The sequence below is a fragment of the Toxotes jaculatrix genome, chromosome 1 (genome assembly GCF_017976425.1).
Source record: "Toxotes jaculatrix isolate fToxJac2 chromosome 1, fToxJac2.pri, whole genome shotgun sequence".
Taxonomy (NCBI): Eukaryota; Metazoa; Chordata; class Actinopteri; family Toxotidae; genus Toxotes; species Toxotes jaculatrix.
This window is the reverse complement of record NC_054394.1, coordinates 24,277,742-24,395,552: the sequence shown is the minus strand read 5'-3', so window position 1 is coordinate 24,395,552 and position 117,811 is coordinate 24,277,742. Positions and strand designations below refer to the sequence as shown.

The following is a 117,811-nucleotide window of genomic DNA, read 5'->3' as shown; positions in this document are numbered from 1 at the left end:
TAAATTTGAAATTTATGATAAATGTTTTAAAGGCGCTTTTTACAATGCATTGCTTTTTATAACTTGTCTGACTCAATGAAAATATTTAATCTCTATTTTTTTTCCAATGTTACATGCACAGGCTCCCCCAGATGTGTTTTATTTCACTTAACTTTTCATTCAGTCTCTTGACTCTGGCACTGTTCCATGCCTGGTTACATTTTTAGACAAAATTGGATTTTGGGGGGCAGCGGTGGGGAGTTATTTTGTGTGTTCGATACTGACAATATCAGACAGGAAATACTTTGAGATTGACGAGGATGACGTGCATCAAAGACACGAAATGGTATGAGCAGTGTCTTAAACCACCAGGCAACCAGAATGCCCTCAAACTGCACTGTGGTCTCTCCTGCAGGGGCAACAACTGAATCATACATTTATGTGTTTAATGTATCTAAAACCACAAACCTTACCATCGATGTGTGACAGAGATAGTGTCAGAGTGGTATACATGGTAAGTGCACTGAATGGCGCGTTTAACGGTCAATTAACTTTGAATGTATGCACAGAGTCAATTGTTGGATCACACCTCCTTCTGAAATTTAATTGCAGTGCAGTTATTGTAGCAGTCTGCTATTGGCTCTTCTAACCTTTTCTTCACAGCGTGTATCTAAAAAACAGAAACAGCATGAGACAGTAAAGGTAAAGATTTTTTCTAAAAGTTACTGGAGTGAATGTGAATGATTTGACTTCTTTTTCTTTATTTTTCGACCTAACAAATCTTACAGAAATCAGGGAGCTTGCAGAGTCTTTTAAACCACTGATGGAGTGAATAAGGGCATTGTTATGCTTTATCTGCTTTTAAAAGTAATCATTATTCCAAGTCTTCTTTTTTTCTCAATTTTGCTCTCCACCTGTATCCTATTCAGTATTTCAGACTCACTGTGTTGTGTGATTGTTTTCTGATGGCAAGCTGGAAGTCCAAATAGCCTTTTAACTATCTTGTTTGTGCTTTTTCCCCATATCTGTTCTCTCTGTGTTATTGGAAGCTGCCATTAGCAATTATCCTGATAGGGTAAAATATGTTTTCAAATGAAATGAATAGCACTATTATTACAGACTGCCATCTTGTTGAGAGCGTACCTCACCTCTCAGCCAATGCGTGTTCTGATAGAAAGCAGCCCCCTGTGACCCTGAACAGGATGGAGTGGTGTAGACAATGGATAGATCAAATGGATGAACTGATGTTACCTAAATTAATATTGACTGAGTCTACGTCCATGGGAAGCCACACTCTGTAAGGCTATACTGAGGTACAGTCTTGCTTGAAGCTCAATGCTAATGTCTGTGTGCAAACATGCTCAAAATGACAAACTAACCTGCTAATGTTATATACAGGTATAGTGTGTACTATGTTCACAAGCTTATTGTAGCATATTAACATGCTAATATTTGCTGATTAGCACTAAACTCAAAGTACAGCTGAAGCTGATGGTAATGCATTTAATTTTTCAGGAATTTGGTCCTAAATCGTAGTATTGGAATTTTTATTTTTGACCAGATGATGGTGCTAGAGGAAAAATTAAGGAATCACCAAAGTTATTTTGATGGGGTGTGCAGTAACAAATGTCATGACAACACTCTAACTATAAATGATGTTAAGCAAATGATTATTATAATTTAGATTCCCTAAATATTGATATTACTCATAGGCCTTTATCAGTCATTTGAAACTATGACTCATGTGGTCAAAAAGTGTTTGAGATGCATTAACCAGAGAGTGAGTCATGCTATGTTCCTTTCAGCCCCATATGAGATGGAGGTGTTTTCACAGAATTCTGGTCGAATTTGCCTGATCTCCTGGTACCCAGAGGGTTCCTGTAGGAAGTGATGTCTCCATTGACTCTCGGCTGCCTCAGGATAATGGAACTTCACAGGTACCAGAGATGAAAAACGGCTAACAGGCCACCAGCAGGCACTCAAGTAGAGTAATGATACACGAAAGACCCCTTACAGGTGATGCATTGAAATGTTTCTTCAACACAGACATCACAGATAAAAACACAGAAACAGCGATGACCAGTAATCCAGCGGGATGTAATATGCGACGGAGAAAGAACATCTCTAATCCCTGTCTATCTCTGTGGTTTGTCAAGAGCTGCCAGGCAAGTTTACACGGTTTAATTGTATGAGATAGTAAATGAAAGGTGTCCTGGGGTCTGGAGTCATTATGTGGAGGTGAGATAAGATGGCTAGGAGCATAAGAGATGAAATTGGTTATTGTGTTAAGCAGAGGAAAAGAAAGTGATGAGACAGAAAATGAAAGGAGCCTGGAGGTGAGAGGGTGGTAAAATACACTGTTTATTCTCATTGACTTACACACCCATAAACACACACAAGCACACACACACACACACACGCACACACGCACACACGCACACACGCACACACACACGTATACATTTGTGCATGGGTGGAAAAAAAAACACAAATTTGTGCAAGCAAACACTCATCTTTTAATTATTTTTCACCCTTTATCATGATTTACTGGCTTTGAGAAAACACAAACACAAAATTTATAATTTTTACAAGGAAAAGGTTTCTCAGGCACAAAATGTCACATAAATATCAAGTGAAAGATGTAACAATTGGTAACTATTGATCATAGTTAGAGCATAGGTAGTAATAAGCGGACACAGGAAATACACTGTTCAATTATCCTTTGTTGCAGTCCTCTGCCTGAAATGTGCTATATCAACAAAATGCCATATTGAAGCTCTTGTGAACTTGCACAGAGTTGCTAAAAATGCTGTAGGACATGCAACAGTTTAACAGACTGTTGAAGCAGCAGGTTTCACAGAAGTCACCGCAGTGAAAACACAGCTTCTAATGGACAAAAAAATAAGACGAGTGATAGCCTAAGCCTTTTCAGCCTCCAACCTTGACTGCAGATGTGATCAAGGCGCAGTGTTTCTTCTCAGAAACAATAACCAGACAGTGATTGTACAAAGGGGAAGGAAGCTCAATGCCACAAGTGTCAGTATACATGAAGATTACAAACATGAAGATGAACATGAAGATTGCAACTGTGAATCGCTCTTCAATAACACTTGACGCTTAACTCTTCTTTTGTGTTAAGTAAATTTGGCTCTAAAGTGTTTAACAGTGAGTGAAAAGAGATGCACTTTTATAAAGTATTTCTGGCTTTGCATTCATCATTTAAAGTGGTGCTGCACAGGTATTGTAAGAGATGTTAAAACTCCATTGGTATTATAATTGTATTATTATATTATAATGCAGGCTTCATTACTGGAGCAGCTTGTACCGGTATGCTTATTGCGGTAAGTAAATCTTCAGTGATGAGCAGGAAACAGCAGAATCAGGTGCTCACAGCACATGTTACTGAAGACCGAATTTTACAGTGGTCATGCTTGCTCTTTTATACCATTTTCTGTACATCCCTTTGGTGTTGCTACACTTAACCTGTTTAAAATGCAGGCTAATGGAGCAGGTGGTGCCTGTGTGCTTACCACATGATAGACCACTTCCTGTTATGCCAACATGCTGTTTCACTTTGTTACCAATCAGCATATTCATGTTTCAACATGTATTCTAAATTAATGCAACACATTAATGTCTTTACTATTGTAAAGAGTGTAGTGGGTGCAAAGCACCCAAAAGTTGCAGAAACCCTTTTGCTGGAGGCTTCAATTCTTTTTCCCACAGAAACCTTAGGCTTGGGCTCCTCTGCTACTCTTTTTTGGAAGTGCTGTCTGCAGGGTTTTCATTCTTTACATCACATTACTGTAAGCTTACTCCTCTCACAGCATGTTACTCACTGTCTGTTCTAATCCTGGAAATGTGGTCACCTTTGTAGGGGAACTTTAAATATCCATCCTTCTCCTTTAGTCCCAGGTAAACACAAAGTCCATACCTAATGGTGCTGGCACCTGAGAGATGATGCTGGTCTTCTTTCCCAAAACTGGCAGGTGAGTAGCACCTGTCATATTATCTTCTCTCCAGATTGGATAACTTGTTTGACACTCTTAACTTTCCAGTGTTGTTTCAGTGTAAAGTGATCAATCAAGATCATTTCTCCAACTCTTAACACCATGGCCTAAGATCATCAGGTACCATATACAAGTAATAAGTTGATATAATATCACTTGATGTTGTCAGGGGAGGAGTACAATATAATTCTTTTCAAATGTTTTACTTGCTCCAGCACTTTTGAAAGCTGTTGCTAGTGGTTACAGCAAGCCAATAGAGGAGACAATACACAAACATGAAAATCTGTTATAGAAAAACTATGAATGTGGAGAACATTTCCACAGAAACCAAAATTACACAAACCACAAGAAACAAACTAACAACTGGGACAGAGACTGTGTCTCAGTACATATCGAATTCTTCCATCTTCTGATCGAAGAGATTTGAAGGACTCACACCTTCACCTTTGTAAGGACTTCCAGTTGCCTCACAATATTGATGGCACATGGCATTTTTGTTTGTTCTTTTGCATCTCATATTATATTTTGCTGGTAGAGGCCCTGGCAGGCAAATTTTTGTTGCCTTTAGAAAAAGCCAGACCAGAGGCTGCCCTCTGTTTTTAGTCTTTGTGCTTAAACTAAGATAACCAGCTGCTGCCTGTGGCCTTAGCTTACATTACAGACGGATCAGTCGTCTCATCTAGTTCTCTGGTAGAGAGTAAATAAGCCTATTGGATGTCTTTTTCCACATCAGAAATGCTAAATGTTTCTTTTTTTCTGAGAGTTGTTAAAGTTGGGGCAAAATAGACTTGTTCATCTTTGTGCAGCACGATGTAGGACAGCTCAAACCAGGAGGCTTAGAGTTATGTGAGTGTGATTAGTTACTTAAAAACATTTTTTAAACTTCAGTTTGACTTTAGAGGACAACATAGGTGGCCATGCTCTCCTTCCCTTTCTTTTTACTTGTTTGTGTGTGTGTGTGTCTCTGTGTGTGTGTCTGTGTGTCTCTGTGTGTTTCTGTGTGTGTGTGTGCCTCTAGGTGACAGATCCTCGTCAAACCAGTCTGACAGGACAGCTTCTTTTGTGCCAACAGCGCACATCGGTTTTTCACTGCACCACAAACACTCTGTCAAGTGTTTGGCTTTGTCAAACCTTTAAGGCCCTTCTTCATTCTCTCCCTTGCAACATAAAGCTGATCGTTGAAAGACAATAAATAAATAAAAATTATTCTGTAACCCTTTCTGTTATCATGAGGCTATTGACAGCTTTAGAGTTAGAGATGAAATGTTTGACTAGAAGCAATGAAAAAAAAACTATATAGGAAAAAAACAATATGTACTCCTGTCCTAAAATCAATCCTGAGAAAACTCACTGGAGATACATCCCTGGAAAATCAGAGACTCTATGAGAGGACAAGCAGAAACATGCAAGGTAGGCCCAGCAAGAATGTTAACCGAACTGCAGGAGCCGCCGTGATTGGTGGAGAGCGCTGTCAGTCATCCAAAAGCAGCCGGCACACCCAGCTGGGGCATCAGTAATCGGACGCAGTCGGGTTTCGACGCAACTCCTTACCGGTAATGTTCCTTGTTTAATTTACGAGAGAACAGCGATACACAGAAGAATCATTGACGGTTTGTTTGAGATGAAAGTCTTTGCTATGGAAAGGAGGATTTCTACTTTGGCTCTGCTGAGTCTGAGTGAGTATTCCTGTGATAAATATCGTTGGTTTCTTTCCTTTGCACCTTACGTAGCTGCCACACCTGTTTGCGCACCTTCAAGTATTCTAAAACGGAACAAGTCCAAGTAACCTGTTTATGCGGATGGGCTGCCTCGTCGGTTTGTTGTTGAATCGACCTTTTTTTGCAAAAATAATACAAGCAAACTACAATTTAGAAGACTTAATATCTTGAAATGAACATTGTCAAGTGTTAATATGCTATTGACTGGTACTGTTTTCTTTCACATAGACCTAACAGGTTTTGGTTTCTACTCAAGCACATGAGACTCCATAGTTGCAACCAACAATAGTTTATCAATTATTTGTTATCTAATGTAGTTATATTTTCAGTTAATCAAACTATTATTTACTTGTTTACTGGGTAAATTGGGTAGTCATTAAAATGTCAATCCAAAGGCCCCAGAGATAATGGCAAAATCTTAAAATGACTTGTTTTGTTTGTCTCTTTTTGACACAATCTTAAGACATTCAGTGTATTGTCACAGAAGACAAATGAAAAGCAGAAATCATCTGGAACAGCTTTTACCAGTTGATGTTCTCTGTGCTTTGTGTATATTTGGGTGGGAAGGTACAATAATAAGTTATTTGTACAGATGTAAAGTTCAGCAGTAACACATTATCTTCAGCAGCCTTAAGCAGCCTTTTGTGTAATATAATGAATACGGTAATGAATATGATTACCCCTGTTCTTAAATCTGTGATAGTGTTGTCCTGTGTTGGTGCCATCGAGGTGAAGATCCCGGAGAGGACATTTGAGTTTGCCAGGGGTGACAACATTACAATGCCCTGCACCTTTAAAACAGCCCTTAAAGACACTCCCAAATTGGTCATCGTCTCATGGGCTGTTGAGGCTGATAAAGCTGGCGAAGAGGATGTCAGTATCTAAATATCTGTCTATCTGTCTGTCTCAATGTCTATCTATATATCTGTCTATCTGTCTTTCATAATCAGCATAATCCTAATTCATCAGTATTGTGAAATAAGAAAATAAATTGCAGAACTTTATTGTCTTCCTCTTTTAATGTTCCTCTGATGCTGTTGTTCTCTGACAGATCGTGATCCTCACCTACTACTCTTCAGGTGGCATTACTGACATCACATCATCGTATGAAGGTCGGGTGTCTTTGGACATAGATGTACCTACTGGGAAGGCTGACCTGAAACTATCCTCTATCACGCTAGCAGACAACAAGAATTTTGTGTGTCGTGTCCAAATCCCAGGTGATGATGAGGGCAATCCATCTGACTCAAGACAGTTGGTGGTTCTAGGTTTGTATTGCATTTGTTTTCAAAGTAAAAAAAAAAAAACCCTTTAAATGTTTAAAAGTGGGTGAACAGAGCTGCGCACTGCATGTTGTTTGTGGCTTTCTATTCAATGTAATATTCCATTTCCATTTAACAAAAGGTATGTTAAAGCTCAGTCAGTATAAGGTTTAGCAGTTAAGTCTTCCCTGTTATGTAGGCTGTTGGAGCTTCATATTCTTACTGCAATGTTGTGAAAAAAACATGGCATATGGAAGTAGCACAATAACACTTCCTGTGTCAATAGTGTTTATCCAGCTCTGCTACTTTACCCTGTAACCAGTAACCTCACAGCAAAACGATTATCTACAGAACAGCCTAGGTCTTTCTCTGTGGAGTTTGCTCCATGTTGTCATGGGTTTCCTTCCGGTGCCCCTGTTGCCTCCCACAATCCAGAGACATGCAGTTAGGTTAACTGGCAACTCTAAATTGCCTATAGGTGTGAGTGTGAATTGACTGGCGACCAGATTGTACCTTGCCTCTTGCCCAGTGTCAGCTGGGATAGGCTCCAGCCCTCGAGGTTTATCCTTAAGGATAAACCGGTATAGCTAATGGATGAATGGGAAGGACAAATTTTATTATTCATATGCCACTAAAGAAGCTGTTGTCACTTAACAAATTCTTTCACTGTCAATTATAAGGACAAATCACATCTCAGTTTTATTTCTGTTGTTCTAGTGGCTCCATCTCAGCCCATCTGTAATATCCAGGGTAGGGCAGAGTATGGCCAGAACATCAACCTGACCTGTCTGTCTGAGGAGGGCTCCCCACCACCCACTTATAAGTGGGAAAGTCGTGATGTACGGAACATCCCTCGCAGGCTAGACCCCAGAACCACCGACAGTAAGTATCAGTGGCACAGTTTCTGACAGGACTGTTAGTCCTGAAAAAACACAAGTCAGCTATCAGCACATAAAGAATGACAATGGCCACAATCAGGTAGAGAACTGAGTCATGTTGTTCTCCATCACCAGAACGTGCAAACAAGACAACATAAAACTATAATGTAGCACTAAAATCTTATACAAAGTCTCTGATAGCTTTCATTTAAAATTGTACATGTGTGGACTTCCTTGCAGCAGAGGCATCTGTGGTATCATCAAATGATACCTGCCTAGAAACCTCATGATTTATGCTTATTAAAGCAAGTCCATTGAGACGCTTTGAGACATTGTGGATCTCAGGTACGTTTTGATAAGCTTCAGTTTGGAGAAGCTCCTCACTGCAGCAGCTTCTAGAGACCTCTGTAAATAGTGTTCTGAAAGCAGCACCTGAGGGCTTGGATGGCCTTTTAATGATGAAAATATCAACATCAATATGTAAGTTTCATCATATTAATATGATGACAATAAAAAAAAGCTTATAATATGACAAATATGACTTGTTGACATCTGTCAATAGGAACCGCTACCTGAGATGCGCACTGATAACTCGTCCCATCCCCCTCTTCCACAGTGCACATGCAGCACAGGTTGAGGACCAGGTCAATCAAATAATGACAAACAACAGGGGGGGTTGTTGTTGTTTATTTTTTCTGTATTTGAACATTTTTTATTTTATTTTTTGTTTTATTTTTTTTTTTTTTTTGAGGGCTTGCAGCAGCGCCCCCTCCATCAGGTGGCGCCTTAGGCGATTGCCTATATGGCCTATGCCAAGAGTCGGCTCTGGCTGTACACAGTGTCTATACCGGCGGTGATATTTGTTTGTACAGGCCTTAGGGTGAATAACTGGCATAGGAGGACAAACAGATTAGCACTGGTACCAAAAATGTCTGTGTAAAAGTACTCTTTTATCAGTAGTAGCATTGTAGAATTTGTGGTCTATAAAACAAGATGAAGTAAAGTCATGATAGCAGTGATATGTGCTGCACACAAGTGACTCTTTGTCTTTCAGAGGGAGGTATCCTGTCTCTATACAATATCTCCAAAGATACATCAGGATTCTATATCTGTACCTCAAGCAACAAGATCCGCTCTGCTACCTGCAACATCACCCTTGCAGTCATGCCACGTGAGAGAAACCTTATTAGCAGCTTTTGATCAACAATCTGGGAACTTAGTATTTCCAATAAATACATCTTTATAGTAATTCACTATAATTTGAATTGTTCTGTTTTACTTCTCCCAACTCGTCTTCCTTCAATCCTGCAGCTTCTATGAACATTGGGTCCACTGCAGGAATCATTGGTGGCGCTGTCGCCTTGCTGATCATATTAATCATCATCATCTATTGCTGCTGCTGCCGCAAGAAGAACAAAGAGGAGGAATATGCCATGGGGTAATGCTTTTCTCCCTTAAGGACACGGGCAAACATACACACTCTCACACTCACTGACGAACAAGAGGTTGTGATGTGACCAGAAGTTAACATCTGATATAACCCATTTGTGACGTTGATGGAGCAGGTGGCCGTACATCAGGGCATTTAAGTTCATAGACAGAGACGTTAACTACCTTTATTTTTTCATCCTCTTTATGTAAGTCAGACAGTTACACATTGCTTCTTTTGCACAGCCATATTAACTCCATTTTATCAAATTACCGTTTAACCTTTGTCTATCTCTGATTGTTTGACACAGCCAGTATATTGTATGTTTCTACTGAGCCAAGTCAGAGACAGATTTCTGAATGTCAGTATCAAGAATGCAAAAGCTTGCATTCCTCACAGAAGCAGCCTTCATATGCCTATTTGTGATTTGAACGCAGACAATATGCCATCTGTCAGTCACTTTTCTTGATACCATTACATAAAAATATCTCAAATTACTCAGTCCATGAGGGAGTTAAAATGAAATCAGCCATTAAACCAACCTCACCTGCTACCAGATTTTTTTAGCCACATTTGTGCTGATGATGTCAAAATATTTCAAGATCCAACACAGATGCTGTGGTTTCAAGACAACTACAGTTCCACATAGATGAAGCTAAGGAAATACACAAAAACAAACAGACATTTTACTGTTGTGCTGCCTGTCCACTTTCCAGAGTCCGTGAGGAAGAGTACCATGACAAACAGCCGGCTAAAAATGGGGACAGTCACCAAAATGATGGGCAGGAGGGCAACCCAGCTGAAAGCCGTGCGCACAATGAGCGCAGCTATGATCATGACAGGGATTACGAAAATGCCCGCAGTGATTACGACGATCGCCGCAGTGATTATGACGACCGCCGCAGCGACTATGACGACCGCCGCAGCGACTACAATGATCGACGCAGTGACTATGACGACCGCCGCAGCGACTACAATGATCGACGCAGTGACTATGACGATCGCCGTGACAGGTACAGTGATCGCAATGAGCGCTATGACGACAGGCGCCACTATGACGACGAGCGGCGCTACAGTGACAGCAGAGACCGTCACAATGATCGTGACTTACCTCCACCTGTGCCATCCAATAAGCCACAGAGGAACTACGACAATTAAGGCCTCCAGTCTGTACCCACCACTATCTTTTCCACCATCTTTTCCATCTATTTTGTTTCTATTTTCCTTTTTCCAATGGCTGCCACACAAGGTGTGGCCTAAAGGTGTCAAACAGCATTTTGCCTCAGTGGACTTAGCTATGATGTAATTGGCTCAAAAACCTGCTATGCTTATAGGCTACTAGAGTTAAGCATAATCTGTTATTGCATGTTTGACAGGTAGAAGAGTTGACAGTAGTGCCAGGTTGTCTATTAGGTCAGCATACTATAGGTGTGACTTGAAGCATGACACTTGGACAATCAGTTGAGGAAGAGCAGGCAACTAAAATGGCGCCTACAAAGCCCATCTGATCCATTTTTAACAGGAAGTGGGTGGGTGGGTGGGTGGGGTCAACAGTTATAATCCCTCTTGTTAAGTAATAAACACTGCCCAAGGAAAAAGTCCATACCTTTGTGTAGCAACATTCACGTCATACAAATATTATGAACTGAAAAAACATTTTACAGAAACAAATGATTTTTATACAATATAGGTCAACATTTTAAAGTTATAACAAAAGAGTGATAAATAATGTCTGTCTCATAAATAATCTAACTTACAGCGCATCAAAAATCGAACTGTGCTTATCTGTGATGTACAGGACCCTATTTTTGTTTGACTTTGAAATGTGTGTAAATACAAGTTTACTGCAGCTCAGTCAAGTTTGGTCATATTCTATAATGGAGACTTAAACAGGCTGTGAGACAAAGCAGGCAATCATATGCTGCCTGATGTGCAGAAGAGTGTTGTGTAGTTGAGAAATTATGTGGAATTTTAGCTTTAAACTTGATATGTAGACATTGTTACATAGACGTTTTGCGGTTGGGTGTAACAGGTGGTAGCTTGCCTTTTAAGGAAGCTACCACCACACTAAAGGGCTTCAGTTTTGTTTTCATTCCTTACACTTACTAGAATTATTTTCGTATTCTGAGTTAGGTGCTGTGTGTTCTATAGAAACAGGCACAATGAGCTAGTTTTATTGTTCATTCTATTGAGTGCTTTCAGTTTTTCAGTGTTTGTCTTTTTTTAAACCACAACATTTAGAAACTAGAAATAGAGGTGTGTTTTGTTTGTTATAACCTTGTTTTTGCAGTCACCAAGATGTTTTTATGTTGAATTACTGCAGAAGGACTTCTGTTGAGATTCAATTAAATTTGAATACACACGCTACTGTTTTATCTCAGCAGCAATAATGTAAGTTTTTACTAGGATTTATCAAAATTTGCTGTAATTCCATTTGAAATATGCTGTAGAAATAGCAGATTATATAAATTTTACAAAGCAGCTTTTCTGAGTTCTGAACACTAGGTGGCAACACAACCCCTCCTAAACAACTGTGAACTTTTCACAAGATCACATGGCATCGATGACTACATGTGGGGTCAAAATAACAAAAATATTTTCATGATAATAATTATAATTTTAACCAAATCATCAGATCATAAGGAGTAATAGTGGTAGTATTAACATTAATTGTTATGATATTGTTATTTGGAGAATGCTTTCAGGTCTGAAACTTTTATTTAGTAATTTTTTTTTTAATAGTTAAAAATGTACTCAGCATGTTTCAGACTTCACTCTCCCGCTTCGCTCTATCGTCATCCATTGTCTCTAGAAAGAGCCTCCCACCCTTCTGCGTAAAGGTACAGAACTAGTACCGGATATGTGGTCATATGTACTTTAAAATAAAATGATAATGCATATGAAAAAATATCTGCTTGACTAAAACCTGATGTGCGTTATTTCCAGTGATGTTGAAAGCAATCTGTTGAAAGACTACTTAAATGAATTATGTGAAAAGGCTCAAATAAATATTGAATACATTTCTGAAAATGCCAGTAGTCACATTCTCAAAATTATGTAGTATTAAAGTTTCATAGCAATTAAAAATTCACCTCATCTTTCTAATGCTTCTACTTCTCCTACAGAATATTGCCCCTCAGAAGAGTATCTTAATATGTTTAATATTTCAATTTTTATCCCGATTTTGTATTGGGTTTCAATCGACAGAGCGTTTACAAAATTATTCAAAATGTCATAAAGACGTAAAATAACCACAAAGAGATGCAAAGTGACCACAGTCACAAAAGACTACAGATGACACCTTCTTAACCTGCCCCTACAAAGTAAGTAGGGGAAGTAACCTGAAATTAATTCATTCTAAAATGCTGCCTTGTGAGTAAAGATGAAATTATATCAGTAAGGCTATCATCAGAAACTATACTTAAGTAAAATACATATGCAGACAACACACTCTGACCTTCTACCTCTGTTCTCGTCATTTTCCCATGTACCTTCTTCGTCGACAAAGCGTTTATTTTGAAAGCCACTACCGGAAGGCCTGAGTTTTATTTTGATGAAATTGACCCTGGTCCCGTTATCTTCGCGTTAACTGTCTGATTTGGGGAGTGTGAGATATCGTTCAGGGATGGGGCGTAAGAGAAAAGAAGACTCCGTTCATCAGAAAACTTTTATGAAATTCACCTGCAGGATTTGGAAAATGTTTTCGTTGCCGAAGTGGTGGATTTTTATCGTTTGTCTGACAGGTAAGAGAGGATAAAGAGAGAAAAAAAGATGGAATCCACTCTGTGTGAAGTGGTGTAACAGGTTGTTGAGCTCAGGTTCGAGTTTGGAGCAACGTAACTTTCGACTAACGTCACGACAGTTAACTAAGCTAACCTGCGCCGCTTTGTGCAATGACTGAGGTTGTCGTGTTGGGACTATTTAATCATTTAACGTTAGATTCAAACTTTTCTTCCCACGTTAGTAACTATATGTTTCATGGGACTGGTGTCAGTGATTTTTGCTGGAAGAGATCCAAGGCATTTCCACATTTCTAAAGCTCGGTTCTTCAGAATTCAATGCTTTAAAGTTGGTTTCACGGCTCCTTTGTCCGATATGCTAGCTGTGCTGCAGTCAACTGTTACTCTGAATTCAGTCATGTGTTAATGATCCGACCAGAAGCTTTGGGGGTTGTGGATTAGTACGTCTAACTTCAGACAAATTTAACTAGGTTTCTCATTGAAATGACAATTTACCACTCTATTTAGTGTATAGAGACAAAAAGTGAAAACACACAGCAGATGCTTGTGTCAGAGGAGTGGATCCAAAACTAATTTGGGAAAAGGTAAGATTAAACTTAAAATGTCTTTAAAAGCATTAGCTTAGATTTCCTTTAAAAGGCCTTAGAATGTTCTTAAATGTCTTTACTAAATTAATTAAAATCTTTTTTTTTTGTGTGTCTAATTTTCATCTGTCTTTCATACTGAGAAAATAATGTACATATGATATAATAAACATGGAAACCATGCCCCCCAATAAACGCTTAAGTATTCACTTGTATAGTGATTAACATGTACATTTACAAGATTTTTCTGAAAGCTGTTGTAGGTACAATGTACAGTAAATCTAAGGCTTATGTAAATCCCAATAAATATGACCATGTAACCACTAAAATTAATTATTGCCTCAACACAGAGAGGCCATTTGAACTTATATAGCTCAAGATCACAAATTTTCTTCAAAGGGCTTAAAAATCTGTATAGCATTACAAAACCCTTTGGCCTAAGACCCTTTGGACAAGGAAAAACTCTGCCCAAAACAGTATACTTTCAGATTTGTATCCGTGAAATGTTTGTTGATATAATTTGCCTAACAAGAAAGAAAACATGTTCGAATCAAGAGAGCAAAACGATTTTTCTGCATTCACATCTCCCTAACCCAAGCAAGCAAGGTCCCTCTGTCCAATATTACAACAGTCATCACCATCCTTCCCTTCCTCCTCCTGCTTTCATTTTCTACTCTGGAGGTGGCTTTCTCTGAAAACTAATAAAGCCGAGATCGCCCCGCAGCCTGTGATCCTAGGAAGACCAACCTCTTTTTTGTTTGGGTTCTTAGAAGTCAGAGTAATGTTCTCCCTGAAGAATTTATTTTTTAGTCTGCTTGATTCATCTTGCTCACACACCTCTCCACCCAAACCTCAGACATAAAACCATAAAACCAAATTGGCTTCAGATAACACAAAGAAGAATTTAAATACATACATGCAAGGTGTGAACAATAGTATTCACATGCTATTTATGCACAGTCACTCTATAAGTCATATTTCTCAAAGGCATGCAACTTTCATGTCTGCGTACTGTAAATAACATAAATGTGCAAGTAAAATAATACTTACACATCAAGTTTTACAGTTTTATCTTTGAAATCTACGTAGTGTAAACAGACATTACAGTAATGTTACTTAATCAGCAAACAACTTGTGCCAGAGGGAGATTTGTGGTCTGTCTTGGCTTTAAAATGTGACTGGTGTTTTATCAGTGGAACTTTGAGGTTTTTATTCCTTGAGAATTTTGCATTCAAGGGGTTTAGTTGCAATACCATGGAGGTCGTGTTCTACTGTACATTACATTGCTTTGTATATGAGAACATGGGGGTTCTAAGAAATATTCTCTTTTTGGTCTTACAATTTGGGTTTACTGTTTCTTAATTAGCCATTCAATCAATCAATTATCAAACTTCTTATGTCAATCAACTAATAGATTAGTTAACCAATTAATTCAAAATTAGTTAATAATGAATGTTTAGGTCTGTGATGTTTTTTCAGTAGAAGTGTCCATATGTAAGTTGTTGTGAACCAAGAAGAGATACTCTTTATAACTATAACATTATGTGCGTGATGTAGTTTATTGGTGTTGTTAATAAAATCCATTAGTTCTCTGACACCAGGCAACAGAACATTGGTAACAGAAAAAAAACAAAGCTCTGTGAACTGGCCTGGTCTGGATTAAGTGAAGCAGCCCCCCTCTCATCCCTTACCTCATCTCTGTTCACTGGTCTAGTTCAGTCACACCTTCTGCGGTTCAGCCTGAGAAACACACACACAGCAGCAGCAGCACACACAGATGTTTCAGGGTGTGTGTGTGTGTGTGGGCTTGTTTTTTCACATGTTCATCTCTCCAGTGTGTGTTGCTGTTGAACTGCAGAGCTCAAGCTCCTGGTCATCATGTGACCCAGAGTCCTGCGGCTTCAGAAGCTCCAAAACAACCTCAGGTCAACTCAGCTCACGGTCAGATTTCATCCAGCAGAATCAACTCAAACAGTCTCACCACAGTCTTGTTTTTACAAACTGCATGATGATTCATTTCATTCCAGCTATAAGGAATGGACAAAAACATTCAGGTATTTCTAGTTAGTGTTTACCCAGATATATTTTGTGTTATGTACCGAATCTCTTTTGGAAAAAGAAGCTCATTTCAGTCAAAGTCATTAATGGTATGCTTTCCACGAGGCAATGAGCAGAGCTTGTGATTTGCAGGATAATTTTAAAGTGTTCAGACAGGGACAGGTGTCTCCTTAGACCTTGATTCAGCTGAGCATCTGAATCATTGTGTGTTGCTTTTTGCTGTAGTAGTCCTTAATCCCCCTCATTACACATTCCCAGTTATTACTGAAACTTGTTTGGCTGCTGTGGTGTTCCAGAGGTTTCACAGTCTGACACTGTGGCAGCATATGTTTACTGTGTAAACATATGCTGAATTAGTTTCTGTTGGCAGTGCACCTATGGTTACACAGTCAGCTGTTCCTGGATTACTTTGACACTGAAGAAAGCATAAAAGCATGACGAATCTCAGAGATTACAAAAAGCATCTCTTTTTCTATCATTTCTAAGATGGTTTGTATACATGTATTTGTGGTGGACATTGGAGATAATGATATCCTTGTAAAGTGCACAGACAGGTGATAAATTGAAGGAACAAACAACCTAAAGTGCCTTAGTGAAGCTTTGGGCCACCAAGTGCTACCACAACAGTTTCAATGCACCTTGGCATTGATTCTACTCATCTCTCGACCCCTCTACTGGACGGGTGGAACATCATTCTTCCTAAAGATATTCCCTCATTTGGTGATATGATGATGGGGGTGGAGAGCTCTGTTTAACATGTCGGTCCAGAATCTCCCTTAGGTGTTCAACTGGGTTGAGACCTGGTGACTGCAAAGGGCATAGTGTGAGATTCACATCATTTTCATACTCATCAAGCCATTCAGTTCCCCCTGAATGGGGCCGCTGTCATCCTGGAAGAGACCACTTCCATTAGGATAGAAGTGTTTCATCATCACTTTGCCAGCAAAATTCCCCTCACAGCATAACAGAGGATTCCCTTACTTTAGGGGTTAAGCATTCAGGCCTGTACCGTTCTCTTGGTGTATGCCACAGATGCACTCACCCACTTGTTGAAAATATGGTGAAAGGTGATTCATCTGACCATATCACTTTTTAGACTTATGGTTCTTTTTGTTTGTTTTTTTTTTAACTTTTCCTTCTTTTATACTTTACTGATCCTTCTTTGTTATCTCCTTGTCCTCCCACAGGCATCCTCCCTCCCTGTTGCTCAGGGGTCCACGTCTTTGTGAGAGATAATAAGAGGCATGCTGTGCTGTTCCAGTCAGTGGTTCTGCCATGTCAGTACACCAGTGTGTCCATCCAGACCCCTGTGGTACAATGGGTGTACAAGTCGTACTGTCGTGACCGCACGCGGGATTCCTTCAGCTACCCTGATAGCCTGAGTGGAAGCATGGGAGGAGGTGGGTTGATGGGTGGAACTGGAGGAGCCAGTGGAGGATACAAGCCGGGGATGACGACGAGCTACCTCGACTGCTCTGACAGCAGCCGGACGGTCCGAACTGTGGCCTCCATCTCTGGTTCCTCAGTCACACTGTCAGAGTACTACAAAAACAGAGACATCTCCATCATCAACAGTAAGACTTCTGTAGTACTACTTGTATCTCTGGTTCTGTTTTTTTTTTTCTTATGTCAGTGCTGAAAGTTAGTCTTTTCAAATCACAGAGCAGCTGTGTTGACACGCCAACACATTTCTTTAGCGTTACAGACTGAACTTTAACTCACCAGCTTTAGATGTAATTTCAGTTCACTTCAGTGCTGAAGCCAAATACTGCAGGCATGTGATGCCTGAAGCAGTTTTTTAGCATTGCACATTTCATTCAGTGTCTGACAGTGTGCTTTACAGAGGCAGAAAAAGGAGGAACATAATAAAGAAAAACAACAAAAGAAAGACATAAGAAGAAACAAGAAATAACAAATACAGAAATATAAAGCACTGTGAAACCAAGTCAGAAGGATTTTCTCAGTTTTGGTTTGAAGGTTTGGGGTATCTGGGTTGTCCAGATTACTGCATAAAAGAAAAAGGACCATCTCTGTTCTTTTTTAACATATTGATCCAAACAAGTGTTCTTATTTCTTCCACAGCCAAGCCTGGCAAGTTGAATGAAAGCCATAAATCATAGCATTCGCCCACACCACCAGAGATTCTTTAGAGGAGGTATGAGAGACATGGGAGGCTTTACTGTAGACTTTACTGAGCTTTCAGAACAGTCAGGTTATATAACTCAGAAGAGACAAATACCCACCACCAACAGTTACAATTCTACAATTTGGCTTAAGGAGAAAGAGTGTGATGGGAGATATTAGAGAAGGAGTGTTTTTTTTTTTCCAGAGGGAAGCAAAAAGGACAAAACTGTCATTGCAGATGTAGTTGTATTGGCACACACAGTATGTTGATGTCTGATAGGTAACATAAAAACATCTGAAAATAAGTTTTGCCATACAAACAGTGTTACTCACAATTATATTGTTTGTCTTCCAGTGAGCAATAACAGTTTTATTTTTCAAATGCCTAGTACATATTTTGGTCACAGTTCTACAGTAAACAAACTTGGGGAATCCTTAGCAAGAATGTTTGTTAGATGTTAGCATGAATATTGGCCAATATATCATTATTTTTTTAAACTCTCAAATATACTTTAAAGTCTCAAATATAACAAAGGCAGTGGTATAACGAAATCTTTCACCAGTTTATTGGAGATTGACCACAGGAATTCCCTCATGCCATCCCCCTTTCCTGAGGTCGGTATGTCCTTACAGTCTTACAGTCTTCTAAGGGACACTACTGTGTGTGCATTTGTGTACTATTGTGATTGGATGTGTGTATGTGTGTGCATGCGTGCGTGTGTGTGTGTGTGTGTATGTGTGTGTGTGTGTGTGTGTGTGCTTGACAGAGTAAGGGCCTTGTTTGCAGGCCTCAGATTTATGGAGCCCTAACTGTGGCTGAAGAATCGACCTTCTCTTCACCAGCCAGGAACACAGACAAAAGAAATGGTTTTCATGCTGTCCTCTCATTCATCCTGACCCCACACTCCTTCCCTCTGATGTACTTCAATGTCCTGCTTTTATTTTTACTCTCTAGATCACTCCACTTCCCACCATTCACATACTCATTTCTCTCAGTGTAAGTCTTTTCTTTCTCTTTTTTTTCTTGCCCCACCTCCTGTCATGAAACAGGTCAGTGTAGTGATGTTGTTAATGGACAAAAAAAGTGAAAGCTCTGACCATGTTGCCTTTACAGACGCCCAGTCATCCATACCCATGTAATCCTATTCAGGGTTGCAGGGAGGCTGGAGTCTGTCCAGCATGCACTGGACAGTGGGGGGATTAAAATAACAGTGTTAAGTGTTAAGTGTTAAAATAACAGTATTAAAATAAAACACATAGTAGTAGACACAGTATGCTGAATAAGTAGAGATGCCGCTTTGTTGAAGGAGAGATTGGTCAGTGTGGTGCAGTCTGGTCAGCCTGTCTCTCCTCCCCCTTCCTTGGTTAACAGGAAAAGGAAGTGAATTATACAGCCCGTTTCCTGTCTGCTGTATTTACATGTCTGATCCCCTCACAATGGAGTTGGTAGCCTAGTATTGTCTGGTGTGTTTTAGTCTTGGGCCAGACTTTAGTGGAATGGCTTCAAACCTTGCTTCCATAAATGAAAAATTACTAATGGAGTGCAGCAAAATGGATCCTACCAAGCGATCACAAATGCACTATGTGGCCAAAAGTATGTGGAGACCTTTGTTCACATATGTTTGTATAGTTTCTCTCTGGGGTTGTTTTTCATTTTTTGGCTTGTCTGATTTTCTGAGTTTGCTGTGGAAGAACTCGAATTGCCTTCAGCCACTCCCAACACCTTTGGGATGAACCTGAGTGTCAGGCCTTGTCACCAGACTTCAGTGGTCGACCTCACTGCTGCTTTATAGCTGAATGGAAGCAAGTGTGGAACCAGAAGTGTGAAGGGTGTTATAGAAACATAAATATGATAGTTTTTCAGGGTCATCAACTCCAAAAATGCACCATTTACATGTTTTGGAAAATGCACATTGAAAGTACAAAAAGATGCATTTTAATAGTTTCACCACCTTTGTTTCCTGTGTTTTCTTTTATAATTTGCGCATTTTTTAAATTCCCAGCAGCTTGAAATGTGTTGAAAAGTGTTAAAGCGTTTTGCTTCTCATTTTTAATTTGGTCATTTTTTTCCCATGCAGAGGCAGATCTGAGGATAGGAGAGGTCCAGTGGGGAGACAGTGGAGTTTACATCTGCAAAGTGGTTATATCTGATGATCTAGAGGGAGAGAACGAAGCCTCTGTGGAGCTGCTGGTTCTGGGTAAGGTGCTACTACTTTTCCAACGTGCCTAAATAAATAATTTTAGTTTTGAAATTAAAAAAAATTCAGTCACACTTGCATCACTCTCTGTGGATATCTCCTCAGTGTGTTTCCAGTTTTGTGGTTTTCAAGCTTTGGCAGGCTATGGCTTATTCACCGTTGTAAAACTTTGACCTGCAAAATTACATGGTAGACTAATTAAAATAATGTCTTACTGAGTCATTGATTCTAGTGGTGTCCCATCACCTTGTTTTGTACAATATTAGACTGGCAGACTACACAGTGCAGTATCACTTTCACAGACATGCCACCACACACATCATTTACTGTAAATTGAATTTTACATAACAAGGCCTTCGTAAACAGACCTATTCATCACTGACAGCACAATACAAGCTCATTAATGAGCTGATTTATAACAAGCGGTGGCACTTCTTAGGCAGTCTTGTCTTATCTGCAACCACAGCATTCACTCATTAATGTATAGAGGATAGTGATAAAACTCAACATGATGGTTTGTTTGACATTCACAATAATATTCCTCTCATGCCTATATATGTGTGTGTGGATTCCGTGTTAACATATCAGTAATGTGTTGTGTTACAGTAACAGTGTACTTTTCTGTGTTCAGTTACAACAAATGTTGCCATGGCAACAGCTGAGAGGCTATATGGCGCTTGGTGCCCTAATTCACTCTGAGGCTGAACTTTTGTTTGGCTGGCACTTGGAGACTTATGTGTGTGCACAAAAAGACACAGACACACAGATACACACTCACAAATACACACAAGAACTGGACATTAAGCTTTTACAGTTTTCAAAGACTTGAGTGCGTTCTGAATCCTGTTGAAGCTTGGGTACGGTGTTGGTATGATTGTATTTTGCAAATAATGATAGACCCTAAATCCACCTTGGTTTAGCTAATAGAGCACATGAGGCACTTGTGTTTCCATAACAACAGCTGGGGCCACAGTGAATGGATCGGGGGCTCCTTTGTCTTTTTAGCAAATGGCAGAAAAGAAGACAGGAAAAATTTAATGATGTGGGGGAGGGACAGCCGGAGCATACTGATACAAAAGATGGAGGATGACACTATGTGAGACACTCGACTGATGTGGACATCTGAGAAATCAGAGGCTGATGAAAAAAGAAAAAGATCTCCTTTCTTCCAGTCTGCCGTCAAGTTACATTCCCTTTTTCACAGAGGAGAATTTACTTGCAAATGATTTTAGTGTTTTAAACAGTTCTGGAGACTTGTGTTGAGCATACCCCCTCTCTGTAGAGCTCTAGCAGAAGTATAGATATAAATACTCTTGGATCACCTTATAGGGTAAAAGAAGCAATCCCAGCATATTTGAAAGTAAATCTTGGTGAATCACCAGCCTGTGGGCAAATTCATGCGCAAGTGGGAACTTCTCAACTGAGCTGCCTTCAGCTGCTTGAGCAGGTGGGAGGCAGAAGAAAAAACAACAGATAAATAGAAAATTAGAGGTGCTTTAAATGTACAGATGCACATAGTTCAAGTTCCAGCACTTATTGGTTATTGAATTAATGTGGTGATTCAGCTGCTTCTCAGTAAACTTAATAGGTTTCTTTCTGTTTTCAAATCCAGCAAAGAACATGTTTAGCCTTCCAGAAAGATACTAAAGTGAGGTATGTGCACTGTCAGCCAGAGTCAGGCCAAAATAGTCCAGCCTGCTCTCTGTTTCTCAACTCCTTCTCTCTCACGCACAGCACTCCTTTCCTCACTCTTCATGATAATCATACAACAGTAAAACACCAGTATCTTTTTCACTTTTCACAAAGCTTCAACTTACAAGGTCACATGGAAATAAACACCCAAACAAAACACACTCATGCAAATCTTTTCACCAACTTGTGACACACCTCCCTTTATCTATCATGTTAATGCTTCACTTGGACATCTGCTGACCTTGTGTGGAGTCTCTGAAAAAGACAAAGACGTTAACACTATCAGACTGGTGGTGATGGTTTTTAAGGGCTTGGGTTCAGTGTTGATGTTTCTCTTTTCTTTTCCTGAAACATATGTCAAATCTTACCCTCTGTCAAAATTACCAGATTTAAAACTTTTCGACTTAACTAATAAAAAATATGAAAATATAATTCCAATATGTCAGCTATAAAACACCTGTCACAATCCACACTGCCACTTCAGTGTCTTCAAATTTAACTATGTTGCCACTTATGTTTCTGATGGTCTCATCTACAGAGAGACATAGAAATTGTTTCAGGAACAAAATGTTTCTCTACAGTTTTATTTTCTGGCTCTGGATATGAGGAATGTTCCCACCTTTGATTTTTGCAGCTCTGCATGTAACATTACTCACAGCTCCTGCCTGTTTGTCATGTTATCTTCATGAGAACGAGTCATGTTCCAGTCTGTTTTCTTATCTTACCTTACAGATTTTAATAGCAGAAATCAGATGATGAATCTGCTTATCAGCTGCTCTGATAGGGAAACTTACTGGAACAAGTCCAGAATGTCCTGGTGCATGCTGCTGTTGACCTGCCAGTTCTTTCAATCTGTTTATCTGTCTTTTTCTCATTCTCTCTCTGTGTATCTCGTTTTGTCTTCCTTCTCTCCTTGTGCATGCTGCTGCAGCGATAACTTTCTTTGAATCAGTCACTCCCAATTTATATCAACCCCATTTCCTCTCCTCTCTTCTCTTCTCCTCTCCTCTCCACTCCTCCCCTCTCGTCACCTCTGCTCTATCTCTCTCCAGGTTTCTCAGGTGTGCCTGAAGATCTGCTGCCAGACTTTGATTTGAAGATTATGCCAGGTAGGGGCATAATGAGTTTTCCCCTTACCTGGTTCCTTCCATTCATACTAACCATGCTTACTGCTCTAAACATGGATGCATGAACCATCAGTTTTTTCCACCATGTTTAATGGTTCTTGTGCTAACAGCTCTGATATTGGCTAACCTGTTCTCCTCTCACAGGAGTAAATAATGAAACAAGTGTTTGGGATTCAGCTATGATGAGGCCTTTACAGAGCTGAGTTCAGAGCTGCTTTTAACCCAACAGTCTGATCCACACTTGTCAGATAATGAGCTGGCCGTCGCTCCCACTAGGATGAGCTGTGCTGGAAAACAGCTATTATGGTCATTATAGTTATTTATGGTTGTGGTTAACATGTCATCCCACATCATTTGGACACTGCCCTTTAAAAACCAAGAAGGAGGGTCATCTGTTTATGTCACATCAAATTCCTGTAATACATGTTTAATTATCACAGAGTTTGTGGGAAGTGATAGATAGATAAATAGATGAATTGTGTGGAAGTATCTCCCAAAGTGACTTGGTATGATTCACTCAGCCATAATGGTCACTGCGAGCTTATCTCTGGTGTTAGTGTTACATTAGTACATGTTGTTGTCCACATCGACTCCCACAGTTCTCTGGACTGTAAATGTACTGGTACAGTCCTGGTGTGTGTGTGTGTGTGTGTGTGTGTGTGTGTGTGTGTGTGTGTGTGTGTGTGTGTGTGTGTGTGTGTGTGTGTGTGTGTGTGTGTGGGAGAGGGGGTCATAGTGGTTGCAAATCAGATCACATTACAAGTTAATTTGTTGTAACAACCAAATCTTCAGTATCTTACAAAGCAGCATAAACTGTCCTTTTCCTTCCTGTAGCAAAAACAGGTTTCCTGTGTGTGTCTGTTTGTTTTTGGTGTGTGTGTGTGTGTGTGTGTGTGTGAGAGAGAGAGAGAGAGAGAGAGAGAGAGAGAGAGAGAGAGAGAGAGAGAGAGAGAGAGAGAGAGAGAGAGAGAGAGAGAGAGAGAGAGAGACAATACTGTCCTTGGATGTACATTGTTAAAGATTTCCTTATCTGCGTTCTCCTTCCCTTCCTTTGCTTTGTCCCTATAGACAGAAGCATGTAGTTTATCTGCTCTACTTTCTATATCACTCACTTCAACTCTCTAATAATCTTATTTAGATTTCATTTGTTCTGATTTGTTGCTTTCATAGAGAAGTAAATAAAAACGCTCAATAAAAGAACAATCCAGCCTCCTCTCTCTAGCTGATGTCCCTTAACTTCACAGTTTGGAATGAATTCTTGTTATGGCCCATCCCAACATGCCTTTACTACAGGAAATGCATTACATTACGGAGGAAAGGATGCCCTCTCACTGGGCCTTCAAGCCGCGTTTGTGCATTCATGGAAAAATGTGTTCAAACCTTTCTTTCATTTAGATACAGTTTTTGTTATTATCTTGGCTATGCTTTACTAGGGTTTTTTCTCTTGTTATTAACTTGCAAACACGTGTTAGTACATCTGTAGCTCGCAGGTTAGCTGAAGTGAAGTATGAGAGATATGAAAGGTGAAAGTACAGAATGTTGCTATTCTCATTAAACACAATAAAGGTTGTCATAACAAAGGGGAAATCAGATTATTGGGTTAGCTAGCTAATTATGTTCTGCAAATCCACCACCTTTCAAGACTTCATTGGTTGTCTAAACTGAAATTATGTCATTTAAGTAATTATTTGCTACTTTTACTATGACCTTTATTCCAAATTTTTGAGCTACAAGTAGCTCCTTAATTTCTGTTTAACTCACTCAAAAATCACTCAAAAATCCAGCAATTTTAGTATGCATTTTTAAGATTCCTTTTTAATGAACTTTAATTATTTTCCTATGTATTATTAAAATAAGGTTTAAATTGTATACAACATGCAATTCAGACATAAGCTTGTAGTCTACTTGTAATGCAGTCTATTTACAGTCCTTGTAAACATGCTGAAAACAGGCAGATTTAAAGGAGAACTCTGCTGCATCGATTTAGATTTCTTTTTTGTTTTAATTGCCTTGCCAACAACACAATGATGAAGTCAATCTGTTTCTAGGTTCATATGTGCCGATATTTATTTATGTGTGGGATTCTGTGTTGTGTGTATTTGCAGAGTGGGTGTTCGTGGCAGCGGTGGCATTGGGGAGTGTGTTATTCCTGCTGTTGGTTGGGGTTTGTTGGTGTCAGTGTTGTCCTCACTCCTGTTGCTGCTACGTCAGCTGCTGGTGCTGCCCCGACACATGCTGCTGTCCCAGGCACCGTAAGTATAAGCACACACACAGAGGTGCAAAAGTTCCAGTACTGACACTGTTTGAAAGAAGTATGTTTTTCTGAAAAGTCTGAATAGGATTGTGTGTTGCTTTTTTAGTGTATGAGGCAGGCAAGGGTATAAAGACAGGCACCTCCACCCCACAGACACCTGCCTACCCTCCATTCTTTGTCTCTGGTGTCCCGGCCATGGTCCCCATTGCTCCCCCCTCCCTAGTGGACAAGATGTCTTCTGTCCCCCCCTCAGATGGCAGCCTACTCACAGCAGGTGAGGTCTTGCTCTTTATTAGTGAGTGAATCTGAACTTGGATAAAAACTCCTTGGGCTTGGAAACTCCACACTGCATTAAAAAATGTTTCATAAGGAATGCAGTTGTTTCATTCAGTTTATATTTTATTATGTAATATGTCATTGATGCAAATCAATGTGTGTGTCATGTGCCAGAAAAAAAAAAGTCAAAATAAAATAGTGAACCAGAAAATATGCAAAAACACCAGTGTGGTCCCCAAACCACAATGAACACATACACACACACAAAGACAAAACCAAAACCGAAGTTTGCTGTGCTGATGGGTCAAGTATGTGTCTCCAGTGCCAATGCATGCTGTAGGGGTTCCCTACCGTGTGCCTTCACCTCAGGATCAGGACTCTCTCAGGGTACTACAGTATGTAGAGCAACAACTGGCTCACTTCAACCCTGCCAGGTCCATCAGCCACCAGTGTAAGCTTCATCAACCCATCCTGTGGCTTTACTCTCACAAAAAAATCTTTCCAGAATTGTCAATAAATGTCAATGAATGAAGTGCATGCTCTGCTGTTTATTCTGCTGGTAGTGTCTTTTTGGCTTTTTATTCTCTTGAGCTTATATGGCATGCCGCTCTGCACTCAAGATTTCTGCTCATTGAATTTCCTGTAGTTCAGATGTGATACAGTAGTGGATGTGCATGCTGACTTACCTGAAAGAATATGTTTTAATAATTCTCACCCCAACTCTGCATAATTTTTGCACACCCCTGACTCCGACTTTCTTCATCTGCAGTGTCTTCTTTTAAGAAAAAATTCTCCTTAATTGTTCATTTCTCTATTCAGTCATTCTGCAATGATTGATTATTTTATTTTGACTTGTTTAGCTTGTAGTCTTTCTGAGCTGAGCTCTCTCCACGAGGGAGAAACCGGCTTCCGGCAAACATACCGAAACGTCCAGAAAAAAGCTTTGCCCACCATCCCTGACCACAACCATCAGCCTGAACCCCAGCGCCACCGTGACAACCGCAGCCCAGAGCCACAGGTTTACCGTGACAACCCCCCTTCACCCCAGCGTTATCGTGATGACCTCAACACAGAGCCCCGGAGGTGCCAGGATGAGCCACTCCCTCCACGACGATACAGCGACGACCCTCCTTCCTCCTCACAGTCACGCAGGCCTGGTCGTAATCAACAGAAACAGAACCACAGCGAGGAGGACAACCACAACAGGCACAGACACCACTGAATGCACAACCTCCATACACACATATCCATACAAACATGCACTGTTCTGTCCTCTCATGGCCTTGTGTTGTATTTTACAGGTGGAACCCACGTTCAGAACATCTGCAGAGGAAAACATACCGTACTGCAGGACGCACCGGCTCACTGGATGAGCTGGAGGAGTTTGCTGTTTCTTATAAGCAGAGAGGAGCCAGAGGGGCAGAGAGGAGGGAAGAACAACGGGGCGACTATGAGATGGAGTTTATGGAGTTCAGTCGATATCCTTCCTACCGTGATGGACCACCTCAGCATTACCACAGTGATGAAAATGAGCTCGAAGACAACAGGGACCTTGAAGATCATCCCAGGCGAAACAAGAAAAATGGACACAACATAAGCCCACTTCCTTCACCCAAAAAGAGGAGGGGCACTTGTGACAGTGAGCATCCTGTTCCACCTCCTCCCAGAGTCAGTCCGCCATCAACTTCCTCTCAAGAGAAGGACTATGATAGCACATTCCTGAACAGCCTGCTGGAACGCAAGGCTAAGTTGCGTGGGGTCAGCCAGGGGAAGAGCGGGGCCCGGGGTGAGGAAGATTCAGACACACCCTCAAAGGGCAGCTCCAAAAAGAGCAGTGGGGAATCTAGTCGGCACTGCAGCCGCTCACCTAGTAACAGGCCTGAGGCAGATTCACTGCCTCCTTACTCAGACACAGAGCGAAGCAGAACTGACAGGCCATCTCCACGGCTACCCCCCACAATCACTCGCTCCTGTCAACCTCCTGCCCAGTCCCTGCACGGTCGAAGAGAGGAACCCAGAGACAAATCCCGGAAAGCGGTGGGTTACATTTAAACCTGTAAATTATTGGTAGGATTGTATGCTGGTTGCAGCGACAGCAATAAGTAAAAGTTAGTGAATATCATCTTCTCTAGTAACTGAAAACTAGCTATTGGTGTGTAATTGATGATATAAACAAATATTCATTAGAAAAATGTTAACACTAGGCTTACTGCAGAGAGTATTTAACAGTCTATGTTGTATTTCCGCTGCTCTTAAGGGTGTCTAGTAGGGTATTTCCACTAAATGTATTTTCCCAGGGGCCCAGGCACCTTTTGAGGAACTCAGGAACTAAACTTGTGTTTCAACCAGAGGAACCAGGGATTAAATTCAGTCCCTGTACCATAGATCTAGGGGCCAAAATGTCCTGGTGCCAAGGGTAGAACTTTCTGATGATACAGGACCTGTCTTGGCAAAGCAAAGAAATCCAGAGTGATTTTAGTATCACAATTTTGGCAAGGTTTAGACATTTCCATTAAAGTCACGTTATGGTTTCGACTTCCTGAGAGAGTGTGAGGGAGAGGCGGTTGAGAGAGGTAGTGAATGAACAGAGGGAGCAGGGATGTGAGAACAAGGCAAGCAAACAAGAGGTACAAAACTTGATTTGCTGGTGGTTTCTAGTTTAGTTCCTGATGGTTAGCTCGTCAGTCAACAGCCCATTAAATGCATGCAGAGCTGAAAGGAAAGCATCCACAATATGAGAAATAATATAAGCCGCAGGTACATTTATACATACATGCTCCAAATGTAAATTACTTCAGTCAGTGTTATTGAGATGGTGCAAAGGAATTAAAGTTATTTAAGATATTTTTGAGCAGTATTGTGTTGTGGTCAGAGAAGCATCATGTGAGCGAGTGCAACTAACCTGTGTTGTTGCTGTTTGCATTGCAGTGCAGTTTCTCAACCTTTTCCAGCCTATGAACATATTTTTAGGACACACATTTTACATTAACCTTGCACTTTGAGAGTTATCGTGTGAATTGGATTATGGCAGACTTTTGTGTTCTTTTTACAAGAGAATGGAGGGAGCTTCAGATTGATTTTTCAGAGAAAATTATAAATTTCAAATCTCTTGTTATTAAATTAAAATTATGCCATGCAATATTTCTCACTGAGGGTCCAGCTTTAAGGTTGAGAAACTCTGACGTTCAGTATACTGTAAATAAGGTTTGTAGGCTTACAGTAAGTGTTGTTGTTGTACCTTTGACAGGTCAGGTTCAGATGCTACCAGAGTGAAAACTAGGTAGAATACTCTGTTCCGTATCCAACTACTCTCTATAACAATCATAACTGGTTGTCACCCCCCCTGACAAACCTGGGTCAAAATGGTAGTGAACATCAAAGACTTCCTGTACAAAATAAACCAATTAATCACAGTGAGCTTTCTGAAAGCCCCTCGAGCAGGGGCTTAAAACAAATCTGTTCATAATATGAAAAAAAAGTTCGAATGCATTTTGTCCCAGGTTCTATTTCACCTAATAACCTGGTTTGGCAAATGTCCTCTCCCTTTAGGCTGTCTCACTCCTCTGAACACAATATACTTTAATATTTTTGTATAAACTGTCTACTATTGTTTTGATCGCTTAACTTTTTCTGTCCTCACCAGAGCACCCTTCTTAGCCGAGACTCCCTCATCGTCTGATCGACTGAAAACCACAGACTAAAATCTTCCAGCACACAGAGTGTACGGCCATTAAACTCTACAGGAGCTGCACGTCAGCTTGGAAAAGATGATGGAATTGACTTTGAGCGTGGAAACCTGAATCAGTACCGACGAATGAAGAAATGGACACTTTTACTGTAGAGACTGTTACTGGGTCTTTCTGCCTGTAACGTAACTGAGTGATGAAGTCACCACCGCTCAGTTTCTGACTCCGGCTGCCTCTTATATATATCTCAGCTGGACTAACATTGAACTAATGTGGGCTGGGTGTATGACCTGGACTGTCTCTCTGAGCAGGACACTGTCAGTCTCCCCTCATCCCTTTGTAAAAGGCCCTGAAGCGGAGAGACTTTTCTTCTTCTCGCACAATGAGTGCATTCATTACCATTTGATGAGATATCTGTATTTAGAAAGCTCAGTTGTGGAGTAGATGGTATATGACAACACCATTATTGTAAAGGATAAACTGTAGCTTCAGTTGGATGACAATATACACACTGTGCCATTCAGTAACATTCAGGGACTAAAGCACCGAATTCAGAAGGCTTTAACGAGGAGACTTTAAAGTTAACTAAAGCTGGAAGTAGTGACCAACATTACCAAATGTTGACATGACTTGCATCGCCAGAGGGGGTGGACATAATAATGTGAACACCTCATGAAGAAGGACTATAGCTCTTCAAGCTGAATTAAAGCCACAATAATAAAAAAGCCACAAAAATAACTGTTTGCTCCAAGGAACTAAAACCTGATGAAATGTTGTCTTTTTTATAAACATTTAAGATTTTAAACTGCTGTTTGTCTGGAAATGTTTGTACTACAGTATGAAGACATTTTTAATGTCATATAAACTCGACCTATTTATGTGTGAGGTGTGATATGGTGATTGTTGTAATTTGTAATTGATAATGTTTGTCTAAGCACTCCAGTGCGACTGTGTACATAATTGGCATGATTGTAATGCTGTAATTCAGCCATTTCTTATCACTGCTGAGTCAACAGCTAAACCAACACCTTCATGTGTTATCTAACAGCCACACGCACGTATACAAAACACACATTAACCAACTGATTTTTGGACGTCTATCAGTTACATTACTTATTTTGTTCTAATTTTACACCATAAAGTATTTCATTATTCCTGCCTCCATGGTGGTTAAATTTATCTTGAGAAAAGTCTAATGTTAGTGTTTAGTTTTCTAATGCTGTCTGGTACTGACAACTGTGTGGGTGTGTGTGTGTGTGTTTGTATGTGTATGTGTGGGAGGGAGACAGAGAGAGAGAGAGAGAGAGATGACTTTACTTTTCTATAAAGGAGACAATGTGTAACTGAGTATGACTCATGTCTTTGTTCATTGTTGTAACCACAGACTGCCTGTCTTCACTACACAGCTGTGTCAAAACTCACATATCAGTTCTGCAAGCTCAACCACAGAAATCTGCCCTGTTTTGTCATCCACATACAGAATATGTTACAACACTTGGTCTCTTAAGTATCTAAAGTATCTGTTGATTGAAATGGCAAGATGCAGGCTGGCAAACATCAAGACCGAGGGTGTTTATCTTCACATTAACATCACATTAGAGTTAACTACCCAACTATATTTAATAGTTAAATACAGTTTACATATTAATCCACAAATGATAAAAATCCAGCTATTGTAACATCTATATGTAACACACACACATATATATATATATATATATATATATATATATATATATATATATATTTATATTTATATTTATATTTATATTTATATTTATATTTAAGTGCTGTCCCATCTCTGTTTTGGACAGAGGTTGTGTGTGTATCTGAGCTCTGAGCTCATATACTATGTTTTTGATGGGCGGGGCTGGTGAAGACAGTGACCACTCGCAGCTTGAGAGTATGTCAGGAATGTTGTTGAGCAGTTCCCTCCTAAGCTTTACAGAGGCATCAGCGGGGAAATGTGACATCACTATAGAGTACAAAGTTTGTGTGTATTTTGTGTTTTTGTTGCTTCTGGCACAAATGTTTAATTTGATGTGGATGGCGGGCTCACCTGGAAAAATAGTGCCAGGTGCTTTTGTGCACCTATCAACACCTGGCAAAATTTGAATGAAAAGCTGATGAGAGTAAAAAGTACAATATTTGCCTCTGAACTGTTGTAGCATAAAATGGAATGAATGAAGTTCAGTGCAAGTACCTCAAAATTGTAAAACGTACTTGAGTAAATGTAGTTAGTTGTTTTCCATCACTGTTTAAATCAGTGCAACCACGTCTTACACTCCAGTTCCTGATAATTAAACCTATGCAACATAGAAACATGTCAGTTTATTGTATGTAATTCAATAATAAATAAACTTAGGGATGGTAAAAATAGTTTTTCTATAACGTGTTGACATTTGAGTGACAGTTGTCTTAAATTTAAAAGGTTCTTTCATAGACCTGATGTGGCCCTATAGATACAGTGGCTGCAGTGTAGCAGATTTAGACTAACTGGCATTATGTCAGGTTGTTTTTTAGTGTAACGCGCTTAGATTTCTACTGTTTGAAATCAAATGCGTAACAATGGTGCAATCATCTCAGAGTGAACAAGGAGTGAAGCTGCGTTTGTGCTTTAAGGCCTCAACAAAAGAGCAGGATACCAGGGAGAACAAGTCGGAAGCGCAGAGTGGATCTTGGCAGAAGTTTCCAGGAAAAAGAAAAATACTGAGGCGCTGCAGGTGCAGAGTGGGTGTGCTCACAGGGAAAACAATCTTTAAGAATTTGAAGGACTTGAAGAGCACCTAAGCACACCACACAAAAGCAACCTCATTCATATGCAGAGGGGTGCACACATTTATGAAGGGTGTCTTAAAAAACGTGGCTCGGTTTTTAAACTTGAACTGCAGTGAACTCAAGAGTCAAACTTAACAGAGATCACAGTAATGACGCTCCAGCTCAGACAGAAAAAAGCTTAGACTGACATCTAGTGAATTTACTTCACAGTTACACCCGTTTTCCATGGATTTCACAGCCATTATTCAATTACATATACTCTCAAAAGACTATACAGTCCCATCCTTTCCTCCTCAATCCGATCCTTTTTCATCAAAATACCCCAATAAACTTTATGTGATGTCAGTATTATCTTTCTAGTAGTGAGATTCATGGAATGATTAAATATATCACTAGATAAATAATTTTAATTAGCAACACACATACGTTTATGGCATATATCCTATATTCTAATTTTTTTTCCCAGGATTTGTAATCTTTAATTAGCCCTGGCATCTTCCCGTCATCGACTCTCATGTCAGGGGATTTTTCTGTACCTGGCGACGTCACGTAAGGATGAATTTACCTGTTTCGGGGCGTGGCCAGAGATGACTGCAGCCATTAACTGCGAAGATACTTTTGAGTCAAACGAACCGATCGAAACAATTAACAGCTGTATTTAAGTTCGGGTTAAAATAAAGACCGGTCGTGGTTTTTTAATCGTTATCCTCTTCTTTTTTGTAAATCTAATAATTTTACTTTACTACATTTTTATTTTTTATTTTTTTAGTTGTATTCAGAGCGGGAGGTTTGGGGGTTTTTTTTAGCGTTTTGTCATCATGCGGAGACTACCTGCCACGATCGTCCTGTTGACAGTACTGAAAGGTAATTTCCATTTCTTCATACATTGACCTCATTTTTGTTTTAAAACAAGTCCTATAAACCTGTTCATGAACTGAAAGTTTTTCAAAATTGTGACTGAAACAATCAAAAGTGGAGGTATCGGTCACGTGATGTGTTTTTGTTTATCTGACACAGTTTTGTATCTGCTTATCTTGTTTTACATTACCTGTCCCACAGTCGACCTACAACCTACACAGTATGTAATTGAATTCTATGAAGAGGGGGCGACCAAAGGTCTTTTTTGCAGTGTAGAAGTATAGTTTTTTTCATGTAATTATCTCAGCTTGTTTTAATTTGGAGAACTTTAATGCCACTTACTTACAGGTTGATGAATGATGTTTTTAAATTTTAATCTACTTTTTTTCAGTCTTATGGGTTATTTTGAAGAGTCACAGTGACACATTTAGGGACAGTTTAACTCAACAGGTTTCATTCCAGCTTTTGGATGTTTGGTTGGTGGTTTCACAGTAAGCCATTTCCTGTGCCTTTGTCTGTGTCACCTGTTTTTCTGGTTCTGCCACTTTGAGACGTTGGCTGAGAGAAACCCTCACACAGTTTCATTCTTATGACACTCATTTTCCTTGACTTTTGGCAGCACATACTTAAGGCTAACTTACCTTAAAATTATCCACAAAATACCAGTAGCTTTTTGGCTCATGGGTTAGATTTGTTCCTTACACACACATGCACAAACACACAAATTACTGTATGTAACCATCTCTTTGTTGACACCTCCACAGTGTCGGTGTGTATTCAGGTGATTGTTCCTGAGCAGGAACGCAGAACAACTCTGTTTGCCTCAGTGATCCTCCGCTGTGACTACAGCACCTCTGCGAACCCCCAAGATGTTCTGCTCACCTGGAGGTTCAAGTCCTTCTGCAAGGATCCTGTTCTGGAGTACTACTCCACATGTAAGAAACAACCCACACATCACAAGAGAAAGAGAAAAGTGATCTCATAAGTCTCAGAGAGGCTGGAATACTTGCATTGTAAGTCACTTCTTCCGATTCCTCTCTGGACTGCACTGTTGACTTGAAACAGAGGAGGCGGGTGAATCATGACTTGCTGAGTGAAAAACATCATGTTTATACCAAAAGCCTCATGTTCTCATATAATATTCAACAACGCCAGAACAAAAAACTTCCAAAATGTAGCCAGCTTAGTCAAAATGGAGGATTTATTTTATTACAATGGTGTATTATATCTGCAGGTTCTAACATCTTGCCAATCATCAACTCTTGGTTGATTATGATAAAGGAAAAATTTGTGAATAAAGAAGTAATTTGTAAAATCATGTCATATATCTGTGGTCGAGCGTGTGCAAATTTGTTATGTAGTTTTCCCATAAATTGAATTGTAGTGTAGGGACCTAAACTCTAAATGTATTTCCATGGATGATGAAGGCATTCCCACTGGATTTTGTTTTACTGACAACATTTTAATAACTTTACAACAAAACTAAGAGTCTGTAGCCATGCTAGCCGATCTGTGAGGCTGTACTTTGAGCTGAATACTAAGATTTGCTAATTAACTACAAATGCAGCTGATGGGAATGTCACTAGTTTTGTAGGTATTTGGTCATAAAATTAAGTACTGGACAAATTAAAATTTTGACATGATCATCATACCCACCAAGCCTACAGGTAGAAAAAGAAGGGGTAGATACAGGTGCCAAACATAGAAAAGATTGTCATTTATTGTTTAAATAAGAACTGCCTCTTGTTTTACAGCGTACCAGTCTGCACTACAGTTAGGACAGGACCCATCGAACGACTGCCCAGATCGTCTGCGGACAGTGCGCACTGTGATCCAGAAGAGAGGAACCAGCGAACCGACACTGGGACCAGAATACCGCGAACGCAGGATTACTATCCAAAACAGTTAGTTCATGCAAACACTATAAGGTCCCATCCAGCACCAGCAGCGTCAGACTTGTGATGAGAATACGATGAAACTAGTTTTGAGACTAAATGTGGTTTTAATGTGGTCAGTTTAAAGGCACACAGAGTAGTTACAGTAATCAAGAAACCAAAAAAAGCTGTGCAACAAGGCGTTAATTATAATTATAAGTAATATAATAAAATTGACAATATTTTGTGGTTTTCTTAATCCACTATTTTAGTTAAGTGAATGTGTTTTTGCATTTTGAAATGCTGGTGAAAGGAATTTGAAATTTGTTACTTTAGGCTTTGGAAAGTCATAACAGGCACTTTATAGATTAGACAATTAATTCATGATCAAGAAAATAATCCACAGATTAATTGCTACTGAAAATAATTGTTAGTTGCAACTCTCCTGCATACAAAGTTGATCAATGAAGCAAATTGGAAATGTTCAAGCAGGACACCTCATCCTGACCACACTTGTTTGTACAGAGGCAGACCTGGTGATTAGTGAGGTGATGTGGTGGGACAACGGGGTGTACTACTGCACTGTGGATGCCGCTGGGGACACCACTGGAGACTCTGACAAGGAAATCAAGCTCATTGTCTACCGTAAGAAACAAAGTGAAAAAAAAATTATGGTTAAACAGACAATAAGATGACTAATTCTTTGCGGACCCCAAACTTCTTCTTCTCCTCTCTCAGACTGGTTGACGGTGTTGTTAATCATCCTCGGAGCGCTCCTTCTGATCATCCTCCTCTGTGTCTGCTGCTGCCAGTGCTGCCCTCAGAGATGCTGCTGCTATGTGCGCTGTCCCTGCTGCCCACAGCGATGCTGCTGTCCAGAAAAAGGTAGAAAAGATTGATGGCTTGTTGATGTTTTAAGGGGCTACGTGTGGAGGCTGTGTTGTCAGAAAAATTACAAAAAATAAGGCAACAAGGAACTGAAAAAACTAGAATGATATCAGTGTAAGTGATGGACAGTAATGGGTATAATCTAAAGTTACTGTGTTTTTAGTACAACATTACCTCCTCATGTTACCATTTGTCCGAAGAAAGAAAGAAACAAAGAGGGAATTTTGCACTAAAAACACGTAAACTTAGACTGTAAATCAACTTGTTGATTTGTTTAACTTGGACTGCTGAGTTAGACAAGTTTATCTTCAGCTGAACTTTAGAGGATGTATTTTTACACAGAACAAGGACTATAGCATTTGTCCCTTATGTTTTAATGTTGATATCAAGTTATAAAGGGAAAAATCTCTATGTACTCCCTGTGAGTTAAGTTTTGAGACAGAGCTGAAAAAATTTAGAAAATCAGTCTGAAATTTTATTGTGTCCTTTTTTGTGTCCTTTCTTGGTGTAAAGTATGCCGCATTTGTTGCTCTTCAAGCTCTTCAGAAGTGCAGACAAAAAACCTATATACATAGAGAGGACCTTGCTGTATTGATAATCATTAAAGAACGTGCTGTCCTCATCTTTCAGCGGTGATGCAGTATCGTATGATGAAGGAGGCTCAGAGGGCCATGAATCCCTGGTTTGGAGGACAGCCGGTATATGGACCAATGAGCCATGCCTCCTCCCAGATGAACCCACTGCTCTACTCAGGTACGTACTCGTAACACAGCAAGTCAGTTAATGAGGACATTGTTGCTTTAATACCTTTAGACTTTAGGTGGGTATTCATCCACATCTTGAAATTTGTATCATCTAACTTTGTTTTTGTGAATGTTCTTGCCTCTCCAGGATCTGTTTCAGGGAAGAGCATCCCTATGAAGCCAATGCCCCTCCCTCCTCCTCAGTCTTCAGCTTACACCATGCCCCCTCCCAGTGTCCATAGCAACCACCCCCCTGCCAACAACAATCAGATGCTTGATTACCTGGAGAGCCAGGTGAGGGGGATGGATATGGCCAGTCCTCTGCTACAGGTAAGGAACTGCTTGTGTTCAAATGTGTTAATATAAGCAGAAGAGCATCAGCAAATTGTTGAGTTTTTTAAGGAGGTTTCCATTTTATTCCAATGAACACAGTATCATTACATATGTAGAAAACTGTACACATTTTCATGTAGTCTCTCCTGGCAGACTTTTGCAACATTACACTTAGTTATTTACCAGAAAAGAATGAATGAAGAATGAAAAACAGAGTTAGAAAGAGGAGTTCAGACCCTGGCTCCTTTCTCACCTGGCCAATCACAGCATGAAGCAAGCACTTCTGACAGATTCAGCTTTACAATGCAATGTACAGCTGAGTTTGTATTAAAAAATACCTTGAAAAACTAATTGTTGATGCAGAGTTTCGCTCAAGAGGTTGTTTTGCCTAGGCAGTGAGCCACCCAATGCCTGAGGCATTTTTCTCATGATCAGCATAGTTAGTAGATGACAGTCACGCTCATTATATATTTGCCATTCCCTGTGTGGAACAGTGCATTTTATCTGTTTTTGTAAAGGTTAATGTTTTATTACAATAGTATGTATTATATTCAATTTCTTGCTCCTGTACAGTGTGGTTAAGTGCAGCATTTCTTGTGTTATAACTGCCAAAACAGTATATTGTGTACATATAGAGTCCAATTGGGGTACAGGTCTTGTGAATTTTACTGAGATGTACGAGTGGCGGTTTTCATTTGTATTTTCACTGTTTGGTCTCTTCTTCCCATCAGTCCCAGCCTCCTCCACCCCCTCACATGCATCAGATCCCACCTCCTCTTCCTCCCCAGCACATGCCCATCAACGTCCCATTTTCCCACGGTCCTCCCAGTATGATCTCTGCCCTTGATGATGGCCCAGCAGACCGTCGTATCATCACACTTCCACCAATAAGGGAGCAGCAGCCAGGCAGAATCCCACCTCCTGCACCCAAGACTCGGCCCCCAAGCTCAAGTGAGAGCAGCCGCAGCGGCTTTGGCCGTCGTGATGAGCGAGGAGCAGCGGGTAGGCGTTACCCCTCACCTACTAGATCTAGAGGTATTCCCCGGAGCTACAGTGAGGAGTCACTGGATGGGCGGAGTCACAGGGGGGCACAAGGAGGCATGGACCGCCCCCGCTCCCGTTCCAGGGATGACCTGTTTGACAGCAGGTCCAGAGGAAACTACTCTCCCCCAGCATCACGACACCCGAGACGAGGGTCTTGGAGCTCAGATGATGAGGGTAGCAGCAGGAGAGGAGGAGGATCAGGAGGGAGGAGAGGAGGTGGAGGTTGGGCTGACAAACCTCCCAGCTACACTGAATATGAGCCTGGGCACAAACCGGGAGCACGGAGGAATGAACGCTACTCTGTAAGACACTCACTGCTTTAGTTGATAGGCACTCTTGCATCTACACTAAGGCGCTTACATCAAGACAAATACACACATATTCAAACATTATAAAAACAAGTCTATGCTGATTGCCAGTAAAGTGAATCTAAAGTTAGTGTGTTTCTCTCAGGACAAGAGTTCTCGCAGCGGCACCAGCGTCGTCATCTGAACCCTCCAGCTGTGAAACGCCCTGTGATCTCTGTTTCAGAGAACATGCACACCTCACTAGAACTAGGAGCCTTGTTTTCTGGCTACTGGTTAATTAAATTAAATACCACCGTTTTTATGTGTTAAAATGAATTATGAACCAACTCTTCTGTTTACTTTTGAAAAGTGAAAAGCTGGCAAAGGGATTCAAACAACAACTGTGGAATGTTCCCCCTCAAAGTGTGCAGGTGGTAAAGCAAGTGCTTGTCATAATAAGGAAACCTATTTGGTAGCCTATATTTTGTTTTTTAGATATTGATTTATGAGAACCCAGCAAGTCTTAACTGTGACTACTGAATAGATTTTTGGGACATGTCCCCCTCTGCTGGTTCTTCAGTGTAATGACAAAATTCTGAGGTGATCTGGTCTAAAAGCCTCCTGTCAGATTTTTTTTTATGTGGTCTTACAATTGATGTTTATCGCCACTGAAACTCTATTTGTTTGCCACTAACACTATTAATTCTTTCATTGAGAAAGCCATAAAGCAATTACTATTAATTGCAAAAGAAATGACTCTCAGGGCCAGTAAACAAACAAATTACACTTGTTACAATAGAACTATTTAAACCCACATAAATATGAATAGATTCTTGTGAATACTGAAGCAAGTTTTTATCTTTTTTTGTAAATGGTTATTTTTCATATTTCCTGGATGTCTTGAAGTGATTATAGTGCCTTTGTTTTACTAATGTTTTATAGGAAAAGGTGTGTACAGTTACCCTCTGTTCAGATATTGATGAAGTGGTTTGTACATAGCATGAATGAAGTATTTACACTTAGTGATTTTAAATAACTGTTAACACCACATGCAAATAAGTATGTTACATGGTGTTGATGTAGGAAGTGAAGCCATGTCAACAATGTTAAAGACCCTAAAGTTTTTTTTTTGTTTGTTTCTAAATTGCAATTGTTGGCACAAAAACTATATAATATTTCTTTCAACAAACAGTTCTGGAAAATTATTTCTTCTTCTCTTTTTTGTTTTTGCACTGTACAGTTTGTGTTTATTAATAATATGGAAAATAAACTTTGTACCTTTTTGGTACAACAGAACTGTTTATTGTTCTTACTGCTATTTAACTTTGACTTTAATAATAGTTTTCAATTTTTCCAAACTGTCATAACTAATTATCCTGTGCTATTAGTTCTAGTAGTTGCTTGACAGATTGTACAATATAGAGAACATCTAGCAGAACAAATACATCAAAAGAATATACAGGTTTGTAGTATATCTATATGCGTGTATGTGTATGTATTTTGCATTTCTCAATTTATATCACCAATCTTAATAGCAGTGATGTTTCCTTCATTCATTAATATTCTATTCAACTTTTAAAATCTGTCCCGGCAGCTAAATAATAGTATGTTCTTTAGCTCTGGTTAAAAAGTAGTCAGCTATAAATGTTTGTCCAAACCTGTCACTCACTGACATATGAACAAAACAGTGTAGGCTACAATGGACTAATTTTGCACTAATTTACCCTGACTTCAAAGAAAGTTCATACAGTCAAAAAGATGCACAATTCACTCACATAAGCCACAATACAAGAAAAATTATTAGTAGCATAAATGCCCAACAAGACACGTTTGTGAACAGTAACTTTCTGTCAACATAAACCATGCGTACAATTACCTTAGATCGACCAGATTAATCTCCTGGACTGCCCAGGCCACAAGTTTTTTCGTTGGCCTCCTACTGTCCTCCACAATACATGTCATTATTTCTTCAGACACCCAGAAACCACCCAGTTTTCTAGAGCTGAAATGATAAGTTAACTTGTCAGTCAATTACTCTAATTTTACTTTGGTTTTGGTTTATTAGTTGCCATTTTAGCTTTAAAAATTATGATGAACGTTTTATAAACAGTACAACCTGCTGATATGAGGTGAACTGGGAGCTTTTGTTTGGAGGCCTTGGGGCAGTCGCTTGCTTTGCTCTGTGATCTAGCTTTGCCTTAGATTTGTAAAATTGTAAGTGTACTTAGTTACACTCCACCTCTGAAAACAAACCTGATAAAATCAATAATGAAAATAGTCATTCATTGATTTCTGAACAAAGGTCTTTAACATGATCATTAATCAAGGTCATTAAAATATGATTATAATAAAGAATACTAACAATTACAATATTTATAAAAGCCATTCATAAGATAAATAATAAAGGTCATTGATAATTAATTAATATAATGGGTAAGCTCATTGATGAAAGTCGGTGACAGCAGCACTGACTCCGGATCAGCCGTTTGTTTTGTCAAACTGCGACTGTGCAGTATCGTTTTAGGTCGCGCGCTGATGACGTCTCACGGAGAGGAGGTGCGGGTTTGCCACGTCGGTCTCTGTGCAGCGCATTGACACTGTTGCTCCTCCAGCCTGGGGGGTAACTTTTAAACCCGTTTTATGATATCAGCTGGGGACCACGCCACCCTCCAGCATCGCCGGTGCCGTCGTAGCTCGTCCCCGAACCAGTGCAGCCCGGTATACTGAACCTGTGAGGCGGAGAAATGCTCGGCGCTGTGCGGACTCGTCTCAACTGACTGATGCATCCACGTCCAGCTCACTCCTCCGTGTCTTATCGATGTTGTGTGAGTATCGACGTCTTCGCACAGCTTTTAAAACTATTTAGGTTTGTTTCTGAGAGCTACCAGCCAGCTACAGGCTTACATTTTAGTCTCTGCTGAAGTGTGTTTCCAAGTTTCCGCCGTGTACAAAATGACAGCGCTGCCTGATGTCATGAGGTTTACTGCATGTCTTAGCAAGTCTCTGCAAAAAAAGCAGGCAAAAACAAACCAAAAACACCCCCTAACAAAGTGTTGTTCAAATAAAAACTCGCACAGCCACGACAAACACGTAGTTTCTACACAGCTTCACTTTCAGGCGCCTTTCTCCGGTTTCTTGTTCTCTTTTTTCCACTTTCAAAAGAAAAAGTTTGTGTTTTTTTAAGTGAAAACTGGAAACGTGTTGCACAGAATTACAAAATACCATCCTTCAATTCCTCCATAGTAGTTAATTTCTCTAGGTCACGGTTCCTGTTTTCACTTTTGACTCTCAGCTTTAATTTTGGTCCCGTGTGTGTTTGTGTGTGTATGTGTGTGTGAGAGTGAAAGGCTGCTTCCTGTTGAAGACTCATCCTTAACATTGTTTTATATTAGAATACACACTGTCTACAGAGTGGGCTGTATTATCCTCATGTTTCATAAGCCATATCAGTATAAAAGAAATACTAAGGTAGGATGTTACCTGGTTTGGGTCTGTGTTTCGCTGGCTGATGAAGTGGGAGCAGGACTACTTTTTTTTTTAACCTCCTGAAGAATGGTGATAAGAAAATTTATGCATACATTTTATGAAGTCCTTGAATGGAGTTCAGTTGCACCTACACAGACTCAGATGGGACTTTTTAGTATTGATTTTCCTCGTAGTTGGGCTGCAACTATTTGCAATTATTTTATTTTATTATTGCAATTGTTTCCTCAGTTAATCGAGTTGTCATTTTTTTTTCTAGGCTATAAAAGTTATTTTCATTTTCGCTATCGATTAATCTAACAAAAAATCTTTTCTATCTATCCAAAATCTAAATATATTAATTATCATGTGTCACAAAGTATCTGATCCTTATTTTTAAGAAGCTATAAAAAGAAATAAAAAATATTAAAATGTATTATATTTATATAATACATTTTAATAATTTAAAACTATTATATTTATGTATAAATATAATAGAATGTTTGCTTGAATAATTGACTAAAACAATTATTATGTTACCAATATAGTTGCAGATTAATTCGCTGAAGTTAATCACCTAATTGTTGCAGCTCTAATTTTTTCACACACATACACAGTTGCTGCAGTATGACAGCACAGTGACATACAGCAGCAATTCACACTGCTTCACAGAGTGGTAATGTGTCAGGAAATAGTGAAAAATGTCCATCACTGCTTCCCTGAGTGTAGGTGACATCTTGTGTTGATTTCTATTACCAGCAGTTCAGAATCAAAAATATTCAGTTCACTGTCACATAATACAAGGAACAGCAGGAAATCCTGACATTTCAGAAGGTGGAACCAGACAATTTTTGGTAATTCTGTTTGAAATTGTATTTAAATGATTAACCGATTAGCAAAATAGTTAGACATTGTTGTAGATTGAGTAATTGTGTCAGTTTTGTATCAGGAGATGCAACAGTCTCCAAAAAGGACCTGCTTTTGATACAGTTTCCTCATATTTTTAAATTAAGTTGCCATGTCATACCAATGTCTGTCATTTCAGCTCTAATTTCTTCTATACCCATTTAAACACATTTGTGCTGAAATAATTAATTAATTAATCCATTGTCATTTGACAGAAGAATAATTTTGTCAAAGAAAAATACCCAACTTTTGTTGCTTACTTCTTCTCAAATATGAGGATTTGCTGCTTTTTCTGTTTTTGTCTCACTGGAAATTGAACATCTTCAGGTTTTGGGCTGTTGGTTGGAAAGAAACCAACGGATTACTTTTTAATAATTGTTAGTTGCATCCTAAAATACAAACTGGAAACTTGAAACTTTGAATAAATCACTTATGTAGTGCAGCGTACATGGTAGTGTAGTATAGTACATTGACATAAAAGAAAATGAGTGTGATGCAAAAGTGCTAACAAATAATCACAAAGCATGTCATTATTTTGCAATTGAAATTATTTAAATCTTTCCACATCTGGACTGTTAGTTTTGACGTCTGTGGTTTTGAAATCGGTGTGTCTAGACTTTTTCGAAGTGACGCAGAGTGAGAGCTAATTGACTTTTGTTACAATGGATTATTTGACATGTCATAGCAGGAGAGGCCCGGCTGTAATCAATAACAACATAATTATTGGCTGCATTCCATTCAGTTGTGTCAGAGTATTGTTCTTGCTGGCTCACTGACATGCCTAAAATGGAGAAGGGCCCTTTCTAATGTTGGTAGTTACCGGTACACATATGCTTTTTCTACTGTGACAAGTTAAAATGTGTGATGTAACAAAAGCCTATTATCAGCATTAGATAAATTACACAGGTACAGATGTATCAGCACCAGGGAGTTGAGAGGAGGTTTAGGTGTATTCCTCAGATTGCAGGTGGTCAGTTTCACTATTTACCACTCTGAGTGAACAGTGAAAGTAAACTGTGTAAAGTGTCTGCTGACAACTCTAGCACTGATGCACTTCAAATAAATGTTATCTATTGAACAAACAGGTAACAATATACTCCTCTTCAGTCATTTCATTTAGACAGTCTGAAGATTTGCCATTGCCTCTGCAAACACCTTCAGGAGGCCGTTTCCCAATGTGAGTTTAAGTAGGCAGACGGCGTATACCATAAACAGGTCTGAAACCCTGGGTAGGTGTAGATTGGTGGCGGCTCTGTTTGCATTGTTAAGCAGCGGTTTGACAGTTGCCAGGTGTGTTGCGACCTGGAAGGCTTTATTTTGGAACTATTTCTATGAAATGAATTCTCCAGGGGATGGCTTATCACTTTGAGCCAGTTTACGTACACTCAGCTGCTAGTTTATTAGGTGCATCTAGCTAAAACTAACGCAGTCTAATTCACTAAATCCCACTTTGAAGGTTATAACATTCATTCACATTTTCTGTTGAAACTGTTTCAGGTTGAAGTGTTGATGCAACAGGATGATCATTGTTTGTGGCGGAGCTGTGTTGCATTATAGTAAGAGATGCGTCTAATATTTTCTCTACCCCATTTAAGTGACCCACCCCAAGTGAGGTTAAGTTCAATTTCAGAAACACCTGTTGACACTATTCTAAAACCATTTCAACAAAACCTTTTTTAGTCCAAGCAACAGTCCAAACCCCCCCCAGAAAAGAAAAAAGATTTTATGATTATTATATATTAAATTATTGAAATAAAGACAGCCTCTGCTAACATCACAGATGTATCCGCTTTTACAAAATGAAACATCAACATTCAGAAAAAAAGAGCAGAGGCTATTTCACACAACAAATGCCATACATTTTATGAGTGTGCCATTTAGGTTATTATTTCCTAAATAATTTGAAGTAAAGACAAGATATGTAATGTGTGGCTCACCGCACCTGTTGAATATTTCCCTGGGGGGAAACCCTGGCACTTTTCTGAGGGCTGAATGTAGAGCTCACATGGTTTATAAGATGTCATGTCTTTTACCTGAAATAGGTTTCATAAGCAAAGACCAAAGCAGTGCCAGACAGACAAATGGTTTGGGGTTTTTGCTCTTGGCTTCTTTTAAGCTCTGTGAATGAATGCATTAGTATGCTTCAAAGTGCTGCAGATTTCCATGTTGACACAAAAAAAAAAAATTTAGCGCCCAAACCAATCTGACCTAGTGAGATTATTTCACAGGTCTGGACACACCTCCAACTATAATAGTTACTTTTGTTTCAAAGCATTCATCTGTGGCAAAGATCTGTCTGGCCTTATCTCTGATCAACAACAGTGAAGGTAGAATATCTTTGGTATTTCAGGCAGTTGTGTCTAACCTAAAGCCCAGTTTCTTAAAGTTGCTGTGCATTGTGGGAAAATTTCAGGTCTTGCAAAAATATGAACCACGCTCCTTCCAAGCAAAATGTTGTGTAGAATAGTTAAACGCATTTGTTTTAAAAGAAAAAAAAATGCGTTTGAGGTGAACTAGAAACTTTCTCTTTCAGATAGATAATGATTCAAGCCATTTTGCTCTAATGCTAAAGTTGAAGGGAACAATAAAGAGTATAGAGCTGCAATGACTGATCAATTAGTCAGTCAGTCAGTAGGAAAACAGAAAATTAAGGCAGTTGTTTTGATAAATAATTGTTTTGGTAATTTTTTAAGCAAAAAAACTTTCAAATATGTGTGTGTGTGTGTGTGAGACATATATACTACACTAAACTGAATACCTTTTGGTTTTGGACTATTGATCAGACAAAACAAGTCATAAGATATAACCTTGGACTCTGGGAAACTGTAACAGACATTTTTCACTAATTTTGGGCATTTTACCAAACAGCTAATTGAGAAAATAATGGGCAGATAATTTGATAATGAAACTAATTGTTAGTGGCAGCCCAGCTTCACTACTGTTCACTTATTACATGTGTAGTGCAATGTAAGGCAGTGTAAATTGTTGGGACAGATCTATACTCTAATTGTGCTTAATTTGGCTCCAGGGTGCTGTGTTGTAGTGTTGTAAATATGGTTTTAATCCTCATTAGGCCTCAGGTTTGTTAGTTTTTGTTGGGTTTTTTTTTTGTTTTTTGTTTTTTTTCTCCACCCTGTATGTGCTTTTGATGATCTGTTTACTTTTCTTGGTGTAACTCATCTGTGTTGGTTTCCTCCACAGTGGCCTGTTTGTACATGGTGGCTCACTGAGGAGAAGGGGAGGAGTCCCAGCGGCTGTTGGTTGGTGGGCAGCGTCCGTGGTTGCCACGGTAACTGGCGACCATGCCAGGAGGTCGCAGGGGCCCCAGCAGACAGCAGCTAAGTCGCTCTGCTCTGCCGTCCCTGCAGACTCTGGTTGGAGGCAACCTCGGCAATGGTACAGGCCTCAGGAACAGGTACGCACGTACGCACCTGTAACCGGAGGAGAACACAACACATAGTCCTTTTTTTGTATTACTCAGAATATCACAGGCTCACTACTGTCTGTCGTTAAAGCTTCATGAGGATTTTGCAGCTATGCTATGGCAGTGTTGCATTTTTTTTACGTGAACCCTGAAAATAGAGACTAGTAAACATGTGCAAAAGTGTGGACACCCTACTACATCAATACTTAGTGACAAGTCAGTGGGTAGATCTAAATCATGTTGCGTCCACAATATGATATCTAAGTCCTGATTGAGTAAGGTCCCAAAACGTTTGCATATGCCACAATTACTGTTACATTTTTTTTCCATTTTGAAGCTCAATAAGTAAAAAAAAAATAACTGTGCATTAATATAAAAAAATTATGTAATACTAATGATACATATATTTGTTACTCATTATATAAAATTTAAATATTTACTGACCCAATTTCTGTGATCAGTTTGTAGACCAATCCGTGTTGTATACTGCAGGCGTTGTCTGTCTTGTGACAGTTGGGCTTTAATGTTCTTTATTGTTGCGCACTTGGGTGGATATTTCTGTTAGAAACTAAATCAGCCTGAGTTTAGCCCTGAATTCGTCACCCCTGACTAATTTTTGAATCAGGCCTATTTTCAGCCAGATCAGTTGTCATTTGACGTGCAGTTTGATGGGCGTCACAAGGCCTGATGAATCAGTAGAATGATGAATCTGGTGCGGGTGTTAATCAAAAATTTCAGAAAAAGTTTCTATTGATTGACAGTTTAAGTTGCCAATAATTAGCTCTAATCCTCTTAAAACCGGTTACCCTAAAAGAGATATTTCACTTGATTGATGTGGGCTGATACTTGCTGCAAAAAAAGAGATAAATGCGGAGCCTTGTGGTTACGAGGAGAGTGTGACACAAACATCTGTATCCCAGATAGATCTGTCTGAGTGTCTGAATTTTTGTTTGTGTGTCTTCTTTCAGGAGCAGTAACTCAGTGGGTCTGTCTGCCCCACCTCTCTCAGCCCTCATTACTCCGGAACCGGTCCGCCACTCGAGGATCCCCGAGCTGCCGTTGGACAGCAGCCTCCTGTTTGAGTTCCTGCTCTTTCTGTATTTGCTGGTGGCCTTGTTTGTCCAGTACATCAACATCTACAGGACGGTCTGGTGGTACCCATACAGCCACCCTGCTGCGTCTACCTCGCTTGTAAGAACCCACACACACTTAGCACACCCCATCAACTCTGTTGTTTCTGGAAACTTGAAAATCAATGCCTTTTCCTTCTTTAACTTTAAAAGTGAAAAACCCAAACTTGATGCCCACGCAAATTTCATCTTCAGTATGATTACATGACTGTAACCCTCTGTAGTAGTTTTTTTTTTTTTTTTTCTGATTCACTGGTGCCTAATCAGAGGATTCAGTACTGTGTGAAGGGATTGTAGTGTCAAATTTTGTGCAATGTGTGTGTGTGTCTTCTGTGGTGTTAGGTTTTGTATAGCTGTGTATTCTCCAATGAGGGAAATTCCACTATTGTTTGCTTATCTAGCACCTGCTGTTGTTTTGAATGCTATCCTGTATCTGTTGTTTTCATATTGCTCTCGTGTTCTACCTGTTGCTACAGTATTACAATGCTGCAATCACTCGTGCCTTGTATGCAGGTGTTTGGTATCTTAGAAGTTTAAAAAAAAAAAAAGAAACCCAGGTTCTATTAAAAACAAAATGTGACTGAAATGGACAAATTGTGATACATGTGGAACAAACAGAGACACCATTGAAGGTCAAGGCCTGTTAAATTCCAGGAAAAAAGATAGATTTGATGTAAGTCTTGACACCGGTAAAAACGCACCAACTAAACAAAGGGAAAAAGAAAAGGACATGCCCAATCACGCCCAGAAATGCCCCTGAGTTAGGGTACAACCCATCATATAAAATATGATGTACTTTTGGTGATTTTTCAGATGTTCCTGCAGGGTTTCTCGGGCTTTTAAATTCTGTATTGAAGAATAAAGCTCTGTGGATTCAACTTCCTTGGTCTCCAGTGTTTAAGATGTTCCTCTTTGTGTTTTCCCTAAAAAGAAGAGTTGAACACTTAGAAGTTTTTTGGGAAGAAAAAGACTGAACGAATGAATGAGGAGTAAAAGAGTAAGGTGTGGGCACTCGGCAGGACTTGGACTCAGCTTAAACTGGCCCACAGCTGGGTCTACAGCCTTGCCTGAATAATCCACATCAGGATCACCTCAAAACATTGAATTTCCCTGGCATTTTAAACCTTCTTTAAAATAGGGATATAGAATAGATAAACTGGGCTTGTAACTTAATTTTCATATGTATTTGTTTACCTATTTAGCTGCTAATTTGTTTTCTGTCTTCTTGTTTTAACCATTGTTTTCTTTTTATATGTAATTAGGTATATTTTTATTTATTGCTGTTTGTCTCATTGTCTGACTGAGGTGTTCTTGTTCTTGTGGGGAAAATGTTGTTCAATTGTTGAATTGAAAGACTGATATTATTATGAAATATTGGAGTGAAATGGTACAATTCCAAAAATGTCTTCATGGAAAACTAATGCCAGGCTTTTTTTCACCTCTCTGTTGTTTCTACAGAACTTTCATCTAATGGACTATCACTTGGCTATCTTCATCACCGTCATGTTGGCCAGGAGGCTTGTTTGGACGATAGTTTCAGAGGTAAACGTACAGACGTATATACAATCAGTTAACACATTTTAGAACACACTGCTCCTGTGGGAACTGAGCCCCTTGATGGTGGCAGTGTTGGTGCCAGAGCGTCTCTGATACCTGTGACTTATCCTGTCTCGTCCAGGTGTCTCAGAGCAGCGGCGGATCACTGCTCCGCTACGTTGTTCTTATCGCAGCTCGGCTCTGCCTGCTGACCATGTGTGGCTGGGTGCTCTGCTGGACGCTGGTCAACCTCTGCAAGAACCACTCTGTGCTCAACCTCCTCTTCCTGGGATACCCGTGAGTCTTTGAAACCCCCCAACCTCTTTCCCTCTAAAGGCCAGGGTGTGCTTGTACAACCTGTCAGCGGATCGTGTCTTTAGGCAAGAGAGTTTATACCTGTTACAATCTTGTGTTGTCACCATACAAAATTATGACTTTGATGCAATACCTGGCTAAATATCTCGATACTGATACTGAAGACTAAAGACTAAAGACTAATACTAGAATACTAGAAAATGGGTTGCTTTCCACCTGCTTTGTTGACAAGGTCAGCAAGAGCTCTTGCATTTGGGTCTTGTCACCGTGAAAGCTTCAGCTTTTATATGAGAGAAAAAAGTTCTTTCTCCCTGTGTGCCTGCAGGGAGTGGAAGCAGAGCAGAGAAATGTGATATCATGTCGTTTTTAATGGCAGGTTGATGTCGTATCTTTCTAGTATCGGTATACTGTGCAACAACATACTGTTCTAAATGGCTGCACTTAAAGGCAAGGCATCATGGGCAGGTGTGCAATAAATCATACGAATGGGGATAACAGCGAACGCTTTTTCAAGTTCAGGTTCAAACCCGTCTTCCTTTCTCACCTCTGCACACTTCACTTTGTGCAGTGGGTTCGAATGTTGGATTGTCCATTTTGAAAAGTTACAGAAATGGGTGGATGCTGCCCCCGATTCCAACATTGTAAAGGTGTGGGGGTAAGCATAGTATCACTTTAACTCACCTGTAAACACACATGTATGGGGTGGAGCCAAAGTGGCTGCTGGTCGAAACCTACCGTCCACCCCATACATGTGTGTTTACAGGTGAGCCACCCTATGTATAAAATTTTCTTGATTTACAGGAACCACAATTGCCTGATTACCACAGATGTCATCATAGATTTTCCTTTTCAGCCTGCCATCATTCAAATCTAAAACTCGCTGCTCTTTTCTTGTGTCTTCGTTCAATCACCGCCCTCCCCCCATGCCAGATTTGGTGTGTACGTCCCGCTCTGCTGTTTCCATCAGGAGGGAGGGAAAAGCCAAACGGCACCGGCTGACTGCGATTACCCAGCCGACCACCAGCAGACCGACCTAGCAGAGACTCCTTATTTTCGACCACGTGACTTCCTCTTCCTGTTACGAGAAAACCTCAGAGAGCAGTTTTCCAGTCCCCCGCACATGCCCACTCACACCTGCCCGCCACACACACACTCACACACCCCGGAATTGATTCGAGCCGAGGTGGAGGAGCTGAAGAGCGACTTCAACCGTCGAATCAAGGAAGTGCTGTTCAACTCGCTGTTCAGTGCTTACTATGTAGCCTTCCTGCCTCTCTGCTTTGTCAAGGTTAGTATCCATTTTTTTCCTTTAAGATTTTACTCTTGATTTTCAGACTTTGCTAAATTTTAGGTGAATTTATCTATCTCTGATACTTACTTTCCATAGAGCACCCAGTACTATGACATGCGTTGGTCATGTGAGCATCTGATCATGGTGTGGATCAATGCGTTTGTGATGCTGATGAGTCAGCTGCTGCCCCCCAGCTACTGCGACCTGCTTCATCGCTCGGCGGCTCACTTGGGCCGCTGGCAGAAACTCGAGCACGGCTCGTACAGCAACGCACCTCAGCATGTGTGAGTGGCCCTTTGTGCACACGTTTGTACGTTCACAGAGGTTTTAAAAATGATTCTGTTAATGTTGTGTGTATGACTGTGTTGTTAATATGTTTTGCAGGTGGTCAGAAAGCACTGTTTGGCCTCAGGGTGTGTTGGTACGGCACAGTCGATGTCTCTATAAGGCAGTCGGGCCCTATAATGTCGCTCTGCCCTCTGATGTTTCCCATGCAAGGTTTTATGTGAGTATCTGTACTTTATATTATGTACGTACATAATATCAATTTATGTAACCTGTAAATTATTTACTCACTTGAGGGTGGACGAAATAATAAGGGCACCTTTACAATATCATACAACAATAGCACAAACTACACTGTTGTACAGTTGGTTCCCTGCAACTTATTAAAGCAGAAAAAGGGTTAAGACATCAACCATGAACCACAGCGTCCCCATTTCATGTCCAACAGTGGGCCTCTGTTGCATCCCTCTCTCTCTTTCTCCTTTCTTGTCATCTCTCTGCTGTCTACAGTTTCAATCAATCAGTCAGACTTTATTTCTATAGCACTTTTACAAACACATTGTAACAGTGCTTTTGGCGCACACACCGAAAATACATCAAAAATCAACAGTGTAAAAGAAAAATTAGGCACTTGAATAAAAACAGGAACTGAGGAAAGTACAGTAAAGGACAGTGAAGCTTTAAATTGCCACAAAAAAATTCCAACTTCCAAAGGGAACTTTCACGGGGCTTTCAGCCTATTTTCATGATCTCTATAAAGAGATGGAGTTTGCTCACTTATTGTAGAGACAATATATAGTTCTGGTGTTGAAGCTTTGCCTCTATAGCTCAATCCACCATGTGTCACACAGACCGGACACAGGAGCTGCCTGTGTAATCTGAATAATCCTGTATTGTATTACATTGTACAAGTGTTTATTTTATTGTGTCCACCCCCTGTATATCAAATCTTTTCATCTATGACCCTCTATATGCTGTGTAATTTTTTCCTGGCTTTTTCTTCCTGTCTGTTGGTCTTCCAGTTCCTGTTTCACAAGCCATTGCGGATCCTGAACCTGCTGATATGGATCGAATCGAGTGTGGTTTTGTACCAGTTATACTCTCTGCTGCGCTCTGAGCGCTGGAACCACACTTTGTCTCTGGGCCTTATTCTCTTCTGCAACTATTATGTCCTTTTTAAACTGCTCCGAGACCGCATTGTGCTGGGGAAGGCCTACTCCTACCCTCTGTCCTCCAACAGTTTGGGGCTCAAGTCGCAGTAAAGGCTCTGCACAGCGAGACCTCACCTATGAACTCTGCATTTGGAGGGGAGATGGGTGGAGGTCTGGTAAAGTGGAAGACCAGGGGGATGTTTAGTGCTCACGCTTGAAGGTTAAGGGACAGACTGTGAACTCATAATTGTGTTTTGATACGGTTCTATTTTTAATGCAATGTTTATATATACCTATTTAAAAGAATATTTTTATTTTGTATACTATTTCGAGTTACGCCGGGCATTACCACACTGACAACATTAGCATGTTGTGTTATGTTGTTGCTAGGTGACAGGGAAGTCAGGGAATGCCAGGAGGTGACTTTCACCAAAGATATTTTAAGTGCAAAGGTGGCCAATCACAGAGCGGATTTGGCCTCTGATGGTCAGTTAAACCAGATGAGCGATTCAGAGCAGTGGAAGGAGTCGTGCCTGAGATCCTGAATCCTGATTGGCAAATTATCTGCTTCAGCCTTGAGGCTCCTAAATCTTAAATCAGTTGTTGTTTGGGGTAGCAGGTTGATTTGATCATTTCGGCATTGTTGCAGCAGTTAATGCTGATCCTTTAGCACAGCTCTTTAAGGAATAATTTGACATTTTGGAAAATGCCCTTATTTGCTTTCAGGCAGAGAATGAGAAGATCGACACCACTGCGTATCGATGACACTGATGTCTTTATTGTAAATGAGAAACCAGTGCAAGGTTAGCATAAAAACTGGAAATGGTGAGGCAGCTAGACTGGCTTTGTCCAGTGGTAACAAAATCTACCTACCAGCCCCTCAAAAGCTCATCAGTTAACATGTTGTATCTCCTTCATTTGACCTGAACAAAAGCCGAAGTGTAAAAACAATTATTTCCCGGGGTGTTATGTAATAATTCCCCACACAACCCAACATACAACAACAAACTGTTGTTTTGCACTTCTGTTTTTTTTTTTCTTTTTTCAAAGATTGAACAAATGAGATATACCGTGTTCCCTGTTTCCAGTCTTCGAAGCAAAACTCACAGACTGCTGGGTGTAGCTTCGTCTTTACCGTACAGACATGAGGTATCAATTTCTCATCTAACTCCCTGCCATAAAGAAAGTAAGTGAATTTCCCAAAATGTCTTAACTATTCTTAAAGCCGAGCTTCAGTGTGGATTTTTACCACAATATCAAATAAAACTTTGACTGACTTGAGATCAGTCTTTATGTAAAACACCATAGGTACTCCTGTCCACTGCCTCTTCAGAGAATGCTGTATTCTTCCTCATTCGCCTTTCTTACCTTTTACTATCAGTGTCTGCTTGTCTCACATCACTGGCTATCTGGAGGAGCAGTTTCAGCACGAGGCTTCATACACTTTCATTGCCAGATTGCCAACAAATGAGAAGGGATTGAGATACTATAGGCGTGTTTTGGTTCTGGTTCATTAAAAAGTGTAAAGTTTGAAAGGCTGCTGCTGTAACCACGTCTTTATGAAAGTCAAAACTCTCACCACACTTTGACATGCTGAAATCTTCTTGCCATGGTATAGCAAATGACTCATTTGTGTTCCTAAAAGCCATCCAGACACTTTATTGAAATTTGGTGCCAGAATGCTTAAACCATAATGGGAGTGAGGACCATATCGCATCACTTTCATCTCTTTGTGGACTGGATGCAGATAACAGAATGAATGTGGCTATTAATAAAGTTTTCTGTTCTCAGGATCTAACCTTTTCCCACTGCAAATACGTTGTTGTCGTCACGCTCTTATATGGGTTTTTCAGCAGAGCATGTATAACAGTGTGATTTCATGATGACTGCAAAATCAAAGAGTGATGACAGCTGGAGGGGAAAGACCGGATGTGTCATCTCGTTGCCAGTTCATCTATTTTCAGTTACCGGAACGGTGTTACAAACAGGTTGCCTTGTATGTTGTTGCCTTTCTCTTCAGCCACACTTGGTTCACATCCTTTTACTCTCAAATGCTTTCCTCTTTATGAGCCTTCACTCCTTCACCGGCTTAAATCTGCTTGCAGTGCGTAACTTCGGGCACTATTAAGTATTAGTGTCAGGACCCCCGTTAGCTGGCCCATATTTAGATAGAAATCAATACAACTTGAACAGAAAAGCCTTTTTTATCAGGGGGTAAGGTCTAAGCAGAAAATCTGAGAATCAATATTTCCTGTGCTGTTGTGAATTTCATGTTGACTGTTCCAGTCAAGTTTCAGGTTGAGTGTAAATGAGGTGGGGGAAGCTGTTTTAGAGTTGAAGCAGTGTGTACATCTGATTCACAGAAGCGTGAGGAAGCTTTGATTGAACTCAGATGTCATTCATGTGCCCACTATTCTGCTTTGTCTGCAAAATCAATCAGCTTTTTGGTGCTTATATCTGTTTGTGACCATTTTCCACTTGAATGTAGCAAATTTTGAAACTGGATGGTGCTGTTGACTTGAATCGGCATGTTTTTGTAATTGGTAGTGATAGCCTTCAATTGAGCACCATCACTGAATTACCAGTTTTGAATGGTTGTAGTATTATGCCATCTTAAGCTTGCCCTCATCTTGCTAATGCCAAAACGAGATATTTCAAGGTTTGCTTTAAATTCTGCTTCTTCATCAGTTCTTAACTGAATGTTAAGTCTTTGCTCAGATAACACACATTTTGTCTGCTTTGTTTGGTCTGGTGAAACACATGAGATCACAGCTGAAGAAGAGAATTGAGGAGTGAGATTTTGAAAGGTAATACGTTCATCACGTCCTGACCACATTGCCCATAAAGTGTAACTTGATCGTCCTCTGGCTTACATGAAATTTGGAGATGGAGATAGAAGTCAAATTTATGCTGACAGTGTCGATCTGCGTTCCCCTTTGCTATAAAAATTGTCAAATTGAGTGGCAGAGTTTGTTTTCTATGTGCCATAGCCCAGGATTCAGACTCCTGGATGAACATGTAGGTGCTGGAGAAGTCATAGGAGCTGGTCCTCATATTTCGGCTTTTTACAGTGTTCATTTTCCCTACAGCATTTCTGAAAATGCTTTTTGACATCTGAAATAAAACAAATGGTGTTTAAACCAAGATTGTCTGTATTTCTCTGTGCATAAAATATGGTGTGAGCAGGCTGAGAAGAAATATGTGACACAGTGGCATATTTCAAAGCATGTATTTCATTAAATTCTCCAGAGGCTTAAGTTTCAGAAACACAAATAATGCAACGTAACAAATGTGAGGAGAAAGTAAAAAGTGCTTATGTAGGCCTAGTTTAAGTCGATATAATGTTCATTGCGGGCACCTGCAATGTTTTATCTTTGCCACCAGGGGGAGCTAAATATTAAAGTACAACATTCAACAAAATGTGCTTTATATAACAAGTAATCTGCAGCCTTGGCAAGAGTCACCTGCAGTCATTGAACATCAATCTGTGTGACACGTTGAAAGTTCTTCCAAAAATTTCTTCACTGTTAATTTAGCTGACTGAGTACACTGTGCCCGTAAACAACTAGTGTGTCCACTGAGAGAAGATACATGATAGCTTGGAGAGAAATAGTTGGCACCTTTGGCAGCTGACTTTTACATTCATCCACAAAAATCATCATTTTCAGTAGAAAAAGTTTGAACAGTGCAATCTTTAGTATTAGCTCACGAAAAGGGCTATGATGCATCTAACAACTTTCCCAGTCTTGCTGCTTAGGCTTTATTCCAAAACTTCTTTTTACATCTGTCCATGTTCCAGATCTGATGAGCTTGCGGATAACTTTTTGTCCAGATAAATGTTCCAAGAAGCAGAAAAACCTTCTTCTGTTCTACAAGAACCACCTGACCTCAATGTTTCCCCAGCTAACCCAAATAAAACTAACATTTTCATGTTTTAGAAAAGTGAGTGTAGATGCAAAACTAAGCATAAATGAAATGAACACATCCTGTTCACATAATTTAGTGTTGTTACTAGATTTATGTCTGTCATTACTGATATTGGCATCTGAGAATAGGGGCAACAAACAATATTTTGATACTCATACCGATGTTATGTCAGTGCTGTAAGTAGTGGGGTGAAAAGTGTGGATTGTTGAAGTCCCAATATTGCAGAAAGTTGTTTGAGGATGTAGTGAGCCTGTGGTTTTGTAGCTACACCCCTGTGTCATCCTCACTCTCACCTCACCCTCTTTTCTTCAACCCTCTCTGCAGTCCACAAAGTTTCCTTTTATCCAGTAGCAGATCTGAGCATATTTGAGAGGCGTGATTCTCACGGCCACATTAAATTCCTGAGACGCCCCTTGTCGCTCCACCCACTGATGCCCAGAAAACACACCTATCACTTTCCTCTCCCAACGCCGGTGCCTTCCGTCCCACATCCGGGCGTAGACTCCTGAACCGCTGGCCCCGGGTTGAGCATCACAGTGCTGATACAGCAGATCTGATGTCTCCTCGCCGGCGCGACAAAACCGATACACCAGCTTGCCTGGACGGTCATTATCAAATCCTGAGAAGTGGACTCGTCGACCAGGCAGCCTCTGAGCTGGGGGGCTGACTCCTAACTTCATGTGGCGGCGTTTGTGGGGCTTCTTGAGTTCAAGCAAAGCGTAGTCATAGTCCATCCCAATGTCATTGGCATTCCCTTTAATCCACCCCTTGGGAACATGGGTGCGCTTGGCTCTGATCCACTGGAATTTCATTTTGTCGTTGGTTGGTGGGGCGTAAGGAGCAGGGCCACCTTCAACATGGTTGGTGAAGTTGGAGGGAATGGAAAAGGAAGAAGGCTGTGAGTCTCGTTGCTTGGGTTTTAAAAAGCCAACCCGGAGCTTCTGGGCTCCTTTCACATAGTTTTTGCCATCATGAACACAATGAGCAGCTGTGAGAACATGACGGTCCCCCACCAGTGTACCAGAACACCCGGTGGACAGTTTAACAGCCACTGAGAAAGGATATTTAAGCAGGAAGTTCTGTCCAGCAATGCTAAAACGTCCATCATGGCCAAAGATCTGTCGCTTTCTCCTGACATGTGACCGCTCAGCAGTCCCAGACCCTGAGGAGTATGCCGGGATGGTGTTAGAATTAGGGTTGTAGCCATAGATCCCAACGGCGGTCTCAGTTAGTTGACCATCAGAGTGGAGAGTCTCATAGGCCAAAATATGCATCATGTCCCAGTAGCTTCGTTTAGGGGCTCTTTTGTGGCATTCTGGATCACAGGGGGAGGTGACATCCAGACGGGCCGGATGTAGGAAGTGAGGGGCAGGTCGAGGCTCCGTGGTCTGTGGGAGGACCACAGGGACACGCTGGAGAATCCACTGGGGGAGAGAGGAGGAGGAGGAGAAAACAGGGAGAAGGGAAAGGAGAAGGGAGGTAAACCTGTGGATGGATGGGAGGGAAGATCAGTTGAACTACTGTACTAAAAAGATGAAATGTATCAGACCCAACATCTATTTCTTTCCCTGAGACCAAGCCAATGTCTGGGCCCCTCACGCTGTCTGCAGGAAAAACATCGTCATTCCTAAAAACAGCATCATAGATTTACATTTACAAGAGTGGGAGTTGAGGGGAAAAGTATTTTAACTTGAAGATTTTTTTTTTTTTTTTTTTTTATCAGCGCTGGAATTTGGCAGCTGTAAACTTTAACTATTTGTAATGCTGCAAATATGACAGACAGGGCAAAGATCAGGCCTTTCTAGGCTCTGATGGAAAATTCTTAAAGTGGCCGTGGGGATTGGCCTCAAGTCTGCAAGAGTGGCTGAATAACAAGCTTCTTTACACTAAATCTTTACACTCACACCTTCCTCTGTCTGTTCCTCTCACTGGAGGCTACAATATATTGTGCTGTCATGGAGGTGCAGGAATTTAGTGAAGTAACTTGTAAAAAGAAATCTTATCTGTATCTTGCAAATCGTGCAACACATACAGTTAAGGGCCATGATTAGGACCTTAATTTTAGGAGGAAAAAAATATAATTTTCTGGAAAGTCATTCTCCATCCGTCGTTTTTTATTTACCACAGCAATAATTAGACGTTAACATTCCCTTCCCTTCCCTTCCCTTCCCTTCCCTTTTATGACTGTCTTAAATAAGTATTGCACAGCTTACTGCCTTACGCACAGACAAACCTGACATAGAGGCGACTTACCTGGGGAGCGCAGAACGGGAGTGCATGGTTTAGCGTCTGCAGGTGATCGGGTGGCTGAACACTGAGGGGAAAACCCCCTCAAACCAGAACTGACAGAGCCTGCGATGGGAGTTTAACGTGTGAACACTCCTGCTGCAAAAAGAGACCAGTAGTCTCCTCGGCTCTTTCCTCAGGAACTGACGGCTTTATTTAATCCGTGACAATTTGGAGTCGCCCAAACGTAGCAGCCGGGTCGACAGAGTTGGATCATTGTTCGCAGCAGGAAGAGGTGGTCTCCTGTCTGCCTGAGCTCACAAGGCTTCATCTGCAGACAAGGATATACAGAGTGCGTGGATCCGACCCCAACGCGGTCATGTGACACATCGCATCACTGCTGCTGGTTAGTTACCAGCTTACTGCTGTTCACCAACTCCTCATCAATGGTCTCCGTTGACGAGGAGATGTTCAATAAGATGTACGCTTGTAATCGTCATTACTTCAAATACAGGTTTGACTTTTGTTGATGCATTTGTCATTTGCACTTTTGACTTCCATGCATTTCCATGCACCTCTGACAGTGCACATCACACCAGTATTTAAGAGGAATATCTCGCTCAGGTTTTCGTTATGAATAATATTAATAACGTAATATGGTTTTGTTTTGATTTGATCTGATTCCAGATAACAATGACAGAGACCAAGAACAACTGTGGACCAAAGTGCTTTGACAAATACGGTCAGATAGAAACACAAATAATAATGAAAATCAATAAAAGCATGAAAATTTGTATTTATGGATAAAAGTGCAAAACCACAACAGGTATATTTCACAGATAACTAATGAATGATATGAACTGAACCACCAGTCATTTCTTCAGTATAATATTAAAGTGACAGGATACATTCATTAACTGACAGTGATTGATTTTCTGTCAATAGGCTTTTTGATTTACAACTAATAATTCAGCACTAATCTCCATGTTCTTATTGTGAGTCATGAGTTGGGCTTGTTTTTTAATTGCGTGTATAAATAGTGGCCTTATCATGATGTACAGAATTAATTTCTCCTTTGTATTTTGAGGGATACTATGTCTGTGATATTTAATGATTTGCATAATGACTTCTGAATAATGGCTTTACCTTGTAATGGCCTCAGGCTGTCATAATTTAAAGAGACTAAAGGGGCATTTTAATGTCATATAAAGTGTTCAGCTAATTCAGAGTTATCAGTTTATTTACATTCAGAACTAACAAAACAATCTTTGAGGAGCTGCTCAGAGGTTACAGTCTCTTGAGCTTTTGTTATCAGCAGGACGGGCCAAAACAGCTGGACAGAGACGAGTGCTGCCTGTCCAGAAACTGAGCCTGTAGTGAGGAAATGTAAGGGTGCAGAGATGATGATGGAAAAGGAACATGTAGGGTGTAGCTGTATTTGTTTGTTAGTATTTGAGAGAAAAATTGAGAAGTTGCACACACTGTGACCTTCTTGTTGTATAAACACCGACCCACATTCCTTCTTTAGATTGAGCAACACAATGACATTCCCCCTCTTTCATTTTTCTTTTTTTCCTTTGTGTCTCTCTCTTTCTGCCACACACAAACACATCCACAAACATTGTCAAACTACTCATTAAATGATTATGTCGTACACATACATCAATGTTCCACCCAAACAAACTTTCACACTGTTGATTCACTGGGTTGGTCACCCTCATGACTCTTGGCATCAATCACAAAGACCATTCACTGGGGCGAAAGCTGTTAAGTTCATAACAAAAACCTCACTCATTTCACATCATGCAGCTGTAATTATTCTTTCTGAAATAAGACATTTACATTGTTTGTTGTGAAGGCTTATTTAAGAGGGCAGAGTGTGTTTCCGATGCCACTGTTGGAAGCTAGATTTCCACTTGACCCACCCATGCTTAAAAAATGTGCAAGCTGTTGCTAAATATTATGCTATGTAATGACTTCATTAGGCTCAAGTACCACCAGAAAGACAGGGAGAGAGAAGGAATGAACAAGAGAGGTGGGGGTGGTAAGTGGGGGCTCATGCATGGCTGAACACTTAGGCAACCTCCACCCATCTGTGTCCTGCAGCAATTTGTTCACAGATGGACTTTGTAATGAAAAACACAGTGTCAGCAGTTATTCTATTCTTGTGAGATATATTTACTGTTTGTGCAGCTGATTTTTTTTTAAACTGCCAAATTAAAGCAATAGTTCAACATTTTGGGAAATACTTTTATTTGCTTTCTGGTGGAGGGTTAGATGAGAAGAACAATATCACTGTACTGAATTTGTTGCTAGACTCAGCCATTAGCTTAGTGTAAAGACTGGAAACGGGAAACAGCTAACCTATCTGTGGTCAAAAATAACAAATCCACCTAGCAGCGTCTCAAAAGCTCACTAGTGAACATTAAGTTATTTAAAAGTGACTCAACACCTCTTGCAAATCTTGTATTTGCAGATATTCAGTGATTTGTCCTTTCACCTTGCTGAGGTGAAGTACAGGTATACTTGTAGTCCAGATGACATCTCTGCTGGATGTGGTTACAGGTACAGCATGACACGCTATTTCACCCAAGGTGAAACAGGCTTGAAGCATTTAACCAGAGAGGGCAGCAAAATGCTGCTTTTCAACCTCGTCTCAGGTGACTCTTTAAATCTTGTTGTCACCCTGAAGGTGCCAGTGGAGACTGAACTGCTTCTTTGACAAAGTTACTGCATCTGGCAAAGAAGTCGTCCAGTACTTGGCCCCTGTAAAACCGCAAACTGTTCCTTTTGCACTTTGGTTTTTGTTTGAATTACACAAACAAATTATTACATGTTAATCGGTGACCTTTAGATGTGCTGGCAGCAGGTTCTGTTACCTTCGGACAAAAGCAGGCTAGCCGTTTCCCCTTGTTTCTGGTCTTTATGCTAAGCTACGCTAACTGACTGCTGGCTACAGCTTTGTATTTACTGTACAGACTTGAGAGTGGTATAGTTCCTCTCATCTATCAGCAAGAAAGCAAATAAAATAATGAACTATTCAGTCTCCTGCAACTGATTATAGATCAGCACCTTTGCCAGGACACAGGGTGGACCTGCTGGCTCATCAAGCACTGCTCTGAATAACCCAAAGCCCCACCCATCCCAAAACACAAATTTACAGTTAATACACACACACACACACCTCTCCCTCGCTCTCTGGAGCAGTATCTGGGACAGTAGGGTCTGCCAGTGTCTCACCCTCCTCTCGTCCTGTTAACTCTGATCAGCTCTGCAGCTCTCATCAGTTTAAGGACATGCGTGCACAGATGAGAACTAATTGTTATCTGCAACAGCAAGAACTGATCTGTTGGAATGATAAGAAAATATCTACAGAGGGTGTGGTTATAAAACTTCAGGTAGCTCTGAGGTTTCACTCATGTATAAACATGAAAAACCAGCAGACTGGCAAAGCTGCTTGCACACAACTATGGAGCGCAGAAGCCAAACTGAATATAAAAGAAGAGTTTTGGAAGAATATGTTAATATTTCTTTTCTAGGACGACAGGAAGGGGAGTTCCTTTTTACCAATGCCTGGGTGCTAATAAGGGAGACATTTCTGTTTGTCTTGAATTGTTATGAAAGAGCCCGTTTGTTTGGCTATGCCCGCTGTTGTCAAGGAAACCCACATTCCCCAGAGTACTGTTCATGTTAATTGTTTTATTCCTCCCACTCTCCTCCTCTTGCTTCTGGCCACAGACACAATCAAGCAAGTGTGGATGGCCTCACATGTTTGAATTCTCTCTTTTTATGTCCCTCTGTCTGTCTGTCTCTGTCTGCTCTGTTCCTTCTTTGTTTTTTCCCCATCTCTGTGCCTCTCTGTCTCGTTTGAATCATCTCTTCCATCCTGGGCCTCTTCTCTCGTTCGTCCCAAGTGGCCGTGAAACAGCTGTTTGGCAAAACAAGATAACCACAGAGGCCTTTTGAGAAGTTATTTGCTGTGAAATCTTGGGGGAACTTAAGCCAAGTTTAAAGCTCAAGGCAAAGCCAAGAGGAAGATAATACAACTGTTGGCAAGCACAGTTGATATATAACTTTTAACGCCTCATGTAAAAAAATGCTCTTTCGCTCAGCTGCTGTTGAAGGAAATGTCCACTCCTGATGCTCAGTACATTCCAGGAGTTATTTTGTCTGTTTAGAGTATTTACTTTCCTCCACTCTGTACATACATGTAAATATCATGTTGTGAAGTTCCACAATAATATTGCTGATAGCATTGCAACCGCAATAGAGGGATTTTATACTTATATTGATTTCAGTCTGTGGCCTCAACAGTCACTTCTTGGTGGACACTCTATATATTGAATGCAGACAATGGGAGCGGTCACATACGCTGGAAATGTCAACACTCTACAATCAACCATATAGTGACAGTTGGGATTTTGTGCTTTGTGTTTTGAACTTTGTTCTGCTGCATTGATGTGTTTCTTGGTGTTTAACTGCCACTGTCAGTCGTTTGAATAGTAATCATAATTGTGCTCATTCACGTGAAACTAGAGCACAAGACTGTTTCACCTCTGACCACTCCCAGCACATGTGGTTGGGTGTGGTCAGGTGCGGGCTCTTGTTGCACCTATGACCACATCTAACAGTGATGTTGTAGGGTCCTGGAGTCCACCTGTATGTCACTGCAGTAAGGTGAGAAGTTAAACCACCGGAGTTTGGAGAAAACAAGGTTTTATGCGACGTTAAATTACTCTTTAAAGAGCAACTTAAAACCAAGTGAAATTTTGCATCTTTTTGTACAAGTATATGTATAAGTGCTCCAAGGGTTGGTCAGTACACTGTGACTTCACTGTTGTGCGTGATTAGCAGGAGAAACAGGGAGTCATAATGTGCGTAGCACACAAACAATACATGCAGTCACAGCAGTTCTTTCTCTTCCTCAGTGTCTCACCTCACAGACAAATGTTTTTGATGACTGAGCTTTTCTAAACAGTTTTTGCCGACAGGAAAGTTTTGCACTGTGACTATGGGTAAACCCCATTTGACTTTGCAAGGCAAAGTCACTCTGTGTCTTTGAAATATGACTCAGATCCTTGTGAAAGATATTGCAGATCATTTTTGACATCCACTGAGAGCTGTGGGGTTCTGTTGCTAGATTTTTGGGTTGCAATTTGACGTCCTTACAAATGTAATTTGGTTCATTTAGAAAGTAACAATGATTGAACTCTCCTCTGCTGTCCCTCTCCTCTGAAGTCATTTTGCACTCATAAGGTCAATGCATGTAATCAGATCAAAGCTTGATTTAATCAAAACAGTGAGTCTTTCATTATAAAAAAGTTCTGTGGTATTTACCCTTCTATAATGGTTGCTGAATGCTGGTCATGGGTGCAGTTTATTTCAAACAGACTCGTGATCTGATAGCACAGATGCACAAAGAATGATAGGAACGAGCTGCTCCAGTGCTGAAACATTTTGCTTATTATTTTGGAATTGCTCTTTTCCTTACCTTTAACTATCTCTGAATTGCCTCTCCTGAGATTATCTTGATTTTCCGTCTCTGCTCTCTGGTTTTTTTGTGGAGTTCTCCTGGACAGCTTTGGCCCGGGTAGTGAGTCATTGCTGATGTGTGCCTGCAAAGTCCTTTGAGGCACTCGATGTGATGTTAGGCTATAAAAATATAATAATATGCCACTGATGGAAAAGCTGGCTGTAACTGTATTTTTCTTTGGCCCATATCATGTTTCAAACATTATGTTCAGGTTCAGAGTTTTCGATATAATTTGTGAAACAATGCAGTCTGAGTCTGCCGTGGTGACACTGTATCACAAGGCAGCAACTCTAATTGATGGCTAGTTTTTACCTCAGACTAACACATCAGCATCTGACACTTGGTTGACTGGCTCAACTCACTAAACAGTTTTACAGAACTTACAGATTAGTCACGTTGTAGCATCTGAACAATTGTTCTCTATTCTACAGGTTTCTATCATTTGATAAAATGAATCAGTGATTGGTTTAATTTCATGTAATTGGTCAGTTCTAAGGTAATTTTAACTAGTTCATATTCTGCTTGGTACTTTAAGCTGTAAAAATGCATCATGATTTGTAAGCTCATCATATGTTTTGTGTGTAGAATCCTACCAAACAATGTTTTTTTTTTCTTGTCATGGTGGCAGTAATATGTATATATGGTTCTGTGGTTGGAAGATCTGTTGGTTGGATCTGTAGCAGTAACTTCCTTGAATCTCCACTATTTGCCTGGAAAGAAGTGCTAATAAATGTAAAAACTAGTCTTGAAGAAATAGTTAAAGCACTAAACCATGCCCTGACTCCTCCTACATATTTAACACACAGACATGAAATTGATATAAAACATCTCATCTCCCTCTTGGAAAAAAAACAAATGTGTATTTCCCAAAATGCTGAATGGGTCTTTTTGACTGCTCAGTGACAGAGATAAACTCTGTTTAATACAAAGATAAAGGGAGTTGTCACAAAAGCACCAAACTTTATAACCGATATGCTCACAACAAAACACAACAGTAAATCTAATCAAAAGCATGTCTTATTAATTATCATGCTGTTCACATGAATTTTCATAGAATACCAGCAACAACATGCCTTTATAATCCAACTGTGCTGCCTGCCAAAGGACGCTGTGACTCAAACAAGCACCTTATTTTCTTGTGGTTGTTCCTATCCTGATCCAAGCTGAGTCACTGTGAGCCTCCACCCATTCCTGAGAGAACAACCACACACTGAGGAAAGTGACAGTCTGGCAGCCACAGATAGACCCCAGATATCAGGAATCCCTGTGAATCCAATTCGTCTTTACGCCCCATGGGTCTTCACAAAGGCTCTTTTGGGGCTGGTATCCAGGGATTGTCTCATTCTTAGAGCAAAAGATATTCATCCATGAGTCTGCGTCCATTATGTGTGATTGAGAGACTTATTTCTCACAGTCAGATCACATCTTGAGATAATATCTTACCCCACAGCAGTTCACAAGTATGCGTGTGTCTGTGTGCGAGTAGACTTCTTAGGGAGCAACAAGTGGTTCAGTATGTGGTACAATGTTAGGACAAAGATGAGCATCTGCTGTACAGGACACAGTTTATTAATCTTTCCAGAACTGCATGGACAGTGCATGTTAATCTCATTAGTGTGACTCAGATAACCCAAAACACCATCAGCACAACGACTGTTTTTCAGCTGCACATTGCCTGTTTTGCTCCTACATCTGATAGTAACATTTATCTCTGGGTTTCTCACGCTCAATCCGCCACCTTGTATTTCTAATGATATCACAGCTCAGAGGTCAGATGTTAAACTCTTCCAGCCAGGCAGATGTGTTCTCACCACACGACACAAGCCTGAACGTGGAATTCGTCAGCATACCGGTAACATCACTTCTGACCAAAATAGACACCCGAGCAGACCACAGTTGTGCTCCTCTGCACTTTTGATGTTGAAATGATCCCAATTATCTCCACTGTATCGCAGGGGAGTTCTGTGTGCATCTGTGGGAGGAGAGGGGGATGTTAATGACAGCGGTTGGGATGTGGGACCTGTGAGTCACTTCTAGGTCTTTGAGCTATTTGAACTGTTCAGGTCCTGCCAGCACTGCCATTCTGTTTCCAAGCTTTTCGTGTATATGGCTTTTTCTCATGCAGCATTTGTGAGTTTTTTTAAAAGTAATATTTGAAGTAATATTTGAATTTATTTGGGTACTACAATTATTAACAGCAGTGGAGTCGCCAGGAGGTTTGCATCCACAGTACCTTCTGTCTTAAGGCAACAAAAGTAATTTGCTTAAGGTTAGGAAAAGATTATGATTTTTTTAAATGTTGTAAAACATACCATGATCTTTCCTAAACCTTAACCTAAACCTTAAGCGCAGTGAGGGCCTTAAAAAAACAAACAAAAAAGATAAAATATGTTCTCTGTGAACATTTTAGTGATACGTTCAGTATCAACATTATTGGGAGTTGCAAAATACGTAAATTTAACAGCATTTCCTCATTACTTTGATGGTGAGGTGTTTATTTTGCTTCTTTTTACTGCAGTGCAGCCTTCTTCCTGACTGGGTTTTGAGGAAACAAACATTCTGCAGTTGCTCTTTGTCTCATCCTTCCAGTAAAATGGAAGAATCAGCGTAAACATTTCAAGTGTCCAGTAGGCAGCTGGTGGTAGACACTGTTTTAGAAGTCTGCTGTTAACAATCCCTCCAAAGTTTATGTTATCTTGATCATGTGCTTGTGGTAATGTGAAGAAGTATTGAAGGTTGTGTCCTTGGAAGGGGTTGAGATGTTTATCTCATGAATCATAACATGATAACGGCCCGTTCTCACAGTGAGAAGCACAATTAACTCAGCTGGTGTTTTGCAGGAAGACAATGTCACTGAGACTGATGTGCTGAGCAAAACCTTTAAGGTTTTGAAGGGACACCACATGTTTGCCCCACTGAAACTATCGGTATGATTCAGAGAACCCAAAATGTCATTGGTGCGATGACTGTTGTTCAGCAGAGGGTTTCCTGTTATGCTCTCATGTATTACATGACGGAAAATAATCTTTGTTTTTTGTGTCTCTGAGTTTCTTTTTCTTGTGTATAGTATTTACAAAAATGTGACCTACTGCTTTTTATCCATCATCAGAGCAGTGCGAGTATTCACATTTTTCTGTCATTCCTGCTCTTACATGATTTATTGTGTTGCTTAATTAAAAGTTTATTTTTGACCTTGGGGACAGCAGATGAGAAAACAATTCCACTACAAGGTCCAATTGTATCACACAATCTCCAAATCTCCAATTTAAATTTTTCAACTGGACAAACTATGCCTGCTGAAGATTATATGATATGATTAGATCATTAGACTTTGTACAAACATTCATGGTGCCCAGAGGATGAATCCTGATGATTTTTATGACCCTCTGACTTTTTACAGTTTTGGTTTTTAGTGAAATCTCAACAATTATTGGATGGATTGCAGTGAAATTTGGTGCAGACCTTCGGTGTTGCCTAAGGATGCCTGTTTAGTCTTTGTACAGATGAAGGAGGACTTGGAAATACATATGAAATGTTTGAATGAGTTAAAATAGCAATATTTAACAGCTAAGAGAAAAGAATTCCACTGTATTTGCAGATCTTGATATTGCTCCTGTGGCCATAAAGCTGCACAGTGTTTCCAATAGGGAACGGGGTGGGCAACAGAAAAACACAAGGCGTCCGCCTCTGTGTTCACCCCTGGCAAACATTTCTTTTTAACCATCGTTTGACCTCTCTCTGTACTCAGACACCCTTTGCTCGTCACAAAACAACTGTTGCCATAGTAACCAGTAAAGTAGAGCACAATCACTGACCAGCAGGAAGTGTGGAGCATGTCGGGTTAATGAGAGCCTCCATGTGGGAAGGGGTGTGTTCGCAGCAGGAGGGAGATCTCTGCGTCATTCTGACAAAGGGGTTTTCCATGTTTTTATGACAGTGGGAATATTGTCACTCCATCCGGTCAGTTTCATGTTCAGGGTATTTTCTTTTTTCCTGTCTCGGCCCTGTATATTTCTTCCGTCTATTGTGTGTGATACCTGTGAAGTATTTCCACATACCAAAGTGTGTGTTTAACCAGGTATTTGTTCTAATCTAATTTCTCAGGGGAAAAAAAACAGGAAATACACTAAACTGCAGGAAAATTTCATGTTACCAATTTTGCTTATTTCATATAATCCTCACAACCCTCCTGATTTTAGGGTATATAAAGTTTTATTATTATTATTTATTTATGTATTTTTTCTTTTTTTTTTCTTTTTATGCTTCTTGAGAATTTCTGACAAAATTTTACTGCACTGGAAACAAGAGCCTTTTCCCATGAGCAAAATAATTCACTTAAAAAAGTAAAATTTTAAGATAGCGTTTTTTACTAAGATAAATGGACATATTACAGTTTGTCTCTCAACAGGATACAGATGTAATCCAAAATTTCCTCCCAGGATCCATGCCTGAAATGCTTCTTTTTCACTGTAATCTATCAAACTGAGGTTGAGGTGTAATGTTGAACACATACAGCCTGGATCAGGGGGCTGTGGCAGGAAATGGCCTGCAGCCAGTTTGGCTTGACTGCAGGTCAGTGGATAATTATGTTATGTTACGAGCTGATCTTGGACCTGAGCTGAAGTCCACAAACACATGCAAATACACACACACACACACACACACACACACACACACACACACACACACACACACACACACACACACACACACACACACACACACACACACACACACACATACAGCCTGGCTTTGCTTCAGCTGTGAGGACACACTATATCAAAATTTATTTCTTGTGGAATTATGTAATTGCTGTTATCTTAAAACAGCAAACATTTATTTTTTTGCTCACTTGGAGGCAGCATAAAAAAACTTTAAACTCAACTTATCAGCTTATCTCCTTATGTCCTGATTATATTCTTATAAGTTCATGTTGTAAATTTGTTCCCTAGCAGTTACCCATCCAGCACACACAGTAACAGCGAACTAAAACAGTAAAGCTGCAGGATGTACAATCAAAACAACGAGCTGAAAGGCACTAAAATTTACCTATACTTTAGAGTATAGGTACACACACACACACACACGCACACACACACAGTGGCCTCACTTCTTGGTTTTGGCAGGTTCTCAACATTATCTCCATCTCGCTTTCTCTTTCCTTCCATTCCCAGCTGTTATTTAATAATTAGTCATTCAATCATGTTGCTGCAATACCTTTACCATGATCTGCCTTCAGCTGGATAATACTGAAATCTCAAGAGGCTCCTCGCGATGTTATCTGTCAAAGTGTTGCATGAAAAAAAAAAAAAAAACTCTTTCCACCTTGTGCTGTCACACTCAGCCTGAAACTGCAGCTCACTTGGACCAGTTCCTTCATCATATAAGGAGACACCCTCTGGCTCAGTTATTAAAGGACGCAGAACAAGTGCAGAGGGATAGGAGCGAATGAACTTGATTAGCAGGTGATGACATAGGAACTGGCTGCAGGCAATTTTGTGTTACTGTGACTCACATAGTCTGTGTGCGCATGTGCATGTGTGTTTTTGTGACCGTTTTCCATAATTCCATAATCCACTACTTTGAAATTGTTATAGTAATGTGATTATTTTCCTCAGTAATGAGTAACATAAGAGTTACAATTTGAAACTCAGTTATTACATTACAGTTACTCACCTCAGCGGTGTGGCATCAATTTGACATTCTGTGGATCAGGTTGCTGGCTGTCTTACCCAGAGTTTAGTCGTTGTGTGTTTAGTGAGAGGACCGGTCAGGTTAGCTTGGTGCAGGGTCTGGAAGTGTGGGGAGGTAGTTACTCTGAAAACAGAGGAGAAAGGTGACTCCTGTAACAAGCCAACAAGAATATGGTGATGGTCATCAGTGATGGAAAGTAACTAGGCAGATGAACTACAGCACTGAATTTAGGGACAGTTTTGAAGTACGTGTACTATACAGTATTTGCATTGTATGCTACCTTGTACTTTTTAAGGTTTTACATTATGGGCGAACTGTCATTAAGCAACACAGTGAAACTATACTGTAGGCATGTTATATTTTCTGTCTTTCTGCCCTTCTTTTTCTCTCTATCACTCTCTTGCTGTCTTCCCATCTCTACTGGCTGTGGCTCTGAGAGACCCATCCAGCATAGTTTGACCATAAACAGACATGAGAGAGGTCTGAGCAGCACACAAGCATAACATGCACATGCACACATACACACACAAAGACACACAACAGAAAAATGAGACTACTTTAAGATTTCTGAGGAGTTTGGAATGTAAAATCCACCTTCTCATTTTAGCAAATAAAAATGTAAAACCATAAACTACATAGTCATACATACATAGTCATGGCAGCTCAGTCTCTCTTTGAAAGGCTTTAGAGTTAATTTAGCTTCTGCTTAACATGGACAGCATCCTAAGTGTGAACTGCAGCTCACTGCCTGAGCAGTTTAAGTGCTGTGAACTGTCAGCTGTCAGCTAGAGAAACAGTTTCTAATCACACACTGTACTGTGCTGGACAATTTAACAGCAATGTGCCACAAACCACAACACACACACGCACTTTGGCACATACATGCTGATCTCCCTGCAGCAGCTGTGTATTTATGCTTAGACTAAAGACATGTGTGTTGAATTAAGGTGAAGAGGAACCTCAGATAGTACACTGGGGGACAGGCAAACACAAAAGGATCGATGAAAAGAAGACTGAACAAATATGAAGTTCCAAAAGTAAAGCAAGTGAAGAGAGGGAGGAGAAGCTGTAGGAAAGAAAAATAGTAACGCTGATCTTTAAGCTGGTCAGAGAAAAAGTCAAATGTACATAATAGAGATGGAGACTATGAGGGAAGAGAGGGGGGGTAAGGAGGAGGGAGCTCAAAAGGCAAGACTGTATGAAATTTTGCCCAAATCACAATTACTCCTGCCCTTAGTCAACTGAACAAAACATTTCTCTGTGTGTTTCTGCATGTCTTTGTGTTGAGGTTATTCATGTGTGATCCATTTGGATGTACCTGATGATAGGAAGAGGAACAGGAAAGGAGGAGGCTTCACTAGAATATAGCTGAGGTATATTTTTGTCAGGAAATTACAGTTTTCGACATGCAGAGTGTGTGACCTCTGGCTGTGTGTGTACAGAGAGACAAAGACGTGCATGTGCATGTGAGTGTGTATGCACTCATGTGTTCATATGTAAGACACGCTGTTAAGGGGCTGAGGGAGCAGGCGTGGTTGTTTCTGGGCTCTGGCCTGCTGTGGTTTCTTCAGAGGAAACAGCTTTTCGTTCTCAGACGTACTGATGAGGACTCTAATCAATAACAGATCTCGCTTTTGATGATAATGTCTTTTCCTAACCATCATCAATACTTTCCAAAACAGAAATTGTGTTTTTTTTGTCAGTGTGAAAATCTTGATTGCAAATCTTTATTCATAGCTTCTCATTCAGTTTTTTTTTAGCATCCCAACATCTCTTTATTCAGTTTTTAGCATCCCTAAAAACAGTAACAGTAATGTAATCCTGCACATTCAGCTGCATAGAACTAACATAACTAACAGCTTCATTGTTGTTTACCATATTTGAGTGAAATATGAGAATACATTTCACGTAGGAAATACAAAACTGTACAGAGATTCAAAATAGCTGAAGTGAAATTGAGGGTAAGTTCAGGAATCAACAAAACAATGAAATGAAAATGCGTCTTTTAAAGCACCAGTAATGTTATGTTTTGTCTTTTTTTTTTATTTGGCCACTTGCTTTGGGGCAGAAATCCACAACAAGCTGACGTGCACGCACGTTTACACACTTTACAATTGTGATAAAATGAGAGCCAGAACAGTAAAGTTACAATGAACTGAAAGATGGTTGAAAATGAGAGGAAATTGAAAATTCATGTCTTCTCACCTCACACCACCTCACAGCTTTGTGATACTGTCAAAATGACACAAATATACACTGAACTTTGTTTTCTATGCTTATTTTATGAATTATTGCCATATTCCATACATAGGTTTTCTTACAGTGGACATACAAATGGTGTCCACTTTAGTTTCCCTCAGAGTGTAAACAACTGATCATGTGCTGGTTGTCATTCAGTGACACAGCCAACCTGTGTTTGGCTTACAGGGACTATACTCCCTGGAGACTGGTCATTATGGGATGGTGTGTGGGTAGGATGGGAACATCTGGATCTGAAATGAAGCTGGGACATTAACTGTCAAAAAGCCAACAACAATCTGCCTGCCAGTAAAACCAGGAAGGATATCCATTAGATCTACTTGCCTGGGAATCTGGAAACACACACACATACACACGCACTGAAAAGAAAAGCCGAAGAAAGAAATGGAGGAAAATAGAGGGTGTTTACTATATTTCACAAGTTTCTTTAATTTCACACATTTCACAGATTTTCTCCAGAGGAAATAAATTCACATTTGAACCAAATACATGAGGACACTTTACTGCTGTTGCAGAACAAAATTGCTCAGCCTCACATAACCCCCTCCGCTGGTTTTCAGTCGTCATATGTATGACAAAGAGCATGAAGTATGTTGTCACCGGTCTCCTGCTTTCGGCTTTTCACAAGGGACCATAGATGACCCAAGAGGTAGTGCCCTCCGCCCCGCTAACAACTCCACGATTCACTCCAAAGACAACAATTAGTTACACATTACTCAACTAATGTTGTGGTTTAGTCTCCAAACTTTGATTCCAAGTCTTAAATCCTGAGTATTTAATTCAATACTCAAGTCCAAAAAGCCACCCAGAGAGCAAATAATCCATGCTAGAAAATGGATTAGTAAAAGAGCACAAAGAGCTTTTGTTAAATTTTAACAAAAGATCTCAGGTGTCTTGGGGGGTTTCATTATTGAGGAGATTTGAACTATAAAGCAAAGCTTTGAATTTACTGGTCAGTCTTTGGTTCACCTGCAGTCACAAGGTTTGGTTTGTCACTTAAAGAGTGATATATTAGTTACAAATGATTGTGTTATATATTACACTGCTCTCACCTCAGTCAGCTCTCACCTCAGTCAGCTGTAATCCAGTCAAGTTGATGGCTCCACTGATATTTTACAGCAAAGCGTCCTGTGTTGTTTTTGCTGAATCTCCCACAGCTTCCAAACTTTGAACTTGAGGCTAGCTGACACTGGTTATAGAGACAGTGGAGTCTGAGGGATTGGCAGATTTTTTCATGAGCAAATGATTCAAAGTTATGTAGACTGAAAAAATGCTAATTGATTTTTTGTTGCAATACCATGAGAATCCACTGGGGAAAATTGGCAATGTTGAGTGGCAGCACCATATCCAGCTCCCTTAGTACATCCATGATCCATGCTTGATAAGGTATAATAATTAAAAATAGAACAAGAGTACGAGTCTAACATGTTCATGTTTAGCAGGTATATTGTTTATTATGTTCGCTAACTTAGTTCAGCATGTTAACATTTGCTAATCAAAACTAAATACAAAGTGCAGCTGAGACTGCTGGGAATGTAATTAGTCAGTGAGGTATCAGAGACATTAACATTTTGACTTGATTATGGCACAAGATGAAGGATGAGGGAATCTCAGAGAATGAATGAATGAATTCTCTGAGAATTCATCCAGATTTCATGGCAGTTTATTTTATGGTTGAGAAGACATTTCAAACTGTCAACCTCATGGTGGCGCTAGTGGAAAAGTCAGGGGATTTATCTGGGGACCATGAATGTCTATAAAATGTTATGCCAATCCAACTAGATGTTGAGATATTGCAAGATACGTGAAAACTTTGACCTACAGGTGGCGCTAAAGGAAAAGTTATGTGGTCATCAAAGTCAGCAGGATTCATTATCTGGGGACCATGATCACAATTTCTTTGCAATTTATTTGATAGTTGAAATATTTCAGTCTGGATCAAAATGGTGGACTGCCTGATCACAAGAGAGAAAGACATGACCAACAATTAAAAATATAGCATGTATATCTGCACACTGTAGGACTCTGACATTCCTAGTCTATAGATGTTTCAGGGTGGATCCTCTTCTGTATCACATGTCTCTGTCTTGGGATACAGTATGAGGGAGATATGTTTCCGTACCACCATACAGTATAGGCACAACAACACACACACAGACACACACATACCTCTTTGTTCATGCATACAATCTGTCAGTTTGTAAATTAATCAGCCTAAGTGTGTGGAGCGGTTTATTGTGCATCTGTTTTAGTACAAAGACCTTCAAATGCCTCCATGAGCTCATTAAGGGAGTTGTGGCTTCACAGAGAACTGGGACTACTGCCAGAAGAATATTGCAACACAACATTTATCAACTATAGAAACTCCCCATTGCATGAACCCGTCTTCCCATATTAACGATACATACCGTTTTTTTAATCTCGTTTCATTTTCTTCACTTTTCTTTTTGCTCCAATTAGTTTTCAACCCTTAATGATTTATGAAGAAACCCACAATGATTTATAATGATTTGTGTTTTTGCTCTTTCTATCTTCACAATCACCAAAAACTTGGGGCACTTTTGGGGCCCTCTTTAATTTAATGTACTTCTCTGTATTTATTGTGGCATAGACAACTTCAGGGTCAGATATGGGACAGTGACCCCTCAAAGTTTCTAATGTCCAAGAACAATGACAGACACCACAAATGGTCTCTTTACTGCTTTTACCAGTATGCTGCACTTCTGAAAAGCACACATTTTCGCAGTATAAGTTTTTCATAACCTGTAAAAATCCCTTTTGTATGGTAATAGCCATGCATTTTTAATTCCCCTAAGCAGAATTTTACTTAGCATTTTAACATGGCCAGACCTGATTTATAGTCTATGTAGACTGCAATCAATAAACAAAGGCATTCTTATTTGTTCTGAACTGAGTGTGAGCCATGATAACAAAGTATTTACATTCATTAACTTCTACCTGCATGCTAACTACTGTAGGTACCTTGATAAGCTTCTCCCAGCTTGTCTCACATCTTACATTAACACACTGGGACTTTGAATCAAACTAAATGACAGAGTAGAGATTTGTTTGTTTGTTTGTTTGTTTGTTTGTTTTCACAAAACACCAAAAACAGCCATATTAAGTATAACAAACACAAACTCCACAGACTAATTTAGGAAAGCAAGAATAAATCTCACATTAAACCGGTGAATAGTGCATCCTGTCCATCCAAGTATGCTTCACATGTGCTTGACATATTAGTTTTGCTCTTTAGTAACTATTACATGCCGCCCACCAAGGGTTGAGGTCTCGATAAGGCTGTGAGATACTGATGTTCATGTGCTACACTGTTCATCAGATCATGAACTGTGAGCCAGAGAGGTAATGAGAGTCTTTCCAGATGTTGGTCTCTCCAAAGTTAGTGGTCCTCCTCTTGCACTGGCAGCAGCGCTTGTACTGTGCAAGCTTATCTACCAGGAGTTGACCAGCAGACCTGACAGCAGGGAGACAGAACAAAGAATGGAAGAAAAAAAAAGGACAAAACAGTTATCAGTTATCAGACTAAATTTTGTGTGTGCATGATCAATCAACTTATTAGCTACCAATTACCATCTTGAATTTATGCATAAATGTAAATGTGTTTGTGAATGCTGACGTAGGCTCAACGTGAGCCTACATCCACTGCACACCTTAGGAAGCGCCTCTCTTCCTCCTCTCGTTGGTGTTTGAGCCCCACACTGCGACTCCACTCCTCCTCTAATGACCTATTGATGTCCCGCTTCTTCTCAAAGCCATTAATGCGGTCCAATATTAGTCTGGAGTGAAAACATACCAGAGATAGACAAACTACCGTAGTTTCCACAGAAAAACAACATGTTTTGGACTTTGACTTCTGCCTTTTTTCTCCTAATTCCATTTCGATTTCTTCCATTTCTTTCATCTCCCGTTTCCTTAACTCACTCTCTTTTGTTGTGTTTGAGCATTTCCCTCTCTTTCTCCAGCTGTGTGGCACGGTTGTGCAGTTCTTCCTTCTTCCTCTGAGTGGCAGCAGTGAAATTTACTTGGAAGAGCTGGAAGTAAACAGGAATAACATCACATCAAGTTCAACATGTTGCCAATTTAAAGAGACACACAGTAACAGTTCTGAGAGTATTTGTAGGCATGTCAGCTGCAACATGAAACTATTGCTTCCATCTTAATGCATCACTGATATTAATCCAGTAATGTAATATTTAATAATATAAGGCTCTTATAGGGGGGATTCTGCTTAACTGAATACTTTTACTTTTGATATTTTAACAATAGCTACTACTTTTCCTGAAAAAAAGCTCAGTACCTGTGTTGTACTTCCAACACAGCAAAAAAACAAAACAAAAAACAAAAGCAATGCAGGGACTTTTAATATAATTCAACAATTATGATTATAGTTATTTCTGAATGAAGCCACTACTAAAAAGAAAAGTTTATGACAGAAATAGGAAACAGAGGTGACCTTTTGAGCCCTCTCTCGGCTCTCTGCGTTGCTGGCTGCTGTCTCACAGCGGTTGAATCCAGAGTTGTCAGCCTGGCAGGCTGGAGGGTCTTTGGACTTCTTATCACCTACCTACAAGACAGAACACACTCATTTCAGTTGTAAGGTTACCATAGAGCAGACCTTGGCATAATATACCTCCTCAGATGCGGCTTGGTGACAGGTCCTTTCTGACCCACAAGTTCAAAACACAACCAAATGATAATTTTGTTGCTGCCGCCCTTTGTTTATGTCCCAAAGATATTGAGAAATTCTGTAAACCCAATTCTCCTACATATGTGATATTTGTTTTTAAGTAGAGCTTACAACTTATGCAACTTAAAACTTATTTTATTTGGGCAGCCTGTCTGCACTTGTGCCCTTGACGTGCAGGATGGGCGGCAGCTTCTGCAGCCTTCCTTTGACCTATGACCTTCCTCAGCCTGAGCAACACAACAGCACATTTGGACATCCTTTATCTCATGTTGACACTGGGATTCTGCAGAAAGCAGCAGCATCAGAGAGAAATACAGAAAGGGACAAAAACATTTTCTGTACAAGATCTAAATTCGGCCAAACCATATTTTTAAAGATTATTACCACAATTTTTTTTTATATCTGAGATACAATAAATCTGAAATGAATTACTTTTAGACTAAATGTGAAGCAATTTTACTCCCTTCCGTCCCCATATTGTCACTGGTGACCATTGCTTGCTTGTTTGTATTTGTGCCATACAAAGAATCAAAAAAATATATTCAGCAACAGGCTTTGTAAAATGTGGATTCAGAAAGTCAACGTTGCAAAGCATTTCCTTGCCTGAGTGTCCAGAGCCATCTTGTAATGCTGAATTCTCTCATGTTTCTGCTGGAGCTGCTGAGCCTTCTGCAAAGCCATCCTAAAACACACATATAGACCATATGACATGCTAGTTATCACAGCATTTGATTATTTGAAGTGCCCAAGCAGCATCGCTGTTATAGACTCACTCCTGGACCAGCTGGACCTGGTCTAGATGCTCCATTAGAAGACGGTTCTGCTGGTCCTGAGCCTTGTGTTGACGCTGATTCTCTATCTGGTTCTGAAGATCATTCATGTAACGATGCTGCTGAATCCTCTTGGCAGGAGTGAGGGGCCGAGCGGGGAAGATGAATGAAGTCTAAGCAGCCCAAAGAAAAACTGAATTTTAACAAGCCACTGTTACACTAGGATGCATAAAATGACGAGAACTGTAAAGTGTTATTCAATGTTGTTAAGTTATAATCCTTACGATTTTCATGAACTCAGACCCATTTTTTTAGATTGTGGAAAAAGGCCAATTATTTGCTGACATATTTTGTTTGGCTGCACTGTAACATATATACAGCTGTTGCTGTTCTGTTGCATTTCTTACAAACTTGCTGCAAGAATCAATCGGTGCCCCCAGAATTCTGGGACTTGTAGTGCAAAGCTGCATTTGCTGTCACCATGGTTACTACAGGTATTGCTAAATCAATCATAACTGAAATCTTAAAAATTGAAACTTTCGTGTCCAGGACTGTGTTGCACCAACTATAAATACTTTACTGAGATTGTAGTTCTTAGTTCTTAGAAACTACTAACTAGTTTCAAACTCGTTATTTACTTACTTCAGTTTCACCAGTAAAACATAAGAAATGTCTTAGCTAGTACTGTCTAGCAATGTGTAAAGTGGTTGCTATCAAACACCTCTAGTTTCTATGGCACCATAAGTTGTAATATAAACTTCAGAAATAATATTTTTAGACAAAGCTTTGCTTGTAGAAACCTAGGAGCAGCTGGTGCAAGAGACTATAGTTTCTACTCACTGGACATAGAGGGCAATAAGTCTTCTCTTTCTTCTCTGACATTTTCAGGTTGAATGTAGCAACCTGCCTCGCGTGCTCACGTTGCTCATTCAGCTTTGTCTGCCAGATGAACACACAAAATGGTCATATTGACTGAAAAAGAGCATGACATATCAAATTCACCAGGGTATAAAATGAACTTTGACCCCTTAATCAATTCTTGGGACATGCTGACCTGTTTTAGAGGCCTCTTTATTGCACTATGATATAATACTGGCAAAAACAATGTGCGATGCACTTAAAGTTGTTTAATTTTGAATTATAATTTCCCAGGTGTCCCACACATTTTTCTCAGCGCTGGAAAGCAAATGAAGCCGTTTTCTCAGCTCATTGGCCCCAGCCAGTCTGGAACCACCCTTAACTCCTCAGAGGTTAAAATTTCTTTTTTTTATTGCTTATTTATTTGTTTGTTTGTTTGTTTGTTTGTTTGTTTGTTTGTTTGTTTGTTTGTTTGTTTGTTTGTTTGTTTGTTTGTTTGTTTGTGTACGTTGTTTGAGTTTTTGACTTTTCAGTAGCCAGTTCCAAACTGGTAAAATACCTGGACTCATTGAGCTCTAATTAATCTCTTATCTAGTCATGTATTATATAAACTGAAAGTAAACTGTTGAGTTTTATTATTGCTTAAGAATGAGTGCTCCACCTCATCTTGCAGATGCAGCCAGTTCGTCTTCTAGTGAAATGACACAGCTTAATATAATAGTTTGACCTTCTGGGAAATGTGCTCTCCTGTCAAAGGTTGTAAGATAAGTGTCATACAATAAGACTGATACCACTGTTCTACAAGTACTACAAGGAAAAACTGCTCGACTATATGTACAAAAACTTCACTGAGTCAGCCAGCTGAGACTCCAGGAAGTCAGTGCTCCTACCAAGGAACAGTTATGCACATAGCTCCCTGCTAATCCACAAACTGTAATGTATACACTTTTTTATACTGGTTAAATAAATGAGATGGACAGTATGAAATAGGCATTTAAAAAGTTGTCAAAATGTAAAAGAAAAAAACAGTGTGTCATTTTACACGCTTTTGTATGGCTGTATACTCTCATTGTCACACACACCTGTTCTTCCTCCATGCACTGCTTGTCTCTCTGTTGTTGTTTAAGCAGTAATAGTTTCTCCTGAGCTTTCTCCTCTGCCTGCTGCTGCTCCCTCAGGTACACTGGAACATTTCTTTGAGCCCGCTGCATACACAGGTAGCACAGCTCCTATAGGGACAAGGATATAATAATAATAAAAATAATTTATGTTTGTAGGTTCAGCATGTATGCTGTAGTCATTTTCCTCTCAGGCTTTTGAATGCCAACAATTTAAGCCTGCAATAATGGACACACCGAACATGGTAGCAGACAGTTAGTTATTCAGCAGACACAGAGAAATATTATCATTCATTTGAAGTTGTGTTTCTGTCCACCTGACAAACCTGAAGTCTAATATTCACTGTCTTTCCAGGTCTGTTTTATACTCCACAAACTCTTGAGGGAAATATTTGGCTCTTTAGCTGCTAACTGCGCCAAAATGTCCGCCAGCTAAAAGGTAATGTACAGTGGGGATTTTTTGGCCCTTTTTTTTTTTTCCTGGAAACCGCTACTTGCTGCTACCAAAAACGAAACCATTAAAGCAGTGAGATTGTACTAAGACAGTGAGCTTGCAGGCCTGAAAACAAAAACAGTGATTAAGATTTCAGAACAACACTGACAGCTCTATTGACAGAAACCTGAGCTGCCACAAAAGCGATAAAAAACTTTACCTAGCCTTGTCAAGCACTACTGAAATTATTTTAAATGTAATTTTATACTCCATCCTTCCTTAAAAACAAATTCCTAATAAATAAAAAAAATATAATTTCAATCCAATTTCCCAGTCACTCCACTAAGAAAGCTTTTAGAGATCACTGTAAAAACCAGACGACATGTACTCAGATACACTCACCTGTCCAGCTCGTGCATGGCCAGAACAGCTAACATCCACCGGAGATTCCTCCACTTTTGGAGTGACCTGTGGTGGTGAGATGGAGGTGGCGGGCCTGGGAGTGAAAACAGATATTTTACTACTGTACACTGATGTTATGTCACACGTGTGCATGAACATTTAATTTTACAAAATATTTGTCAGAATGCTGGTGAATATAGGGTCTTGACTTGAGACAACAAAACAGTGAACGATTAAAAACATTAGTTGGATCTTTGCTTGTTTTTGACTAATTTTTGAGGAACTCAGGAAAGTTTTACCATGAAAATTTACCCAGATTACAGGCATGTGTGTGTGTTCAAGTGTGTGCAAGCTGATAGTGCAGATAGGTGATGACAGAAGAGGAATCTGTCCCACGGGCAGTTGTGCATCATTGATGGAGCTGGAAGCTGCCTCGGGGCAGTAACAATATAAGACCACCATTGAGCTCTCAGGTCTCATTTACTCATCTACCCGCAAACAACAGCTCTGTCCACTGCAAACTGAACCTCTCCACAGAGTGTGTGTGTTTGTCTGTGTGTGTGTTTTTGTGTCTTTGTGTGTGGAGTACTTGTCTGTGGCCTCCATAGGGGGTTTTGGATTCAGTTCTTCAAACAGGCTGACAGCTTTCATCTTAGCAGGCTGCAGTGTCTGATGGGATTTAGATTCTCTCTGTTGGGGAACTTCTGTAGAGACACACAACACCCTGAGTAGGTTCACTGTTCACTGTAAACATCACTTACTTTGCTCCTCATTTGACAGCTCCAACTCTATCACTGCTGATTCTGTCTCTCTGCACTCTGATCTTCTTTTGCTGTATGTGAATTTATGTTGCACCCTGTTAGTTCCATTTTTGAATTCATTATGCAACACTGCCAATAGTACATCAAACTGAAAGTAAGTTTTTATGGCACAATAATGATAATGAGTGCTCCACCTCATCTTGCCGGTGCAGCAAGTTCATCTTCTAGTGAAATGAAACTTAAAATAATAGTTTGACCTCCTGGGAAATGTGCTTTCATTTCACCACTGTTCTACAAGTAAGGCAACAGATAACATTTACCATAAAGTATGGAAACAAGCAAAACCAACTTGACTATATGTACAAAAACCTCATTGAGTCAGCAGGCTGGGACTCCAGGAAGTCAGTGCACATAGCTCCCTGCAAAACCACAAACATTAATGTATACACTTTTTTACACAGGTTAAATAAATGAGAGATACCATGTTAATTAGTGAGTTTGGAAGTGCCAGTGTGTAGATGTTGTTATCTTTGGACAGAGGCTAGCTGTTTCACATTCCTTCCAGTCTATTCTAATCTAATCAGCCATTGGCTGTAGCTTCATATTTAAAGAGTCCTCAGTACTAAGTACCTCCACCAAGGGTGTTGTGTTTTCATCTGTTGGTTTTTTGTTTATTTGTTGGCAGGATTACACAAAAAGTACTGAATCGCCATTGCACCACATTGCTATAACTTTGGATTTTTTTTTCTCTGAAGTCTGGTGTATATTTTTGACTTTGGCCTTGGCAGAGGTCAGTACATTACCTAGAGGATAAATAAGAGTTAAAATCATTTCCACCACATGTTTATTTCAGCTTCTAAAGAAGCCACTGCAGCTCCATCTCGGCCTCACAGTGAGGAACAAATGTCTGTTTTCTTTGCAGCAAGTTGATGAGAGATGTGAAAGGATTTGGATTGGGTTCAGTTCTTAATTTAGATTCATTAAAATGCTATCAAACCCAACCCTAACTGTCAGCTTTGTGCAAAAGGCTCTTTCACCTCCTGCATTCCTCTGGTCTGGAGCTGGTGACAAGCACCATTCTTCTTTGTCATTGGCTTTGTCGTCTGGCTGAGGAGAGCAGACAGGGGGCAGGGTGATGGGGTTAGCAGTCTGTGGCCTCTGAAGCGTGGACAGTCCACCAGACATTAAAGAGACACTGCTGCCAGGTCTCTGGAGAATCGAAAGTACCAATGACCAACATGAATACACACAATGCGTACACAATAGTGTAAGATGCAGACACACTTCTTCATACTCACATTGTTAAAGGCTAACAGCAGCCTACCACTTCCATCCATGGCATTCACAAAACCTCTGTTGAATTTCATCCGGACCTTTGAAGTACATCAAATGAGATTAGATTTAATGAGAAACCAGCTGTCGCAATCCTTAATGTGAAACACAGCATAAGAAATACGGTAGGAGCGGCTGAGCCACCTTGTTGTTCTTAAAGGACAGAACTCCAATTCCCTGGAAGGTGACAAACAGGTTTCGTTCAGAGGCCAAAGCTCTGAAGAGGAGCAGAAGAGTTTCCCTAATGCAGCCCTCCACTACGTCTCGACTGAAAGGAGTCTCTTGTGACACTGCTGCAAAGTTTAGCTGCACCACTGGTAGGTGTGTTGCTGCAAGGGACACACACACACACACACACACACACACACACACACACACACACACACACACACACACACACACACACACAAATCGATATTGTTCTTTTGTTAATGTGTCAAACATTGGAACATGTAACATTGTAATACAATATTCTTTCTTCTCCACTCCACGATAAGATTCAGGTCCATGTGCTGTATATATCTGTTTTTATCAGTGCAGCTGTGATTCTCCAGCATATCATCCTTTCAAATTAGCACAACTGATCTAAGTCTTTGTTCAAAATTAATTCTCAGAGCCTGGTAAATCCATTGCAATGGTTTACTGTGAAAAAAACTGAAGAGTTACTGGGTAACAAAATGCGTTTTTATTGTCTTGACTCAACTTGGTCAAAAAAGTCAAGGAAAAGTTTGACATTTCGGCAAATGTGCATTTTTTGTTATCTTTGGCTCGCTGTGTTCCAGCTAACTTAATTGGCTAAGATGCAAAGTCTGTACAAAAACATGTACAAATAGAGAACAAATGACAAATTGTAGTTTTACGGGATGTTAAGTCCGAGATTGTTTCTTGGCCAGGCGCAGTGACTTCTTGAAGTTTCTGTTCGTTGCCTGGCAACTTCACCGCAACAGCAAGATTTCAATTAGTTTTTGTGCTCTGCCACAAAATAGCCTTGCACATGACCCCCCATTTCCTCCTGTTTCTAGTCTTTTCAGTAACCTAAGCTAACCAGCTGCTGGCTGAAGCTTCATACTTAGCGTACAGACGTGACAGTGGTGTCAGTCTTCTCATCTAACTCTTGGCAAGGAAGCAAATAAGCCTGTTTCCAAAAAAATGTCAAACTGTTCCTTTAAGTCCAACTGAGTGCTACTGGCCATGCTGTCATCAATAGAAGGAGCCTCTCAAACAATGAAACATTTAAACTATTAATAGGATTAAAATAGGATTTAAATATGAATAGGATTGCCATTAGCAAAAATTCTTATTTGACTTGCTAATTTTTAAGAACACATAATAATGTCACCAATGGTTGTAACGCTTTTATTGTTCTTTTGTAAAGGTGCATTCACCTGCAGCCAGTGGCCTGGCCTGCTTTAAACCCAGAGACTGGACCAGTTTCCCAGCCAGGAGGAAGATGGGTCGTTGGATCATTGTGAACTTGTACCCTAGGTCCAGCTTTTGCTGAGAGAAGGTGAAAGTCCCCAATCCTGCCAGGTGGACCCCCTTTTAAGAAATCAATCAATTTAGATAGATAGATAGATAGATAGATAGATAGATAGATAGATAGATAGATAGATAGATAGATTATTTGGTTGGTTGGTTGGTTGGTTGGTAGACTAACCTTCTGTAAGGTCATCTGACGTTCAATGTAGGCGGATACCGCAGCCCAAATACAGTCAATATCTGAAAAAATAACTCATTAAGTATGGTTATATGGCGATGTGGAGACGTGAATGACACATATGCGCTTTTTATTAACAGTGCATTCAATACCAGCAGCTGAATGAACAGTTTACCACACTCTCAAACAACACTTTTGGCCGACCGTTTTCAGAGAGCTGGGAGAGAGCCGGCAAAGTCCGTCTGTCCGCTTCTGATACCAGTCGTAGGATGTCAGTCATTTCTGTCAGACCATCGGAAACAAATCCTCAGGGGGTGAAGCTTAAAAAAAATAAATAGATAAACGTTTCTCCAAATTCCGTTCTTTCCTTGCTTGGCTGCAGCGACCTAGAGATCAACACAAGAACTGGAGAGTTGCAGCGGTTGCCTTAGTAATGCATTCCCGCAGGGCATGCCCAGAGCCGGGTTTCCAGCCTAGTGGTGGATCGTAATGCCTCGGTCACTGTGAATGACAACGAACTACAACAAAGGACGTTTTATGAGTTAGGGTTTAATCCTCTGGTTGTCATCATTACAGTGGAAAACGCCCATAAGCTCTTTGGAAGCAATTAAAAAGTCATATTCAGCAGGGTGTAGTATTTAAGTGATTTAACTAAAAAGTCTGTAAACTTACTTACTAACAAACAATCAAACAAGAAAACCTTATTAGTCATAACTTTCTGAGTTTATGAGCCATAATAAATTGCTTTACTGTTTCATCATGGCTGAATCAATCATTCACTGATGCTTTATAGCTCAGTCATATTATAAGTTGCCACTGGTAAAACCCAAACAAATTTCTCTCAAACTAAACTAAATATTAAAATCGCAATTTTATAGTGCCCATGCGCTCAAAAAATATTAAGTTATTCATATAAATAAATAATATGAGTTTACATGTTTTTCCTTAGTGTCATGATCAGGGGCTGTTTTCTGAGCTCTTCTGGTCTGTTTTTTGAACTCTTTCTGGGCTGTCTTGATTCTGGTCACTTCTTTTGGACTGTTGTTGGTTCAGTCCCTGGGTGAGTTTGTTGCATAGTTACATAGTGTTAACACGTAGCATATTAACGGCGACACAAAATATCACACATAGGCTAATTTGTGTAGGCATATTTGTGTATTTTATATTGTATACGTATGTATATTTCACATATATATTTCATATATACATATGTATATACGTATGTATATTTCTGGTTCTGTTTTTTTTTTTAGTTTATAAGTGCCTCCTTTTATCATAAATGCCTCATAAACACACGCCACATAGATTAGGTGTACTACAGGAAATGTTTATCTAGGCTATTTGAACAATAGGTTACTACTTAGTTGTTGAGAACACTTTTACACTGTTATTGTTCCATCCACTTTTTCGGTTTCAGTTTTTCAGCTGTACAAATACATAAAAGGCATGTTTCTAAGAAGACATCCTTCACGTGGATCCTTGCAGTGAGGTGTTATCATGATGACGGTGAAACTTCTGGCCCTTCTGCTTTGCCTCTTTACATTTCTGACAGGTAAGAAAATCACCTTTTCATTACAGTATGTCATTAATGGTAGTTGCACAGGTGGAATAATGTGTAAATTTGTTAATTGTAACAGACTTTGTGGTGTTAAATATTTAAAATCCAAAGGGGATAATTATCACCTAATCTACATCTAGTTGCATCAGTTATTAATATTTAAAATAATTAACATAAATTCATCAAATAAATATTCAGTGACTAAGTACATTTACTTTAATTTAAACTTTTCTACATTTCAGCGAGAAACATAATTTTTTAAATAGTTATAACTAGCTCCACCGCAACCAACTGCAACAGTAAAATAATGCATACATCACTATCAATAATCTACTAATGTATTACTCTAAGGGGCCAATATTCTGTTTTCTAGGACCTATTTTTACTTTGTTGTATTGGTACTTTTACCAGGGTATATGCAGGTCTTGAAAAGTCTTGAGCAGCACTGAAGTCATTTCCTTAAAAAATGTTTTTAAAAATGCCATGGAAGGTTTTTATGGTTTTTTGGAAGTATTGGATTTTTTTACAAAGGTCTTCAGTATTTTTTATTGCCTGCTGTAGACAATAACTTTAGTTACTGCCAGGATACCTTTATGCATTAATAAACTAAAGTTGTCACTGTGGATTGTACACACCAGCGGATATTGTTTAGTCAGTGGCATCAGGTCTGTAGTAAACTCTGCGCCCAGTGCTAAACCACAATAGGGCTGTAACTTTATATTTACCATACAAACATGAGAACAATGTCACTCTTCAAATCTAACTCCCAACAGATAATTGTCACAAACTGGTCTAAGTTGAAGAAATTCTCTGATTGGTTGACATCAGTAAATACTTTGATTACAACCCAACCATCCACATTTCAGAGGCCTTGTGAGCATATGTTAATGATATTTTTGATATTTCACTTTCAGTGTCCACAAACCAGTTCATGTTGTGGTTTGTAAAATTAACTAAAATATCTTACACTCTTTTGCAGGTGTGTGTTCCTGGAGACCTCGAGAGATACATGTCAAGGCAGGTGAGCTGGTGGCGCTGCACTGTCCTCGTTACAGAGGGCATAAGCAGGGTGAAACCAAACTATTCTGGACGAGTCACACAAGCCAGAAGACGTATGTGACCAACAACATGTCATCGGCTGAGCTGATGAAGATGGGTGTGCTGATTTATAGAAGGAACCTTGTGATTCTCAGTGCATCTGTCAACCATCAAGGGAATTACTCATGCTCTGTGGGGTAAAATTCAAATATTTCTATAGCCAAACCTTTATCTCTCCACAAAGATAGGTTTGGTGTAATTTGGTTCTTTGCAGTACCAGACCTTGTCAGCCACGAACCAAATGCTACTGAAGTCTGCTGTATTGATGAAAGACATCCGCCGACCTTCCCCAGTGATACCAAAACCATCTGGATGTAGAAATGACAAACTGGCTGAGAAGAAAATTTATATTTCAGGAAGTGGTCCTCAAAGTCTTCATCACTTTAATTTTCTAAGCCTTTGCAAAATGTTTAAAACCTAAATGTGAAATCTTCAATTTTTTTTCATTTTTTTAAAATGACATGACAGGAAGGCCAGCAGCCAGATCTGTTTCACACTGACAGTAAGCGCAGCACAGTCCAAAGAGTATGAGGAGGAGACCCAGTACCCTAAGACATGCTACACACAAGAGTCCTGCAAATTGAATTGCCCTGATGTAAATATCCCTGCTCTAAACACCCCAAATTTGACCAGCAACGGCATCACATGGCGCAAGGTAATTTTACACTGCAGATGTTTGACTGTGAATGAAATTTGATTTTTATAATGAGAGGCTGTAGAGATGTGGTCTGGTAGAGACAGTCTGGTGGACATTTAAGGCTGGTTTTCATTGACTTCCAGCCTAAATAGTCAACCTGATTTTCCATCTTGTAGGAGGGTGAGTCGCTGCCAACCAGGGGTTACTTCAGAAGTGTGGAGGAGAAAGACCGTGGTGTTTACACCTGTACCAGATCTTACCTGTATCACGGTCAAATATATAGCAGGACCTTTACTGTGGCACTTGATGTCCAACCGAAGCGTAAGAAAAAAACTATGGATATGTTTATTATTATTGAAATGCATATGTTCAAATGAAGATGTTAAGAGTTTTCTCAATTTTTTTGCACAGAAATTATGCAAACTGCAGTGATCATGTCACCACACAATAAGGAGGTATTTCATGTAGATTTGGGTGAGTTTCAGTCTTGTAGCTTGGATACACATACAACATTTCTACATTTACTACATTTCTGAATCATTAGTTTTAAATCTTGTATAAATGTTTTTTTCTAGGGTCAAGAGTGGTGATTGACTGTAAAGCTGTTATGTATTCAGACTTTGATGAGGTGTTCTGGTTGAGTGGGGAATCATTTGTGGACAAAAATCACACCTTACCAGTTTTCTACAAGTGCACACGGTAAGCACTGCGCAGACACGTAACAGATTTTCAAAAGTCACATGAAAACTCAATACTCAAGTCTTTACATTATCCTCCTCTTTCATGTCCTTTTCTTTCTTTTCCAGTGAAAGTAACCTTGAAGAAATAAAGATGACAGCTTCTCTGATCTTCAAAAAAGTATCAGAAGAGGATCTGTCAAAAAATTATACCTGTAAACTGGAATCTGTCTACCAAAAGTCAAGCTTTGTCACCATTACTCTGGCCCAAAGAAGTCTGTAGATAGATAAACAGAACTTTGCCTTTACTATTGTATATGGTTGTTTCCAGCAGTGTTTTGCTCAATCTATTACTTAAAAGCTCAGACCACTTTTGAGAGGTATTAAAGTTTAAGTTGATCTCTACCAGTTTACCACTTTTAACAAGTTTATTTAATGTTTCTATTAATCTCTCCATTTTTACCCTACAACTCACCCTTCCTGCATTTCCCTGGCTGTCAACAGTGTGGGCACCGTGATGGTGATGCTTGTGACAGTAGTTATATATGTGAAGTTGAAAACTGACATCACTCTTTTCTTAAGAGACACTCTTGGCTGCTAAGGCAGCACCTCAGGTGAGATTCATAGGCCAGTGTTTGCTCATAAAGTGTAAGAACATGATGATGAGCTGATCTGATGTTTTTCTGCCACCTACTGGAACAAAACTAGTAAGTGCAGCTTCAAAGAATGGCTCTCCTTTGAAAAACAGAATACACTGTGTTGCCATAGCTAAATGAACCTTTAACTTTCAAAGTTGAAGGGAAATGAATCAGTAACAAATATGATTTCTGATTAATCAGGTGAGACAAAAATACACTGATTCCAGCCTCTCAATTTCTCAGTATTTGCTAGTTTTCCCAGTTTTCTATGATAATAAAGGGGCAATCTTTGTGTTTTTGACTGTGGGTCAGACAGAAACATTCTATATGTTAACTAGGGTTTCAGGGAATAATTGTGGGTGGGTTTTTTATTATTATTTGTATTTTTACACACTGAACAATCAATCAGTTATTAAATAAAATATGTTTTGCCCTACTGAGAGTGAACATATTTGTTGTTTGTTGTTGGCAGGAAAACCTGTTTGAGGTTTTCTGTGTGTTAATGGCATCAATTTGATGGAACACAACAAAAATTGAGCTCAACAGAAACTAAAACAAGGAAGATCTTACAGCCGGGTTGAGACTTGTGTGTTGCTACAGGTCGATCCAATTTGCGATTTAAATATGTGATCCTAAAGATTTCTAAAAACTGGCATTGTTTTTAGGCTATAAGTAATGTGACAGTCAGTCACTAATGACTGAAATCTGCAGTCTGATTTCATGTTGCACATGGTGTAAGTAGTTGGTCACACAGCAGGGCACAGTGAAAAAAGTCTGCTACCTTGCTAAGGAGTTGGAGCTGTGCGACCTGTCACCTGTAGCTCTCTGTGGCTGCTCTCTTGCTTCATTAATCCCTTGCTTTTTTGCAGGGTTTGATTTCATGAAAATCTGGCCACTTGGCAAATGTAAGTCCAGTTGTCATTCTGGTTTACCTCTGGTTTTGGTCTCCTTTTTGCTGCTAAATGCTTTACTTTCTTCACCAGCTTTCTCTGCCAGCTTATGAATGCAATGCTGCCATGTGATAAAGTACTCTTATAAAAGAAGAACATAGAACATGTGACCTTTGCATGCGCCTTGTAAGCTCAGATGGAAATTCCACTGATTTTGCACATAAAGGTCACGTAATGCTGTAATGGGGAGCAGTTGGTGAAAACAGTTGACTAGTCTGCTGTGGAGAAGCTTAGTCAGGTCTCTGAAACTAACCCCTGATCATGCCATTAATGAAACAAATCTATCTTTTGGATTAAGGAAGTGTGGGACCCAGTGCTTTTTGGAGCTTGACCTATACTTAAGATTATAAGTACGGTTATAATAAGGAAGGTCATTAAAATACTGCTCACATGTACACACTGATTTTTTCAGTAATAGTATTTCATTAATGCATTCTGTATGTGATAAATATAACACTCTGAATGGAACCATATTGGATGTAATATACGCATAATATTTTTGTTTTTGATATTTATGTATCATCCTTTTAGTATTGTATCCAAAGCAAATCTAAAACCAATCTCTTTCTGATCCATCCTACTGCAAGATTCAAATCTAAACCAGATGCCATCCTCCCTCTCTTCTGCTTTTATTCCATTCCCCTGTTCTCTTTACCCTTTAAGCATTCTTTATAAGGGTCCCTGTTTTTTGGGCTCACCTGCAGCCAGTGGCCCCTGCTTTAAATCCAGAGGTGGGTCATTGGATTATTGTCTTGTTCTACACTTAGGAGATTCAGAGGGTGTTTACACTGCAGCAACAATGTCACGCTATTCCTCAAGTTTCACTTTCATCACGTCACATCACTGCAGAGAAATGCACTACTGCAATTCAGCAAAGCTATGTGGGGGGCTGTTCCGCCAGATCACACTTTTGACAATTTTGCTGATCGTTTGGTGTGCAGTGCTGCAGGCTGTCATGATTGTTAAAGTACTTCTAGTCACTGTGTTTTTGCTCCTTACATCAAAATCAGGTAAGACAATTTTACATTATATTTAATTTGGTTACAAAAAAAGAGATCCACACAATGCATGTCTCCATGCAAAAAACAAGAAAAAAGGAAGAAGAGGAAGAGCCACTGATTTAATCCAAGGAGACATGGGCACACAAAAACATACAATGAAGTACATATTCAACTACAAATCGCTTGTAACACAGCATAATGTATAGTAGAAAGCAAAAGCTTTGATATGAGATGTTTACTGAAGTAAAAAGAAACATTTCAGCATTAAAAAAAAATCTAAAAGTACCAAAAGTAAAAGTACTTATCTTATCCTATAATAATACATCACAATCTATTCAGTGATTGTACTCTGTATTTTAAGTCTGAATCCACAAAGTAACTAGTGAATTAGCAGATAAATATAGTGGAGTAGAAAGGACAATATTTGCTTCTGAACTGTTGTGGAGTACAAGCATAAAATGGACCTAGGTTACCAAAGTAAAGTTCAAGGACCTAAGAATCATGGTTAGATTACTTGAGGAGCTAGTGACTAACTACTTACTTACTTTCTATCACTATCTATTACTGTAAAATTGGTCTGGACAGAAATATTAATACGGCTTATTTGCATAGTGATCCTGGCTGCCACAGAGTAGAATGGCACTCAGTGGAGTGTGTACTTTTGCCATGGCCAGTCAATCCTTCATGTCTATCCAGCTTTTCCAACAGAAAAAAATGAAGGGAAAATGAAGTAATCTGATAATAAAACTGACTTGTCATAGAGAGTACAACTCTCTGTGTAAAGCGGATTCATAAATATATCTGATTTATTTTTTTTTTTTTACATCAAGATCCAGCCATTATTTCCTTTACCTGGATTCAGATCAAAATCTAATGTCCCATGTTCCATCCATCTATCAAGTTTGGCACAAATCAGTTCTTTACTTTTTGTGTAATCTTGCTGACAAATAAACAAACAAAGCAACAAACAGACACAGATGAAAACATAACCTCCTTGGTGGAGGTAAAACAGTACAGACTGTTGTTTCTAAGCTACACCAATGTAAAATTACATCCACTAACATTTTAAATACATTGGCACTTCTCTTCACAAATCCTTCCTTTAATACACTGACAAGTGACAGTTACACCCATTTTCCTTCACACTGAAATTGCAAGACTGATAAGCAGAAACTAGGATGTGGTTAAGAAGCCCCACACCGCATTCATAGCAGTTGCCTCCTTTGCTGAGAGTTAGAACTGGAACAGATTACTGTGATGGTCTCTTGAATGGCTTTGGATCTCCAAAAGAACATGCAAACGGCTAACTCATTTTGCTACAGGTCAACCAGGTCTATTAATATGTTGATTGACAGTGACATAAATCAATCAGTTTTTGTGCAAGTCTAACTTAAACTTTGGGCAGGATGCCAGCGTTCCACTGGTACTTGTTTTAACCAGCAACATTTCCGTGTGATACAATACAATAATGACATTTTTGACATGTAGTTGATATGTAGCTTTTCACAAGCTAGTCCATGGTAAAATTTTACACACAACTATCTGTAGTTTTAACATATCTGTTTTGCTAGTTTTACTACAACTAAAAATTTTGTGACACTCTTTCACAGATGTGTGCCATCTGAGACCAAAGGAGAGCTGTGTGAAGGCAGGTGAGATGGTGGTGGTGCAATGCACCACCACCAGTCGTAATGGTAATGATAAACCTATCTGGACCAGCGATACCACTCAGAAGATGGATCTGACCAACATGTCATCAGCCGAGCAGAGGCAGATGGGTGTGCTGGTTCATGGGATGAGCCTTGTTATTCTCAGTGCATCTGTAGATCATCAGGGGAATTACTCATGCTTCCTAGGGTAAAATCCTGTCAATCCTACAATGATCCCAACTTAGTTTTTTATTTCCTAATTTCACAATGTTTCCTTAGCACATCAAACAAAATTCATTTGCATTGTGTAAACTTTTATGTTTCAGTCTGACAGTGTACAAGAGTTCTCATACAGTACACATGCTAAGCACTTTACCAGTAGCACCTGCACACCTTCCTATTTGTTTTCTAATCATCCAATCTGGGTGGCAGCAGTGCTATGCATAAAATCATACAGGTCAGAAGCTTCAGTTTATGTTCACTTCAAACAAAATAGTGTGATTTCAGAGACTTTGAGTGTGGCATGACTCTTGGTGTAAGACAGGCTGGTCATCTGGGACTTTCACTCACAACAGTCTCAGAGTGGTGTTAAAAAAAAAACATCCATCAAGACATCAACAGGGTGAATCCATAGACCCAACCTGCCCAGTGTAATGATGTGGGGAATGTTTTCTTGGCGCAGTTTGGGCCCATTAACACCAGTCAGTTATGGGTTTAATGCCACATCCTATCTGAGTATTGTTCCTGACCAATATGCCTTTATGACCACAATTTACCATATTGTAATGAATACTTCCTGCATGATATTGCACCATGTCACAAAACAAAAGTCGTCTCAAACTGGGTTCATGAACATGACAATTAGTTGAGTGGACATCAATAGCCTCTCCAGTCACCAGATCTGAATCCAACAGAACTCGTTGGGGATGTGGTTGAATGAGAGATTGGTGGCACAAATGTGCAGCTGACAAATCTTCAGAAATTGTGTGATGCAATGGTGTCAACATGGACTAAAATCTCAAAGGAAAGTTTACAACATCCTTTGGAATCCATGCCACAATTAGTACCGAGTATTACATGTAAGTGCATTTTTAATCTGTCAGTCAGCCAGGCAAGTCATCCAGGAGATATCTGCAGTAGGCAGATATCTCCTGGATGACATGATACCCGCTTTCACTGGTATAATAAAGCTAATACAGCAGCATTATGTCTCTTTAGAAATTGCGTCATTGCTAGTTGTCTCCTAATATCTGTCTCATTATCATGCAGAGGGACACATTTAAGTACATGGATGTGAAAGGTGAATTTGTGGATGTACTGTGAAATAGAAAATGTATGTTTCCTTTTGTTTCTTTTTATGAGATTACAGTATTGGATAACTGTATACACAGCCAGCTCGTAATGGCAGAAACTAGCCACATCCAATGTCAGTGTAAGCCTCCTTTAAAGCCTGCATTTTAAGACCAAACATATCTTGATGGTTTGAGAAAGATGTCCTGTCTCACTGGTTTCTTCAAATTTTTTGGCACACTGGATAAGAGGAAAATTTGTGTTGTATTGTACTGATAATTAAAGCCTTCTTTACTTTCCCATCCACAGTGAGTGGCTGCAATTGAAATGTAAAGTGAAAGCTTCATATTTACATATGATTTTTTTCTTTAATGACATGACAGGAATGCCAGCAGCCAGGTCTGTTTCACACTGACAGTAAGCGCCGCAGAGTCCAAAAAGTGTGAGGAGGAGACCCAGTACCCTAAGACATGCTACACACAAGAGTCCTGCAAATTGAATTGCCCTGATGTAAATATCCCTGCTGTAAACACCCTGAATTTGACCGACAACGGCATCACATGGCTCAAGGTAATTTTACACTGCAGATGTTTGACTGTGAATGAAATTTGATTTTATAATGAGAAGCTGTAGAGATGTGGTCTGGTGGAGACAGTCTGTTTTAAACAAATTGTCGTTACATTTAAGGCTGGTTTTCATTGACTTCCAGCCTAAATAGCCAACTCGATTTCCCACCTTGTAGGAGGGTGAGTCGCTGCCAACCAGGGGTTACTTCAGAAGTGTGGAGGAGAAAGACCGTGGTGTTTACACCTGTACCAGATCTTACCTGTATCACGGTCAAATATATAACAGGACCTTTACAGTGGCACTTCGTGTCCAACCAAAGCGTAAGAAAAAAAACTATGGATATGTTTATCATCATTGAAATGCATATGTTCAAATGAAGATGTTAAGAGTTTTCTCCACGTTTTGCACAGAAATAATGCAAACTGCAGTAATCATGTCACCACACAATAAGGAGGTATTTCATGTAGATTTGGGTGAGTTTCAGTCTTGTAGCTTGGATACACATACAACATTTCTACATTTACTACATTTCTGAATCATTAGTTTTAAATCTTGTATAAACTGTTTTTTTCTAGGGTCAAGAGTGGTGATTGACTGTAAAGCTGTTATGTATTCAGACTTTGATGAGGTGTTCTGGTTGAGTGGGGAATCATTTGTGGACAAAAATCACACCTTACCAGTTTTCTACAAGTGCACACGGTAAGCACTGCACAGACACATAACAGATTTTCAAAAGTCACATGAAAACTCAATTTTTGTCTTTACTTAATCATCCTCCATCATGTCCTTTTCTTTCTTTTCCAGTGAAAGTAACCTTGAAGAAATAAAGATGACAGCATCTCTGGTCTTCAAAAAAGTGTCAGAAGAGGATCTGTCAAAAAATTATACCTGTAAACTGGAATCTGTCTACCAAAAGTCAAGCTTTGTCACCATTACCCTGGCCCAACACCAAAAAGGTTTGCCTAGTTGTACTTTTTGAGGTATTTTTGAATGATCATCTTAATAATTTTAGTCTCTCCATTATTACCCTACAGCCCACCCTTCGTACATTTCCCTGGCTCTCAGCATTGTGGGCATTGTGCTGGTGATGCTTGTGACAGTAATTATATATGTGAAGTTAAAAATTGACATCACTCTTTTCATAAGGGACACTCTTGGCTTCCATAGCAGCAGCTCAGGTGAGATTCATATTTTTGGCTATTTGTTCCATTTTAACTAACAACTTATATTTAAGAGCAATGTATTTGTGCTTTTTTGAGGTGGGCTCTAGACAATATGACAGTAGTTGACAAAGCTGTTGTGGTTTGTTGTTGTTTCAGTAGATGGAAAAAACTATGATGCCTTTTTGATGTCTTATGAGAGCCACACAGATGCAGGACTAAATGCTCATGACAGAAAATGTCTGGAGAGTGTTTTGGAAGACAGGTTTGGTTACAATCTCTGTCTTTATGATCGTGACATCTTACCAGGGGAAGGTAGGTATTTAAGATGAACTTTGAAATAAATTTTAGTAAAAAATATTAATGATGTAATGTATAATCCAGACTCTGGTTGGTTGCAGCTGTGGCGAAGGCAGTGCTTGACTGTATAGAGCAGAGCAGGGCGGTGGTTTTGGTTCCCACCTCGGCAGATCCTGGACTAGGGTCTGGCCTACTGAGTGCCATCCATGAAGCCCTTGTGGAGCGGCAGACTCGCTTGATTTTCATCAAAACTGAGACAACAGAAGTGTCAACTTCAGGTTCCTTATCTGAAGCCTTACAGCTTCTTAGTGAAGCTGGAGACTGCGTCACCTGGAAGGGTAAAAGCTCCCTGCCGCCCTCCTCCTCTTTCTGGAAAAGGCTTCGCTATTACCTACCTGCCTCGCAGCATGCACCAAAAATAAGGATTTTATCACAGACAAGCCAGGATGTTATCTCATTGTAAAATGTTTAGCCAAGTTGAAATTAATATCCTGTATCATAGCTGAGTGTCTTAATTTCTCTATGTAACATCTTGTAGTCTTGAAAACCTTCCTTTTTTTAGGAATAAAACTTCTTCAGTAAGACAGAACACTGACACAAGCAACTTTTCCTGTCAGTTTCAAAGACCTGTATAGTATGTATGAAAGTAATGTGAAATGTAAAATTACTTTGTGCTATTACATGAGCCTATACATCATCACATCATCCTATATATTGTAAATACTGACATATCCATAATTGTCCATCTTGTGTGTACTCATTACAGTTGAAATGTTGCTTTATATTTTATATGCTAGTTTCATATTTCAGTGGTTTAACTGGATTTTCCTAATTTATCATAGTACGATTTTTAACTTTGTCCTCTTTACCCGGATTAATAGCTTTGCTGTCACTGTCATACTACTCTTCATCCTCAGTACTCATTTCCTCTTTCATTGCATTTACTGCAGATGTGCTACTGTGATGCCCTGGGGCAAAATATGTTTCAACTATTCTTAATAATTAATGATGTTTAATACCTGCCTTAATTTTTTTCCCATTAAAAACAGTAGCAATTGTGACCAGAATACAGCTCTACAAATCCTTTCAGCCTTTTTTTAAAATCTTAATCTTATTCTTTTAGTTTTACAAACTGTCCTTTCAGTACACAGACCTGTGTCTTAGTGTAGTTGTGTCTCCCTGCCTCCTTCCAGTTTTTATCCAAAGCTAGGCTAAATGCATCTATTTCCAGCTCTGTAACTAGATTGATATCAGTTTTCTTATCTCTAAGTGAATATGCTTATTTAAAAAAAAACAAGTTGAGCTCCTTTAACAGGCTGACAGTAACCCTTCAGTTAAGCTTTCTGTTCTATCTGGCACGTTTGCAGTTTACAAACAGTTGCAGGTTTACTTCTCAAAGTTCCTAGTAATTTTTGAGACAATGGGTAGTTGATTTCAGACAGTGGTAAACAAAAGCAGACTTCTCATTTCTAGCCAATGAGCATTAATTTTACTTGTGGGATATTGTCATGATCAGTCCCTAAGGGGGGGGGGCTGTTTTGAACTCTTGCAGTGTCTTGGAACTCTGTGACTTCTTTTGAACTGGTTTTTGGACAGTAGTGGACTCTTTGTCTGGTTTGACCCTTGGTGTCATTGTCTTGTTTCCCACCTTGTTGATTGCGTGCCCCACCCTCATGTGAATCAACCTGTGGCCAACTATCCTCTGTGTATAGAAGTCTCGTTGTTCCCCTCTCTCCTTGTCAATTTGTCTGCTGTCAAACCTGTGCCTGCTGTCCTCTTCCCTGTGACTGTCGCTGTGGTTATTTTTGCTCCTGAGTGAATATTTGCACCCTGAATCCTCCCTTTGTTCACCTCCTGGTTTTGTTTCCTGTGCTGATCCTTGTGTTCCCCCTTTGGACTTACCTCCATTGCTTGGTTCAACCAGTAAGAATTCCTGTGTTTGCTTTTGAGTTTTGTTTTGTTTGTTTGTGTTTCCTGGCATCATGGACTTCCTGTTAGTGATTTTGAGTTAAATCAATGACACTGTTCACTGTCAGACCATCTGCATTTGGATCCCTCACTCGTGTTCTTGGCAGCAACAGGTATAGACCAGAATTTACAATAGGGTTAGAAATCAAGCCGGCGAATGTGCAGATATGAACTTGAAAGTAGAATCTTCACCACCATATGAGTTTTTCTCACATCATATATCAACTATATCAGTGCAAAGATAAGATCAGGCCTTCTTAACCAGTCTAATTTAAGTCTTCCTGTCAGCATTTAAGATGCTGCTGTCGAGCAGAGAACTCCACAGATGACAGATACCACCACAGAACCAAAAAACATCTATAGTGTTCCTTGTGTGGTGGGGAATCCTCCCCTTCTCTAAGTGGAGCTGCTGAGTGCAGCCTTGAGCTAGTCCCTCCTAATATGGATCAAGTTATATAAGACACCTGTGATCTTTTGTCTCTCTTTTCCCTCCTGTTCTGTCCCTGCTGTGGCTGTCCAGGTGCTGCATTGCTTTTGAGGGGTTTTGATACTAGTTTTTAACATCCCGTGGTTCACCTGCACTATTGCCCCTGGTCTTTTTAGATGTAGCTTGCTCTTAGTTTGCCCCTTGTTTTGCCCCTGGTCTTTTTAGATGTAGCTTGCTCTTAGTTTGCCCTTGTTTTGCCCTTGCTCTTTTTAGACATAGTTTGCCCTTGTTTTGCCCTGGCTCTTTTTAGGCATAGTTTGCCCTTGTTTTGCCCCTTGTTTTGCTTCTACGTGTTTAGATTTATCTTTTACAGTTAGTTTTGGCTGGTAGATTTAGTTTGACCATTTGGTTTTTTGACTTTTGCCTAGAGTTTAGGTTTCTGTTCCTCTAGTCATCTTTCTTTGATTTCTTTTGTTTGAATTTGCTTCTGGCCAACTGGGTTACTTTGTATTTTTGCATTGCTGATTCTGATCCTTCACTGAACTGCATGCGAGTTAACACACAAGGACACTGTAGACTGCACCATTTGCTGTGAGGTTGACGTGAGTTTGATTTGCTGCACCAAGGGTGAGTAGTGGTAGCACTCCTGGCACTCCTCTTGTGTAGTCTGCCTCTCTGCATGCGGCCTCTGCTTAGTGTTTTAACTTGAAGTTTAAAACTTTAAATATGTTGTCCTTTCTTTTAAATTGAATGTTGAGGCCTTCCTCTTTTCTTTTTTAGTATATAGATTATAATAAAGTACATTTTAACTTTCTCATTCAGTTACAAGTATTTTTTTCACCTTTTCTTCTTTCTTTTTCAGCAGTTTCCATCAGTTTCAGTCCTTGCTTGTTTTTTTGTGATTATTAAATACATTTATAAATCTCTTAACTAACGTCTCTGCCTCAGTAATGTATCTGTGTGCCTTGTACTTTCACTAAGTGTTTATGCTAGGAATTTCCTGGGGTGCAAGTCCCCAGGTGGAGTTGTCTGATTTCAATCCTCCCCTTAGTGTCCCTCGCCACACTTGCACCCCAAAAGACCTGGGTTTCTTCAGCAGATAGACTGCTCTGGCCTGCTTTGGCCTTTTGTAGTGTATTTGCATCATCAGACCAGTTCAGTTTATTCTTCAGATAAATTAACTTCTTCCAGTTACTATGAATATGAGTTCAATCTCAGAAAACTGTGTAGGTGTCGTTGTCTTGTCTTTTTCTTGTGGTGTTGCTCATCTAACTATTGACTCCTGCTATTAGTGTAGCCTACTAGTTTGATATTCTGTATTTTTTTATGCTTCAAAAAAAATTTATCATTTCCTAGCATTTCACAGCGCAGAAAAAATGTAACAGCAATTCTAAGAAATTCTCTTCTTTAGTTCACATAGGAAGTGGCTAACAACAGGAACACAACTATTAGAGCAGCTTCTAGTGAAATCATGAATCGCAACCCAACAGGAAACCTACTACAGCATTTATATGTCCTCTGAAAAGGCTTCACCTCAAAAGCTACTACTCAAGAACAGGAAACAAACATTGCAGACCTTTAGGAGGAAATACTAAGAACTCTAGATCTGGTTGAGTAAACATTAGGGAAAAAATGCTAAAATGTAAGGAAGGCAGATCTCGCCCGCATCATCACTGAAATCAGTATGGTTTGGTTTTTACAGACTTAGAGATACAAGATGCAAACCGGACACATTCTGTTTTTTCTCGTCTTTCCCATTGTCTTGGAGGGATGCTGTGTGGGAAACCATCAAAAGAAAAGGACAGGTGACTCATTTAAACACATTGTTTTATTATTAATGGTGTAGTTTTTTTAAAATGTACAATTGAAATGAAAAGACTCTACTGCAACTGCAGCATTCACAGGTCCTCAGCAGGATACCACACATCTGTACTACAGAGCTGTGGACGGGGAGAGCTTTATGATGCCATGCTTTATAAAATCTGTGAATAGGAGTGAGTGGTCCAGGATTGGAGATGGCAGAGGAGGAAAGGAAGGCCCATCCTTTGTCTGTGGGAAAGACTTCCCAGTTATAATAGAACATTCTGGAAACTACACATGGTAAATAATTATATTTCTTATCATTACCTCTGCTTTATTTACTGCTTTGGGTTAACCTTATAATCACATAGATTGCGTAGTACCATAGCATTTGTTTTTCTTTGTGATGTTGCAGTTGAGAAATTGCAGGATTTGATGAGAATGGTAACACAACATCTTATATTCATGAAGGGGTTTAAAGTAACACTCATGCCCAAACGTACAGTGCACAGTTTTATGGTCACTGTAATTGTTGCTCTTTAATTTGACTAACGCAGACTGCTTAAGCTTCAAATTAACTTTAGCTGAGCTCTAGAATGCCCCTTTGAACAAACAGGACTGTGAACTTCCCTTACCTGTTTTCCATTACTTTCACTGGGGACACATCAGGAGGGGATCTCTTCATGAAGAGGAGGAGTGATTTCAGCAACTAACTCTTTCAGTGTGCAAATGGACATGTCCTTGTTTAGGGCATATCCCAAACAAGTCAACATGCACCCTTCATCCAATAGACCAATAACAAATGCATTCTTTATGGCATTTTTTAAACATTTTAGCATTTAATAGCAAAATAATGAGATGTGCCTTGGTATGTTTTTCTTGTGACAGAATAATTTGTGGTTTCTTTGCTGAATGCTTTGCATGCTGTCATGTGTTTTTGTTGACCACAGCAGAGTCTTACTATCGAGATATGATAATCTGAGGTTGTCTCTCTGTTCTTCTATGATGCCAAACGCTCCTTCATCTTCTGATCACACGATGTGTTTGGCTGTTTTGGGACTGATCCAAAGTGTATCTGCTGTTGGGCAAAGGAAGAGCTGATTAGCAGCACTGATTTTATTTCAGTCTAGGTGAAGTCACAAGTTACTAAGTTGAGTTTATCAAAAAAAAAAAAAAACGTCTTCGTTTTTTTTTTTTTTTTTTGTCTTAAAGGTGCCTTGTGGAGTTACTGACCTCTAGTAGGGCTATGTAATATTTTTATGCAAGTGTCCCTGTTTGGTTTGTCCTCATGCATGTGCACTAAGATTGCAAAGAGCTGGTGCCATACACATTCCTACCAGTGGTTTCATACTGTTCCACTGATTTACAGGTGGCAGTGATGAGCCAAGAAGGGCAGACAAGAAGTAAATGTTTTATTGAGGTTTAAATTCACTTAAATTCAGCTTGCCACCAGAAATGTTAATCAGTAATTAATAAATTGTTACTGGTCCAAACAGTCCCAACCAACCCATAAAAAACATTTACTTAACAAGTAATAGTGATTAATTAATATTTATTTATCTGTAAAAATTTGATAAATGATTTAATGATTTTTGATGCGTGCAGATTGCTTGTGGTTGCATGAACTCCTATTAAGTGTTCAGGTCTCTGCTGTCCAGTGGCAGCAAGTTGTTCTTGCATCTACAGGTGGTGGAAAAACTCAGTCAGGGATGCTTCGATCCTGAAGAGCACAAAGTAGAGCTGCTCAACAGTGAAGGTGGCATCATCTCCTGCCCACAATACACCTGTAGCAGCAACACAGGTGTCAGATGGTACAAGGTGAAGTACACACATGAGCAGAATCATCCATTTCACAATGGAAACATCAAAATCACAGCAAAAACTCAGACAAGTGTGCTTTCTTACAGGGTAAAAGAGCTGTGTCCGAGCAGCGTAGGTCCTCCTGCGAAGAGAATGAGCTGTTACATCTCTGCCAAGTCAAGGATGTGGATCATGGTGTATTTTACTGTGACAGACAAATAATTGATCAAGGAGTCACATGGGCTTTCAGGAGGGCTGTTAAAGTCACAGTCATACGTAAGTGTTGTAGTATGTATTATGTCAACAGTCCCCAGAGGACAAATCCCAATGACTTTGACTACCCTGTAACTTTTCCTTTAACACCACCAGAAGGTCAGCATTTTCACTTATATCTCTACATCAAAATGTCTCTACATCAACGACACTGATAGGACAGAATTTTGTAGTGATTAATGGATGCCTGATGGTGTATAGTAGTGAGTTCAATGATCCCCTTTTCCTCAACTGCCACAATGAGGTTGACGGTTCTTTTTTCGAATGAAATGTCTCCACAACTAAATGGATTGCGATGGAAATTTGTACAGGCAAGTTTGTAGTCCATGTACTCCTGGCTAGGTGAACAACAGTGAGAGCAAACTGATGGCAAAGAGCAAATTACTATGCTGTGGGGGTCAAATTAAAGAGCAAGCTATGTTTTAGCCAATCAGAAATTAATATTTTGCTTGGCTATGGTATAATAATAAGGAAGGGAAGACCAAAATCACTCAAGTCTGTCACATGCTTTATGATCTTCTAATACATTCAAAGACATTTTTATGTCAAACAGATGTTCTCGGCTGACAATCGTTGTCAAAACCCCCATTCTTACACTAAATAGTGTACTTGGAAAGACATGTACATCAGTAATATTTGTTTGATCAAGGCCAGTTAGAAGATGTTCTTTCAGCAGTATTTAAACATTTTAAACAGCATTTAACTTTCTCTGGAATTCGAAGCAAAACTATTTTCATAAATCTAAGCAATGATTGCAGGAATATGCAGGTATATAAATCCAACGAGGGATGTCTATATTCCACTTTCGTCTGCAAACCTATACCCTACAGGCCTAAAACAATCTTCCATTAAAATAATTAAAATGTAGTTATTCTAAACACCTTTAAGAAAATGGACCATTGCTGTTGTTTTTACATTCAGTATAGAGGCTCATTGGGAGTTGTGATATTCATCATGCTATCATTTGTCGCTGAGAAATTTTCTTCACTCACCCTCTAATCTGAAACTCTAAAAGCTCTTCTTTAGTGGCCTTGCACAGAGGGTTTCATTATCATCTCCCTCAAGATAGCAATCACTGTACCATTTTACAACCGCAAACCATCGGAAAAATCATCATACGAAATAGATTTTCTTTCCCCCACCCTCATTTCCACATCATTTTCACTAAGCTAAGAGTCAAACTACTTCCTGTTTTGCCACAGAGTTTCAGGTTGTTTTAAGTTTTTTCCTGGAGAAGACAGTTTTGCAGTGTGCTACTGTGTCTGTGCGTGTTAGCTAGATAAGTCTTATTTTTGCCACATTACATTTGAATGAGTTAGATACTCAACAAGTCAAGAATACTCCTAGACTCTCAGTCAAGTCAAATGAACTCAAGTCAGTTTTTATTTATGCAGCCCAATACCACAAATCACAAACTTACTTTTTTATTTTTGTATCCATCCACTTTCTATACTCATCCTTGTCATGGTCACATGGAGTTGAACAATGTAGCATGCAAAGAGGTGTTTTTTTTTGTTGTTGTTGTTTTTTACATATGGATGCCACCATCTATTTCATACACTGTGTATTCTTTTTTAGATGCACAGTAAACTGTACAAAGCATAGACTGAATATGTGACTTCTTTTCTCAACCCAAACCAGCACACAACACAACAATTAAAAATCCCAGGATTGTGTATCCTGTTGGCAACATGACACAAGAGGTAGAGCTTGGTAAGTGTATTCAAATGTGCTATGGTAAAATTTTACAGCTGTCAGAATTAATAACTAATGCTTGGTTTGGAACTGCTTTTTCAGAGCCACATCAGCCATGTTTATTTCAAATAGCTATGAACGCAAAGTCAACATCGTTACCACTATTATTAGCCTAAAAATCTTAAATGCAATGAATTTCCAAGAGTTCTGGTTTGTTGAGAAATAACAAGAGTTGTTTGCTCAAAGATAGTTGTTTTTATTTATAATATGTATCAGCTGAGAACTGATATAGCTCTATGGTGGCTTTCATAGCTATCCTACATATCTACAAATTTAGATTTATTATAATTGTTGACTTAATGCACAACATTTTGTTGTAGCTTATACTTATATATCTAAAATAGCTCTGATAATGACATGATGGTCTCATCTCTGAATGACTCGTTTGTATATATTCCACACACTGGTATGAAAACATACACATTATCACTCTTCTCAGGACAATAAGGGTTAGATTTTGATTGAGTTTTTTTTCCCGTTGTAGGTCGGCCTCATAATCTGACCTGTGAGGTGATATTTCTTTATGAGAGAAAGATTTCAGCAGTGGTGAAGTGGTACGTGAATTATGGTGGCAACAAAGAGAATATGACTCTGCTACTCATTGAGAAGACACAGTGAGTCACAGATGTCCCTTAGTTAATGTTTTCTTTAGCTATCAAGTATCTGTTTTTTCTTGTGTTGTGCCAGTGTTTGCTTATTAGGATTTTGTAAACTGGATGATTCAGCTTGGCTTGCATGATATGTTTTCATTAGAATGCAAAGGAACTGAAATGCTTTCCCTGATTCAGAAAAAAGTCAGTGATAAGTGAAGATTACAAGGTCACACAGACAGCCTGCATACAAGAGGTGACACCACAACATCTGAGCTACACATACACCTGTATTGCCACTACTATAGCCGGAAGCAGCAGTGTTACTGTCCAGCTCAAGGAGAAAATTAAAGGTACTGTTGTTTCTATTGTCACCTTCATGTTTTTGTTTTGTTGATACCACATGTCCTATCATTGTTAGATTACAGTTCAAACAATTTTATATCTATCTATATCTACAGTATATCTATATACACACATACACAAAATATATGTTTTACTGTATTATCACTTTATTTATATAGCTAGATAAACATTCAATGATAATACAGTAAAACATAAAACAAAAATATTATAAAATCTAGAAATCTAGAGGACAGTTTTGAGTCAGGTGTTTGTTATGTTAGTTATGTGAAACCTCAGATGTATAAATTTGCAGGGAAACCCCAGTGGTCAAAGTTGTGGACCTAAAAAAAAAACTACCCTACTTACTCATGGCCTCAAAGATAGGAGCGTTTGACCCATTTTGATGTGACTGTTTAACTGAAAAAGTTTGACCCACAAAGGTAAAAAATTATGTAACCAATCCAATTATGCAACTTAGTTACTGGATTCTCTCATCGCTCTCAACAATCTCATTTTGAGAGTAGAAGTCAGATAAACTATTGTACAGTACCCACCCTTCACTAAACAGTAAACAAGCAAAATTAGCAACTAATAAGTGAACAAAGTGGAGGATTTAGAGTCTAAAACAGAGGTGAAAGGAGAGAGAATATTGGAAGTAGGTTTGTCAGGCAGACAGAAACATGGCTATAAATGCTGCTGGACGTGTAGACAGGTAAATGTTTGCTAACAAGTTTGCTCTATCAACTTTATAACGTGATTATATGTCAATGTTTACAGCTTGATTCCAATGCTCCATGTCAATTATTGGTGCTTTCAAGACATAATACAGTCTAATAAATAATTTTGGTTTTAGTGAAGTGGCCGTCACTGGATGGATATACCATTGTGTCTTTTCTGCTGGTAGCTGGGCTGGGAATTGTTTTGCACGTGAAATGGCTGGAACTACAGCTTATCTACAGATCCCACTTCCAACATGGAAAACATGATAGAGGTCAGAAAGCAGACTCATACATACACACGATGATACCTTAAAACAGTCTGAAACCAGTGCATGCACTTGAAAAATGTAGAAACCACGCTATGATGCTGCACTTTGTGTTGTAGCAGTTGTGGCAATAACTGAGGTGACAACCTTGTCTCTAACTGATCTGATCACTTGTCCACTTGTTCAAAGTGCCCAGGTTTAAATTTCAAATGTTTTGATGTCAAAATTGTCTTCAACACTTTTTCTCAGACAAGAAAGAGTTTGATGTGTTTCTGTCATACGTGTGGAACCGTTCATCAGCAGAAGTAGAGGGAGGTTGGACCCTTTCCTCCCAATCAAGATTTGACACTGATGAGGAAGGTATACCTATGCCTATAGGCCAACATGTTCAGTGTATGATATCTGTTATGTGGATTTCCTATTCTTGTAACTACACTGTTAAAGAAAATTAACAGTTACTTTTCTTGGCAGCATGCCTATCCAGCATGGACCTGCTTAACACTGCAGAGTGTGAAGCCACCCAAGGACAACTAGAAGTGCTACTACCCCGAGTGTTAGAGGAAAGGTGGGGGTATCGCCTCTGTCTGCCAGAGAGGGACATGCTTCCAGGAGGAGGTCAGAAGATCAACTGTGTGTGTATGTGTGTGTGTGTGTGTTGACTGCAAAGATTCCTCATGGTTTCCATTTTGCACTGCAGCATACACAAAGGATGTGGTCCTTGCAATACAGAAAAGCCACATGCTTATCTGTCTCCTGTCCGCTGACTACCTGTGCAACAGCAATGCTGTGTTTGTACTGGAATCAGGAGTCCAGGTAGGCCATCATTTCATGGAGTTGAAGACTGTCGAATTACAAGTTTCTGACTTGCAAATGGCACTCTTGTCAATATCCAAGTTGTACTCACAACTCAGAAACTCACATTTTTCTGACTGAAGTGTCAGAAAAATTAAGAAAAAATATAGACACCTTAAATCGTTTAGTGTGGTAAAGCCCAAATTTACTGGATTTGATTTTATAGTGTCAAGTATGTTAAGCGTTATGCAACCAATTCTGTGATCAGGTATCTTAATGATGTGAATGATCCCAAGTCATTAACATGGGAATCTCATTCTCATCTCTACCATGCGTCTGAAATAATGTGAACACAGCACTACCATAACACCAGTGTGACTGTTACTTTGTAATTAGAGTTGCTGTGTTGGATGAATGAAACATTTTGTGCATTCCTTGAAAGTTAACAGATTAGTAGACCTACCTGCCCAGGGTTTCTGCAGGGCTCATGAAATTAAATTTAAAACTTTTTAAAGAGCTTTTTAACATCACATGGAATGTAAACTAATGCCCTGTTTCAAAGTCCTATCGGCCAAAGTGTAAAAGTGTGACAGGAAATAAGTGGGATTTTTTAAAATTAGATAACTTTTTTCATAACTTCCTAACAATATAATACAACCTTACAATATAATTAATCACTTCAGTGTGACCAGAACCCAGATGAGTAGCATGTAATGGACTGGATTACCCAAATGAAAATGATGACTTAATTTTTAAAGCGTTTTATAAAATTGACGCTTCAAGGTTTGAGGTTCAAAGGTTTTTTTTATTAGTACCCAAGGGTAAAATTGTTGTGCAGACACGAGATTCATCATTCCAGAGTTAAAAAAAGAAGACATCACAGCAACAGATTGAAAGCACACCGAAACAAAATTCACTAAAACTAGTGTCGTCAGAGTAACAAAAATATCAAAGCAAGAGTGTTGTGAGAAAGTGCTTCCATGTACTCACACACTCACCCACTCACTCAAAAGTGTAAAGTGCCATGCGTTGGTGAAGTGCTTGCACGTTATGACACAGTGAGGTTCCTTACTACTACAATTTAACAATCTGCTGTGCGTACAATCCTCTGTTACAGCAATTCCGTTTGCAGTTTAGGAGCGTAAACTGAATGTTTTTAGGACAAGACCTGCAGATACCCTCCCTGACATTACATTGTTATATTAGAGGATGTGTATGTTTAGCCTCTTATTAAGAGCTTTTACTTTACTGCCAACCACAATTATTTCTTATTTTAAACCACTCGTTTTATAGTTTACTCACAAAAGCACAATTCAGTAATGATTTGTTAACTGGTCCTTCTCTTTAGGCTTTGCTACAAAACTCTGCCCTCAAACTCCTGCTGATATGGACCAGTAGAGACTCAGCACCCCTCAACCAGCAGGACCCCCAACTGCCCACACTGGTCCAAAGGGCCTTGAAGGTGCTGCCAAGTCTAAATTGGACATCAGGCAAACCTGCCAGAACCACCTGCAACTTCTGGAAGTCTTTGAGGAAGGCCATGCCCGAACACAGAGTGAAACCGGTGAAGCAAATGTGTCAAGGAAATTCCAACGATGGTGGGATGTCAAATCACAGTGTGCCATTTTCAAATGGAGGAAAAAAGTGAGTCACCATTTGTACCACAAATGGTGACTCACATAGCATTAAAAGGACAGGCCATAAAAGATGAAGGATTTGTACAAGTGCACAGCTAAACTATATAAATATATATGTGTGTGTCTATACATAAAATAAATATAACTAAAAATGAAACTATTAACAGTAAAATAATTAGCTTTGTATATCAGTTTAAGGACAACAAAGTTGCTGTTGTGAGGTGTATGTAGCTCAATTTCAGCAATAAACATGAAATAGTTTACACAACACATATCATCCAAAATTTTATTTGACTGGCTTTTAAACATGTTCAAGAGAGTTCTCTGAAAACAGGTCATAGCTGTGGATACTGATGTAATTCATTTGGGAAATTCTGCTCAACTGTGAGGTAACCCACAAAGGAAATCAAAGGTAAGATTTTTGCCCAAGGGGATTTTCCAAAGAGAGTTTCAGCCACCGGAGAGGTCACACATTCATCTAGATTTAAACAACTGGGGCTATATTTCAGAAATGTTGCTTTTCTGTTCAATAAACTTGTTTGTAAATGTGCGTAACCATTGCTAACCCCTATTTTAACCACCCAGAAATCATTTGATACGACTGTTAGCAGCACCCTGGCATCCATGTCAAGGATGCATAATTCTGATCTCCACACAACTAAAAACAATGAACATAAAATCAGAAAGTCACTTTTGTACACTAAGTTTACCCGATTCAGTCAAACAGAAAGAAATACCAGTACAAAGCTCAAACATAAAAGGAATCAAACAAAAGGTTGCCTATGTGGTGGCACAGCTGGTGAAAACAAAGGGTTAAACACTGATGTTGAGAAACCAAATGACACAAAATGATCAATCTGTATGTCCCCACTTGCTCTGCATGTCAACATAACGCTCAAACTCACACTCCCATTTGTGGATTTAAAAATAAAACATTATCACACTTCTATGTACATTTTTATACAAATATTAGACAAGTAAAATTAGGTTTGTTGAGGACCTCGCCTAACCAGCTTCAGATGGGAACAAGAATGTCACAAAAGGAGCATGAAGGCTCTAAGATGCTAGCGATTCTCATCAACCAGCAGTAAGCAACTGTAGCAAATTTCATACAGTTTAAACAATATTCTGGCTAATTTGTTTGTCCCATCTCTTCATCACCGCACTCTGCACCTCTTATCACAGGGGCTTGGTGTCCCCCCCTCAGTTAGCATCAGCCGGTTGTGGTTAAACATGTAAACGTGAGTTTAGTCACAGGGTATCACAGAAGGCTTAAATTATTTCTCATTTCAGGTTTACAAAGGTGAGAAATTGTCAAACTCGAGGTTACACTGGGGAATCATTTGAGCCTTCATAGATATCTCTGACATGGTTTTACCAATACAAAATTATCCACTAGCGACAAAAACTTTGTCTGTTTACAGTTTGTCTGCTTGGGCTTTAAGCTTCCTCTCCCAAAGTTTTTGATGATCAGAGAAGCCTTGCTTGCCCTTGTTGAAGGAATTAGGTCCCGCAGATGTTGGTGTCTCCCTGAAAAGATAGCAGATTAGTGGCTTCAAACTCAAACAGAAACGGGTTACATGATTACCAGCAATGCAGAAATCAATTGAAGAAGATTAAAAAGCTGAATGCTTTGATAAAAGTTGAAGCCAAGAAAACAATTAGTGTATCACTGTATATGTGAGTATATACCTGCCAATGTTCTTCATCCTCATCTTTGCCTCTGGAGGCATCTCTTCAGGTTCACTCTGCACATCAAGAGGAAGTTACAGTCAACCACAACATATTTGTCATCTAAGCATTTAAACAACCATTCCATGTGTGCATGCACACTTACATCATCATCTTCATTAAAAACAGATGCCAGCCCTGCTTTTTTTGGTGGAAGTGATGGTACAGGCTCTTTGGGTTTCTAAAACAGGTTGGGGACACAAGATTAAAGAAAATAAAACAACACAACTTAGCAGTATAACACTACTTCATGGTCTTCATGAAATGTAAAAGAAAAAACATAAATCCTCATGTTTCATTTGAAGTTTACCCAGCAAATATTCGACACATTTAGTTGATAAATGGCTTGAATGATTAATTGATTATTTATATCAATCTACTAACAACTAACTATTAACTGCTGCAGCATCACTCACAATGAGGGTAACATTCAAACGATATGTGTCTGTGACTACAGATTTTGCCCATCATCCTCTTTTGGACCTCTGAGCAGTGTGCTATGTGAATTACTTAATTTACATATCGGAATCATGTCCATGTGTACCATAGTCATAGTCTGTGATGCAAGCTACAATTACTGTCATTACTGTAAAACAAACTGTGTGGGCGCAGTTAATATGGATTGTTACACACTTACTGTTGCTCCAAGCTTGATAGATATGGGGTTTGCCTTCTTCCCCATCTGACTGCTCATGCTAAAGCCTATTTTGGAGACTTTGCAGGGTGCTGGTGGCTCTGCTGAGGACTCATCTTCATCACCAAGGGTGAGATGCTGGGATGTGCGTTTGACTGCAGTCCCCTCTCCTCCCACAGTGCTACAAGAGACAGGCTTAGTTTTCACTCTGCCTCCCTCCTCCTGCGGCCCTGCTTGAGGCAAGACAACTCACCAAGGTGAACAACTGTTTTCTGAGAACTGGAGAAAAATATAAGCTATCATCTTTACCTGTGTGGTTACGTTTCTAGCCATCAACGAACCAAAGGTAACTTAGGTTCCACTTTACCATTTCACTTAGAGTTTAATAAGTACACATTGGGAACTGTGTGTGCAGACAGATTTATAATATCGGAATCTAAGTTACTTTAACTTATGAATACTATACGCAGAGTTTGAGAGCATATAAATACAGCATTGTTAACCTGCGCTAACTAGCTTGGGTTTGCTAGTGGCACACTAGCTAGGCTAACGGCATGTTAGCAATCTTACAAGCGACTTGTCTCCTGGAAGCAAGTCTTTGCTTTATTACGTCTATAATATTGGCACCAACTTTAGAACAGCAGTTACACCCAGCCCAATTTCCATATCTGCAGAGATAATATTACTACGGTGTTAAGTTACTTCGCATTAGCATTAGCTAGCCAGTGATACGTAGCTAACATTAGGTTAGCTTGGTGAAGTTTAACGTTAGTTGTGGCCAGTTTTAATGGGCGGGCAGCAAATCAAGCTAACTACAATATTGTTTATTTCTCAACATATTTTAGGCGTTAAATAGCTCAAATATCACCTCCGTCGTCGGTGCAACCCTCTCTGTTATACTCGGTATCCGCCATCGTTGCTCCTCTCAGACCTACCGGCAGGTGTCGCTCGTCTCCTTGAACCTTCAAGCACGGTTTATAAAAGAAGAAGAAGAAGAAGAACATGGAGGAAGTATGACAGCAAGCTAACTCGGTACACAGAAAGCGAACTGGTAAGATTAAAGATTAAAACGACGCAGATTATATGTTTGTTATGTGTTGTTGTCCATTGTGTCAGGTGGTTAGTTAAAACTTCCCAGCAAGTGGGCCTACCGTTAAAGTCGCCTTTTGGCTGCTGTAGCCTGGACATTTCTATGCACACGTTAACGTTAGCTAGCCTAACAGTTCACAGTTGTTTTCTGTTTCACACAAATTACTTTTACCCTCTTCTCCCAGGCCCCTTTAAAAGCTTGGTGTTAAACAATGAACCAGTCAAGATGGGGCAGACCCTGTGCATATGCTCCCGCGGCTCCATCACCATCGACAACAAAAAATATTACTTTGTCCAGAAACTCGACGAAGGGTAAGATAACATGTTGTATGTTTTAAACTTAATTTAACTCCACCTTTATGTTTAAGTGTGGCCAAAACAAATTATGAATTAATTCTACAAGCATTGCTTGTTGAGTTAAATGGTAATATGGCTTATTGCTTTGGCCCCTACTTTCGTCCAAAAAAAACTGTGTCCTCTCTTCAGTGGGTTCAGTTATGTTGACCTGGTTGAGGGGGCAAAAGATGGGCGCTTCTATGCCCTGAAGAGGATCCTGTGCCATGACCGTGAAGGCCGCCAGGAGGCTCAGACTGAGGTGGAGATGCATCAGATGTTTAGTCACCCCAACATCTTGAGCCTGGTTGCTCACACCTTTGTTGATCGTGGAGGCAAGAGTGAAGCCTGGTTACTTCTCCCTTATATTAGTGTAAGTAAGAGCAGCAGTTAGTATGACAAGGATAAACTTAAGGGTAATTGTCTGACTCTGATATGTTGGTGTTTGTGTGAACAGAAAGGCAGTTTGTGGTCTGTTCTGGAGAAGCTAAGAGACAAGGGGAGCTCAATGCCTGAAAAACAGATTTTACAAATTTTGCGTGGCATCTGCTCTGGACTCAAGGCCATTCATGAAAAAGGCTATGCACACAGGTAATTTCTCTCCACATCCACACACATACCATAAACATTTACATGCATATGATCAGTGAATAAATTCTTGTGTTGGCATGGAGTGCCACATCAGTGTCTGTCTGTCTGAGAGGAAACCGATTCACAAGGATTCAGCCATTGGGGTATTATTTTCCATGGGAAACTTGGAAAAGAAGACTAACTATAATTGTACAATTTTGTATTCTTTGAAAGAGAATTTATATGTTCACTTTGGGTCTGTTTATATGAGAATGCAGGATATGCAGTTTTCTGCAGAAGCAGTGTCTTACCAAAACACAAATACCTGATTATTTTAATACATTCCTTATCAGCATTCATTCTCTCTAATAGGAAAAAATGCCTTAAAACTAAATATGAATGACTTCATACAAAATACTCAAAGTTGTTATTGTGTCAATTAGTGCTCAAAATGGACTTCCAAATAATGAATTCTGGCACCTACACTAATTTCCTCCAAATGTGTCAAATTGCACACTGTTAGAAAGTAAAAAAATATTTTTTAATATTTGTATTCTATGTTGTGTTTGTCAAGTGAAAATGTAATTTTGTAATGCAGAATTACATTCAGTTTGTTTCATGTCATGGTTTGGGGGGCAAAAAATTAATGTGAACTGTGCAGTTATTGACTGGCCCGGTGCCCAATTAACATATACCACCTGCTCAGAATTAGCTCAGGATACTATATCAAGTACACATCCCAATGAAGGTATTTCAAATACCAAATACATTTGCCATAAATTATGAACCACATTTAACTTGACAGAGAAAGTCAGTGTTCAATTCCAGAGCATTTAGGAGTTGTAATGTGCCCAATCAATGAGATACTGCTTTTTGTCAGACCACTGTTTAACATTCATATGATTGTTTTTTTATTTTTCAAAGTTCAACATTTATTTTCGTTTTTATATTGACAAAATTGCAGACATCTGAACATGTGCCATGTGTTTGCTGTGATTTGTGTGATTAGAGATCTGAAGCCCACAAATGTGCTTCTGGATGAGGATGACAGGCCAATTCTGATGGACCTGGGATCTATGAACCGTGCTAGGATTGAGGTAAGGGCATAGGGTCTTTAATTGGAGTGTGACGTCAGTCATATCTCAACAGCCTTTTCTGTACATAGCATCCAGTACCGTCTGGTTTGTAAAGCTGGACTCTTTCTGTATAAGAACAAGTTGCTGTGTCATAATCACATCCATAATTTTGTCTGTTAATGTTGAACATTAATGTTAAATATTTCTGAGTAGGTTTTACTATGAAGTAATTATATTTTCAAAACAGAGTCTATGTTGTCCACAAGAAAGGGGTCTTAAAATTAGGGCAAAGCGATCCAAGTAAGCTAAGACAAATAGTTTACAAGATGATAGGTGATTTCCAACCCCAAATACAACATAACATTTAATGGCAACTTGTCAAGTCCCTGTGCAGATGAATCCTTGCTGTACTTTACATTGTTTTAGAAAGGTGTCCAGCTTTCCACCTCTTGACAGCAGTGTAAAAATTTTAATGCAGGTGAACCACAAATTCCTGCTTCAAAATTAGTAGCCACTGGAGATCGTCTGTCATTTCTCAGTACACAGCTTATAACTTTCAGGGCGTTTTAACACTAGAGAGACAGTAGAGAATGTAACAAGCAGACATACAAATAAGTACAAAGGGTTAATCTAAAAGCACAGTGAATCCCACTGTTTTCTTGATTGTCAAATTCAACCTCAATGTCCTTTTTTCTAATTCTTCTTATGGCTTTTTCTTAAATTATGTTATTTGTTGTAATTATTTTAATTTATCTTGTTTTAATGTTATGGATTTTTATTATTTATTTGTTTGTAGCGGTTTGCAACTGTGTTTTGAAAGGTTCTAAATAACTAAAGCTGTTAATTGAGTAGAAAAGATCATTATTATTATTATGTGTTATTCTTATTGGTTTTATCTTGGTGCATAGTGTTTACAACATTGTCATGATCTGTTTATGATACTGCTGGACATTCTTTTTAAATCACATTTCTGGTGCTTGTAGCACTGACTGTGCCCCTTACACAATTACAGTAGGAAGACTTTGTCAAGTGTTGCTATAGTCCAAGCATTTATGTAATGTTGTAAGAGTCTTTGACAACAAACCTGTGGAACATCACTTATATATCTGAAAGTGTGTTTTTTTTGTGTCAGTTGTCTGTGTTGTTAAATGTTCATCTTCTAGACGTTACATGCTTTACATGATCCTCACCCTGTGAAGATTTTAATAAAACTGAATCTATTACAGGTTAGAGGCACCAGAGAAGCCATGACCATACAAGACTGGGCAGCCCAGCGCTGCACCATTTCCTACAGGGCTCCTGAACTCTTTAATGTAGAGAGCCACTGCATTATAGACGAGCGCACTGATATCTGGGTAAAGCCTTGTATTCTTCACCCCCTCTGGCTTGTGTATGTTGTGCATGTTGTCTTAAGTTACTGTGGTGTTCCTGTGGATCATTCACTTACTGCATCTTCTTCTTGTCCGTTGTGGTCTTCCCATACTCCTCCAGTCACTTGGCTGTGTGCTTTACTGCATGATGATGTTGGAAGGACCGTATGACCTGGTGTTTCAGAAGGGGGACAGTGTTGCCCTCGCTGTCCAGAATCCAGTGGCCATCCCACAGCCTTGCGGGTCAGTCTTCAGACTGTAACATTATTTTGCAGTCTAACTTGAAAAAAGTTTCCCATTAATGTGTCACTTTCTGTTACTGCCCTAGATAGTAGTAGAAAAACCATTTTTTTCCATTGAGAGGTTTAGGGAAAAGGAAAAAAAACATTCCAAAGTAACTAAGCAGGTGTATCTGATTTAAAGCTCATACTATACACTAGAAGCACCAAGAGTGTAGTTTCTGTGTGAACTCGCATAATTTCCTCTTGTTTTATTCGTGTAAAATAAAATGAAGTCAAGTTAATAACAATCATGGGATTGGTTTAGAAGTTTAACCATCACTTTAGCTGCTCACACTTGGGTTGTTCTAATTTGGTGTCTGTCTGTGTTGTGTCCAGTTACTCAGAGGGCCTGCAGATGCTTCTGAGCTCCATAATGGTGTCCAACCCCCAGGAGAGACCAAACATCAGTTGGGTTCTTGACCAGGTACAGGATCTGCAGAGTCGCAGCCCGAACACCCAAACCAACATGGTGTGATCTTGCACGGTGCACTAGGTGTGGGCTATTGGAGACCTTTGCACACTTCTCTTATTTTAGTCTTGAAAATATTCCTTTTATTTATTAAATTTAGTGTAAAAGCCTAGGTACAGACTTTCACTCAGATTTGGGAGCTTTACAACAGTATCAGCTTTTAGTTTGAATGATCCGATCCAGCCTGCACCTCACAGTGGACTATTGAAATCCTTATAGATTTACTGAATGAACAAAAGAATCTGAAAGGCCTTAAATGTAGTTTGACCCTGCAGTGCGAGGGTTTTAGCATGGGACAGATGTCTCTTCTAATAATGAAGAGGCTTTATCTTGTAATCTTAAAGGGACAGTTCGACATTGTAAAGAGTTCATGTACTCACTTTCTCCAAGAGTTACATGAGAGTATGGATAACACTCTTATCTTATTGTCCTTTCAGTGCAAAGCTGGAGCCAGCAGCCTGTTATCTTAGCTTAGCATAAAGACTGGAAATAGGAGGAACTGGCTCCTATCTGGAATTCTGCTAAGATAAGCTAGCAGGCTGCTGGCTGTAGCCTTAGCAAATAAGCATTTCTTTCTAGTGGATTCCTTTAAAAAAAAGGAAAATGTCTGAAAATTGTAGTTTGGAATTTTTATAAGAAAAGGGATAACATAAAGGCTTTGTCAGACTTTCCAGTGGATGGAGCTACCTGAGTTCAGTACATATCAGATTACATTCCCTACCACGAAGGAAAATGGTCCAACGGTTCTCTGTATTTTTTTTTATCTCAGTTCCTGAGTTCTGTGTGTGTGTAACATCTTGTAGTTGCACATGTGCTTTAATCATCAGTGTACATCTTCACCTGTATCTTTTCTCCACATCATGTCTCTGTTGAGGCAGAGTGCTCCTCACTTGCAATGCTGCATTTAAACACACAGAGGTGCTCCAGCATCACAGAGCCTTGCTCCTCATACACATTGAGGTGGTGATTGACCATGTTTTTGTCTGTACAGTTGGTCATGTGCAAAAAAATAAATAAAGGAGAAGGGGTCAGGTGTTACTACTACACCTAAACAATAGAAAATGAACTTAGAAATGTTTTTATTAACTGTAAGTCAAAGTCGTTGTCATATTTGCCATTGCAGTTTAATGATTTTCTTACTTCACTTTTCACTGTATCGTGTTTTTAGACAGTTAAGTATTTTCCATTCCAGCTATGCTCGTGTTTAATTCTGGGTTTCCTGACACGTGTAAACATAGTCTTACACTTTAGTTCTCTCAGGGTTCACCCACATCTCAAAGGCTCTGATGGTATTTCTTAGTTGACCTAAATGGTACCTTTAAAATTATTATTAGATAAAATAAAACTTTCGGCATATAAATTAAGATTTATGCTTTTGGGACTCTGTAATGCCGTGATATTGGACCAGATTAGAACGAAAAAGATCCTCGATTGTTAACATATGCAGTTAATTATTGGAATGTTAAGTGACGTACAGTTGAAATGTATTATCTTTTTAATACTAAGTTTGGATATGTTAATGACTATGATTTTCTGTGTAGCTGTTGATGGAGAACTAATACTGGTATCACTGCTTGTAAACTAAGCAATTTTTTTAAGTATACTGGAGAAGTTCACAGATACTATACGTAAGAGTGTATTATTTGATTATGAGAAATTCTGTTGAAATTATGTTTCACCTTTTATTCTCTGCACAGTAAAGTATAAATAAATATTAAATATTGAGCACCTTGTATGCAGTTTTTAATGTAACTGTGAAATGAAACAGCTTCCTATATTTACAACGTAGTCCGTCAAGAAAAGAATGTGGATCAATACTCAAATACAGTTATTTGTACTTCTTAGTCAGCCTGATGTACACAATTTGGCCAAAGTTATTTGGAAACCACTCATAATTATTTAATTAAGCTGCATAAAAAGGTACAACTATGAAATCTCAGCTGACAAACATTTAGGTCATACTGAAGAGCTGACACAGCACAGAGAGTGGCCTTTTATGCTTGACCGAACCTTCAGCAGGTACTGTCAAGAATAAATCTGTCAGATAAATGTTGATTAAAAGTACAATATTTTCCTTTGAAACCTAGTCAAATATATAGTAATATGATGTATACTGAGGTTCATTCCACCACTGCCTGCTAGATTTGCCCCGGTCAGCTGTGATTGCTGTTCCACACTATGTGACGTGGCGATGTCTAGAAGCCACAGCAGCCCAGCAGTGAAGCGATGGGCCACAGGAGCTCACAAAGAGGGACTGTCGAGTGCTAAGGTATGTGAAAATCATTGGTCTTCTGTTAGCTCTCACTGCCAAGTCCCAAACCTTCATGACATGGGTTTCCATATCATGAACCTCCATGGTGTTGTGTTTGAATGATGAGTCACGCTTTACTATCTGCCAGTTCCAGTTAATGGAAATCTTAATTGTGCAGTGTGTGAGGGTATTTTAGACAATGGTGTGCTTCCAACTTTATGGCAACAGTTTGGGTACAGTTTTATCACGACTGTACCTCTGTGTCAGTTTTAGTGCTGGAGAACTTGACTGGCCTGGACAGAGCCCTGAATTTAATTCCATCCAAATCCTTTGGAATGAACTGGACCATTGACTACAAGTCAGCCCTTATCACCAAACATTAGTGCCCAACATCACTGGCTGAGTGGGAGCAAATCCCTGCAGTCAGGTTCCCAAATCTTTTGAAAAACTGTCCCGAAAGAGTGGAGGCTATTGGATTATAATATAATGTTCAGCAGTCTCATCTGTGTGAAATGCTTGGGTGATCACATAATTTTGACCAAGTACAGTTGTAAAGAGTTCTACTAAGGGTTGCATTCATTTCAAATAATTTAGGTGTAATATGTAATTTAGAGCTTTTAAAACAAGCTAGTTTTCCAACGGTGTTAGTGCAGTTTCATATTAAATGAGAAATACTTGGCTGGCCCAGTCTTTGATGAATCAACAGACAAGCACAACCTTCATTGTATAGTATTGAGCACTGGTGGCCATTCTCTGCATCTCTCTGTGTGTTTAGGTGTATATTTGTGCAGATATGCTTAGTAACAAATATCACACTGCTCCTGATCTCTTCCTCTGCCCCAACTACCAAACCTTGACTCTCTCCTGGGATTGGGCTCTTTTGTTCCTCTGGGTTATGTTTACTATCATTTGCCTTTGAGGGGCTGAAATGATGTCATACAACACAATCGCAAGGTCAGCTCAGTGTTTGCCTACATTTTAGCACCAATTTCATGTGCTTTTGCTTGTCATTTAGTTAGGGGCATGAACTGCGTGTGTGTATGTGTGTGTGTGTGTTTCATTTGTAACCCAACCCGAGTCCTCAAATACAGACACACTTTAGCTCTCACACC

General features: G+C 39.6%; 10 protein-coding genes across 17 annotated transcripts; 7 read left to right on the top strand and 3 right to left on the bottom strand.

The window, feature by feature from the left end:
- Positions 1-5,487: 5,487 nt before the first annotated feature.
- On the top strand, positions 5,488-11,130 carry LOC121177073 (cell surface A33 antigen-like). Its single transcript, XM_041031308.1, has 7 exons — positions 5,488-5,665; positions 6,411-6,580; positions 6,759-6,975; positions 7,687-7,851; positions 8,902-9,018; positions 9,159-9,285; positions 9,993-11,130. Exons 1-7 carry the CDS (start codon positions 5,611-5,613, stop codon positions 10,432-10,434), a joined length of 1,293 nt encoding a protein of 430 aa, XP_040887242.1. The 5' UTR covers positions 5,488-5,610; the 3' UTR covers positions 10,435-11,130.
- A 1,200-nt stretch (positions 11,131-12,330) lies between these two features.
- LOC121176940 (immunoglobulin-like domain-containing receptor 2) lies at positions 12,331-30,362 on the top strand. 2 transcript variants are annotated; one of them, XM_041031119.1, is made up of 10 exons: positions 12,331-13,019; positions 16,846-17,232; positions 19,861-19,980; positions 22,725-22,781; positions 24,905-25,051; positions 25,160-25,327; positions 25,652-25,780; positions 26,190-26,535; positions 26,631-27,366; positions 28,973-30,362. In XM_041031119.1, the coding sequence occupies exons 1-10, from the start codon at positions 12,902-12,904 to the stop codon at positions 29,006-29,008; spliced, it is 2,244 nt and encodes a 747-aa protein (XP_040887053.1). In that variant the 5' UTR covers positions 12,331-12,901; the 3' UTR covers positions 29,009-30,362. The 2 variants fall into 2 exon arrangements, with proteins under 2 accessions (XP_040887053.1, XP_040887131.1); XM_041031197.1 differs by lacking the exon at positions 22,725-22,781.
- Positions 30,363-32,394: 2,032 nt separating this feature from the next.
- LOC121184571 (immunoglobulin-like domain-containing receptor 1) lies at positions 32,395-39,108 on the top strand. The gene is made up of 9 exons (XM_041042342.1): positions 32,395-32,657; positions 33,416-33,586; positions 34,406-34,555; positions 35,051-35,170; positions 35,264-35,410; positions 36,044-36,166; positions 36,305-36,486; positions 37,221-37,835; positions 37,987-39,108. Exons 1-9 carry the CDS (start codon positions 32,612-32,614, stop codon positions 38,023-38,025), a joined length of 1,593 nt encoding a protein of 530 aa, XP_040898276.1. The 5' UTR covers positions 32,395-32,611; the 3' UTR covers positions 38,026-39,108.
- A 1,276-nt stretch (positions 39,109-40,384) lies between these two features.
- On the top strand, positions 40,385-54,455 carry tmem39a (transmembrane protein 39A). Its single transcript, XM_041036701.1, has 9 exons — positions 40,385-40,645; positions 45,390-45,603; positions 46,581-46,803; positions 48,201-48,284; positions 48,421-48,575; positions 49,524-49,881; positions 49,981-50,168; positions 50,269-50,389; positions 51,192-54,455. Exons 2-9 carry the CDS (start codon positions 45,491-45,493, stop codon positions 51,429-51,431), a joined length of 1,482 nt encoding a protein of 493 aa, XP_040892635.1. The 5' UTR covers positions 40,385-40,645; positions 45,390-45,490; the 3' UTR covers positions 51,432-54,455.
- A 78-nt stretch (positions 54,456-54,533) lies between these two features.
- LOC121185336 (serine protease 23-like) lies at positions 54,534-57,839 on the bottom strand. The gene is made up of 2 exons (XM_041043374.1): positions 57,501-57,839; positions 54,534-56,732 (listed from the first exon to the last, which is right to left on the bottom strand). Exons 1-2 carry the CDS (start codon positions 57,524-57,526, stop codon positions 55,556-55,558), a joined length of 1,203 nt encoding a protein of 400 aa, XP_040899308.1. The 5' UTR covers positions 57,527-57,839; the 3' UTR covers positions 54,534-55,555.
- Positions 57,840-72,429: 14,590 nt separating this feature from the next.
- Positions 72,430-83,511, bottom strand: LOC121179278 (coiled-coil domain-containing protein 81-like). 2 transcript variants are annotated; one of them, XM_041034045.1, is made up of 16 exons: positions 83,203-83,511; positions 82,999-83,060; positions 82,727-82,880; positions 81,486-81,670; positions 81,308-81,382; positions 81,047-81,116; positions 79,838-79,952; positions 79,249-79,342; positions 78,378-78,524; positions 77,278-77,376; positions 76,441-76,610; positions 76,271-76,349; positions 75,434-75,544; positions 74,902-75,011; positions 74,631-74,756; positions 72,430-74,434 (listed from the first exon to the last, which is right to left on the bottom strand). In XM_041034045.1, the coding sequence occupies exons 1-16, from the start codon at positions 83,276-83,278 to the stop codon at positions 74,296-74,298; spliced, it is 1,812 nt and encodes a 603-aa protein (XP_040889979.1). In that variant the 5' UTR covers positions 83,279-83,511; the 3' UTR covers positions 72,430-74,295. The 2 variants fall into 2 exon arrangements, with proteins under 2 accessions (XP_040889979.1, XP_040889971.1); XM_041034037.1 differs by having other exon boundaries at positions 72,431-74,434; positions 81,047-81,218.
- Positions 83,512-84,415: 904 nt separating this feature from the next.
- Positions 84,416-95,604, top strand: LOC121184670 (interleukin-18 receptor 1-like). The gene is made up of 17 exons (XM_041042525.1): positions 84,416-84,550; positions 85,536-85,791; positions 86,123-86,309; positions 86,468-86,612; positions 86,703-86,765; positions 86,867-86,990; positions 87,098-87,247; positions 89,220-89,566; positions 91,168-91,414; positions 92,880-93,066; positions 93,239-93,383; positions 93,474-93,536; positions 93,639-93,762; positions 93,868-94,019; positions 94,098-94,241; positions 94,386-94,538; positions 94,625-95,604. Exons 1-17 carry the CDS (start codon positions 84,496-84,498, stop codon positions 94,984-94,986), a joined length of 2,904 nt encoding a protein of 967 aa, XP_040898459.1. The 5' UTR covers positions 84,416-84,495; the 3' UTR covers positions 94,987-95,604.
- A 2,829-nt stretch (positions 95,605-98,433) lies between these two features.
- Positions 98,434-107,163, top strand: LOC121191677 (interleukin-18 receptor accessory protein-like). 6 transcript variants are annotated; one of them, XM_041053117.1, is made up of 14 exons: positions 98,500-98,527; positions 98,621-98,723; positions 98,814-99,018; positions 100,362-100,536; positions 100,626-100,794; positions 102,270-102,293; positions 102,433-102,504; positions 103,031-103,160; positions 103,335-103,489; positions 104,335-104,472; positions 104,716-104,826; positions 104,938-105,081; positions 105,164-105,279; positions 106,607-107,163. In XM_041053117.1, the coding sequence occupies exons 2-14, from the start codon at positions 98,636-98,638 to the stop codon at positions 106,904-106,906; spliced, it is 1,827 nt and encodes a 608-aa protein (XP_040909051.1). In that variant the 5' UTR covers positions 98,500-98,527; positions 98,621-98,635; the 3' UTR covers positions 106,907-107,163. The 6 variants fall into 6 exon arrangements, with proteins under 6 accessions (XP_040909288.1, XP_040909137.1, XP_040908964.1 ...); XM_041053354.1 differs by having other exon boundaries at positions 98,434-98,723; positions 98,911-99,018; XM_041053203.1 differs by having other exon boundaries at positions 98,434-98,723; positions 100,377-100,536.
- Positions 107,164-107,167: 4 nt separating this feature from the next.
- Positions 107,168-110,219, bottom strand: LOC121192081 (PEST proteolytic signal-containing nuclear protein-like). Its single transcript, XM_041053668.1, has 5 exons — positions 110,129-110,219; positions 109,264-109,490; positions 108,733-108,807; positions 108,588-108,643; positions 107,168-108,425 (listed from the first exon to the last, which is right to left on the bottom strand). The coding sequence occupies exons 1-5, from the start codon at positions 110,172-110,174 to the stop codon at positions 108,314-108,316; spliced, it is 516 nt and encodes a 171-aa protein (XP_040909602.1). The 5' UTR covers positions 110,175-110,219; the 3' UTR covers positions 107,168-108,313.
- Positions 110,160-116,173, top strand: stk16 (serine/threonine kinase 16). The gene is made up of 8 exons (XM_041053563.1): positions 110,160-110,311; positions 110,535-110,661; positions 110,836-111,055; positions 111,140-111,273; positions 112,262-112,349; positions 113,555-113,683; positions 113,820-113,941; positions 114,316-116,173. The coding sequence occupies exons 2-8, from the start codon at positions 110,576-110,578 to the stop codon at positions 114,452-114,454; spliced, it is 918 nt and encodes a 305-aa protein (XP_040909497.1). The 5' UTR covers positions 110,160-110,311; positions 110,535-110,575; the 3' UTR covers positions 114,455-116,173.
- Positions 116,174-117,811: the final 1,638 nt, after the last annotated feature.

Coding starts and splice junctions, on each gene's coding strand:
- LOC121177073 (XM_041031308.1), top strand. CDS start 5,611: ATGAAAGTCTTTGCTATGGAAAGGAGGATTTCTACTTTGGCTCTGCTG. Junction 7,852..8,901: donor AGACCCCAGAACCACCGACA/GTAAGTATCAGT, acceptor TTTGTCTTTCAG/AGGGAGGTATCCTGTCTCTA. Junction 9,019..9,158: donor CACCCTTGCAGTCATGCCAC/GTGAGAGAAACC, acceptor TCAATCCTGCAG/CTTCTATGAACATTGGGTCC.
- LOC121176940 (XM_041031119.1), top strand. CDS start 12,902: ATGGGGCGTAAGAGAAAAGAAGACTCCGTTCATCAGAAAACTTTTATG. Junction 22,782..24,904: donor TGATTTGAAGATTATGCCAG/GTAGGGGCATAA, acceptor GTGTATTTGCAG/AGTGGGTGTTCGTGGCAGCG. Junction 27,367..28,972: donor GAGACAAATCCCGGAAAGCG/GTGGGTTACATT, acceptor TGTCCTCACCAG/AGCACCCTTCTTAGCCGAGA.
- LOC121184571 (XM_041042342.1), top strand. CDS start 32,612: ATGCGGAGACTACCTGCCACGATCGTCCTGTTGACAGTACTGAAAG. Junction 36,487..37,220: donor TGGCCAGTCCTCTGCTACAG/GTAAGGAACTGC, acceptor TCTTCCCATCAG/TCCCAGCCTCCTCCACCCCC. Junction 37,836..37,986: donor GGAGGAATGAACGCTACTCT/GTAAGACACTCA, acceptor TGTTTCTCTCAG/GACAAGAGTTCTCGCAGCGG.
- tmem39a (XM_041036701.1), top strand. CDS start 45,491: ATGCCAGGAGGTCGCAGGGGCCCCAGCAGACAGCAGCTAAGTCGCTCT. Junction 48,285..48,420: donor TTTGGACGATAGTTTCAGAG/GTAAACGTACAG, acceptor TGTCTCGTCCAG/GTGTCTCAGAGCAGCGGCGG. Junction 48,576..49,523: donor CTCCTCTTCCTGGGATACCC/GTGAGTCTTTGA, acceptor CCCCCATGCCAG/ATTTGGTGTGTACGTCCCGC.
- LOC121185336 (XM_041043374.1), bottom strand. CDS start 57,526: ATGCACTCCCGTTCTGCGCTCCCCAG. Junction 56,733..57,500: donor TCCCGTTCTGCGCTCCCCAG/GTAAGTCGCCTC, acceptor ATCCATCCACAG/GTTTACCTCCCTTCTCCTTT.
- LOC121179278 (XM_041034037.1), bottom strand. CDS start 83,278: ATGACTGACATCCTACGACTGGTATCAGAAGCGGACAGACGGACTTTG. Junction 79,953..81,046: donor AGACCAGAGGAATGCAGGAG/GTGAAAGAGCCT, acceptor GTGTCTCTACAG/AAGTTCCCCAACAGAGAGAA. Junction 74,435..74,630: donor GAAGAGAGGCGCTTCCTAAG/GTGTGCAGTGGA, acceptor CCCTGCTGTCAG/GTCTGCTGGTCAACTCCTGG.
- LOC121184670 (XM_041042525.1), top strand. CDS start 84,496: ATGATGACGGTGAAACTTCTGGCCCTTCTGCTTTGCCTCTTTACATTT. Junction 84,551..85,535: donor CCTCTTTACATTTCTGACAG/GTAAGAAAATCA, acceptor ACTCTTTTGCAG/GTGTGTGTTCCTGGAGACCT. Junction 87,248..89,219: donor ACTCTGGCCCAAAGAAGTCT/GTAGATAGATAA, acceptor TTACCCTTTAAG/CATTCTTTATAAGGGTCCCT.
- LOC121191677 (XM_041053030.1), top strand. CDS start 98,636: ATGCAAACCGGACACATTCTGTTTTTTCTCGTCTTTCCCATTGTCTTG. Junction 100,537..100,625: donor CAGGTGTCAGATGGTACAAG/GTGAAGTACACA, acceptor GCTTTCTTACAG/GGTAAAAGAGCTGTGTCCGA. Junction 100,795..102,269: donor TGTTAAAGTCACAGTCATAC/GTAAGTGTTGTA, acceptor GGTCACATGGAG/TTGAACAATGTAGCATGCAA.
- LOC121192081 (XM_041053668.1), bottom strand. CDS start 110,174: ATGGCGGATACCGAGTATAACAGAGAGGGTTGCACCGACGACGGAG. Junction 109,491..110,128: donor GGGTTGCACCGACGACGGAG/GTGATATTTGAG, acceptor TGCCTCAAGCAG/GGCCGCAGGAGGAGGGAGGC. Junction 108,808..109,263: donor CTATCAAGCTTGGAGCAACA/GTAAGTGTGTAA, acceptor AACCTGTTTTAG/AAACCCAAAGAGCCTGTACC.
- stk16 (XM_041053563.1), top strand. CDS start 110,576: ATGGGGCAGACCCTGTGCATATGCTCCCGCGGCTCCATCACCATCGAC. Junction 112,350..113,554: donor TGAACCGTGCTAGGATTGAG/GTAAGGGCATAG, acceptor AATCTATTACAG/GTTAGAGGCACCAGAGAAGC. Junction 113,684..113,819: donor ACGAGCGCACTGATATCTGG/GTAAAGCCTTGT, acceptor ATACTCCTCCAG/TCACTTGGCTGTGTGCTTTA.